Source organism: Equus asinus, chromosome 13 (assembly GCF_041296235.1).
Source record: "Equus asinus isolate D_3611 breed Donkey chromosome 13, EquAss-T2T_v2, whole genome shotgun sequence".
Taxonomy (NCBI): domain Eukaryota; kingdom Metazoa; phylum Chordata; class Mammalia; order Perissodactyla; family Equidae; genus Equus; species Equus asinus.
In genome coordinates, this window is record NC_091802.1 from 24,963,558 (window position 1) to 25,074,388 (window position 110,831).

Below are 110,831 nucleotides of genomic sequence, written 5' to 3' on the forward strand. Positions count from 1 at the left end.
TAGGGAAAAAAAGACTTCATTTAGAATATGATTTTGGGAAACTTGTTAAAATATAAACAAAAAAGGTCTTAAAGCACTTGCCAAAATAGGATGACAGATCATTATGAAACTTAATATTTATCTGTTTAACCAAAGTGACAGAAAGATTTCAAAGACAAATATAGATGGATACATAGCTGTAAAACTTTAGCTGTTTTTAATAGAAAAGATTCAGCTTTTAAAATAAAGCACAGGGAATAGTTTTGATAAAACATTAAAAAGTAAGGAAAAACTTTTAATAATCTCTTATCAGAAGCAGACCAATATTCCAAGAATACTCTGTTCTTTTAAGAGATGAAAATATTTACATCCCAGTTTTACATAAATACACTATTGATATTAAAGTTTATTTTTAAAATTCTTAAAATAAAAATTCAGTTTTTGCTAACTTGGTCACACAAGGTAATATTTTCTCTCTCTCTTTTACTTTCTTCCTCGCTTCTTATTTACTTTATTCTTTTAACAGAGAGAGAAACCAAATTTTAATCTCATACCAGCTTACTTTTGATATTAAAGCTCATTTACTTAATTAAATTCATCCACTCTTAGTCAGCCCTGACTATGCATAAAATGCCTTTCCAAAGATTTCCTTCTCATAAACCTTCTATAGCTTTATATGTCCATTTTAGTTTGTCTCTTGTTCTCTTTTTCATTCAGAAATAACCAGCTTTATTTGGGGACAAATTTTTTTTTCACTCAACAAAATGCATCTCCATTCCTCATACCTTTTCTTACCAAAAACATACATCTTATTTTCCTTGCATACAGAGATTTTTCCTGCATTATTGGTAGTAACTTTAATTATATATATTAATTGGAATTCTTAACCCTTAGGAACCTTAATTTCTAGTAAAAACTAAGAAGTAAGCAATTGTGAACTGTATGTTATATTTATATTATTTAGATTGGCAAATATATGAATACATTTTATAATTTCTAGATCATGTGTTTCTTCATAGTGGAATCTTTCAGTGTAGCATAGGACATGTTTATTAACAGATTCAAATTTATCTTTAATTTTTCTGCAATCAGGAGTGAAAAGTAAATAAATCTATGTTCAGTAATTAATGTTTTACTATTTTATCTGGAAATGATCTAGACATTCAATGAATTTCCCATCATTTAATTTAATTTTGCAAAAGTCTAAAGTTTCAAATTACCAAAAAGATTTGGGGAAGCTATTTTTAAGTACATATACTGTAAAACATAATTATTGTATCTAAAAATTCTTATTGTATTGATATCTACATAATTCATTTGTTGTTAACAATCATACTTATATTATTCATGAAAATTGCATGAGACATTAAAGCAGTTAGCCATCATCTTATCTTTTTTCTTGTTGACAAATTTTATAACAGAGATGACTTGAGCTTATTTGACTAATAACTCAGGTAGAATGAAAGTTGCATGTCTTCATTATATCCAATGCTGATAACTCTGAAGACACACCTATTTTAATTAAACCAACAAACTTAAAAAAGCTTTTATTTACCAAACATTATTTTACATTTGAAAATATTTTGAAATGTTAATGTTAATTTGAAAAATATTTGGGTTAGTTTATATTATATTTAGAAACAATTTATATAAGCACTTACTTTAAATTAATTATATAGAGCTCTTTAGAAATTAATTTTAAGGAGATCTCGTCGAGATGGTGGCATAAGTAGACTCTGAATTCATCTCCTCCCATGAACACAACCAGGTTACAACTATTTTTGGAAAAATTACCCTGGATAGAAAACTGAAAACTGGATGAAAGGAACCCCCACAACAAGGGACAGTCCTGACTAAGGTGGAAGAGGCAGAAATTCCTGCTGGAGAGAAAAAAGCCACCTTCAGGAGCAGCAGAGTTTCTCAGCCGGCCAGGCAGGAGCCACCCTAAGGTATGCAGCCCTCCCTGGAGGAGTGAGGTCCGGAGTAGGGGCTGATACTGCTATAAGCATCCATCAGACTCAGCACTACTGAGACGAGGGTCCTACTATCTGGCTTTGCTGGTTATTAATTGCAGCAGGGATACCCCCAGAAAAGCTATCAGACGAAAGCTGAAAAGACCCCAGTCTTAAAGGGTCCACGCACAAACTCACCTGTCTCAGCAACCTAAAATGACTAGAGAGAAGGCTGACAGTCCTTTGGTGAAAAGAGACTCACGTTGGGGGTCTGGGGGCATCTCAGTGAGAGGGGGGACTTCTCTGGAGACTGAGACATTGGTGGGAGCCATTGTTCTGACCTGGTCCAGGCATGCTGACACAGACCTGGGCAGACGCCATTGAGGTTCTTCCCCTGGCCTGTTAACCCAGGGGTCTGCCAAACCCACTAGAGCACAGATTTGATAAAGTTCAGCCAGGGCAGGCAGCCTGCCCTAGGGACTGGCCCCGCCCAACAGTAAGCCCTCAGGTTACTTGTCAGCCTGCATTGACTGAGTGCCTTGATCCTCTACAGGCAGAGGAGTGTGTCCACCTCTGTGGGGCAGGGCCTGTGTGAGGACCAGGTGAACTGTGGGGGGCATTGGTGTAGAGGTGGGGGCCTCTGCAGTGGGGCATTGGGGTATGCTCCATGGAGTCGAGAAGTGTGCACGGACCAAGACTGTGTTGACAGTGTTGTGGTCCTGTGGGGGGTGAGGCTTATCAGTGGCAGAAGACCTGTGCTTCACAAATAGCCATAAAAAGGAGCAGCCCCACCTTCCAAAGCCTGAAACAATTGAGTGCTCCTGTGCCTAGGCCCAGACCCACCCAGCTGCACTCCCAAGAGAACTGACAACAGCTTTGTAGGCCTGAGGCCTATAGCAACTGTAAGCCCCTGAGCCTAGCAACCAGCTACACTGGGTACCTACCCAAGTAAGAGGAAAACTGCAACAGGAGTGTGCTGTTAGACCTTGTAGTCAATGGTGCTGAGGCTCCCTAAACCAGATTTACAAACAGCTAGCCAGGGAAGGAAAGACTAGACTCCCTGTGTACCTGCATTAAGAGCAACCCTGCCACAGCAGAAGGACACAAGTAGCCTACAAAGGGGTCACTCCTGGATCATTTGGACTGGTGATGAAAGGGAAGCACACTGCTGGGCCTCAAAAGGCATCTCTTACATAAGCCCACTTCTCCAAGATCAGGAGACATAGGCGACTCACCTAATACATAGAAATAAGCACAGAGAAGGAAGCATAATGAGGAGACAAAGGAATACATTCCAAGCAAGGGAACAGGACAAAACCCCAGAAAAAGGACTAAATGAAACAGAAATAAGTGACCTACCCAACAAGAGTTCAAACAAAATCTTAAGGATGCTCACAGATATTGGGAGAATACTGGATGAACACAGTGAGCTCATCAACAAAGAACTGGAAAATATAAAAAAGAACCAATCAGAAATGAAGCATACAATACTGGAAATAAAAAATTCACTAGAGGGACTCAATAGCAGAGTAGAGGATACACAAGAATGGATCAGCGAGCTAGATGAAAGACTAGAGGAAATCACCCAAGCTGAACAGAAAAAAGAATAAAGAATTAGACAGAATGAGAACAATCTAAAGGAACTCTGGGACAATATCAAGCATGCCAACATTCAGATTATAGGTGTCCAAGAAGGAGAAGAGAGAGACAAAGGGGCAGAAAACTTATTTGAAGAAATAATAGCTGAAAATGTTCCTAACCTAAGGAAGGAAACATACATCCAAGTACAGGAAGCACAGAGAACTCCAAACAAGATAAGCCCAAAGAGGCCCACATCAAGATACATTATAATTAAAATGTCCAAAATTAAAGATAAAGAGAGAATCCTAAAAGCAGCAAGAGAAAGGCAATAAGTGACATACAAAGGAAAGCCCATAAGGCTATCAGTGGACTTCTCAGCCAAAACCCTACAGGTGAGAAGAGAATGGCATGATGTGTTTAAAGTACTAAAAAGAAAAAACCTACAGCCAAGAATACTGTATCCATCAAGGTTCCATTCAGAACGGAAGGAGAGACAAAGAGCTTCCCAGACAAGCAAAAATTAAAGGAGTTTATCACCAAGAAAGAAGTTCTACAAGAAATGCTTAAGGGACTTATTTAAGTGGGAAAGCAATGAGCACAAATAGGGATAAAAAATTATCAAAAAAAAAAAAACCCACCAGGCAATAAAATCACTGGTAAAGGTAAAAATATAGTAAAGGTAGCAGATCAATCACCTGTGAATATAATATGAAAGTCAAAAGACAAAAGTACTAAAATTACCTATTTCAATGATAAGAGGGTAATAAATAGACACACACAAAACAAGAAATTAGATATGATTTCAAAAACATAAAATGTGGGAGGAGGGGAGTGAAAAAGTAGAGCTTTTAGAAGAGGTTAAGCTAAAGAGCCTAACAACTTGATACAGACTGTTATATACATGGAATATTATATAGGATCCTCATGGTAATCACAAATCAGAAACCTATAATAAGTAAGCCAAAAGAAATAAAACATATCACTAAAGAAAGACATCAAACCACAAGGGAAGAGAGCAAGAGAAAAAGAAAGGAAGAGAGAAGAACTACTAAAACATCCAGGAAAAAAGGTAATAAATGGCAATAAATACATATTTGTCAATAGCTACTTTAAATGTCAATTGACTAAATGCTCCAATCAAAAGGCATAGGGTGGCCAATTGGATAAAAAAACAAGACCCATATATATGCTGCATAGAAGAGACACACGTCAGACCTAAAGACACTCAAAAACTGAAAGTGAAAGGATGGAAAAAGATATTCCATGCAAATGGCAAAGAAAAGAAAGTGGGGGTAGCAATACTTGTCTCAGACAAAACAGACTTTAAAACAAAAACTGTAACAAGAGACAAAGAAGGGCCCTACATAATGATAAAGGGAACAATTCCAACAAGAAGATGTAACACTTGTAAATATTTATGCACCCAATGTAGGAGCACCTAAATATATAAAGCAATTATTAGCAGACATAAAAGGGGAAATAGACAGTAACACAATAATAGTAGGGGACTTTAACACTCCACTTACACCAATGGATAGATCATCCAAACAGAAGATCAATAAGGAAACACTGGCATTAAATGACACATTTGACCAGATGGACTTAGTGGATATATATAGAACATTCCATCCAAAAACCACAGAATACACATTCTTCTCAAATGCACATGGAACATTCTCCAGGATTGGTCACATATTAGGCCACAAAACAAGTCTTAATAAATTTAAGAAGATCAAAATAATACCACGCATCTTTTCTGACCACAAAGGTATGAAACTAGAAATCAACTATAGGAAGAAAACCAGAAAAGCCAAAAAAATGTGGAGATTAAACAAAATGCTACTGAACAACGATTGGGTCAATGAAGAAATCAGAGGAGAAATCAAAAACTTCCTGGAGACAAAGGAAAATGAAAATACCACATGCCAAAATCTATGGGATACAAGAAAAGTGCTTCTAAGAGGGAAGTTTATACCAATTCAGGCCTACCTCAACAAAGAAGAAAAATCCCAAATAAACAATCTAACAGTGCATCTGAAGATACTGGAAGAAGAAGAACACACAAATCCCAAAATCAGCAGAAGGAAGGAAATAATAAAAATCAGAGCAGAAATAAATGAAATAGAGACTGAAAAAACAATAGAAAAATTTAATGAAATCAAGAGCTGATTCTTTGAAAAGATAAACAAAATTGACAAACCCTTAGCTAGACTCACCAAGAAAAAAAGAGAGAAGGCTCAAATAAATAAAATCAGAAATGAAAGAGGAGAAATAACAATGGATACCTCAGAAATACAAAAGATAATAAGACAATACTATGAAAAGCATATGCCAACAAATTGGATAATCTAGAAGAAATGGTTAAGTTCTTGGAAACATACAACCTTCCAAAACTGGACCAAGAAGAAGTAGAGAATTTGAATAGACCAATCACCAGTAAGGAGATCGAAATAGCAATCAAAAACCTCCCAAAAAATGAAAGTCCAGGACCAGATGGCTTCCCTGGTGAATTCTACCAAACATTCAAAGAAGACTTAGTACCTATCCTTCTCAAACTCTTCCAAAAAATTGAAGAGGAGGGGAGGCTTCCTAACTCATTCTATGAAGCCAACATCATCCTGATACGAAAACCAGACAAGGACAACACAAAAAAAGAAAATTACAGGCCAATATCACTGATGAACATAGATGCAAAAATCTTCAACAAAATACTAGCAAATCAAATAAAACAATGCATTAAAAAGATCATACATCATGAACAAGTGGGTTTCATTCCACAGATGCAGGGATGGTTCAACATCCACATTTCAACGTGATACACCACATTAACAAAATGAAGAATAAAAATCACATGATCATCTCAATAGACACAGAGAAAGCATTTGACAAGATACAGAGTCCATTTATGATAAAAACTCTAAATAAAATGGGTATAGAAGGAAAATACCTCAACATAATAAAGGCCATATATGGCAAACCCACAGCAAATGTCATTCTCAATGGAGAAAAACTGAAAGCTATCCCTCTAAGAACAGGAACCAAACAATGATGCCCACTGTCACCACGTCACCACTCTTGTTTAACATAGTATATTGCAAGCCCCAGCCAGAGCAATCAGGCAAGAAAAAGAAATAAAAGGGATCCATATTGGAAAAGAAGAAGTGAAACGGTCACTCCTTCCAGGCGACATGATTTTATATATAGAAAACTGTAAAGAATCCACTAAAAAACTTTTAGAAATAATAAATGAATACAGTCAAGTTGCAGGATACAAAATAAACATATAAAAATCAGTCGCATTTCTCTACACTAACGATGAAGTAGCAGAAAGAGAAATTAAGAATACAATCCCATTTACATTTGCAACAAAAAGAATAAAATACCTAGGAATAAACTTAACCAAAGAGGTGAAAGATCTGTACACCGAAAACTATAAAACATTGTTGAAAGAAATTGAAGAAGACACAAAGAAATGGAAAGATATTCCATGCTCTTGGATTGGAAGAATTAACATAGTTAAAATGTCCATACTTCCTCAAGCAATCTATAGATTCAACACAATCCCTATCAAAGTTCCAACAACATTTTTCACTGAAATAGAACAAAGAATCCTAAAATTTATATGGAAAACAAAAGACCCTGAATAGTCAAAGGATTCCTGAGAAAAAAGAACAAAGCTGGAAGTATCACACTGCCTGATTTCTAAATATACTACAAAGCCATAGTAATCAAAGCAGCATGGTACTGGCACAAAAACAGACACAGAACGATGGAACAGAATTGAGAGCCCAGGAATAAACCCACACGTTTATGGACAGCTAATATTTGACAAGGGAGCCAAGAGTATACAATGGAGAAAGGAGAGTCTGTTCAATAAATAGTGTTTGGAAAACTGGACAGCCACATGCAAAAGAATGAAAGTGGACCATTCCCTTACACCATGCACAAAAATCAACTCAAAATGGATTAGAGACTTGAATGTAAGACCGAAAGCCATGAAACTTCTAGAAGAAAACATCAATGTCTGACATCGGTCTTAGCAGCATATTTTCAAGTACTATGTCTGACCGGGCAAGGGAAACAAAAGAAAAAAATGAACAAATGGGACTACATCAAACTAAAAAGCTTCTTCACGGAAAAGGAAACCATTAGCAAAATGAAAAGACAACCTAACAATTGGGAGAAGATATTTGCAACCGTATATCAGACAAGGGTTTAATATCCAAAATATACGAAGAACTCATACATGTCAACAAAAAACCCAACAACCCAACTAAACAATGGGCAAAAGATCTGAACAGAGATTTCTCCAAAGAACATATATGGATGGGCAACAGGCATATGGAAAGATGCTCAACATCATTAGCTATCAGGGAAACGCAAATCAAAGCTACAATGAGGTTTCACCTCACTCCAGCCAGAATGGCTATAATAACAAGACAGGAAACAACAAGTGTTGGAGAGGATGTGGAGAGATGGGAACCCTCGTACACTGCTGATGGGAGTGCAAACTTGTGCAGTCACTATGGAAAACAGTAAGGAGTATCCTCAGAAAATTAAGAATAGATATACCATATGATCCAGCTATCACACTGCTGGGTATTTGTCCAAAGAACTTGAATGCACAAAGGCATAAAGATACATGCACCCCTATGTTCATTGCAGCAGTATTTACAATCACCAACACTTAAAGCAACCCAGGTGCCCATTAAGGGACAAATGGATAAAGAAGATGTGGTATTTATACACAATGGAATACTACTCAGCCATAAGAAATGATGAAATCCAGCCATTTGTGACAACACGGATGGACCTGGAGGGTATTATGCTAAGTGAAATAAGTCAGAGGGTGAAAGTCAAATACTGTATGATCTCACTCATAAGTAGAAGATGAAAACAACGACAAATAAATACACAGCAACAGAGATTGGATTTGAAGTTACCATAGGGGAAGGTGGGCTGGGGGAGGGCAAAAGGGGTAATTAGGCTCACATGTGAGGGGATGGACTATACTTAGTTTTTGGGTGGTGAACATGATGTAATCTACACAGAATTCGAAATATGTTACGATGTACATCTGAAAGCTATATAGTGTTATAATCCAATGTTACTGCAATAAAATTTTAAAAACCAACATTAAAAAAAAGAAATTAATTTTGCTAATACCATGTGGAGGTAGGAAAATACCATACCTATAACATATATACATGTATAGAGACAGCAACAAACTGAGATTTTATAGCTTTTATTTTAAAATTTCAGTTATGAATCAGGTATAATACAAAACTCACTAATTTATAAATAATTGTGTTCTATCAGCTGGAACAAGATAAGGCTACCTACTTGAAAGTGTTTTTTGTTGCTGTTTATATTTGTGGAGAACACTTTAAGATTTCTATTTGCCCCAGACAAGGAGACTGTGAATTAGATTTTAGACAAGAGAGCCTTTTTAGCGGTTTGTATTTTAAAACAAAACAAACACTTCTTTTTTTCCCCTTTAACCTCAGGCTTTACCAATTGAACTAGCCAGGCTTCATTTCAGAAGATTGTGGGCTATTATCTCCTGGGGTGTTTACAGTCCAAACAAGTGGTCAGATTTACAACTTCAAAGGACAGAGGAAAAAAATGCAAGTTTTCCCCTTGGAATTCTGGGATAATTGCTATTTAAATTTTTCCCTCAGGAATTGGGAATGGTCTAGGTAAGAGTCCCTGGAGAGGTTACAAGCCTTTTGAGATAAATAGGGGAGATTTGGGACTGGTGAAACGGAATGGGTAGAATCTGGACCACTTCTAAGAGTTGCATGTCCAGTTTTGCAAAGGTTTTCAAGATAAGGGCATTTGCTCTCAATTCCTCAGAAATTGTGTTGTAACTTAAATGACATCATAGGTTGATCCACCCATCCAATTATATTACCCCTAACTTCCTTTTTTCCTTCTAGGTCATAGTTTTATTTAATTTAGGAAAGAAGGCCTATTAAAATGTTGCTATCAGGCTGTGACTATTAGCTTCCAATTTGGCCAATTTTTGACCATAGAGCTGCAAAAAAATCCTTCTAAATATCTTACCAGCTTTTAGCTGGGACAAACAGTAAATATTTCTGGCAGTATTAAACAACTCCATGGACCCAAGAGGCCTTCTCAAAGGCTACTACTTTCCCAAGATTGAGAGTCACTCTCAAAGAGAGCCAAAAGAAAGAAGTGACAGCCTGCGTGTCCCAAGCAGGCAGAAACCTAAGCCAAGCCCTTAAGACACAAAACAAAACAAGCAAGAAGGTAATAGGTATCCCTAGGAGAGAAAGGGTCAATAACCAATGGGTCTGAATTTGGAAAGGGAGGGACAATGCAAAATTTTATTTTCCTCTCTTGACTGGACATTACCAAATGGCCATTAAGTGGAGATAAAAGGGCTGTTGTCCAGGGGACGTGAATTCCCCGGGAGGGGGTTCTAGGATGTATGCACAAAGGATATTGCACAGGAAAGCCCGAAGCTGGCACAGCCTGCCTATAGAGCCCAGCAGCGCAAGCCCTATTGCCTGTCCTCCGTGCTTCTGCTAAATTCACTTTCTGGCTTTCAGCATTTACATGAGTAACCTATATACTCTTAGAGATTAGGCTGGAGTACTTTCCATAGATCTGAAACAGGAAGCTAAAATAGGCAGATGGGGCTGGATTTTAAGAAGGGGGTTTTACATTGTTTTTTTGTTTTAAGTCTAAATTTTTGTTCTTTCATCTTGTTAGGGAGTCCCCAAGTACAGCTGTTATACTATTTTTTTCCTTTTTCTTAAATGCCAGGCAATTGTATTTCCAATGTCCTGATTTTTTACAATATCTGCAAATGTCTAAAGGCAAATAGGAAGGGGTCCAAGTGGACTTTGATTTTCGTTCTATCCTTGTTGTTCTGTCCTTCCATCTTAAGAGAATCTTAATGGTTAACCATTATACCAACATGAAAGCTGTCTAAAAATTGTTTCCAATTTAGAAGTTTTTCCAATTCAAAGGATCCATTGTCTGGCCATTGCTGAGTAAGATCTTAATAGTGACGCAGACCAATAAGCCTTTTTATGGCTTAACTATGGATGCAAGAGACATCCGTCAGGGAGAGTACAAAAGAGGCAGCCCTCCCCAGATCCAAAAAGCTCACTCTCAAAGGATAGCCTAAGGAAACAAGAGCCTTCGTTGCACAGGTGATAGGATAATGGTGTCTCTGGTCTCCCGAAGGAACATGGGACGCTTCCAGTCGCAAACCCAGTAATTGTGACACCAGATAGGCACTACTGGAATCGGATTTTTCCAGTGCTAACAAGCAACTAAGGTTGAGACAACAATAGCTCCTTATGGACTGGAACTCTTATGGCAAACTCTCCTGAGAGCTGACAGAGCTGGACAAGGAGAGTGCTGTTTGTGACTGTGTGAACTGAAACTCTAGTCTGTTGAACTGGCTGCCAGGTGCGCTCCAGTAAATGTACCTTCTGGCTGGCGGAGACCAGAGAAAATATTTTCACTGATCACAAAGCTAAGCTCTCAGGACATAGAACTAGTTGGAAGGAAAAACTTCATCCAGTTTTTACATAGAGGACCAACAGCAAAGTTTATCTAAATAAATGGTAGTCTCGTGATAACTGTAAAACTCATCAGTTTGTGAGGCTAGCTTGAATGGCAGGCTTATAAAGGGCCTGTACCTGCTGTCCTGCCCTTGAATTCTTCTTCATGATGACAAATGACACAATAGACAGAGACAATGGAAAGCAATGACCATCTCTGGGAGGAAAGAATCAACAAAAATCAAGAGCGGTCATGCATCACTTAACAACAGGGATATGTTCTGAGAAACGCATCATTAGGTGATTTTGTCATTGTGCAAACAACATAGAGTGCACTTACACAAACCTTGACAGTCTAGCCTACTATACACCTAGGCTATATGGTACTAATTTTATAGGACCACTGTCGTATATGTGGTCCATTGTTGACCAAAATGCCACTATGCAGTATATGACTGTACTTGTTCACCAAAAACCGGAGTCACTAAAGTCCCAAGGAACCAGTTCCACAAATATTTTCTCCTGCTAATCTAAATTTGGAGAGAGAAAAAAAGAAATTGTGGGGGCTGGCCCAGTGGTGTAGTGTTAAGTTCACGCACTCTGCTTTGGTGGCCTGGGGTTCATGGGTCTGGATCCCAGGCATGGATCTATGCACCACTCATCGAGCCATGCTGTGGTGGCAACCTGCATACAAAAAAGTAGGGGAAGATTGGCACAGATGTTAGCTTAGTGACAATCTTCTTTAAGCAAAAAGAGGAAGATTGGCAACAGGTGATGGCTGAGGGCCAATCTTCCTCACACACCCACACACAAAAGAAATTCTCACCACTTTTGTTTCCATTGGACTCCACACACAGAGATTTGAGAGACTGACATGGTAAGAAAGCTTGCCTTTTCCTGGCTTCTGTGTCAGATGTCCTGAGATCTCTTAGCTGTAGTAGTCACAGAGAAAAGTAACATGTAACATGTAAAAGTAACATGGTTTGTTTATACAGGTTTTTCAGCCTGAATTCTCTAGCTTTGGTGCTAAGGATGCAGGGGAGTATCTTTCACATAGGAGATTTATTTTCTGCTTTTAGGGGGAACAGAGAGCAGAGGATCAAAAATGCCATTTTTTGCATTGGTTGCTTCTCAAGTAACATTAATTCAAAATAATCAATATGGCATTGTGGGATATTTTGGGGTGGCCTGCCCTGGGCCCCAACAATTTCCTGGAGCTTTGAAAATGCTGCCTTCTCTTCCCTTTACTCAATTCCCTAAACAAAAGTTTACTGGAAACATCTTTGGTAAGTTTCATAAGACTGCCTAATTCATGTGATGCTTATAAATTTTAAAGTCACAGACTTTGAGGTGCAAAAATGTAACTTTGTTTTTCCTATAATTGAACCCAACTCTCCAGTGCCCGTTTCTCTTGGTGGTAGAAAATTTAATTTGGCCACACGGTAAATATAATTGCTTCCTGATGGTTTTCTCCCACTGAGAATCTTCCATTTCCCATCCTTCTTCCTTTTCTCTCCTTCTCTCATGCTTCCCAGGGGCCATCTGCCTTCTGGAGGGCTGGTGTGTGATTAGGCAGTCAGAGGGCACAGGAATCTTGCTCCCTGAACTCTGCTGGCATCTGCTGAGGTTCAGCTCAGCCCTTTTGGTCACTGGGCATCACACCTCTGCTGTGTCATTTGTCTTCCCATGGCCTCCTGGGGAAAGTCCATGACTCTGTCGCTTTTGTCCCAAGCTGAGCTCCTGTGAGCCCACCAGGCCTGGGCCTTCTTGGAAAGGCTGGCAGTCTCTGTGGCCATGACTCCCTCCTGCTCCCCTACGCCTATAATCCACTTTCCTCTTGGGCAGGGTTGGGGCTCTATTGGGATCATTCTCAGATGTCTAGCTTTTTGGCTCATGTCTTTCACCTTACCCTCTCACTAGTGTCCTATCTTATTTTCTCTCCCAATATGTGGGAAACCAGCTCTTAAAATCACCATGAATTTTAAGAATACATATATCATTTATTGTATCAACCTTATCCCCAGTTTCCTTTGGGATTTGGCCTTACAAACACCTTCCCCCACTCAGCTCATTTGCATTTCTTTCAAGAAGCCCGGATCTTGAAATGGAAAGCCCTGCTTTCAGAGCTATTATGCCAGTTAGAGTTCTGAGAAAAACTCACTGAGGAACTCAACTGACTTGTTTGTCTAAGCTGTGTCCGCCATCCCCCAAGGACAGGGAGTCTAGGTTATAATTGATTATTGCAACACAGAGAAATGCGAGTGAGTACAAGGAAGTGGGGGAGTGAGGAAAGACATCTGGTAAATTCTTTAAAATATTGTCTGTTACACACTTCTAGCAATGCAGAAAGGCAAACAGGCCCACCTGTGTTAAGGAGACTCCTTCAGCCAGATCTTTGCCATCTGACAAATTTCCTTGTCTCTGACCTGTCTAGGTCTCATGCTCTATAGCTAAACGTCTTAGGCTTCATCCTCAGCTTTCCATGAAACTGGACAAAGGTGCAACACGAGCAAGGTCTGGGACAGGTGGACTGAGTGTGCAGGGAGGTGTTTGAAGGATTTGGCAGGGGTAGGAAATGACTCTGGAATATGCAATTCCAGGAAAAATGGAATTCCAGCAAATTTAGAGGTCTAAATCCAGAAGCTACAGCACCCTCAAGAGTGCATGCTGACCTGCAGACAAAAAGAATAACACTTTGATGGCTACAGATATGAAGAATGGGTTGTGCAGATTGAAGACATGTAGGGTTCCCCATGCCTAGATCACATTTTGCTTATCCATTCATTGATCAATGAACACTAGGGGTGCTTCCATATTTTAGTTATTGTGAATATGCTGCTATGAACATGACTGTACAAGTATCTCTTTGAGACCCTCCTTTCAATTCTTTTGGGTATATACCCAGAAGTGGAATTGCTGGGTCATACGGTAATTTTATTTTTAATTTTTTTAAATTGAATTCATAATGGTTTACATCATTGTGAAATTTCAGTTGTACATTATTTCTTGTCTGTCACCACATAGGTGCTCCCCTTCAACCCCTGTGCCCCCTTACCCCCTTTCTCCTGGTAACGACTGAACTGTTTTCTTTGTCCATGAGTTTGTTTATATTCCACATATGAGTGAAATCATCTGGTGTTTGTCTTTCTCAGTCTGGCTTATGTCGCTAAGCATAATTCCCTCCAGGTCCATCCATGTGGTTGTGGATGGGATGATTTTGTCTTTTTTTATGGCTCAGTAGTATTCCATTGTATATATATACCACATCTTCTTTATCCAATCATCGGTCGATGGGCACCTGGATTGTTTCCATGTCTTGGCTATTGTGAATAGTGCTACAGTGAACAGAGGGGTACATCTGTTACTTTGGATGGTGATTTCAAGTTGTTTGGTTAGATACCCAGTAGTGGGATAGCTGGGTCATATGGTATTTCTGTTTTTAGTTTTTTGAGGAATCTCCATACTGTTTTCCATAGTGGCTGCACCAGTGTGCATTCCCACCAGCAGTGTATGAGAGTTCCCTTTTCTCCACATCTTCTCCAACATTTGCTATTTTTAGTCTTAGTGGTTATAGCCATTTTAACAGGTGTCAGGTGGTATCTTAGTGTAGTTTTGATTTGCAGTTCCCTGATGATTAGTGACATTGAACATCTTTTCATGTGTTTATTGGCCATCTGTATATCTTCTTTGGAAAAATGTCTGTTCATATCCTCTGCCCATTTTTTGATCAGGCTGTTTCTTTTTTTGTTGTTCAGTTGTGTGAATTTCTTATATATTAGGGAGATTAACCCCTTGTCAGATATATGATTTGCAAATATTTTCTCCCAATTGGTGGGTTGTCTTTTGCTTTTGATCCTGGTTTCTTTTGCCTTGCAGAAACTCTTTGGTCTGATGAAGCCCACTTGTTTATTTTTTCTTTTGTTTCCCTTGTCTGAGAAGACATGGTATTTGAAAAGATCCTTGTAAGTTTGATGTCAAAGAGTGTACTATCTATATTATCTTCCAGGAGTTTTATGGTTTCAGGACTTATCTTCAAGTCTTTGATCCATTTTGAGTTTATTTTTGTGTATGGCGTGAGATAATGGTCTACTTTAATTCTTTTGCATGTGGCTGTTCAGTTTTCCCAACACCATTTATTGAAGAGATTATCTTTTCTCCATTGTATGTTCTTGCACCTTCGTCAAAGATTAGCTGTCCATATATGTGTGGTTTTATTTCTGGTCTCTCAGTTCTGTTCAGTTGATCTGTGTGCCTGTTTTTATACCAGTACCATGCTGTTTTGATTACTATGGCTTTGTGGTACATTTTGATGTCAGGGATTGTGATGCCTCCAACTTTGTTCTTTTTTCTCAGGATTGCTTTAAGAATTCTGGGTCTTCAGTTGCACCATATGAATTTTAGGACTCTTTGTTCTATTTCCATGAAGAATGTCATTGGGATTCTGATTGGGATTTCATTGAATCTGTAGATTGCTTTGGGTAGTATGAACATTTTAACTATGTTTATTCTTCCAATCCATGTGCATGGAATCTCTTTCCATCTCTTTATGTCATCATCTATTTCTTTCAATAATGTCTTACAGTTTTCATTGTGTAAGTCATTCACCTCCTTGGTTAAATTTATTCTTAGGTACTTTATTCTTTGTGTTATGATTGTAAATGGAATTGTATTCTTGAGTTCTCTTTCTGTAAGTTCGTTATTAGAGTATAGAAAAGCAACTGATTTTTGTAAGTTGATTTTGTACCCTGCAAATTTACTGTAGTTGTTAATTATTTCTAATAGTTTTCTGATGGATTCTTTGGGGTTTTATATATATAAGATCATGTCATCTGCAAACAGCAAGAGTTTCACTTCTTCACTCCCTATTTGGGTTCCTTTTATTCCTTTCTCTTGCCGAAATGCTCTGGCCAAAACCTCCAGTACTATGTTGAGTAAGGGTGGTGAGAGTGGGAACCCTTGTCTTGTTCCTGTTCTCAGGGGGATGGCATTCAGTTTTTGCCCTTTGAGTATGATGTTGGCTGTGGGTTTGTCATATATGGTCTTTATTATGTTGAGGTAATTTCCTTCTATCCCTGTTTTGTTAAGTGTTTTTCTCATAAACGGCTGTTGGATTCTGTCAAATGCTTTCTCTGCATCTATTGAGATGATCGTGTGGTTTTTATTACTCATTTTATTAATGTGGTGTATCACATGGATTGATTTGCAGATGTCAAACCATCCCTGTGTCCCTGGTATAAATCCCACTTGATCATGATGTATGATCTTTTTGATGTATTGCTGCATTCGGGTTGCCAATATTTTGTTGAGGATTTTTGCATCTATGTTCATCAGCAATATTGGTCTGTAGTTTTCCTTTTTTGTGTTGTCCTTGTCAGGCTTTGGTATCAGAGTGATATTGACCTCGTAGAATGTGTTAGGAAGTGTTCCATCTTCCCTAATTTTTTGGAATAGCTTGAGAAGGACAGGTATTAAATCCTCTCTAAAAGTTTGGTAGAATTCTCCAGGGAAGCTGTCTGGTCCCGGGCTTTTATTCTTTGGGATGCTTTTGATTACTGTTTCAATCTCTTTACTTGTGATTGGTCTATTCAGATTCTCTATTTCTTCTTGATTCAGCTTTGGGAGGTTGTACGAGTCTAAGAATTATCCATTTCCCCTAGATTGTCCATTTTGTTGGCATATAGCTTTTCATAGTATTCTCTTAAATTCCATTGTATTTCTGTGGTATCCATTGTTATTTCTCCTCTTTCATTTCCAGTTTTATTTATCCAAGCTTTCTCTCTTTCTTCTTTGTAACTCTGGCTAGGAATTTGTCAATTTTGTTTATCTTCTCAAAGAGGCAGCTCTTTGTTTCATTGATCCTTTCTACTGCCTTTTTTGTTTCAATAGCATTTATTTCTGCTCGATTTTATTATTTCTCTCCTCCTACTGACTTTGGCCTTTGTTTGTTCTTCTTTTTCCAGCTCACTTAGGTATAGTGTGAGATTGCTTATTTGGGATTTTTCTTGTTTGTTAAGGTGAGCCTGTATTGTGATGAATTTCTGTCTTAATACAGCTTTTGCTGCATCTCATATGAGTTGGTATGATATGTTTTCATTTTCATTTGTCTCCAGATATTTTTTGATTTCTCCTTTAATTTCTTCAGTGATCTGTTGGTTGTTCAATAGCATGTTGTTTAGTCTCCACATCTTTGTCCCCTTCTCAGCTTTTTTCTTGTAATTAATTTCCAGCTTCATAGCATTGTGATCGGAAAAGATGCTTGTTATTTGAATCTTCTTAAATTTATGGAGGCTTGCCTTGTTTCCCAACATATGGTCTATCCTTGAGAATGTTCCATGCGCACTTGAGAAGAATGTGGATTCTGCTGTTCTTGGATAGAGTGTTCTATATACGTGTATTAAGTCCAACTGGTCTAGCTTTTCATTTAATTCCACTGTTTCCTTGTTGACTTTCTGTCTGGATGATCTACCCATTGATGTGAGTGGAGTGTTGAGGTCCCCTACTATTATTATGTTATTATTAATATCTTCTTTTGGGTTTGTTAATAGTTGCTTTATGTACCTTGGTGCTCCTGTGTTGGGTGCATAGACATTTATAAGTGTTATTTCTTCTTGATGGAATGTCCCTTTGATCATTATATCCTGCCCCTTTTAGTCTCTCTTTACTTGTCTTATCTTGAAGTCTACTTTGTCTGATATAAGTATTGTGACACCTGCTTTCTTTTGTCTGCCATTAGCTTGGAGTATCATCTTCCATCCCTTCACTCTGAGCCTGTGCTTGTCGTTGGAGCTGAGATGTGTTTCCTGGAGGCAGCATATTGCTGGGTCTTGTTCTTTAATCCATCTTGCCACTCTGTGTCCTCTTATTGGAGTATTCAATCCATTTACATTTAGGATAATTATCAGTATATGAGGGCTTAATGCTGCCATTTTCTCACTTGTTTTCCAGTTCTCCAGCATTTCCTGTGTTTCTTGTCCTGTGTTTTGGTCTACCAATTGAGTTATGTAGTTTTTTATGTTATGTTTCTTATTTTCTCTTTATTTATTTTTTGTGTCTCTGTTCTGCTTTTTTGTTTAGTGGTTACCATGAGGTTTGTATTCAAAATATCGTAGATAAGATAGTCCATTTTCTTATGTCCTCTTATTTCCTTAGACTAAACTGATTCAGTCCCTTTCTTATTCTTGTCCTAAGTTGCTTTTCTCACATCTTATTTCATCTTGTGTTGTGACTTTGTGTTTAAAATGACAAGATTATCTTTGTTTTTGATGTTTTCCTTCCCTTTATCTTTAATGCTATTCTTGAGTATTGGCTAACCTGTTCTGATGTATAGCTACAATTTTCTCATTTTGTCTACATATTTACCTCCTTACTCTGTGCTTTGTAAGCTCTTTCTCCCTTTTTTTCCAAGGACGAAGGCCTTCTTGAAGATTTCTTGTAGGGGAGGTCTTGTGGCTATGAACTCCCTTAGCTTTTGTTTATCTGGGAAAGTTTTTATTTCTCCATTGTATCTGAAGGATATTTTCACTGGATAGAGTATTCTTGGCTGAAAGTTTTTGTCCTTCAAAGATTTGAATATGTCATTCTAGTCTCTCCTAGCCTGTAGGGTTTCTGCAGAGAATTCCACTGAAAGCCTGATGGAGTTCCTTTGTAGATTATTTTCTTCTGCCTTGCTGCCCTTAGTATTTTTTCTTTGTTGTTCACTTTTGCCAGTTTCACTACTATAATCCTTGCAGTAGGCCTTTTTACACTGACATATTTAGGAGATCTGATAGTCTCTTCCATGTGGATTTCCATCTCCTTCCCTAGGTTTGGGAAATTCTCTGCTATTATTTCTTCGAACAAGCTTTCTGCTCCATTCTCCTTCTGCTCTCCCTCTGGAATACCTTTAATCTTTTATTGCATTTCCTAATTGAGTTGGCTATTTCTTGGAGACTTTCTTATTTCTTTTTAGTCTTAGTTCTCTCTCCTCCTCTATCTGGAGCATTTCAACATGTCTATCCTCGATTATGCTGATTTGCTCCTCTATGAGGTTTGTTCAAGTTTCAGGAAATCCATATTTTGTTTTATTTATTCCATTGTGTCTTTCATGTCCAATGTTTCTGATTGATTGTTCTTTATAGTTTCAATCTCTTTTGTGAAGTAGCGCCTGAACTTGTTGAATTGTTTCTCTACATTCTCTTTTAACTCATTGAGTTTTCTGATGATAGCTATTTTGAATTCTCTGTCATTTAGATTACATACTTCTGTGTCCTCAGGACTGATTTCTGGGTACTTGTCATTTTCACTCTGGTCTTGAGATTTAATATAATTTTTGATACTGCTAAAGGGTGTGGCTCTGTTTTTGTGCATTGTGGTATTACTTGGTCACAGTAACCACCTATTGCCACTGGGTGAGGTTTAAGAGCCGTGTATTCCAATCCTCTGTGTTCTGCCAAGATCCCAGGCACTGGAGCTGGCACTGGGCTGGTGGAGGGGAGAGGAGCTTTCTTCTGTGTGCTCTTGGGGTTTTCTCACTCTGCCCTTGGTATCTGCTCTCCTGGGGTGTTGATTTGAGGAGGTCACCCCTGCATTAGCTTTCAACTTGGTAGAGGCTTTCCCCTAGGCTGTGAGGGCTCTTGGGGATCTTTGATGTTCCCATGCACAAATGTCCTCTCCCCCATTTCTTCCCTCTCAGAGGCTTCCCACTGTCCTGTATCCCAGTCTTTTGGGGAGGGAGAGAAGTTTTCTCTTACCCTGTTCCGCCTCCTTCGAGGGGGACTCCAGCCTCTCTACCCTCCACTGTATGGGTGCATGGGTCTCTCAGATGTGTTTTGTGTTGTGTTTGGATGTCCTCCATTGGAGTATGAATGTCTTTTTCATTGTATTTTGTAGGAGAGAGATTATTGGGAAAGCTCACTCCAACATGATGCTGATGTCACCTATGTTTAATTTTTTGAGGAATCTTCATAGTGTTTCCTCCTTTACGTAATTTCTGCTAGTTAAATTTCTTTACATAATTGTGGTGAGAATTCTTTGCCTCACACTCCCAATTGGGATACATCCCAAGGGGAATATGGGAATATTTCATTAAAAATTTAACTTAGGGAAGCAAGATTACAAATATATTGGGTCAATTGGTGAGAAATCAGTGTCTCCTTCACTATAGGGGAAATTGTAAATGGTATAGTCTTTTTAGAGGACAATTTGGCAATATCTTACAACTCTGTAATAGATGCATCTTTTGTATTTCCATGTTTAGGCATCTATTCTGGGGAGATACTGACATACATAAACTAAGAAACATCTACAAAGTATATGATGCATATACACAGCAAATTGTTTATGATAACCAAAAAAGCCCAAAACTGCCTAAATATTAACAATTGAGGCTTTGTTAAATAAATTATGGACCATTCATATGATGGAATTTTAAGTAGAAGTTATCTTAAAAAAGGAAAAAATATACTAACCTGGAAAGCTCTCCAAGACATATGTTAAGTGAATAAAGCAAAAAAATATGTATCATATAAGTTCATTTCTGCAAAAAAGTATATATTTGTATATACACATGTGTGTATGTAAAAGTGTAGGATGAGGCCTTAGAAAAACATACAGCAAACTGATAATATTGAGTGCCTTCTGTATTGTTTGAATTATTTACTACAACAGTTCATTCATGTGTTTGTTTCATAAAAATGAACTTTTAAAGATTATGTTAGCAAAGTGATAATAGTCACATCTAGGTCACTTTTAGAGAGGGATTTGGGAGACCTCCCCTTGCCAACAATGCTCCAGGACCCAGGTTCTCCAGCAAGTTCTTTGTGGCTGTCCAGCCCTGGCCCCACTCACTCATCAAGCCCATGCTGCTCAGCAGCCTGGAACCAGCTAGCCACCTTGGGTTGGATTTGAGCTTGCTCTTTGCTGTGCTGTGTGCTGCCTGGGGCCATTGATTTCTGCCCTGCACTGAGTTGCCCTGTCCTCTTGAGGTACCCTGGGCTCTGCTTCAGACTGAGGAGTCATTCCTGCATGCTTGTACCCTTTGTGCCCTCAAAGATTTTGAGATGCTGAGTGTGAACAAATTACCTGGGGTGGTCAGCCTGAGCCCTCCTCTCTTGGCTTGCTTAGTATTTCCCTGCCCTTAGGGTAGCTTGTCCAGGCCTCCCCATGGGTGCTCATAAGGAGCTTGTCCCAGCTCTGACGACCAAGGACAAAGCAGGCTTTCTCTCCACTCTCATGGTCATTGGGGTTTTACCTCTATACCTCTTTCTCTGAGAGTCTGTAACTGGGGCAGAAAAGAGGGCAGACTTCCTAGGGCCCTATGGAACATTTAGCAGTCTTCTCCTGTAGTCTGCTCACTCTAGCTCACTCACACAGCCTTCTCAGTATGGAGCAGGGTAGGTGAGAGACCACCAACTATCCAGATGGACCCTGTCTCTCAACCCCCAAAGGCCCCAGCCAGCTTGTGATCTTTGAGCATCCGTCTTCTTGGATGAGTGACTTACTACCTACCCATCACCACCCTTGTGGTTAAGGGGAGGCCCACACTCCACTCCTGCTTAGGGATCTCAGCCCTGGGGACAGCTCTAAAGCACATATTTCACCATCTCTTCCAGAAGCACTTTCAGTCCTTGTGTAACCTCCAGGAGGCAGGAGGCCCCAGATGGGCCCTGACAGACAACGTCTGGTTTCACAGTTTTACCTCTCTCCCTGAAATTCTAATTTCACAGAGAAAATTCTCTTGTTTGGCTACAGTTTCTAAAGGCACCAGGGAATCTGGTCCCAAGTTGTGATGCAGCAATAAACAAAGAGCTGACGAGTGTTCTTGAACTCTCTTGTTTGGCATTTGCATCTGCAAGAAACCATCCCCTAATTAGAGAGAAACTAATTGTCAAATAGAAAAGAATCAGATCTTCTGGGGGCACTCCCCAGAGAGGTTATATTTTTACACTCTTCCGTCTCTATTACCTCTCACCCCACCCTCCTCTCTGGTGACACTGAGTGTATAAATTGGGCTAGGCTCTGTGTGTGCATCTCATCAAAGGCCAACATGAAGACATGCGCAGTCTTGGTTCTGGTGGCCTTCATCACCCTGGGGATGGAGCTGGCCTGCACTTGGAGACAACCTTTCATACGTGAGGGTGCTGAGGGGATCCTCCCTGGGAATAAAGAAGGTGCAGAGTCCAGCTTTGGACCTGGGGATGGTTTGGCACACAAACAGGCAGTGTGCCCACTGCAGAATGGAGATTTGGAATTGATTAGACCCATTTCCTTTGACCTCCAGGAGAGAACACCCTGCATTTCTCATTCTCCTTTCAGATTGGGTTGGGTCTGATTAGAAGTTGGGGGTAAAGAGTGAGGTTATCTATAGTTAGGAGGCATACCTCGGATGTGGGACTCCAATGGGGAGTAGCTCCAGGATGAACATAGGGTATGTGTGAGGTGGGGAGATGGCTGTCTGTGATCAGAGATTTCCTAATATCTTCTTATAAGGTGCAAAGAAGAGGGTTATGACAGTGTAGGTTCTTTCCTGCTGAGACTGTGCAGCCTTTGGAGCAGGAAAACATTCTCCTAAGGGCCAGACTGAAAATGAGGGCTTAAGAGTGAGAGTGTAGCCACCAAGGCTTAAGGGAGGAGTCCAGGAGCATGAAGGAAGAAGTGGGAGAGATGGGAATCCTGCCAGTTATTGGTTCTTACGCCTGTCTTGATAACCATTGCAGACCCCACAAAAACCATTGTATATTTAGGGCGAGAAAGATCTGGAGTCTGCCCAAAAATGCCGAAAGTATTAGCCTCTGGTATGTGTCTTCAATGCTGCTTCAAATATGAATCATGTCCGGAGGGAATGAAATGCTGCCCCAATGCGTGTGGTCGTGTCGGCAAATATCCTGTCCTCAAAGTGCGTATAAGTCAGTTAAGGCTGTCCAAGGGGGTGGACAACTCCCCAGTGGACTTTTCTGGGGCAGAAGAATGCTCACTGTCTATTGGATAATCCAAGAGAAAGGGGCTGGAAGCAAATGGCAGAAGGTCACCTGGTAGCATTACCTGAAGCCCCCTCCTAGAAGTGAAACCCTATCCTATGACAGCCCTGAGGGCTCAACTGAGACAAGTCACCATGACCCTAGATTCACAGGTCGTTATTGACCAAGGGTTTCTTACCCTCTTTCCTCTCCCCCACCAAAGGGGCTTAGCTCTTCCTGGAAAATGGATGATCCTGGGAGGAGAGAAAGGAAAGGGAACTGCAGTTTGTTGAGTATTTCCTGTCAGCCAGGCATTGTGTTGGAGTTGAGATAAACATAAACAGGTCAAGGAGACAGACCTATAGATATAATTACAACCCAGTGTGCTAGTGCTTTGTACAGATCTCTACTAAATTCTGTGGGAGCAGAGGGAGGAGTAATGGCTTTGCCTGGGGGGGCACATGTTGGGAAGGCTCTCGGAGAGTGCAGAACACTTAAGGGAGAGCTTAAAGGATGCTTAAATTTGCTGGAGGAAGGAAAGGCAGTACAGATGATGAGAGAAGTGTGGGCCCTCCAAAATGATTGTGGTAGAAATTGCAGCATCTCAGGGGGATGGTAGAGGGTCATCCAAGCCAAAGTTCAAAGAGGAATGAGCTGCCTGTCGAAGAGTTTAATAAACTGCTGGAGGTTTCTCAGAGGAGGAAATGTCGTGATCAAATCTGTATTTTAGGAGGGTGGCCCTGGTGGCCATGTGAAAGATGAGCTGGATGTTTAATTAAGCGTGCCTGGAGACTAGCCTCAGAAGATTTCTCATCAATCCATCAGTCTGGTGCTTGGCATAACAACAAGACTCTTCCACCATCCATTCCTGGCTACTCTTCATCTCTGGAATTGCAGCCCTGGCTAAAATGGTGACCTGACTGCTTTCTAAAGAGTTCGTGGCATTATTTGGGCTGCGTCATTCTTCCTATTTAGGCATTCTAGTGGACCCCTGTGGATTAGCAGGACCACATGTGCACACCACAGTGAGCCCATGACTACAAAGCACTCAGGACACAAACAGGTCAAAGGCAAGGTCCTCCCACCTAGTTCCTTTCTTCTGCTCATGTCAATATATCCAGAGAGGGCAAAGGGCATGAAAATATTTTCTCAAGCATCCTATGAACATAATTTTGGTCAGGCAAAAAAATTAATGACCGTATAGCACATAACAGGCTTGTTAGAGCAGCCTTATTAGGGGAAGACTCAGAAGGAGGAGGAGCAGGAGAAGGCATGGGGATACCCCACTGTAAGGCAACACACCCACATCTAGTAGGACTGGATGCCTAACTCCAGGAGAATGAGTGACTCTGACTCTTGGGATGTGGGGCTTTAAGTGGCAGGAGTTGGGAAGCACCAGTTCCTGCACTGGAGTGATTAGGAGTTAGGATACAGGTAGGAGAGGGGCTCCAGGGGCAGAGCCTTTGATCTAAACTTTACCTGAGTCAGAGGATAAACCTAGGTCTCTCAAAGAAGCCCTGACATAAATGATGGTCTGGACTGACCACTACAAGCTCCACTTCCCTGAGCTTTCTGCTCCCTTCTTTCTACTTAGATATTCCCACTTTAGCCTGCCAAGCTTCTCCCAGATCTGCTTGTGCCTGTTCCTAACACTGCTCTTGTTTCTCAAATAGCACATTTTAGAACCCCAATGTCTCATGGCCTTACCAGCCTGTGCATTGGAAAGAGAGCATATTATCATTGATATCTTCTTTTACTGGCTGTTCATACCCTATTCCAAACCCTTCCATGGTCCTGTGTTGCTTGGTCATTTATGGGAGTTCATGAGCATGCCCCTAAAATGTTCTCCAACAATTTCACCAATTATCTGCCATTCTGAATGCCAAGGTATGACCTTCCCCTGCAAAGATACTTGAGAATGGCATCCTACAACTTCCACTCGTCCTCCAGATAGTCCTAAAGTTTCCAGAAAGTTGTTTGTGTTCTTTTGTGAACTTCTCATTTTTCTCATCTTCATTCAAATCCCCTTTATATTTAGGGGGAAACTCTATTTCTCCCTCTGGAAATTGATAAGGGCAAGACATTCTCTCCCTACTTCCTGGAAGGTAGAGCTTAGAATCATGATGCTTCTTTCCGATGATGTGGATATACGGGGACTGACAACAAGACTTAGGGATAGTTGGGAATAATTCACAGCAGCAGAAGTGGGACCAGAGGTGCCAGAGACAGCATCTTAATTGGACAGTTGCTGTGACCTGAACTTGGCTATGTCCTCTGCTGCCTGCCTTCTTCTGGCTCTTAACACTTTCCTGAGCCTGGTTCACCAGTCTTTCCTATTGTTTTTGTGAGCTGGGTAATAATGTTTTTCCAAAATTCCTGCTCTCTCAAGTTGGTCAGGATTGGTTTCCTTTGTTTGCATCAGAGTGTTAACTTGTATGGGAATTGGTGTCAGGAGTGGACACAGGCCAAATATGCTGAGGGAAACGGCAGGAGTCTGGGGCTCATGAGCTGGTCTAGTTAGAAGCTAAAGACAACTAAAATCTTATTAGTATCCCAGCATGAAACCTGATATGCAATGGTGAAACAATTAATAACCTCTTTGGTTAAATTTATTCCTAGGTACTTTATTCTTTTGGAACCTATTGTAAATGAAACTCTTAATTTGTTTTACTGATTGCTCATTGCTGGTGTATAGAAACACAGCTGATTTTTCTGCATTGATCTTGAGCCCTGCAACTTCACTGAATTCATTTATTAGCTCTTGTAGATATTTTGTGGATTCCTTGGAATTTTCTCTATATAGGAGAATGTTGTTTGCAAATAGACATAGTTTTCCTTCTTTCTTTCCAATTTGTATGCCTTTTCTTTTTCTTGCCTAATTGCTCTGGCTAGAATCTCCAGTACAATGTTTAATAGCAGAGGCAAAAGCAGGAATCCTTGTTTTTTTCCTGATCTTAGGGGGAAAGCTTTCAGTCTTTCACCATTGAGTATGATGTAGCTGTGGGTTTTTCATAAATGCCGTTTATCATGTCAAAGAATTTCTCTTCTGTTTCTGATTTCCTGAGTATTTTTATCATGTAAGGGTGTTGGATTTTGTCAAATTCTTTCTCTGCATCAATTTAGATGATCATGTGTCTTTTCTTCCTTTGTTCTGTTAATGTGGTGTATTACATTGATTGATTTTCTTATGTTGAATACCTTGCCTTCTTGGGATAAATCCTACTAGGTCATGATGTATAATTATTTTAATATGCTGTTGGATTCAGTCTGCTAGTATTTGATTGAGAATTTTTACATCTATATTTACATGGGGTATTAGTCTATAATTTTCTTTTCTTGTAAGGTCTTTATCTGGCTTTGATATTAGGATAATGTTGACCTCAAAGAATGAATTAGGAAGTGCCCTCTCTTCTACTTTCTGGAAGAGTTTGAGAATTATTAATGATTTTTAATTTTTTCTTTGCATTATAGTTAGATAACATAATCTGTATGATGCTGAACCTTTGGGAATAGGTTTTGAATTTCTTTGTGGCCTCCTACATGTTTCCTTTTTGTGAATGTTCTATGTACACTAAAAAAAAGTATGTTCTCTGTTGTTGGGTGTAAAGTTCTCTATAGTTTACTACTTTGAGTCTGTTAATCTTTATAATTTATATTGTCTTTATTTTTCATTATTTTTGTCTATATTATCCAACAATTTCTGAGAGGGATATGATAAAATTTTCAACTAAAACTGTTTATTCATGTATTTCTTATAATTCTATCAGTTATTGCTTTGTATATATTTCCAGTAATGTTTTTAGGAGCATATATGCCTATGATCATAATTATCTTCTTAATTTATTACTCGTTTTAATACTAAATATCTTCCTTTTTCCTTTATATATTTACATTAAAATCTATTTACCAAATATCAAAATTGATAATTCAGCATTCTTTTTGTTATATATTCTTTGTTATATATGTTATATACACTTTATTTTAAAATTTACTATTTACAAATTTTTTCTTCTGTTTCTTAAAGCAATATGTTGCTTGATTTATTGTTCTAATTTTTAACTAATCTGAGAGGTCTTTTGATCAATAAGTTTAACCAATTTGTATTTATGACCCTCACTGTTAAATTAAGATTTATTTCTGTCACCATATTTCATGTTTCTTACTTACCATATTTTCTTATTGCTTTTTTTGTATTTCTTTACCATTTCCATTAGCTAGCTTAAATATTCATCTGCTGATTTGAAAGTCATTCTTTTATTTTTATTCTCCTGGAATTTACCCCTGTGGATTTTTAAAGCTTATTAATATTTTCACCTTCTCAGAACAAGGCAATTACCTTAGTGTGCACATATTTTCTTTGGTTTTGCATCCCCAACCTCATCAATAGCCAAGTAGATATCATATCAGCATTTTGTTCTGGATTTTATGCTTGTACTTAAAAAATTTGTCATTTATTTTGACAATAGCCAAATTTAGTAGGTTATATATTTGCCCTTACTCCCCACATATTTGTATCATCCTTTTGATTTTTCCCCCTTTTCTTACTGGACTATTTCCTCCAAGAGTGTTTTCAAAAAACGTCTTTTTGGCCTTGGGTGCCAGAGGATATCTTTATTTTGTCCTCATATTTAAATAATAGTTTACTTAGATACAATATTCTAGGTTTAAACATTTTATTTAACACTTTGAGAATATTTCTTCATCTTGCTCGTTAGAATTGCCGCTGAGAATTCTGAAATCAGTCTGATTCCTTTATAGGCTCTCTGTTTTTCTCTCTGAAAACTTATAAAATTGGCTCTTCTTTAAATTGTTGTTATGGGTCTCTGTATGTGTTCATGTGTGGTATTTACTTATTTATTCATTATATTGACACTTTATAAGTCTTCAAACTAGGATCTTTTTTCTTTAATGCCAGGAAACTCTTGGCCATCATTCCTTTGAAGCATTCCTTTCCTGATGATTAGTTTTTCTGTTATTCAGAGCTCCTGTTGGATAGATAGTGAATGACTCATCCCCTTCCATCTTCTGTATTGCTTAAGTTCTATTTTTTAATCTCCTTTTCTCTATCCCTTCTTTATGACTTTAGAGGCAATTCCTTGCCCTGATAGTTAAGGTTACCAACTTTCTTTCATCTAAATCCACTGTGCTTTCCAATTCATTTATTAAATTTCTTTATTTCAATTATTACATTTTTAATTCCATCATTTCAAGTATCTATTCCCTGTTCCGTGATACTAATATCTTCACTTTGAGGATATCTATGGCATCACTCTAAATTCTTATTCTATCTAGTCTGTTAACTCTGTTTCATCTAGAATGTACCGTTAAGTTTGTGTCTTTCTTTTCTATCAGTTGAAATCCTCAGACTCTTGTTATTCTTCCCTGGGAGCTCATATTTTCCTGGAGATATCAGCTTCTGTGGCCATTTATGTGTAAGGACGGGGAAGGGCTAAACTCAGTCCCACAGTGACAGGGGAAATCGCTCCAACTGTTCCCAGAAACAGTTTGACCCAGGTACAGGGAGAACCGTGGGAATGTAGCACCTTTTGGCTTTTGGAGAAGTTCACAGATCTGGGAGTTGACCAGGCAAGAGGTTTTTTTATGCAAATAATTGAAACTGACCCTACTTATTGGAAGATTATGAGTAGCCTAGAAAATTGATAGGAAGACTTGAGGACCAGGTTTGGAAAATGGGTCGAAACCAAGGGAGTCTGGCAATAGAGAACACAGCTATGTCCATATGGCAAGAAGAGCTGATGCGTGCCAAGCCTACCCTACACATTCACCATCATTATTGGACTCCTGACTCCACTAGCACTGCTGAGAATAATCTCTCACTACACTCGCATATTTGTACATTCTCCTGGAGTCAAAACTCTATCTAATATAATGCAAGTACCCATTGTATAAATGAAAATCCACTCACTTTGTCCTCAAAGGGAGACAGCCCAATATCTACTCCTTGCATCCGTTTCCAAGTTCAAGATCTCTTGATAGTGTCCATTTCATCTCAGTCTTTTGTGATCCTGAAACTCTGTATCTTATGAAATATATTACAAAGTCAACCATCACTAACTTACCTAGTTATGATAGTGAGTAGACAGGAGAAGAAAGAAAAGAGGAGATTAGTTTAAATATATGAATATATGCCCCAAAGCAAAAAACGAAATATAGGTAGATTGAGAGTCTTCATTTCTGCAACTGGTTGTGAGGCTGTAGCTTATATTAACAAATTCCTGCCTCTATGTATCCATTCCATATTCCCTCTGCCTTTAGCCAGCATCTCAACTTATTGGTGCTACTCACCTGATGGAGTGATCTCAACCTCTATTCCAGAGGGGATCTGAGCCTTTGATGATCCTGCCCATATGGAGTCATAGAGTCTCATTAACTTTCACCACTGGACATGGGAGAAAAGGGGAGACCCAGGGAATCATCTGAGTTCCATCCATACTCTTTGCCTACATTGCACAGCAGCAGTGCTATTTCTTTTATTGTCAGAAATAGTTGCTAAGTCAATAGAAAAGCCACCTTTTCTAGACAGCTAGCAATTTTCTATCAGCTCTTTTTCAGTTCCTTTCTATCTCTTACTCGGGGGAGTCAGAAAATTAAGACGTCCTCTCATCTCTCTGTGCCCATGGAGAATCAGAGAGCTGCCTCTGGCCTGCTCCTGTTTTGGCATACTGTACCTCCAGTTTAGTATAGAGATGCCTCAATATGGTTGCACGGTGGAACTTTTCTACAAGACTTGCTATCATCCTGGGCCTCACCTAGACACAAAGCCCAGAATCTGTCTACTCCAAGGCCCCCAAACTTGAAGCCAGTGTCTATTATTCCCCACTCCAGGACTCTGCCCAGTGGGTCAGGGGTCAGGACACAGCACTCCTGCAACCACATCTCACTCTCTGGCTCCTGATTTCATCTTCTTCCAAAATATGTCCTAAATCATGATTTTTAGGAGCCAAAATTTTGCCAGTCTTATTCTTGGGTCCCAATCTAACCACTTGCCCTCCCCTGGGGAGAATATATTACAGCCCCGTTTCTTATAGCCTGAATGGAGCACTGCCACAAAAGAAAAAGAATGTTCAAATTATTAAACCTCCACCACCGCCCCCACAGGAAGTATTTGCATCCTTCAAAGCATGTTATCTCCATTTGATGGCTCTGACCTCCTCCTTCATGGCAAGAGGGGATTAAATCTTCGTCTTGAATCTGTGTCTCTAGAATAATTCCTCCCTGTACATTGCTGTCTGAGTGACTTGTCTGTCTCCCAGGCTGTCCATCCAAGGAAAAGCTGGGTAAAATTCTGTCCTCGTCCACCAGGGGCCACTATTCAACCTCATAGGCTCTATATCAGAGGCAGCCTGATAATCTGGAGAGAAGATTCTCCACCAACCTGGAATAGGTGGCAGATGCATTTTGCACAATGGGATTGAGGCAGGTGGGGTTAGGACATAGCCCAAAGTGTTGGGCGGGAGGGGGGAGGGGGGGTCACTCTCCTGTGACCTGACACAGGTTCTATGCTCTGTCCCACAGTCCAAGAGAGAATATAAATGTTAGTCCACCTCAGCCCTGCTGCATTGTCATCCAAGGAGACCTCACTCAGCAGCATGACATTGGGACATACCCTCCTCCTTGCAGCCCTTTCCACCCTCAGCTCAGAGCTGCAGGCTGCTGGGCTACCCTCTCAACTCTTGAGATGATTGGCAGGTCCAGGCAGCCACAGCTTATTAGTGGCAGAAGGAGGAGCTGGAAAGAGGAAAGTCAGGGGCCCAGTGTGTATAGGCATGTGTGGGTGGCGGTTGGAGGGAGAAGGTGACAGGAGGAGAAGAAAAGAAAAAAAAGTAAAGAATGGCACACGGCCTTTGCAAATCTGGCTTTGTTAAGCCCTAGTAGAAGCAGACATGCAGAGATAGAAGTCCTCAAGAGGACTCAAGCTCTCTTGGTGAGATGGAAGGCCTCAAGAGAGTCTTTTTCTTCACCACATTAGTGAAGGAGGGATCCCCCACTCTAAATGGTATGAGGTGGCTGAACACTGACACCTGACACTGGACAGATGAGATTGACAGCAGTTTATTAGTCATGTGTACTCAAGCCAGGGGGAGGAGGATACTGCATGCCATGCAGTGAGCTGCAAGGATGGCACTTGAAAGCAGAGGGAACCAGCGGAAGCTGTGGGAGGCAGGCTTTGTAGTAACAAGAGGGTGAGGTGCCCATTAGTTCCCATAGGAGGATGTGATTGGCTTGTTTGAATAATTTTGCAGGCTGGCGAGGAAGTGAGACTCATTAGGTTGAGGACTGAGTAGGGGGCAGCAGATCTGGCTAGTAGGGGGGCTAGCCGGGTGAGGAGCCTTTCCCACTGGGTGAAGGGCAAATCTGGAGACAGCAGAACTCATAGTTAGAACCATGGGGCCTGTGAGGCTCAAAGTTGTCAAGGCATCTCTAGAAATTTTAGGCCTTATAATACAAATGGACCAATCCCTTTTGTCTGGCTTCTTTCTTCTGGGATCTATCTGGACCCTGTTGAAGGGATCTCTTGGTTCATAGAAAAACTAGAGAAACCAGCAAATGCGCATGCCTAATAATTTCCTACAGTGTACACTGAAGGATGATTTCCTTCTAAACAATAAGCCATTCAACCAACACTGGTGTAGAGGGACACTCATGAGAGTAGGGAGAGTTCACATGAGGCAGCTCTGGTAGTTTAGGTAGTAGAGGAGGATGTCACAATGTAGGTGGGACTTGAACAGTATCCAATTTCACCCCATAACAACCTTTTGAAATAGGTGCCTGCCCAGAACTGCCAAAAGGAACCTATGCTGCATGCTGCAGCAGTGGCTGTGGCCATGTGTGCAAAGTTATTCTTGAAGTGAGCAAAAGCCAGTCCCAGAGATGTTCACAGGGGAAATGAGTCTTCTTGGGGATGCTCACAGGAGAAGCAGAATTGTCCTGCCTAATCCAGGGTTGCTGGCAGCCTTTTCTGAACTCTACTTTTGTCATGGCTTCCCTTTAGAGAACCATGATACACACATATGCAGTTGGGTTAAGAAGAGACGGCTTGATCATGGACATAGAAAGTGAAGTTTTCTCAGGGCTTAGCCCAGATGTCTGTACAGTTTCCCAACTTTCATGGACTTTTGAGCTTATTTCAGCCTGACAATAGTGCAATGGTTTGGGAGAGGGAGAGAAAGAAAAGGGATCATCATTCACTCATAAAACATGCTCAATGTTACATGTCTGAATGTAAAGACAAATATGGCAGTATCACTCTCTTCAAATGCTTTTGGTCTAGTCAGGGAGACAGAACCATACAACAAATTAAAAAGTGATGTGACAGAGGAACAAAGTTCTGAGGAAGCAGCCCAAAATCAGCAGCTGTATCGGGAGCAGCTGACAGAGTCTTCAGAAAGCAGATAATAATCTGAGCTAGATCTTGATCTTGACAAAGAGCAGGAGGGAACAGAAAGAAGAGGAGGACAAGCCAAGCAGAGGGAGCAGTGGGACACACCCTGGTCATGCCAAATTGATGGGGGTTTAGAGCCCCACACGACTGATCCACCTGCCGGACAAGACTGAACCATCTGCTGGACATGCCGAAACCACCTTCTGGATGCACCGGAACCATCTGTGGCACACGCCGGAACCACCTGCTGCACATGTGTGACCCACCTGCCTGACATGCTGGAACCAACTGGCGGACACGTCGGAACCATAATCTGGACACATCTGGACAGCTCAGGAAGTGAGCAGAGACTCCCTCTGGGATGGTGGCAGGGAGAAATCTATAAAAGGAGATCAGGACAGATTCTGAAGTACCTTCAACAGCGCACACAGAGTTTGAATGGGGCAGGGCACCATGCTGGTGTTTAAGCAGGGGAAGGGTCATGATAAATTCTGTATTTTACATCAGCAGCAATGATGACTATCATGTAGATGGAGGCAGACATCTTGGTTAGAGTTGCCAGACCACCAGCTCAGAAGATTCCTCAATATCTCCCAAGTCACAGGAGGAGCACAGGCTCTTCCACAAGCTTCCTAGTTTTCTTCATCCTTGGACCTGCAGCCCTGGAAGAAATGCCCTGTTTTAATTACTCAACTTCTGAAGTTTCCAGGGTTAAAGTTTTATGTGGGAAATCTTTATCTTAAAAGCCCTTATCCAGAGTGAGGATACTACTGCTCTAGCATTGTCCAATCTGAATCTTTCACTATTTAAGGTTTCTAAGGGGCCCTTTCTGGACTAGTGACTTTATAAATAGCATAAAGGTACTAAGGTGCATGCTCATGGAGCCCTGAAAATAATTCTGGAGATTCTAAGAGGACAAAGTGAGGTTCCTCCTTCAAGTTCCTTCCTCCATCCTTAATGACATCCGGATATTACTACAGACTCTCTAAGGGCGAGTGGGGTTAGCAAGTGTTTGCTCTGGGGACTGGTAGAACTCTTGGCTCAGTCTCCATGGGAAAGGAGGAAGATGTATGGTAGACTTGGCAGCACAACAGGCTGGGCTCAGGGGTTGGCTGTAGAGACTGAATGAAGTCAAGCCCCCCTGAATCAAACCCGGGCCTTCCAAAGAAGCCCTGGAAGAAACCAGAGTCTGAGTTGACCACAAAGTGGCTCTAGAACCTGGATATGATCCGGTGTTCACTCCTGACCAGCCCTGCTGGGACCTGGGGTCTCCCCTTGGGGCCCTCCTTTCTGACTCTGGCCTTGCCCCACAGACTGGATTTTCACATCCTGCCCAGGCTCCTGGGGTACCTGAACAGCTCCTGGTTTGGGCTTTGCTGTACCTGTCTGAGCAGCCTGCAGAGACTCAACACTGGAAGGAGCTCCAAGAGACGAAAATGGACTTCCTCTTGATCGGGACATTTCCTGGGACAGTGGCTGAGGCCACTGGGAAAGTTTCAAGAGCAGGAGAGGGGAACAACCAAAATGAAGTTTGCAGCTTTTTCTCTGAAAACACATTTTCAAATGTCTTTATTTTTAAGTTCTCAAAATGTTGAGGGGCAATGATGACTTTGATCTTTATTTGTTTTCAGATAGTCTAGATCAGGGATCAGCAAGTACAGCCCACAGGCCAAATCCAGCCCCCACCTGGGTCTGTACAGCCCAGGAGCTAAGACTGGTCTTGACATTTTACATAAATAATGTTCAGCGAGGTGCAAAATTATATGGAATTCAAATTTTAGTGTCCATAAAGTTTTATTTGAACACAGCCACACTCATTGGCTTACACATCGTCCATGGCTGCTCTTGCCCTCCAGTGTCAGAGTAGAGTGGTAGTGACAGAGACAATGACCTGCAAAGCCTAAATTATTGACTATCTGCCCTTTACAGAAAACGTTTACTGATCCCTAGTCTAGTTCCAAAAAATAAAGATATGATTTCAGAAAGTTATGGTTTATGATGTAACTCAAATGAATACACAGGTTTTCTATCTCCAGTAGTACATTCCAGTCCTTCCTTTCCCCTCACAAAAAGATTTAAAATAATAATAATATAAAAAGCTAATCATTTTCTTCTTTTTTTTTTTTAACACTGAGTAATATTCCAGTGTGTGTGTATCACCTTTTCCTTATCCATTCATCTGTAGACAGACACTTAGGTTGTTTCCATATCTTGGCTATTGTGAATAAAGCTGCAAAGAACGTGAGAGTGTTGATATCTCTTTGAGATACTGATTCCATTTCCTTTGGATATATACTCAGATGTGAGATTGCTGGGTCATATGGTAGTTCTATTTTTAATTTTCTAAGTAACTTCCATACTGTTTTCCATAAAGGCCATACCAATTTACATCCCCACCAAGAGTGCACAAGGGTTCCCTTTTCTCCACATCCTCACCAACATTTGTTATCTTTTGTCTTTTTGATAAAAGCCATTCCAGTGGATGTGAGGTGATATTTCACTGTGATTTTGATTTGCATTTCCCTGATGGCTGGTGATATTGGGCATCTTTTCATGTATCTATTGGCCAGTTGTATGTCTTCTTTTGAGAAATGTCTATTCAGGTCAGATGATTTTATAGTTTAGTTTATGTAGACTTTACACATTTCCAAATTTTTCAAATTTTGTACAACAATTATTTGTAAAATAAAAAATTATTTAAAAGGTTACATTCACCTCAGCCTCATATTGGCTTCTTTTATTCCGGTTGACACCAACAAAAGAAACGATCTACTATACAACAGAAGTCTCTTCCATGAATGTGAAACAAATTCAAACAGACAAGCTGAGGCAGAGGGCTCTTGACATAATTGCATCTCTGTAGGTTGAATGCTAATGCTGATAGCACTAATGGAATGAAACCAGATGGCATGAATAATACAGTATTTCACCAATCAATGTTATGATTTTATAAGCTGATGGAAAAGAAATACTCAGAGTAAAAACCGAGGAAGAAATATCAAATGCAAGTAAAATATGGTAATCTATCTAATATCTTTACTGGATCAGGGTATGGGAGAATATTGTTACAACTCTCCCAAAAGAATGCAAAATCGATTATAAATGTTGCTTTCTCACTCCCACATTGTGTTCTACTAATGATGGATCAGAGGAAAGACATTATTCAGCTGCCAGTGATTGAAGGTAAATTACTGATAAATAGACCTGTGTTTCATGTAACTATGTTTGCCTACAAACATGGACTCATTGTGATGCTATGAAATGCAAAATTTTAATTGCCCATCTCTGCAGTTAGGATAAAATTATATGCCATATGTTAAAACAAGGAACAGAAATGAAAGTTATACAATCAGAAGATCAGAAAACAGCCCAAATGTGTATCTTGAATTTAACTAAATATGTATCAGTCCAAATATACATTCCAAATGATCTTGACAATAATCCAAGTATTGAGTTAATCTATTTTCAGGATATTATCAGAGTACACACACATATTGATAGATAGACAGACTATCCCTGGAAAGGACAATAGTGGTTCCTTCCAGAGAGGGAAGAAAGTGGGAGGGATTGGAAGTCAGGGATGGGGAGGAAAATTACTTTTCATTGTAAACTTTTATTTGTGTTTAAATTCATCCATTTACATTTTTTCTTAAATCACAAATATAACAGAGGTCCAACTCCACTTATATCAGACCAGAGATTATCAAGAGAGAAAGTAGACTCTGACCCTCCTTTTTCTTCCTGAAAGTGGGAGACAAAATTCCCACGTGAAAGGTGCCCTCCCCGTACCAGGAGGAAGGAAGACATTCTTGTCTTAGGGGTGGAAATTCTGGGAAATCTGTGCAAACCTTGTTAACTAGCCCTTATCTTCCTAATCACTGCTCCACAATCTACTACCCCTAGGCCAAACACCTTTGTCTTGTCAATTCCTCACAAATTTATTGCTTCTTTGTCTAAAAGGTATAAAAGCTTCTTCGGGTCTTCATTCTCCTGTGAAGGCTCCCATGTGCATGTAAAAATATAGTAAAACTTGCACGCTTTTCTCCTGTGTATCTGTTTTATGTCTGTTTCATTTTTAAGCCAAGCCCAAGACCCTAAGAGGGTAAAGAAGAATTTTTCCTCCCCTACATGCCTCATGTACAGCCTCCCATCTTCCCAGCCACAGTCATGGTTGAAGTGACCTAAGCTTCACGGACAAAGTCAGCCTCCCAAGATAGGGTTATTCCCACCACCAGCTATGCAAAAGGAAACAGAAGCCCATAGCTAAGAGCTGGCTGAGCAAGACTGTAAAGAACGTAATTGTGAAACGTGGGTTTTTTAATTCATTTTATGTATTGTTTTAAAAACAGGCAAAAGGGAAGGAAAACCACCATATCTAGATTGGTTCCTCTTAAGCCACATATGGCATAGTAAGAGACTGATTCACTAAAAAGGACTGCTGACTGGTGGTCTCTCAGCTGGTTTGGCCAGGTGAAGGACTTCAGACAGTTGGGTGGAGTTCAGGAATCTGGGAGGTAGTGGAAGAGAATGCCCAGCTCCTCCTTACCCTGGCCCCTGCCATCTGACAGGTACACCTGAGCCCTGCTGGGTTGGGCAATAGAGGAAAAGTCAGGGCAGGTGGTGTGGAGGAAAGAGCATGAGCTGAGTCGTCGGGAGAATTGGGTTAATCTCCTACCCACCCACACAACTAAGTTGCTCAGTAAGCATGAACAAGCTAAACTGTGTCCTATTCCTCATCTGTGAATTGGAGATGCTCAGTATGACAACATTGTTGGGTTGGCACAATGAGGTGATGCCCAGGAAGTGCTGGGCATGGAGAAGGCGCTCACTAAATGCGAGCTCTGTCTCCCTCTCCACTTTCTTTCATTGGCTCACGTGGCAGCCTTTCATCTTTAGTGGACTCGTCTGCTGAATGGGGAAGGCTGTTGCTGTTGCTCAGAGAGCTTGTCTGGGAAAGCAGCACACACAGGTGTGTGTTATTCTTGGCCGGCTGCCTAAGGGCTTCAGCTTCTAGATACACACTCTGGCACAGCTCAGTACAGGTGAGGGAGGTCAGGTTCCCTCAGCCCTGCTTCACCTTCACAGAACTGAGGCTCCAACAACAACATGGATCCGGTGTCTCCTCATGGCCCTCTTCTCAAAGCTTGGGACCGGAGACTCTGTGAGGCCCGAGAGGTCACAGGTGACACTCATCAATCTCAGGAGGATGGAAGTGAGAAAAGAGAACCAGAGGCTCAGTGTTTCATGTGTGTTTTCCTTGCAGCCTCGTGGCCCCACTGACTCAGGCATCATCTTTAGGGACTGGAGACAAATCCAAGTGACAGTCCCCAAGCCAGATGGAGCCCCCCCCCGCCCCCGGCAGCCACAACCTTGTTCCTGGGCTGAATTCTTCTACTCCAGTCTCTCCTGTCCCTCAGGGGGAGGCTGGCCCAGGCTGCCCCTCACTCTCACCCAGCACCGGGCAGAGCAGCCTGACTGCCTGGTCCGACAAGCCCCAGCCGTGCTCTCCTTGAGTGAGTTCACGTGAATTGGGTGGTGAGAACCTGCCAGGAAGTGTGGGGTGTCCATGACAGGCAGAGGTGGAAGAGATGGGGAAGCTGGCATCCTACCTGTCTCCTCTAGCCAATCCCTCACAGGACTTCTGAGCCCTGTGAATTGAGAGGCAATCTCCCCATTGCTGTGCAGAACATGGTGTGACGGATGGTGTGAGGACTCATGGGAACATGACACCATCTTGGCACTTGGAGGGACTTTAGCTTTGGGATGACCTGGAGAGAGTGGCCTGCTGCAGAGGGCAGCATGACCCTGAGGACACTGATGATGGGGGCAGTGATGGGTCTCCAGGCTCAAGTGGCTTTACAGAGAGCAGACCACACCACAGAGGCCATATGAGAAGGACATGAGTGGACTTGTTTGTGAGCACGTGTGGGCACCTCGAGGACTCCCAGAAATATGTGGGCAAGACTAGGGAGATGGGGTGGGAGTAAATGGGTGTGGGATAGGAGCAGTGAGGCAGCCAGGTGTGGGTATAGATCAAATATGACCTCTTCCTCTTCAGGACAGGTAAATCTTGGAACCTTGGGGTTCAAGATACGTGACACATTAGGAGTAGGAGAGGGAAGGAGAGACCTTTTGGAAAAAGTGCTGCTGGTCTCTATGGGGACTGGAGGCAGTATGGAGGGAAGCCAGCTGTGTCCCTGGAATCCTTTTTTAGATCGCCACAAGTCGAGGTAGAATTTAGCGGAAGACTGCTGCAACCCTCCGAGGCAGTCCTCCATCGCTCCGGCTCCTGACAGCTAAGCTTTGGGTCACCTCACCTGCAACAATTCTGCTCCGTTGAGATGCTTGCTTAAGGCCAGGAGAACTCGGACTGGATGTTGGAGTTAGCCTCCTAAGAATGTGGTCCTCGGATGAAGCTCATCAGCTGGTGGTTGGAGCAGGCTCACCTGGGACTCGTGTCTGGTTTGTTAAGCAGTGCAAACTCAAGTGTGTTCCATCTCTCTTCTCCTCCCTGGGTTTGGCCGTCTAAGCTTGGAGCTTGATGCCCTCAGACCGTGGGATAGGTCTCCTTCCCTTTCTGTCTACAATGTAGAGCGCAGCTGCACAACCTCAGTCTGGGGGGGGGGGAATGAAGGCATATTAGCATTTCCCCCCACAGTTTCAGGGTTGCTGCATTGCATAACTCCCGGGACGACGACTCAGGCTGCAGTCCAGGAGAATAGCACCCCCTGGTGCTGTGCAGTCTGCAGGCTCTGCAGCACTGTGCACAACTGCTCTTTGCCTGCTGACGGTTGCTCTGCAGATGACTCCTCCTCCTCTGCCTCCCGACTTCCCAGGAATTTCCAGGAATGTCCTTCCTTGAACAAAATAAACCCCTCACTTTCTTCCATTCTGACTTCTCAGTCCTGGTCTGATCCTTGCAAGGCCAGTTGAGTATGGAAAGTCACCAGCCACTCCTGGCCCCAGGGCACTGTCTCCTGATTGCAGTATCTTCTTCAAAATTCATGATACCAGTCCAAGCATGAGAAAAGTATCAGACGAATACAAATCGAGAGGCATTCTACAAAATATCAGACCAGAGGAGACTAAGTCGATGTCACATTCCAGAGGAGAGTGAGGAGATATAACAGATGCAGTGTGGTCTCCAGGATTGGATACTGCAACATAAAAAGGAAATCAGTGGAAAAGCTAGTGAAGGTCAAATAAATTCTGTTCTTTTGGTTAATAGTAATGTGCCAATATTGATTTCTTAGTTTTGACCACAATACCATGGTTACATACAATGTTAAAAATAGGAGACCAGGTTAGTGGTATACGGGAACTCACTGTATTCTCCTTGTGATAAATTTCATAGCTTCAATGAAATACCCAAATTCCTTGAAAGACACAAGCTATTTGTGCCACTTATTGATTTATTGCCTCTTAGCTCTAAATTCACCCTTTAAGACTGTCCTGTGAAAATAGATCTGGGCCCCTTACATATATTTTTTCTTGCCAGACGGCACAGGAGTTCTGTCAGGGGAGGGCCCTGGAGAGGCGTTTCAGGAGGAGGTTTGCCTCCTGCAGCACCTGCAGCTTGGGCAGTGCTCAGCTCTGCAGTGCTGGCAGCCTCTCTGGCACTCAGCTCCTGCCCTGCGTGGTGGCCAGCAGCACTCAGTGGCCAGCAGTTCCTCCAGCATTGGCGCCCGCCCCATGGTTTGGGAGCAGAGTGCCCCCAACCCCTGAAGTGCAGGCGGTTCCTCCAGGGCTCGGCTCCTGCAGTGCTCAGCACCCAGGAGCACCCAGCAGCCAGGGTCTTCCCTGACACTCCTCTTGGGCAGCTTTGTAGCAAAGTGCCCCTGCTGAGACACTTCCTGGTGAACAGTTTTCCCTGGCACCCTAGAGGGTGCATTTCTGGTAGGTTCTGCTGGACCAGCACCAAAGTGACTGCCATTCCATGAACCTGACCGTGCTTCTCCAACAGGGTCTGGATATCAGTCCTGGGGGCAAGGGGTGGGGTAAGGGGCTCGTCCTTGGGTGCTCTATCTCAGTTCCTGTGTTAGTGGTTATTCCTTATATCTGCCACACTGATACTCTCTAGAGTTCTCCTTACTTACTAGTCAATATCTTGTTACTCTAAACCACTATTGTAGTTAATAATTTTTTATATTAAACTTACCCTGTTCAGATTCCTGTGTGGTGTCTTTCTCCTGGTTGGACCTAGATTGATACCCTACCACAGCCAACTCAAGAAGACCTGGATAAGCTGAATCACTCTACGTATTTACAGAAATTGAATTAGTAGTTTAAATGCTTTCTCTGTAAAGTAGGAGTCAAGGTCACCAGCTGAGTGTGAGAGACTGAAAGAGACGGAGTTTTGAGGAGAATTGGAAGGTTTGCAATAGTCCTCATGAAGAGTGGGAGCTTGTGTTGATGATGCAGTAAATTGCACGGCTGTGTGGAGGTCCTAAGTGACGCTGTTCATCATGAACTTATGATGGAATTCGTCCCTTTTGGTGGGACTCAGGTGCAGGGAAGGAGAAGGTGGATAGTTAGGTGCCTCCAAAAGTGAGGTTTTGCCAGGAGGTGCTATAAAAAGAGATCAGAGATAGGGTACTTTAGGGTATTGACAAGATGGCAAGAAAGACGAGGAGGGAAGTGAAAAAGTAAGAGAAACTGAAAGGGGAGAGGAGTGTGTCCTGATTGACAACCACATGGCTAATTGGAATGAACATCTGGGTTTTATCTCATCTTTCTAAAGTCTCGTCGCTCCAGATACAGTCAAGGTTGTGGCAAGTTGACCTCAGTGGTGGTATCTTCTGTACAAGGCTGCTCTGACAGGATGGAAACCTAGAGCTTATTTACACACAGAGTTGGATCAGCCATTTTTTGGACTAATTACACAGGAAGGATTAAAATTTTATTTATCTGCTCTTGTTAAGGTAGGAAGAGGGAGTAAACGCCTCTCCATGGCGCTCAGCCTGAAGAAAGAGTGCCTGGCATCCAGGGACAGGTCTGCTCATCTCCCTCCCAGCACCAAGAGGTCACCCATTGGTGGGTTCTCAAGTCCTGTGGGGGAAAAAAATAACTTCAAATAGTTTAGAGGGCATTCGGTGGGGCAAACTGGCTGGAGGGTGCCAGAACCCTGCAGCACAACATGTTCCATCAGCCCTCCTAACTGCGTTTCCTCACTCCAGACTTGCAGCTCTCCAGTCTATTCTCCACGTTTCAGGGGTTTTCTTCCTTCTTCTCTTAATTTTTCATTGTACAAGTAATATATGAATGTCTTCTTACCTCAGTCTTATTTCAGATAAGACTAAAGACCTCTTGACGACTTACACCTCCCAAGTCACTCTATTATTTGTAAGAGTAGTGCTGTTATTATTTGAGAGGTTATTGTTCCAGAATTTTCTGCATTTTCATGTATATATGCATACATATACCTGTATATAAATTCATGAATATTTAGCACTGCCTTAGGGAAGAGGGAGAACAGGTGCGTCCTGTAACAGCATCATGCAATGCCATATACTATTTAGACCTAGGTCCCGATGCAGAGACAAAGTATTATAGAAAACAAAGTCAGGAAATCTGAAGCCCAAAATATCTGAATTTGATTTTTCAGGGAGGGGAAAATGTCCCCCTACCCCTCTTGCTTCTGTTGACTGGTCTAATAATCAAATTGGCGTAAGAGAGATTAACAGGAGAAAAAAATTTAATTTCATGTGTAAGAGGCCCCATGGTATGGGACCTAAGAAGTGGACAAAGCAGTCTGTTTATATACCTTTTTTAGACAAAGAAACAATCACTTGTGAAGGTTTTACAAAACAAAGGAGTTTGGGCTCGGGGTAGCAAATCAATGAAGAAGTAGCCAAGTCTGTTTGCACAGCTTTCTTGGCCTTGAGTTCCCTATCTCATGGGATAAGGATGCCTTCGATCCTCCTGGCGTAGGGAGGATGCCCTCACAGGGGAGGTTTATTCCCTGCCTTCAGGGGAACAAAGAGGGTCAGAGGGTTCTTGCACTGGCTGTTTCTCAAGTAATTCTAATTAGGAATAGGCAATATGCCACCTTAGTGTACTTTGGGGTCTGCCCAGAGCCCCATCCAATCCCATTTCGTAGCTCTGTGACCTTGAACAAGCTATGTAACCTGTCGCACCTCCGTTGCGATGTCTAGTAAATAAAGCACCTAGCACATAGATGTTCTTGAGTTACCTCTCCTCCTCTCTGTCTGTATCATCTTCTTCATTCTCTCTCTCTCTTTCTCTGTCTTTCAATCTGTTAGATTTCTTTATTACACTGAGGAGATGTTCCCCTTGTCTCAAAGAACTTGTTTAGAAAAAAGGCATTGCCCAGCACCACATATGGCTTGTGTTATATTAGCCAAGTCAGTTGCTTGGCAGAGCAATTCAAGGTTCCTACATGCTGATGCTGGCCTTGAACTCTGGCCCAGTTCACTGTCCAGGAGGGTAGGAATCTCAGCTCCTTTGGCTTTGCTGCATTATCAACAAATGAAGTCTTCAAAAAGCAACATGAAGTTGGGTGGCCTCTTCCTCCTTGCCGTCCTCCTCCCCCTCAGCACAGAGCTCCAGGCAGTCAGTGACTCCAGACAAAGACCAGCCCCCATCTGTCTCAGAATGAGCGAGTCAGAAAGCTGGAAATCTAGGACTGGGCACGTGCAGTACAAAAGAGGGGATGGAGGGGAAGATGGGTAAACATGGATATCAGTGCCCGTAAGGAGACACTGTCACGACCCATCACCATGTGAGCATCATTCTCTCTCTGCCTCCATCCTCTCTCTCTCTTCACCAAGGCTGGCTTCTCCATCTGCACTCTCCAGCCCTCAGCTCTTGCTCTGACTCTGTTCCATCAGCTCCTGGGTCCACCCCAGAATCTCCAATCCTTTTCTCTCCATTTGCTTCTACCCTCAAACTGATAAATCTCCCTATTCTTGAGAAAACATTTTTCTGAACACTGTTTCCATCTTCTTTGTCTCTTTCTTCCTAACCACCAATCACTCCCAGACCCTTACAGTATAGTGTCAGCCATCACTACCACCACTCCCACCATTACAATCATCACCAATACCCCCACAAACTCCCACTCTCCAATGGCACCAGTAACTCCCTGGTTGACAGTCTAATCATGTTCCTCAATTGTCAACCTCTTTGACATCTGCAGTATCTGACATTGTTCAGGATCCTTTCACTCCTGAAACTCTCTTGTCCTGTGTCTTCTCTAACTCTCTCTGCTCTCTCTTTTCTCTGTCTTTTGCATTCTCCTCTTTTTCCCTCTTCTCCCTAAATCTTATGGGCTCATAAGTAAAGATGATTGCTCTGGCTGCCTTGCCATGTAATCAATGACCAGATTTTGTCAACTCTTCTTACAAAATTTCTCTTACATCCTTTCCATACCCACTGCCACCACCCTGATTACACAGCAGACCATTGCAATACGCTTTTAACTCTCTCCCCTCTAAAATATGTGTTGTGTATTAAATTCCACCCAGTTCCAGGTAAGAATGTGAGATTGTTCTCCCTAAAGTGTATGTCCAATCAGGCTCCTGATTTCCTCAAAATTCAAATGTGCTCTCTCATCAGACTGCACCCCCACCTCTGCCTATGGAAATCTCATTAATCCTGGAAGCCTCATTTTAATGGCTATTTCCACCATAAGTATACTTGACACACTCAGTTGTTCTAGATGAGAGCAGGGTTTATCATACTTTAATATGACAAGGATCGCCCAAGGATTCTATTAAAATGCAGATTTTGATTTAGTAGGTCTAGGGTGCAGCTGAGATCCTACAGTTTTAAAAAGCTCCCAGGTGATGCCCATGTGCCTGGACCATAGACTACAGTTTGTGTAGGAAGAGCTCTGCCTGCACATTAGAATCACCTGGGAAGCTTTTTAAACTTACCAGTGCCTGGGCTCTGTGCCAGACCAATTAAATAAGCCTCTCTGGATGTCTCTAGCTCTGTGTGTGTATGCGTGTGTGTGCGTGTGTGTGTGTGTGTGTATGTGTTCATTGGAGAAAATTCACCATTTTAACCATTTAAGTGTACAATTCAGTTGTTTTTAGGATGTTCATAATGCTGTACAACCATCACCACTATCTAATTGCAGGATATTTTTGTCACCCTGAAAAGAAACTCCATATCCACTAAGCAGTCACTCCCTGTTCCCTCCTTCCCCTACCTCCACGCAATCTTTAATCTGCTTTCTGTCCCTAAGCATTTTCCTATTCTGGATATTTCATACAAATGGAGTCTTACAGTATGTGGTCTTTTGTGTCTGGCTTCTTTCAATACTTTCAAGGTTCATCTAAGTTGTAGTGTCTATGAGAACTTCATTGCTTTTTATGGCTGAATAATATTCCACTGTATAGCTATATCACATATTATTTGTACCTTTGTCAGTTGATAGGCATTTGGGTTGTCTCCACTTTGTGGCTCTTATGGAATAATGCTGCTATGAACATTTGTGTGCAAATTTTTGTGTGAATATATTTTCCCTTCTCCTGAGCATATGTCTAGGAGTGGAATTGCTGGGTCACATGGCAACTCTATGTTTAATTTTTTGAGAAACTGCCAAACTGTTTTGCATAGAGGCTACACCATTTTACATTCCCACCAACAATGTATGAGGGTTCCAATGTCTCCACATCCTTGCCAACACTTGTTGGTACCTGGCATTTTGACTATAGCCATCCTAGTGGGTGTGAAGAGATATCTCATTGTGGTCTTGATTTGCATTACTCTAACGACTAATGATGTTGAGCATTTTTCCGTCTTCTTATTGGGCATTTGTATATCTTCTTTAGAGAAATATCTATTCAAGTCCTTTTCAAAACTGGAGTGTTTGCCTTTTTGTTGCTGAGTTGTAGGGATTCTTTATATGTTCTGAATACTAGACCCTTACCAAATATATGATTTGCAAAGATTTTCACCCATTCTGTGGATTGTCTTCTCACTTTCTTGATAGAGTCCTTTGATGCACAAAGGTCTTTAATTTGATGAAGTCCAATTTATCTACTCTTTCTTTTATTGCTTGTGCATTTGGTGTCATAATTTAAAAACCATTGCCTCATCCAAGGTCAACAAAGATTTATAGCTATGTTTCATTCTAAGGATTTTATAGTTTTAGTTCTTAATTTAGGTCTTTCTCCCTTTTGAGTGAATTTTTGTGTATGCATATGGTTTGAGGTAGCAGCCATTTTTGCAGGCGCAGTGGTGGTAAGCATTTGAAATGGTCATGCTGGACTGCAGCAGATGCCTAGGAGGTCAGGGATAGGAGTGATTCCTGAAATGGTGATGAGTTTCTGCCCTGAAGGTGAACCATTAAACTCCCTGAAAAACAACCCAGCCATTGTCCCTCCCAAAAGATACTTAGGATCCTCAGCCATATAAGGCCCCAGCAGAGCCAATCCAAGAGCATACTTGAATCCACGTGGGCATATGTGCATGTCAGGGCATCAAAGAGAAGGTCTCTAATCAATATGGAGGTCAGGGCCAGGTCCACCTGGGTTCCAACACCAGCACCACCACGACAAGCCCTGCCTGTGGGCGAGTCAGTTACATTCTCTGAGCTCCTGGTTCCTCATTTCTGAAATGGAAATTACATACCTCTCAACAACTCTGTTTTTGTGCTACTGGCACACACCGGAGCTGCTGGGTGAGTATGGAAATCCCTCTTCGCCTTCTGTTTTCCTGCTGATCAACAGCTTTGGCCAAAAAGCTAAAGCTTATTTCTCTGAATTTTTTTAAATTTAATTTTTCTGTTTTTTGTTTAGTGACGTTACACATCTCTTGAAAAAGTTAAAATGTCATAGATTTAAACAAAAAGGGCTAAATCTGCCTACAGTTCCTTCCCCTTGAAATAATCATCATTAACAGTTGAGTAAACATTATCTCAATTTTGTCTATGAATATGCTAATAGGTGCTTATTTTTCTATGATGTCTTGTTTCATATGCCGTTCCTCTATGTAATATATACCACGTAGAAGTGGGCCCATTGCCCAATCACCACCACTTCCCAATACCCACACCTGGGGCTTCTTTGTATTCATGGGTCTTTTCTAACATTAGGAATCTGTGTGGACCACTGCCGAGGAGACCTGGACTGTGGGGCTGGACAGCGGTGTCTCAGGAGGGGATGTCATCGAACCTGTGCTCCAGCCCTGGGACCAGGTAAAAGCCCCCCGGCCTGCCCATGGCTCCAAACCCCACACAACCCAGCGAGACTGTGGCTTAGCTCTGCCCAGACTGCCTCCCTCAGGGGCTTAATCCTGTGGTCTCTGCTTCCAGGCTTGTCCTTCCTGAGGGAACAGCATGCCACAGAGCCGTGAGTCCCGACTTTTTGAGCACAGAACTGTCCTGTCTTATTTTGTTATGCAAGGAATGCCTGCTCATTAGAGAAAAGTCAGAAATACTAATAAAAAAGACCAATTATCCAGGATCCCACCACCTAGACCACTGTTTTAAATAAAAGTTTCCATAATCCATCCATACCTTCAGATATATAATTTTTCAGAGTTAACAGGGAATAAATGATTATTTTGTGGTTAGCACATGCCTGGCACTGTGCTGAGGGCTGGAGGTAATTAAGGAGAGGTCTACATCCTTAAAGATCTCACAGTAATAGTTATCAGCGCCATTCCAGTCGACTCCGATTCCTAGTGACCCTGTGTACAGCAGAGTGGCACCCGGCCCAGTGTTTTCGCACCATCCTCTCACCTTCCAGCGCTGACTGAAACAGTGTTCCACTGCTATTCCTGGCCAACTTTTTGGAAGTGGGTGGCCATGTCCTTCTTCCTGGTCTGTCTAGTCTGGAAGCTCTGCTGAAACCTGTCCACCATGGGTGACCCTGTGGGTAGTTGAAATGCCATTGGCATGGCTTTCAGCATCACAGCAACACACACCAGCACAGTATGACAACCGACAGAAGGGTGGTGTGGTTCCCTGCCCACGAAACAAAGCTGGGCCACAGCAGTGAAATCCTCGAATCTTTACCACTAGACCACCACACGGTAATACTGGTAAACAGATAAACCAACAATGATGTAGGAAAACAGCATATGTATGTGATTTTACAAACATGGTGTCATGACATCATCCCTAATCAATAAATAGAACTCTACCACATGTTTTAAATGGCTCATTGCTTCTTCAGTAGAGGGATATGCCTTATTTTCCACACCTTCTTCTCCTCTTACAGATTGAGAGAACCTGTCATATTGGGACACTTTTTAATAACTAGTACAAGATAAATGTTCTTGAACTAAATCATATTTCTTTAGGATAAATTCCTAAAAATGGAATGGCCAAATATGCATTTGAAAGCTTCTGATGTGTATTGCTAAACTGCTTAACGAAGATGTCTTTCAACCCGAAAACAAGGCATAGCCTCACCCCACATAACTGTAATTTAGTAGACAAACATCTACTAACATTTTATGAAAACATATGTGTTAATGATGTGTTTGTACTTATATTTGTAAAGCACAGAGAAAATTCCAGAAGGAGCCACAGGAAATAGAAGCTACCTCCTGGGAAGTGGACTTGATGGTGGAGGGAAAGGGAGAGTTACTTTTTACTTTATATAGTTGAGTACCGTTTATCTCTTAAAGATAAAAATGTATTACATTTTTAATCATGAAAACTATGTAGATATCCTACCTGCATATTTTGAATTGAACAAAAGACTAAAACAAATAATCCCCCTCACAACCTTCCCCTGCTATCCTGCCAGCCTTAACAGTTTTCAGCTGAACTTTTCTAGTGGCAGATGTCTGTGTGGATCGATGCTGAACACACCGGGACTGTGGTGTAGGACGTCTGTGTGTTGGCAATGGATGCGGCCATGTCTGCCGGCCAGCCCAAGACCAAGGTAAAAGCTTCAAGTTCCGCCTTCTGCATCCCTGACCCACTGAATGCTTAGCCCTGCCGGGACATGGCCACCAGGCCCCCTGCACAGAAAGAGAGAGAAGGTGGCTACAGCTGGGGCCAGTGGTAGCCTCTGTGAGAATTAGAAAAGATGCTCCTTCCTCCCTGTCTAGAAGACCGTGAAGATAGATTAATAATATCTTGTTTTAAAGGAATTTGTAACTTGAAAAAGCTGGAAATACTCTTAAAACCAGAATTAAATATCATTAAAGTACCAAATTATTCCTCTGCAAGGGCTGGAAAGAATGTGGTTATGGACAAGTTAGCCACAGGTCCATTCATTCATTCCATCAATATTTACGCTTGTCCAGACTGATTTTTACCAGCAGTGGCTGGCAGCTGCTGTTTCACCACCATTCATTTCCTTACTTTCCTTACTTTCTTGACTGAAAGGCTAGGACTCATCGAAACCACTACAAATTTGGTGGGTGCATCAAAGTGGACTGGGAACTAGGGGAGTGTAGAGGAATTATGACTGCGTGTATCAGCCAAAGAACAGCTTGCTAACACACCTCTACGTTATCTGAGGCTCAAGGGCCAACCTCAGACATTTTGGGAGGTGTGGTGTGAAGGGTGGAGGAGTATGTAAGGGAATCTCACAGATGAAGGAGTTCTCTCCCCGGCATAGAGTAGAGAACTATCATCCACCAGATCTGCTTCACTTGCCTCACAAGTGTAAGAGCCAGCCTGCATTTGCCATGCCCCTAACTTGATAGGGTAGGCTGTTTTGGGAGTAATGCATAAGAGGTGTTCTCCAACGTCAACGTGCATAAGAATCACCTGGGGGTCTTATGAAACTCCAGATGGCTAGAACACAGCCCCAGAGGTCCTGTGTCAGTAGGTCTGGGGTGGGGCTCAGGAAGCTGAGTTTATAACAAGCTCCCGGGGCATGCTGAAGCTGCTGGTTCATAAAACCCACTTCAAGTACCACTAGGTGCAGGACTGGGGTTCTCTTTCAGGCAGGGAGCAGGGGCAGGCTGCGGGACTCAGTTTTAATTGGCACCTGAATGCACATACATTGGTGGGAGGTTGGCTGTTTGTGATCTGAGATTTAATTGTCTAGTCCCAGAAGAAACAAAAATAAGTGTGTTAGCAGCAATAAGATTTCCTCTTCTCTAAGGATGCTGCAGCTGCTGGCCATCAGTTCATTATCCCATTAACAAAACAGTACTGTGTGCCTTCAAGGTTGAGAGGGGAGAAGATTGGGGTGTCAAGAAGGGAAGAGGCTAAAGGTCCACCAGGGACCAAGGCACTTCAGCCCTCTCTCTCTGTCTCAACACCAGGTCCCACTCCCTCTGCAGAGGCGGTCTGGGTTCGGGAAGGGCTGTTCGGTTTTTCAGATGGATCAAGACCCGGAACTTGTCCAAAGCTGCCTCCAGGAACTGTTGGATATTGTGCTGACCTATGCAGAGATTGGTCTTGTCCCAGGGGACAAAAATGCTGCAGCAACAGTTGTGGCTGCACCTGCCAAACTGCTGTTTAAGACGTGAGTATAAGATAGAGAGCTGCTCATGGGAAACACAGGTCCCTGCCGGCCTTTACAGCACAGAGGGGACCCGAACCACCCCTGTGTCTGCTGAAGTCTGGGTGGCAGATGGAGAAACCTGGTTGGTAGCAAAGAGCAGGTATTTCTGGAATGTGTCATGATTACCGTTGTGCTGTAGGAGGAAGACTTTCTTAACCATTAGGATGATCAATGAAGCTTAGCCTCCTTCAGTGACCACTCCCAGATGTCATCTTTATTCCAATACCTTGGAGGATAAGGAGCTTTCCTCCATCTTCTCCTGCCTGCTCTCTATTCCTGGAGCCCCGGTACCACAGGATTAGGATCTAAAACAACTTTGGCTTAAGTGTCAATTCTGGCAATTATTTGAGGAATCATGGGGTAACTCCTCCCAAAATTCTTGTTCTTCTGAATAAAATTATTTCTATGGCATTATCCAAACTGAGTCATTATTTCTGTGCAATATTCTAGGTCACTTACATTTAAACCTGCACCTCCAACAAACATTTAACCACAAGCTGTGGAACCTGTCCCTTTTGTGTTACCCATCAGCCCTCACATCATCTCTGTCCCTCTTATCCTTACTCCTTATATCAGATATTTATAGTCACAGTAACAATGTACAACAGGCTACCCCAAAACTCATGGGCTAAAAATAACAATGATGCTCCTGGATGTATTAGCCACATGGGGATCAAAGTTTCTAGGCTGGGTTCAATCTAGCAACTCTGCTGATCTTGGCTGGACTCACTCATGCCTCTGGAGTTGGCTAATTCAACTGGGATTGGCTGGGGCAGCTTGACTGCACCCAAGCTATTTCATCCTTCTGCTAAGCCAGAGACCAGCCTACGCACTCAATACTGCCTGCAAATCTCACCACATTTCCTTAGGAAATTCACTTCTGTCCTCCAAGATGACTATGTCATACTTCTCTTTCTTCAAATCTCCATCTCATTTACCTCTCTCTCAAACCTACACCATGCACGTCTCACTGGCTATCTCACCACAACCTTCATTGAGAAAATAGTTGCAAGTCTGCAAAAATTCCCTCTTCTTCTGTCCCCATCCCTTTCTACCCATTGACTTTGTTGTCTCCTCCGTAATAATGGACAAAACCATCCCTCCTCCTAAGTCCAACCCGTCCGCTTATATTTGGATGCTTCTTATCTAATCAAGGGCTTCACTACTCTAATTATTACCCCCAGTATCATAGATGTCTCCATTGCTCCCAGATCACTCCAATTGTCATACAACTATGCCTTGCCTCCATTCTTCCATCTAGCTACCATCCACCCCGCAGCTGAAATCTCAGTCACCACGATGTGTCTGTACTTGTTTCTCCACTTCCTTAACACTCTTCATTCCTATTCTCTCCTCAGGGGGCATGCCTCCCTGTTCACACTGATTGTTTCCAACCCCCTCCCTTCACTCCAGCCAAGCTTCCTCCGGTCTACTACACGCTGAAACTTGGCTAATGCCACTCATGTAGTGTGAATGTCAACCTCACACTGGAGCCCTCCGAGCAGGGCACAAGGAATGGAGTGCTAGCACACTCCAACACAAATGGTCTCAGGAGCTAGTAGAGTGGCTGAGGGCCCTGTTGGGTCTCTCCTCTGGAGGACCATGCCCAAGGTAGTGATAACTAAATTGTGGTTCTATTCATAGTACCTGTGCTTCACAGATGTTGTAAAGAATAGACTCTTACCTTTGGGAGTTTCAAACCTAACTGAGGATAAGGAACACATCTGCAGGATGAGGAAAATATTTTATTTGATACGTTATTAGGTGAACAATAATTTCCCTACATTATTTACTTATTGTTAGAACAGCCCCAGGAGTTGAGCATTCTGAGCCTCTAATTCTTGATGAAGAAACCTAGGGAGATTAATTGTCAAGGTCACATTGTCATGGTGTAGTAGAACCTGAATTTAAATCCAGATATTCGTGGCTCCAAAATCTCCTTTTTCCTATGCTCTATTACCTCCAACAATAAAAATGCAGGATGTATGTCTATCTGGGAGTTTAATTCCAATCAACCACTTTGAAAGCGGTTGTACTCACCACTCTCCCACCGTGGGAACCACGTGCAGTGTTGGGGGCTTAGGACCTGACACTAAAGGGTTTCCTAACACTTGGTTAGTGACTTGTTACAGGATCTTGGGTAAAGTTTTGGGGACCAAGAGCTTGAAGGACCTGGATCAATGATACAGTCTCTGTGCCAGGCTGATTGAACAGTCCCTAAAATAGAGGTAATGGGTCTTGGCTCCTCCTGAAACTTTCAGACATAAAGAGGAGACTTCTAAGGGTTGTGAGAATAGTACCACCTCCCCTGGCAGTGGGTTGCAATGTCCCTGGAGTCTAAAGGCTACGTGATGCTACCTGGGGAGGCAGCTGGGTTCTGACTGGTGTGTTTGGATCCACGCAATGAAAAGTCACTGGTAGCCCATGAATCTTATTTCAAGCTGGTCCAACTCCAAGTCATTTGTCCACCCTCCCCTTTTTCTCATCTTCATTGAGATTCACTTTCTCCGTCTCATGCTGAAATCCCAGGGCTCTCAAACGTTCCCTCTCCTGGGCCAATCAAATGAACAGTGCTGTAACCCCAAAGTCCTGAGCCTCACCAGCCTGTAAGGAAGGAATAAAATTACATCTGAATCACTGCATGGGCTCGCATGCCTTAAATCAATAAGAACGTGGTATTCCATAACAGTTGCACTACCACCACTATTGAGGAAAAGTTAATAGTCACTTCAAGAAATTAGAATTCCCCAAAATTACCCACTCCTGTTAGGAGAGCAGTGTGTGTATATGTGTGTGTGTGGCAGGGTGAGGGGGTGATGGATAGGTGCAAAATACCAAAAGGGTTTGTCAAAAGCGATGGGATGAATTAGAGTTCACATTGTATGTATTAGCTGCTGCAACAAATAAACCTTCCAAATCTTACTGGCTTAATCAATTGAGGTTTATTCCTCCCTGGTATGAAATCCAAAATGGGTCTTCTTGAATAGCTTCCAGCCTTCCTTCAGGTGGAATGTGGGGACCAGGCTCCTTCTGTCTTGTGGTATTCACCACCAACAATACTTGGCTTCCAGGACCATTGGCCTATGTATGTGATCACCCTAGCGACAGGAAGAAGGGAATGGAGGAGTGTGCTGGGGTCGGGGAGAGGAGTTAGGGGCCTCACCCCAGAAGTGGTGCACAGCACTTCTGCTCACATTCCCCTGCCTAGAACTCAGTCACATGGCCATAGGTACCTACAAGGAAAGCTGGGACCTGTAATCTGCTGTGCTCTCAGGAAGAAGCAATGAGTTTGGTCAGTCAGTCTGCCGCTCATATAGAGGCTGGCCTTCCCGATTGTGGACAATGTTGAATAGACCTGTCCTTAGTGGTCCAACATTTCACAGAGTCACCCTTGTAAAATGAATGTTCTTCCAAACAGCTTTGCAAAAGAAACAATACAACTTATAGTTAAAATGTGAATCAACATTTATGAGACCATATAATAAAGGAAGGCTTTATTCCCCACAAGGTGGAAGGAGGAAAGAAAGTTGTGAGACTCAGATATGGGGTTTTCCCCACATGGGAACATGGCAGGAGGCCTATTTACCCAAGGTTTATTTGCATTTCAGGTAGAGTGACCAAACAAGGAATTCTAGATAGTTCTGTGGAGACTGCGGGGGAGGGTGGAGAGAGGATGCCTGTCTCTGTTCCGACCAAGCCCTGAGATCTTTAATATTAATGTTTGCATCTGAAATCTGGAGAATGAGATTGTGGAAGGAAAAGGCATAAACAGTGTCATGTGGAGGAGACAGCATGGATTTGGAGTCAGGAAGACTTGGGTAATGAAGAAGCTGTATAACCTGGGGAGTTATGATCTCCTCCTGTGTGGAGTGGAGATGACCCCTGAGAGGACTTTGGTCTTTAAAGGGGTGCAGATATTATATACATATATAAAAGATTTGTGTATGTGTGCATTCTGAAATCTGGCACACAAAGTGCCCAATAAATGACAGGTCCCTGTCTCCTCACCCCATTTCCCCTGTCATTGAAAGTGCCCTCCAGTTTTCAGTAGTCTTGAGTATTAGGTGAAGCAACTATTTCTCTTCGCTCAGAGACTTGTTTGAAAATACATCATTACTCAGTGGTAAACACAGGCCTATGTCATCCAGAAAGGTCAGCTGCCTGTCAGGGCTTAAAATTCCAAATCCCCATGTCTTGACCCAGGTCCCACATGCTGCCCAGCTCAGTGGGAGGAAGATAGAATCGCAGCCCATCTCTTGCATCTGTGTTGTCACCAAAGGAGACTCCACTCAGCAACATGACATGGGGGCTTCCTCCTCCTTGCAGTCCTCCCCACTCAGCACAGAGCTCAGGGGCCGCCCTCAAAACTCACAAGGTGATTGGTGAGTCCAGGCAGCAAATGGCGTGTTAATGTCAGGAGAAGGAACTAGATAGAAGGAAGTCAGGGCCCAGTGTGTACAAAGATGGGAAGAAGAGCAAGGAAGTGGGGAGGGCAGGGGCACAAGACATTCCACATGAAGAAGGGCAGGGGGACATCTCCAGTGCACCTCCGCATCTGCTCCCAGGCTCTCCTCTTCTTTTCCAAAGCTTGCCCCTCAGCTGCACTCCCCACCCTGCCCTGGACCTCCTCTGCTCCTGCACTCGCTGTATTCACTGCTATATTCACTGCGGTGCCTTCTAGACCCATAAGAAAAGCTCAATAATACAGAATTCATTTCCTTTAAAGGAGAAGCATCCTCTCTTGTGTCCATGTGAAGGGAAAGCTCTCACTTCAGTGCAGTTTTAAACCAACAACTCTTCTCAGAGGTGAGGAAACTCGAATCCTGTGCAGAGAGAGGACACAACTTATCCAAGGTCACACAGTGGTGACTCTGAGGCTTAAACCTGCTGCATTAGTTATAAGCAAGAAGTCCTTTGTAAAATATTACTGTCAATAATCCTGAGAACAGCAACGTTTATTGGGTGCTTGCTCTCTCCCAGGCATTGTGCTGAGTTCTGAATATAATTATCTCATTGAATTCTCACCCCAACACTGGGGGGCAGGTACTATTCTTATCTTTATCTTACAGGGGAGGACACAGAGCCTCACAAGGTTCAGTGACTTGTCCAGGGTCCCACAGCTACTATCTTGGAGTCGGGATCTGACCCAGGGGTCGGTCTCCTGAGCTCAGACTCTTCCTGCTACATCTCTAGGTCTGGTTCAGCACAGAGAGGTCTAGGTGGGAGGACACACGCTTAACATTTTCATGGTCCCAGATCTTACCCTGCGGTCCCTGCCAGTCACCTCAACCTCGGACTCATGCTCTAGACTCAGAGCACAGGGAGCAGCAGAGCTGGTATTTGGAGCAGCTGATTATTCACTAGTCATTACTGAGAATGAGCCCTCACCTTGCAAAGGCTCTCAGGGGGAGCAGGAATGTTACAGACCAATGTCACCTCAATAAAAAAGAAAGAAAGAATTAAAGAAATTAATTACAATATAGTGTGCTAAGTGCTATGACCAGACAAGTACAAAAAGAAAGTTAACTCTCCTAGGATCGGGGGTTGAGGGAACTTTTGGAGGTGACATTGGCGCTGAGCCTTGTTACATAGGGCAGAGAAAGAAAGGGAAAAGGGATTCCAAGTTCAAGGAGCAGCCTGAACTGCGGCTGAGAAGCATGAAAGCCTTGACGAGGGGCAGCAATAGAGCAGCCCGGAGTGCCTGGGTGGTTGGGGATCTGGGGTGAGGAGCAAGGGAGGAGCAGGGAGTGGCTGGGCCCCATTGCCAGGCTCTGAGGGCCCCGCTCCCCCCTGAGTAACCCAATGGACAACGATGCAGGTGCTGAAGCCTCCAGCAGAACAGGGACCCAAAATAAGATGAGAAAAGAGGACATCAACAAAGAACAAACTGAATTTCAACATGCCTTTGAGTTGATGCAATTTCAAAAAACATTTAGCATTTTTATCATTATTTGAATACCTGGACATACATAGGAGAATATCACTATAGTACTCTTTCCAGTGTTTAGGATCTCTAAAAGTTTCTTTCTGGCTCTGATCCTACTGCAGAAATTAGATACCTAAGAATCTCAGCTTGGGAATAGGCAGGATTGAGTTAAGGCATTTTGCAAAACTGCTTTATGAATAACCTATAATGGTACCCCTTAACCCACCTAGGGGTATTGCCAATGTATGATGTCAGTTGTTTGCCAAAAGGATCTGTAAATGGTAGCATTTCAGGGAGCGTGACAAATGAAGCATAACAAGGAGAATCTTTTCCCCAGAATTAGGAACCAGAGCCCCTGCTGAAACATCAAGTCCCTCACTTTCCAAAGAGAAGCCAACCATCTCCAGAGTACCTTAGAAAGAGGCTGAAAATTGGTCCTGCCATTCCCAACCAGCCCAGTCATACTTACGTCACACGAAGTAAGACATATTATGGGACACAGTGTACATGGCCAAAAGTTAAACGTGCCTCCCCGTATTCCTGCTGCCACTGGGGAGTGAAGAGGGCATATTCCTCCAAAAAACCAAGGGAAGTGTGTGCTTCAGAAAATCACTCATCTAGATGGGGAGTGCCTACAAGAAGGGGGAAATGAAATCTCACTCCCCAGCTGGTTGGCTACTGCAGCCCCGCCCCACTCCCACCCCAGTGCTGCATGAAGACAGACATCCTGGAAGAGCTTAACATGTATATTGGGAGTTTGGGTTCTCACAAATGAAGGCGGACACAATGAAGTGCAACTCCATCCCCAGAAACTTACATGTGTCTTATCGGCAAAGACCACCGGACCTGCCTGGGTGCCCAGCAATAGAGAGGATCAGACCAAGCCAGAAATAGACCGAGGTCACTTCCTCACCACCTGCATCTAGGAGCACCACTGCTGGCTGTCCTGCTGCCTGTCCTGCCATCAGTTCCAGAGGCGCTGGGGCTCAGAGCAGGCAGGGGGGTTGTGAAAGAGTGGACTGCTCCCTTGCTAGCCGGCACTCAGTTCCTAGATTGTAATGTCTGTAAGGACATATTCCTCATGCCTAGCATGTGCCTGGCCCTGAGAAGACTTTTGTCACCTGTGTTGAAAAATAAATCAGTGAATAAAAGTATATCATAAAATTTAGTGCTCACCCCCACCCCTTTCTCAGTCACCCAAGGCTTTCCTGGTTTAGGAGTCTTATTTGTTGCTCAGAGGAGGATGCTCCCTTAGCTCAGAGACTTGCTTAGGTAACAACATGGCATTACCCAGGGTACACACGGGGTTGGGTGTGTGATCTCCAGAAATGTCAGTTTCTGGGCAGGGCTGAGACTCCCACAGTCCCTAGTCCCTCCCAGCCCTGACCTTGTAACGCAGCACAGTGTGTGGAAGGGCATAAATTTCCACTGTTTTCAGCCCTGCTGCATTTTCACTGAAGACTTCCAACAAGAACATGAAGTTGGGAGGCCTCCTCCTCCTTGTGAGCCTCATCACCCTCAGCTTAGGGGTACAGGAGCTTCAGGCTCAAGTGGAACTGAAGCACCCTTTGGGTAAGTCCAGGCAGAAGGCAACCCCCTTCTTCTTTGAATGAGGGAGTCAGAAAGTAGGACAATCAGGGACCAGTGTGTGCAGGGGCAGTAAAGGAAGAAAGGAGGGAAGGAAAAATATTGGTATCAATGAGCCATTGCAGGGACCCACCTTGACTGCAGAATCTCTCTTCCTCTGCCTCCACTTTCTCCCCTCCTTTCCCTGGGTCACCCCTCCATCTGAACTCTTCACTCCTCCCTTTGTCACCTCATCAGCCACCCTTCATCTCCCCTGCGTCTCCCTCTCCACCAGCTTCTTTGTCTCTGGCTACAAATAGATTGACTCACTTAGAGAAAACATTTTCTATATCGTGTTAAACATGAATCATCTCAATCTCTTCTTTTCCTTTTACCACCAACATTCTCAAAGGACTAAACAGACTTCTCTGCCCTTACTTCCCCGTAACTCATCCCTTAACCCCTTGAAGACTGACCGTAGTCATTCCTGCCCCCTGCACTCTCCTGAAACTTCTCTCCCAGGTCCTGTGGACAAATCTCTTGAATCTCCTCAGGAGCCAAAGTCTTTATCCTCTGTAGCATCCAACACTGTTTCCCACTTCATCAATCCTCTAACTTTCTTCTCTCCTGGATTCTCTGCACTGGACCTTTTTCTTCTCCTTAAAGATTATTACATTCAACTCTTACTCCTCTCCCTTCTTCGCTCTCCTTCCCCTACATTAAACTGGTTGCCAAATGCTATGCATTCTTTGTAATTGCCTCTTGCATGTGTTCCTTCCTCTCCACCCCCATGGCCACACTGTATTTCCAGCCCTCATTTCCCCATCTTGGGCCACTGCAATCGCTTCCCAGATGCTCTCCCTGCCCCTCTCTTCCTTCTGAAGTTTGCCTGCTTGTTGAATCCTGGTCCATTCTCTGCTCTCCTACCAGAATAATCTTCATAAGTAAACTGCAACCATATCCCTCTCTTGTCCTCCCAAATGAAATCCACACTCCTCGTGTCCTCAAGATCCATATGCTGTAACTTTGTCTCCAGCCTACTTTCTTGCTCAACTTCCAACTCTTCCCTAACACTTCTCCAGCCTTCCATGTGCCATTTCCCCTGGATTCCTTGTATTTCAGGGTGTGGAGTGACGAGATGAGGCACCTCAGGTGCAAAATTGAAGCAGGTTTTCATTCTCAGGGTTGTGCAAGTGCCTCATTAATTTTTTTTTAAAGATTTTTATTTTTTTCCTTTTTCTCCCCAGAGCCCCCCGATACATAGTTGTATATTCTTCGTTGTGGGTCCTTCTAGTTGTGGCATGTGGGATGCTGCCTCAGCGTGGTTTGATGAGCAGTGCCATGTCCGCGCCCAGGATTCGAACCAACGGAACTCTGGGCCGCCTGCAGCGGAGCACGCGAACTTAACCACTTGGCCACGGGGCCAGACCCCTCATTAATTTTTGTACCGTACATGCCTCATGTGCCTCACCTTGTTGCGTTTTCTCCTGTGAACTTTTGGTAGGACTTCTTTTCTCTCCTCACAACACTCTAACACTCCCCTCAATTCTGCCTTAAAAAATCCCTGTACTTCAAAACTCACCTTTTCTCATTAATCCCATTGGAAGTAATGTCTTCTCTTCTCTCCTCTGAGCCCATTTAGTCCTTTGGATGTACCTCTCTCAGGACACTTATCACAAGCTGCTTTGTTTCTAGTACTTTAAACCTAAGTCTTATCTCCATTGTTAGACTCTAAGCTTCTTGAAGGTAATGACCCTCTCATACATCTTTGTATTTCCTGAACAACTTACCTCAGCATTTTATACATAGTAAGAAATCACTGAATATAATGAGTGACCAAACAGCTGTGAGTGGGGACAAGAAGTTTTCAACCCTCTCACCATGAACTAACAACAGGTAATAGAAATTTGGAGGGATAATGTTGATTTTCCCTTGGGTCTGCAAGTGTGCTGTAGACATCCCATCAGGCCCCCTTCTTACACCCTCAGACCTTGCTAATCAATTATAGGTGATCAACCCATCAGGCCCTCTTCTTACACCATAGACCTTGCTAATCAACCCTTTGTCTTGGCGACTGGACAAGGCTTCCCAGCCTGCTCAACACAGCATCAGACAGCCAGCTCTACTGATTGGAGTTGATGCTGGAGAAGGAATGTCATTTCCCCTGCTGGATCCAAGGGCTCCATTTTACACATGAGGAAACATCGGCCCAGAGACATCCAGAGACAGAATCGGGTAGAGAACCTCCTGATAACAGCTGAGTAGCCAGCCAAGCACAGCACACATTTGTCCAGAGCTCTTCCTATATTTTGCTATAAGCCCCTGTGGGTTCTTAACCAGCTTCTTGGTCCTAGTTCATTGATCCTCAAAGACTAACTTTGAGACTCTGGGAACCTGAGAAGCCTCCATTCAGGTCAGAAGGGACTCCTTGAAATTTGGAGATGTGCTCTCCATGGCATGATCGATTTCATCATGTAAGACTGCAGAGGGAGCCTGGGCTTAGGGGCCAGGCAGGTTCTGCATCAAGACAAGCTGATGCAGAGAGCTCTTGACATAATGGCATCTCTTGAGACTGAATACTAATGTTGATAGCATTAATTAAATTGAACCAGATGGCATAAATAATACATTATTTGCACCAATCAACATTATGATGTTCCAAGCTGATGGAAAATAAATACTGAGAGTAACAACAAAGGAAGAAATTCCAAATGCAGATACAATACAATATTCCATCTAACATGTCTCCTGGATCAGGGTATGGGAGAATATTGTTGCAATTCTGCCAAAGGAATGCAAAATCGGTAACAAATGTTGCTTTCTCACTGCCAAATTGTGTTCTACCAATGGTGTGTCAGACAAAAGACATTATACAGAGGACTGTGATTGAAGGTAAATTACTGATGAATAGACCAGTGTTTCATGTAATTATGTGTGCCTAGCAACAAGGATGCATTGTGATGCTAGGAAGTGCAAGTTTTTAATTGCCTATCTCTGCAATTAGTTTAAAATTATATAGTATATGTTAAAACAAGGAACAGAAATAAAACAGATGTAGAAGAGCCATAAAACAAGAAGATCAGAAAACAGCCCAAATGTTTACCTTGAATTTAACCAAATATGTATCAGGCCAAATATACAGTCCCAATGATCTTTACATTAATCCAAATATTAAGTTAAAATAATTTTAAATTATTATCAGAACACACACACATAGATGATAGATAGAAAGATAGGTAGACAGATAGACAGGTAAGGATGGAGACTATCTTTAGAAGGAAACCCAAAAAATTATAATAGGGCTTTCCTGTGGAGCGGGAACAGGGTGGGAGGGATGGAGGTCAGGAATGGGGAGAAAAATTATAAGATGGGGGTTCTTTTTCATACAGGCAGCAGGGGCAGGCTGTGGGACTCAGTGTTAATTGGCATCTGAAGGCACATAGAATTGGTGGGAGGCTGGCAATCTTTGTGTTCTGAGATTTAATTATCTATGCCCAGAAGAAATGAAAAGAAAGGAGTGAGCAACAACGTAGTATCCTCTTCTCCCAGGATGCTGCAGCTGCTGGCCATCAGTTCATTTTCCCATGGACAAAACAGTACTGTGTGCCTTCAAGGAAGAGAGGAGAAAAGATTGGGGGTGTCAAGAAGGGGAGAGGCTAAAGGCCCACTGGGGACTGAGGCACTTCAGCCCTCTCTCTCTCTCAAAAGCAGGTCCCACTCCCTTCTACAGAGGCAGTCTGGGTTCTGGGAAGACTGTTTTGTTTTCTAGGTGGATCAAGACCCGGAAGATGTCCAACCGTGCCTCCAGGAACTGTTGGACATTGTGCTGAATTGTGCACAGGAGATGCATCTTGTCCCAAGGGACAAAAATGCTGCAGCAACGGTTGTGGCCATGTCTGCCGAACTGCTGTTTAAGCCGTAAGTATAAGATAGAGAGCTGCTCACGGGAAACATGGGTCCCTATGGCCTTCACAGTGCAGAAGGGACCCCAACCACCCCCTCCTCACTGAAGCCTGGGTGGCAGATGGAGAAAGCTGGTTGGTAGCAGAGAGCAGGTATTTCTTGAAAGTGTCATGATTATCTTTGTGTTATAGGAGGAAGACTTCTTTATCCATTTGGATGATCCATGAACCTTAGCCTCCTTCAGTGACCACTCCCAAATGTCATCTTTATTCCAACACCCTGGAGGAGAACAGCTTTCCTACTATATCTTTTCCTGCCTGCTCTCTAGTCCTGGAACCCCTGTACCACGACAGGAGGATATAAAATAACTTTGGCTTAAATGCTCAGTTCTGGCAATTGTGTGAGGAATCATGGAGTGACTGCTTCCAAGATTAACCTTCTTCTGAATAAAATTATTTCTGTGGCATTAACCAACCTGGAGCATTATTTCTATGTAAGACTCTAGCTCACTTACATTCGTTCCTCTGCCTCCAACAGGTATTTAACCCAAACCCGCGGAACCTATTTCTTTTCCATTATCCATCATGCCCCATATCCTCTCTGTCCCCCTTATCCTTACTCTTTATATGAGATATTTATAGTCACAATAACAATGTATAGCAAGCTACCCCAAAATTCATTGGCTTAAGATAGCAATCATTCTCCCAGACCTGTGAGTTGGCAAAGGGGTCAACGGTTCTACGTTGGGCTCAACTGGGCAACTCTGATGATCTTGGCTGGACTCACTCATGCATCTAAAGTTGACTGATTCAACTGGGATTGGCTGGGGCAACATGGCTCCACTCCACCTATTTCATCCTTCTCCTAAGCCAAAGACCAGCCCAGGCACTCAATACTGCCTCGAAATCTCACCACATTTCCCTAGAAAATTCACTTCTGACCCTCTAAGATGACTATTTCATACTTCCTCTCTTCCCTCAAGTCTCCATCTCATCTACCTCTTACTCTAACCTCCACCATGCGGGTCTCACTGGCTACCTCACCACATCCTTCCTCGGGAAAGTAGTTGTAAGTCTGCAAAAACTCCCTCCTCTTCTACCCCGTCTATTTGTACCCACTGACTCTGCTTTATCCTCTATAATAATGCAAAAAACGATCCCCCCTCCTATTTAAGTCCAACCCCTCCACATGATTTTGGGTGATTCTTATCTAATCAAGGGCTTCACTTCTCTAATTATTACCTCCGGTATCATAGGTGTCTGCCTGCTCCTGGATCACTCCACCCTTGTCATACAACTATGTATTGACTCCATGCTTCAATCCAGCTACCAGCCACTCCACAGCTGAAATTCCAGACACACTGTGTGTCTGTACTTGCTTCTCTGCTTCCTCACCCCTGCCCACACCCATTCTCTCCTCAGGGAGCAGTCTCCCTCTTCCCTGTGATTGGCTCCAACCTCCATTTCCCCTCACTCCAGCCAAGCTTCCTGTGGTCTACCACACACTAGAACTTGGCTAATGCCGCTCATGTAGCCTGAGTGTCACCTCATCCTGGAACCTTCTGTGCAGGGAACAAAGAATAGAATACTAGCACACCTCAACATGAACGATCTCAGGTGCTAGCAGAGTGGCTGAGGGCCCTTTTGGGCATCTGGTCTGGAGGATGATACCCAAGGTAGTGACAAATAGATCGTAATTCTATTCAGAGTACCAGAACTCTGTGGAGGTTGTAAGGAATAGTCTGTTACCTTCGGGAGTTTAAACCTAACTGAGGATAAGGAACACATCTGGAGGAGAAGGAAAATACTTTATTTGGTATATTATCAGATATTAAATATTTTCCCTGTATTATATCATTATCCTTACAACAGCCCCGGGAGTTGAGTTTTCTGGGCCTCTAATTCTTCATGAAGAAACCTAGAGAGATTAACTATCAAGGTCACATCGCCAGGATGTAGTAGCACCTGCATTTAAACCCAGATCTTCATGGCTCCAAAACCCCCTCTTTTCCCTATACTACCTCCAACAATAAAATGCAGGATGTATGTTTATCTGGGAATTTAATTCCAATTAACTACTTTGAAAGCGGTTGTACTTACCACTCTCCCACTGTGGGAGTCACGTGTAGCATTGGGGCCTTAGGAATTGACACTAAAGGGTTTCCTAACACTTGGTTAGTGATTTGTTAGAGTATCTTGGTTATCGTTTGGGGGACCAAGTATTTGAAAGACCTGGATCAATGATACAGTCTCTGTGCCAAGCTGACTGAACAGTCCCTAAAATAGAGGCTAGGGGTCTTGGGTCCTCCTGAAACTTTCAGACATAAAGAGGGACCTCTAAGTGTGCGTTATGAGAATAGCACTGTCTCACCTGACAGTGGCTTGCAATGTCCCTGAGTCTAAAGGCTCCATGACACAGCTGCATTCTGAGTGGCATATTTGGATCCATGCATTGAAAAGTCATTGGTGGTCCATGAATCTGTACTTAGGTCAAGCTGATCCAACTCCATGACATTTGTCCACCCTCCCCTTTTTCAGTCTCATGCTAAAATCCCAGGGCTCTCCAATGTTCCCTCTCCTGTGCCAGTCAAATGCACATTGGTGTAACCCCAAAGTCCTTGAGACTCACCAGCCTATAAGGAAAGAATAAAATTACATCTGAATTACAGCACGGGCTGGCACACCTTAAATCGATAAGAATGTGGTATTTCATAATGGCTGCAGTACCACCATTATTAAGAAAAAATTAATAGTGACTTCAAGAAATTAGAATTCCCGAATGTAGCCATTCTCCTTAGGAGTGCACTGGGGGGAAGGGGTGGCGTCCAGGGACTGGATAGGAGGAAGAGACCAAACGGGATTGTCAAAAGTGATGGGACGAATTAGAGTTCACATTGTATGTATCAGCTGCTGCAACAAATAAACCCTCCAAATCTTACTGGCTTAATCAATTGAGGTTTATTTCTCCCTGGTATGAAATCCAAAATGGGTCTTCTTGAATAGCTTCCAGCCTTCCTTCAGGTGGAATGTGGGGACCAGGCTCCTTCCATCTTCCAGCTTCCAGGACCATCTGCCTATGTGCGTGCTTCAGCCTAGCGACAGGAAGAAGAGAATGGAGGAAGGTGCAGGGGTGGGGGAGGAGAGTTAGGATCTTCGCCCCAGAAGTGGTGCACAGCGCTTCTGCTCACATTCCATTGCCTAGAACCCAGTCTCACGGCCATAGGTACCTGCAAGGAAAGCTGGGACCTGTAATCTGCTGTGCTCTCAGGAAGAAGAAACGAGTTTGGTCAGTCAGTCTGCCCCTCATACAGAATTCGCCTTCCTGATTGTGGCCAAAGTTGAATAGACCTGTCCTTAGTGACCAACATTCCAGAGTCACCCTTATAAAATGAATGTTCTTTCAAACAGCTTTGCAAAAAGACCACAATAAAACCTATAGTTAAGAGGTGAATCCACGTTTCTGAGAACGTTTAATAAAGGAAGGCGGGAGGATTCAGCACAAGGCAGAAGGAGGAAAGAAAACTGTGATACTCACATGTGGGGTTTTCCCCACTTCGGAACATGGCAGGAGTCTTATTTACCCAAGAGAATCTCTCCTTGCTTGCATTTCAGGTAGTGTGACCAAACAAGGAGTTCTAGATATTTCTATGGAGATTGTGGGATAAGGGGCAGGAGAGAGGATGCCTGTCTCTGTTCCGACCAAGCCCTGAGATCTGTAATATTAATGTTTGGATCTGAAATCTGGAGAATGAGATTGTGGAAGGAAAAGGCATAAACAGTGTCACGTGGAGGAGACAGCGTGGATTTGGAGTCAGGAAGACTTGGGTAGTGAAGAAGCTGTGTAACCTAGGGAGTTACTATCTCCTCCTGTGTGTAATGGGGATGACCCCTGAGAGGATTTTTGATTTCTATAAGGGGTGGACATATATAACGTATTTGAAATATATTATTTAAAAGTAAATATATAAAAGATTTGTGTGTGCATGTGCTGTAAAATCAGGCACACAAAGTGCCCAATAAATACCAGGTCCCCATCTCCTCATCCCATTTTCCGATGTCATTCAAAGTGACCTCCAGTCTTCAGTAGTCTTGAGTATTAGGTGAAGAAGCTATTTCTCTTGGCTCAGAGACTTGATTGAAAATACATCATTACTCAGTGGTAAACACAGGCCCATGTCATCCAGAAAGGTCCGCTGCCTGTCAGGGTTTAAGCTGCCAAATCCCTGTGTCTTGACCCAGGTCCCACATGCTGCCCAGCTCAGCGGGAGGAAGATAGAATCGCAGCCCATCTCTTTCATCTGTGTTGTCACCAATGGAGACCCCACTCAGCAACGTGACGTGGGGGCTTCCTCCTCCTTGCAGCCCTCCTCACTCAGCACAGAGCTCAGGGGTTGCCCTCAAAACTCACAAGGTGATTGGCGAGGCCAGGCAACAAATGGCCTGTTAGTGTCAGGAGAAGGAACTAGATAGAAGGAAGTCAGGGCCCAGAGTGTACAAAGATGGGAAGAAGGGGAAGGGAGTGGGGAGGGCAGGAGCACAAGACATTCCACATGAAGAAGTGCAGGGGGACACCTCCAGTGCCACTTTCGCATCTGCTCCCAGGCTCTCCTCTTCTTTTCCAGAGCTCATCTCTCCATCTGCACTCCCCACCCTGCCCTGGGCCTCCTCTGCTCCTGCACTCGCTGTATTCACCAAGGTGACTTCTGGGCACAGAAGAAATGTCAATAATTCAGAGTTCATTTCCTTTCAAGGAGAAGCATCCTCTCTCATGTCCATGTGGAGGGAAAGCTCTCACATCAGTCAGATTTTTCTTTCTTTCTTTCTTTCTTTCTTTTTTTTGCTGAGGAAGATTTGCCCTGAGCTAACATATGTTGCCAATCTTCTGTTTCTCTTGAGGAAGATTTGCCCTGTCCTTTAAGACTCATCTTTTCTGATTAATCCTATTTGAAGTAATGTCTTCTCTCCTCTGAGCCCCTTTAGTCCTTTGGATGTTCCTCTCTCAGGACACTTTTCACAAACTGCTATTTCTAGTACTTTAAACGTAAGTCTTATCTCTGTTGTTAGACTCTAAGCTTCTTGAAGGTAATGATCCTCTCTTACATCTTTGCATCTCTAAATAACTTTCCTCTGTGCTTTATACATAGTAAGAAATCTACAGATATATTGAGTGACCAAACTGCTGTCAGCAGGGACAAGAATTCTTCAACCCCCTCACCATAAACTAACAACAGCTAATAGAAATATGGAGGAGTAAGACTGATTTTTCTCTAAGGTCAGCAAGCACATTTTGGACATCCCACCTTTCCCCCTTCTTACCCCCTCAGACATTGCTAATCAATCCTAGCACTCTTTCTCTTGGAGCCTGGACAAGGCTCCCCAGCCTTCTCAACACAGCATCTGACAGTCATCTCTATGGATTGGAGTTGACACTGGAGAATGAACTTCATTTCCCCTGCTGGATCCAAGGGCTCCATTTTATATATGGGAAACAAAGGCCCAGAGAGGTCCAGAGACAGAATCACATAGAGAACCCCCTGATAACAGCTGAGTAGCCAACCAAGCACAGCACACATTCATCCAGAGCTCTGCATACGTTTTGCCAGAAGTCCCAGGAGTCAAGCAGGGACTTCACCAGCTTCTTGGACCTACTTCATTGATTCTCAAAGACTAACTTAGAGGCTCTGGCAACCTGGGGAGCCTGCACTCAGGTCAGGAGTGACTCCTTGTTATTAGGAGATGTGCTCTCCATGTCAGGGTCAGTTTCAGCATGTGGGACTGCACAGGGAGCTGGGACTAGGGGCCAGCTTGGTCTGGGTTGAATCCCCCTTCTGTACTTACTAGTGGGCGAGTCACCTCTGTGAGCCCCAGCCGCCACACCTGTAAAATGGGGCTAGCGAGACTCACTGCGCAGGGTGACTGCCAGGCACCCTCGACAGTATTTGGTAAATGTGAGTCTCCCTTCCCCACTCCTTTCCCTGCAGAGGGGGAAGTGAGGACATTTAAGGGGGTTTCTTTCACTTCCCCTCCACAACCACAATCACCCTCATCGTTAAAGTAGGCCTTGCTTTATTGGGATTGTGTGACTGCGCTGTTTTTAACTGAAATATATAAGATGTTAATGAGTATTATTCTGTGAGTTATCATTTATAAACTACATTATGTATTCAACCAAGAGAAAAAACGTGGGACTGGCTCCTTACTCAAAGGCTGTCCTCTCCAGCACCTGTGCCGGAAGCTTGGCGGTTTTCAGCTGGTCTGTTCTAACGCAGGTGCCTGTGTTGAGCTCTGCAGCGGTGACTGGGACTGTGGCCCAGAGGAGCGCTGTGTCAGCAACGGCTGTGGCCACATCTGTGCTTCAGTCTAAGGACAGGTGAAAGCATCAGGCCCTCCCTGCTTCCTCAAACATTGTCCAAGCCAGGCAGGCTGTGCACTGGCCTGGACGGGACTTTCCAGAAATGGGTGGGACAGAAGCCTGTTTCTCTGTGGCCTTTCCCTCTTTGCCCACCCTTCCCAAGAAAAAGAAGCATCTGTCACAGGATGGTGGTTTCCAAACCTTTAAAATAATTTCCTTACCCAATATATCCTGGAGAGAAATCAGACTATTTATACGACTGAAAAGAAGATAAAAATCACCCATAATGCCCCATTCCAAAATGATGTCTGCTTAACACTTTGGTTAATATTTTAAAAATACAAATAGATAATTTTTTATATTAATATATAATATCTATATAAAAGTGAGAGTACCTGTTTTGATTTCTTGATTAGCTTGCTTAGAAATAGCTAGTGAAAAACTTTTAATATCAGTTCAGATGCTTCTATGCCATCATCTTTAATATCCTTATAGGAATCCATCATATATGCTCACATACTTAACAACATCCACTAACACACATTTAACATATTTATTATTCTTTATATCACTAATACGGCTGTAATAAATAGTAAATTGTTGTACATGCCCTTATGAATTTCCTTGGGATAAATTCCAAGAAGTATAAGTGATGACCAAGAGTATGCTCATTTTAAGCATTTGATGCACGTCACCATATTGACCTATGAGAACCCCTTTCCTGTAAAAATATTTTGGGGTCCTCACATAATAGTTTCTTTATTTAAGTAGCCATTAAATGGAAAAAAAAGCATAATTAAAAGCTACCTTGATTAAGTTTTGATTATAAATCAGGTTGTATTTAACACAATGGAATCAACATAACTTTGAAAATAACCCATTTGTGTTCAGAATGTACTATTTGTCCAACCCACCCACAATCCTTGGGATGCCTTTGGCCTTTCTGGCTCTTTGCAGGTCCTTATTGATTCCCAGAATAGGGAACCATTGCCTCTCGACTGTATTCTGTAGGTCTAGCTCCCCAAAACAGCAGGTCTCACACACAACTTTTTTGTCCGTTTCTCAGATGAAGACTTATCTTAAAGGTCATCCTTCTCTAATAATTGTTCATCCCTTCCTGGAGTTTCTATCTTCAAAGACGTGATTGTTTGGAGCTCCTGCTCAGGAAGACAGATGAAAATGGTGTCCTGTGGGTGGAGATTACAAGGGTTGTGGTGGGGAAGGAAAAAGAGTTGTTTCTTTTAATAGATCAGCATCAAAATATCCATACCGCTTGAGTTATTTGGTTAGGAGTGAAGAGGGGCAGGAGGACGAGATGGTGGGGAACAGACGACATTTGTTGAGCACTTGCTATGCAGCAATATAATATAAAACTGTGTTAGAGTCTCCACAGATATCATCTAGATTCTCCTTATGACAACCTAGTGACTACGCTCATTATCACCACCCTTCTACATGGACACTGAGGTCTGGAGAGATGGAGTAATTTGCTCAGTGTCATATAGCAGATAAGTGTCAGGGCCTTAACTATAATCTCATGTCAAACTCTAAGGCTTATGCATGATAGCGTAGTGGTTGGGAGCTCCAACTCTGAATTTCAAACCCAGGCCCACCACACAACTGTGTGACCTTCAGCAAGTGTCCTAATCTTTCTACGCTTCAGCTTCCTCATCTGTGTAATAGTATATACTTCACAGAGCTGCAAGGATAAAAGAGGGTAGTTCACGTGAAGTGTTCAGCATAGTGCTTGATACATAGAAAACATTCAATAATTGTTAACTGCAATGATTATTATTATTACCAAATAGATGGGCTAACGGCCCTTAGTCCCAATTTTCTAAGACTCTGGAACACAACCCAAGGCCAATCCTCCTTCCTAGCTCTCTCCTAGTTCATCTGGATACTGCAAGTCAGCACCTCTCTTCTGGTTTTCCTCATGACAAAATGTGGGAGGAAAAATAGACTTACCGTCTCTTGACTATGTTCTTCACAATCGCAGACTTAAGATTGAACCAGCCCAGGTTGTAGTCTAATTTTGACCAATTTACTGCCTGTGTGGCCCTTGACAAACTATTTAAACTCTTTAAACTTTCTCTCTTTAAACCACTTAAACTTTCCTTAGCAGTAAAAAGGGGGAAATAATAATAATATCTACCTCATTTGGATGCTAAGATTTATAGAACTTTACAGCTTAAAAAGCATTTTCCCAAACATCCCATTTGATTTTCACATCAACCAATAAGTGGCAAATAGGAGGCTCTGAGTAAATAATAGTGAAGTCATTTATTCTGTCAACAAGTATTGTGGGTGCCTACCACGTCCCAGGCGCTGTGCTAGCACTGGGGATACAACAGAGAACCAGACAGACGGGATCTGTGCCTTCATGAGGCTCACATTCTAGAGAAAGAAACAAATAATAAACAAGTAAACAAATAAAGATGATAACTATGGATTATGGTAAATGTTCTGAAGGAAATAAAGGATTTGAGTAAGAAGCGGAGGGGGAGATGAAGTCAGGCCTGCTTTACTTAGGATGATCCAGATTCCAAGGAGATGATGAAAATGAAGTCTTGACAGGGTTCCAAAACTTGAAAGAAGAGAAATTCCAGAGCAAGGCTCCAGATCACGTTATGCAGAATTTAGAGAAGGAAATGGCTGTGAACTTACTTAGCGTCCCTTAAAGTCCCCCAGTCACACTAAGACTAAAAATATTGAGAGGGAGGATGAGGGAGGAGATTTTCTTGCGAGAGCTTTTGCCAAACTGTGTTTGCACAGTTTGAGGGTTACCATCTAAACACAAGCCAATGAAGGGGGCCCTTCAAAGGCCTCCCTGGGAGTTTGACATATGTTTCCTTCAGTTGGCAATCACCATAGAGTAGGAACGTTCATTTCCTTGGAGAAGCCACACTGCCATCCACCAGGGTATATTCCATCAGAACTCACCAGACTGTATCACTATATTTTACAATATCTGGGTCATTCAGTCTTGAATAACACCACGTGTGAGTCACCTATAATGCAACCTAAGACAAGACACATCAGACCCAGATTACTAGTCTGTTTCACACTTCCACCCCTGCGGTGATGACCAGGCCTCACATCCTTCTAGCCCAGTGTGTTCAACATCTCTTAGGCACTGCTTCAAATATTCTTGGCCTTACTCTCTTATTCTAGTCATTGCTACAGCAACCAGTTTGTCGCAGGCATCTACCAGCTTAGCACAAGGTAACTTGTCAGAGCCTTGCCTTGGACTTGTACCCTAGTACTCTACACCTCTCATTTTTGCCCCAGGGCTTCTTTGACTGTGCAACAAGAGACTCCTGCAGGAACCAGGCACACTGCTGATGCATGCTTAACTCAGAAGTGCTGAAGTATTAGTGCTTGGTGGGGTGACACTTGACAATAGAGGTCAAAGGTTGACAGATATATACTTCCCCCTTCCATTCCATTCAGGAAGGGGATTCTGAGAGCATTCCATAAGGCTTCTCAAAAAGTCCTGAGGGTTGAGCAATCACTCACCCCTTGCAACGGACACTCCATAGCACATATTTGTATTGATTTTCCTTCCTTCCCTGCTCGTTTCTGAATATATCACTCACATATCAACCTTGTCTGAGGCTCTGCTTTAGGAGAACTCAGACTAAAACATCAGTGACTAGGTCTCAGCTCTTGATCTTCTCTAAGCAAGTGCTTGAATATTACAAATACACACACACATGTAACGTATACACACATAGCAAGAATAAGCAACAACAAAGTACAATGAAGTATAAATTCAAACAAAAAATAAACATTTCTCCCCAAAGAAGCCTAAAGTGTTCAGAGAACCGGCTCTGCTGAAGCATAGCCCCAATTTTCATTGCTGAGCAGAAGTGTCTTGTTCTTAGGCTAAAACATGTTCATTCAGGTGACTGCAAGGTTTTACCTAAGAGCTATGAGTGAGAATTTGCTTCATATTTGCAAAACTCAAAGTTCCGTTCAATGGTTTAGTTTGACTCCCAAATTACTTTTCTCGTGTGGTGAGGAGCCTCAAGATTCTACATGCTGGTGCGGGGCTTAAGCTTTGGCTCAGTTCACTGTCTAGGAGGGTAGAAATGTCAGCTACTTTGGCTTTGCTGCACAATCAATGAATGAAGTCTTCAACAAGCAACAGGGAGTTGGGTGGCCTCTTCCTCCTTGCTGTCCTCCTCACCCTCAACACAGAACTCCAGGTGGTCAGTGAGTCCAAGCAAAGACCAGCCCCAGAACAAGAGAGCCAGAAAGTGAGACATTTAGGACTGGATATGTGTAGTATAAAAGAGGGGATGGAGGGGAAGATGGGTAAACATGGAGATCGGTCCACATAAGGAGACACTGTCAGCACCCATCACCACGCCAGCATCTCTCTGTGTCTGCCTCCATCCCCTCTCTCTTTTCACCAATACCAACCTCTCCATCTGCACTCTCCAGCCCTCAGCTCTTGCTCTGAAGCTGCTCCATCAGCTCCTGGCTCTCTGCTCAGACTCTCCAACCCTTTTCTCCCCATTAGTTTCTACCTACAAACAGATAAATCTCCACATTCTTGAGAAAACATTTTTCTGAACCCTGCTTCTGTCTTCTCTGTCTCTTTCTTCCCAGCCACCAATCACTCCTCAGCCTTTACATATAGCTTCAGCCACCACCACCACCACCACTACCACCATTACCCCCAACTCCCACTCTCCAATGGCACCAGTAACTTCATGGTTAACAATCTAATCATGTTCTTCAATTTTCAACTGCCTTGGCATTGTTCAGGATCCTTTCACTCCCGAAACCCTCTTCTCCTGTGGCTTCTCTAACTCTGTCTCTGCTCTTCCTTCTCTGTGTCTTTTTCTTTCTCTTCTTCCTCCCTCTTCTCCCTAAGCTTTATGGGCTCATAGCTAAGGACGATTGCTTTGGCTGCCTTGCCATGTAATCAACTACCAGACTTTGTCAACCCTTCTTTCAAAATTTCTCTTACATCCTTTCCTAACCCACTGCCACCACCCTGATTACATGCCAGAATATTGCAATACTCTTTTAACTCTCTCTCCTCTAAAATCTCTGTTGTGTATTAAATCCAGCCAGTTCTATGCATGAAAGTGCAGCTCCAATCAGGCTACTGATTTCCTCAAAATGCAGATGTGTTCTCTCATCTGACAACCTCCTCACCTCTGCCTATGGAAAGGTCATTAATCCTTGAAAACCTCATTTTAATGGCTGTTTCCACCATAATATAGGGGACATACTCATTTCTTCTAGATGACAGCAGTATTTCTCACACTTTAATAATAAAAGAATCACCAGAGCATCCTGTTAAAATGCAGGTTCTAATTCAGTTAATTTGGGGAGCGGCTTGAGAGTCTGCATTTTTAATAAGCTTTCAGGTGTTGCTCATTTTGTGTGGGAAGGTTTCCGCCTGCACATTAAAATCTCCTGAGAAGCTTTTTAAACTTACCACTGCCGGGACCCTATGCCAGACTAAGTAAATCAGGTTCTCTGGAGCTCTCTAGCTGTGTGCATGTATGTGTGTTCACTGAGATAAAATTCACCCTTTTAGCGATTTTAAAGTGTATGATTCACTGGTGTTTAGTATATTCACAGCGCTGTGCATCCATCACCACTATCTCTTGCAGAGCGTTTCCATCACTCCACAAAACCCCACACCCGTTAAGTAGTCCTCCCCTTGCCCTCCTTCCCTCACCCTCTGTCAAACTTTAATCTGCCTTCTATCTCTAAGCAGTTTCCTGTTCTGTATATTTCATATCAATGGAATCATACAAGATGTGGCCTTTTGTGTCTGCTTCTTTCAATATTTTCAGGGTTCATCCAAGTTGTAGTTTCTATGAGAACTTCATTCCTTTTTACGGCCGAATAATATTCCACTGTATAGCTACACCACATGTTATCTATGCATTCATCAGTCAATGGGCATTTGAATGTTTCCATTTTGTGGCTATTATAAAATATTCCTGCTATGAAAATTTACGTAAACATTTTTGTCTGAACATGTTTTTAATTCTCTTGGGTATATATCTAGGATGTTTAATTTTTTGAGGAACTGCCAAACTGTTTTCCACTAAAGCTAAAGCATTTTATATCCCCATCAGCAATGCATGAGGGTTCCAATTTCTCCACATCCTTGCCAACACTTGTTGGTGCCTGGGGTTTTGATGACAGCCAACCTGGTAGGTGTGAAGTGGTATCTCATTGTGGTTTTGATATGCATCCCTCTGATGACTAATGATGTTGAGCATTTATTCATATGGTTATTGGCCATTTGTATATCTCCTTTGGAGAAATATCTATTCAATTCCTTCTTTTCAAAATTGGAGTGTTTGCCTCTTTGTTGTTGAGTGGTATGAATTCTTTATGTATTCTGTATGCTAGACCCTTATCCGAAAAATAATTTGCAAATATTTTCTCCCACTCTGTGGATTGTCTTTTCACTTTCTTGATTGTGTCCTTTGATGCACAAAAGTCTTTAATTTGGGGAAGTTCAATTTATCTACTTCTTTTATTGCTTGTGTTTTTGGTGTCATATTTTAAAAACCATTGCTGAATCCAAGGTCACAAAGATTTACACCTATGTTTTATGCTAACAGTTTTATAGTTTTAGTCCTTCCATTCAGGTCTTTGATCCCTTTTGAGCAAATTTTTGTGTATATGAATGTATATATATATATGTATGTGTATATATATATATATATATATATATATGGCTTGAGGCAGTAGTCAAGATTCATTCTTTTGTATGTGGATATCTATTTTTCCCAGCACCACTCATTGAACAGACTATTCTTTTCCCATTGAATGGTCTTGGTACTCTTGTTGGTGTGTGTGTGTGTGTGTAGGGGGGTGTGTGTATGTGGTAAAATCCCATGTAATTCTCTAGCTCGGTAATGGTTAACCCACTCTTATCCATTCCTCTTTGCAGTATCTCTGACTACAGGCATAACGCTCTGAATTGGAGTTACACGAGAGCAAGTTTTGATTTCCCACCCTAGATTTTACTGCATTGCCGACACAGAACCTGACTTACAACTCTGTATTTCTGGAAACAGCTAGTCCTATCCCTTACATATAGTGGATATTTGGTTTTTAGAATGAGTGAATAATTTAGGGACAAGGGAATGAATGAATGAGTAAATGAAGAATGAATGAATGAATGGTTGGATACTGGGAGACAGTTATGGTCCCCGACCTTCCTCCCCAAATTGCCAACAGCTTGTGGAATCTTAAAACGTCAGAGCCACACAGGCTCTTGGAGTTTCTCTAGTCCAGCACTGCATCAGCATCACCTGGGGCACTCATTAAAATACACATTGCTGGGCCCAACTCTGGACAATCCTAGTCACTGGGTCTGGACCAGGTTCTTTTCTCTGTAGTTTTGGTTTTTTAAACCTCCCAGGTGTTTCTGAAAATCAGCCACATTTAGGAGTTACTGATCTAGCCCAGCCTCTCTCCACTTCCCCAAGACACACACAAGACACCCCACTCTAGAGATGACAAAAGTGAGACTGAGAGAGTGTGATAGTGATAGTGTTGGAAGCAGATCAACCATGGGACAGGACCCACAGTGAGAATTCCCTTCTTGGTGTGGTGATTGTCGGTGTGGGTGTTGCTGTTTTACCAAAGGCTTTAACACTGCTTCCAGGGCCTGTCTCTATCTGTAAACTCTCTATCGGTTAGTGTCAAGAAGCCACGTTGGAACCTTTTTAGGGGTTGGAATCCAGGAAATTTTCTACGTCCGTCAGAAATGATTTCTTGAACTTCGGGGACTCAAGTCTTCATTCAAGGTTAATTTCACTGAATTCTATAGTAAAAGGGACATGTACTTTAGAGACAGATGGCCCTGGATTCAAATCCCAACTCCGCCATTGACCAGGTAACCTCTCAATGTCCTCACCTGTAAAATGCAAATGATAAAACCCACTGATTAATGCCCACTGGGCTTACCATTAGCCCACTTTCTTTGAAGATTTCTGTCCTACAAATACTCCAGCCCTAAGGAAATACTCCAAATATTCCTATAAATACTTCAGATCTTATTTGTTGAGAGGGTCAGTTGAGATTATATATGAGATCACGTTTAAACAGTGAAGTGCTAGATCAAAATGTAAATGCCTGCTATTACGCCATGCTCATTTGTGAGAGAAGAATTTGTTTAAGGGTTTCAGCCGATTCTTTTCTAATAACGAAGTTGTTTGCCTGGGGTAGTGCCAAGGAGACCAGGCCTGTGGAACAGGAGGACGGTGCGGCAGCCATGGTTGTGACTGTGTCTGCTCACCAGCCGCCACAAAAGAGATAAGTGTGAGAACCCTCCCTGATTTCCTCAGCCAGCGGGAATATGTGCTTGGTCCTGCCCAGCCTTTCTGAAAATGCATTAAATAGTAATAAACTCTTAAGTATGGTTTTGAAAATTTTCATCACAAAATGTAAACAAAATGGCGTTCTTTGGACTCCTCTGTCACTATTCCTATTGCATTCAGTCATTCTCAACTTTCACCAGTATGGGAACTTCCATTTAAGAATAACTTTTGATGTTTTTATTGCCCCAAAATACACATTTATGGTTGAAGTACAAGACCCTACAGCCAAAGCTATGTAAACGAATAAATAAATGGCACCCACAATATCATCACCCAGAGAAACATCATTGTTAATCTTTCAGCATATATCTTGCCACACTTTTGTGTCTGTGTGTGCAAACATGTTACTAATTTCACATTTTTACTCGTTAAAATATTTTGAACATCCCTCAACATATTTTATTTTTTCACTGTTTATTATGGGAAATTTTAAGCACACACAAAGCAGACAGGATGCTGTAACGATAGACCATGTGCCCGTCACCCAACTTCAACCGTTATCAACCTGTGATCTTTCTTCTTCCTTCTCTAAACCCATACACTTCCCCTCATCCTGTGTTACTTTGAAGCAAATTCCAGACATTATTTCATTATCCTATATGAACCTCTAAAAGACAAGAACTCCTTTTAATTGTATGGTTTAGCCTATCTTTTTGTTATTTTATTACTGTTGTAGCTTTATTCCCTCTTTATTAGATATATGGTCTTTCACTGTGTGATCTATTTTACTTGTGTGATCTCTCTGCCTTTCTCTCTCTCTTACTATATGTTCTGTGCTGAGAAAGGTTTATATTTTTGTTTTGGTAGTTACCTCACATTAAGACCTTTAGGCACTACCCTTGATCCCTTCTTTTTTGGACTATTATCTATAGGTGTCCTATGATGAGTAATAGTAATAATAAAATTAGCTAATTTCCTCTTTTCTTTCCTCCCTACTCTCCTACTACAGAAGCTGATTTGAAGTAATAACATTTAATTCCTACTTAGTCATTCTAAGGTGCTCATCAAGCTTATTCTACTTTTCATACATTCCTTCCATCCCCCTCCCCAACTTTTGATAGGTATATTGTGTTCACATTGTCAGAGCATATTGCTATTTCATAGACTCTCCATAGACCATTATTTAGTCTTAATTCTACTGTAAATATAAATGTAATGGCTGTACTAGTCCCCATTTCAATATCTGCAAGTTACTTTGGTTGGCTGAAGAGCAATCTCTAGTAGATTCCTCTGGCAGTCCTCACGGGAGCAATATCCCCTGTCTTCTCCATCAGTCACCCCGTTGCTTCCTGCAGGTTCCTGCAAGGATGCAGATACTTCGCTGGTCTGGAGGATGTTAGTGGTCTGTCCCCTTCCATCCACTCATATTTTGGTGTTTGGGAGGATACGTGTTCCCCAGTTTTGTTTTCTATGTGTTTAGAATGTTGCTATTTTAATTGTTCTGTGTGTTTTAATGGGGAGATGCTAGAAGATTCAAAAATTACGTCAACCTACACTATTAAAACCACCTTCCCAGAATGTGACATTATTTTTAACAATTTTCAACTTTCTCCTTGGTGATGTGTCTGTTCGATCCTTTGCCCACTTTTCTATTGGTATCTGTATTTTTCCTATTGATTTGTAATGGATTCTGGATACAAGTCCTTTTTGTATACATGCATTTCTCCCAATGTGGCTTTCCTTTTCACTCTCTTAATGGTGCCATTCAATGAAGAAACATTCATAATTTTAATGAGATCCCATTGATCCATCTATGTTTATGGTCAGTAATGTTTAAGAAATATTTGCCTATCCCAAGATCATGAATTAATTTACTATAGTATCTTCTAGAGACTATTTTTCACTTAGGTCCATGATCCATTTGGACAGATTTGTTTGTGTGGTGTGAGGTAGGAGTTAAGGCTCCTTTTTTTCCATGTGGATAATCCAGTTAATGCAGCTACATGTACTGATAAGTCCATTCTTTTCCCCCTTTGTATTGCGGCGACTCCTTTGTCATAAATCAGGAGACTGTAAGGATTTTTCTTGAAAATTGATAAACTGAATCTAAAACTTACATGAAAGTTCCAAAAGTCAAGAATAATCAAGAAAATCTTAAAAAGTTGCAGGACTTAAGCTACCATTTATCGAGATATTATAATGTGGCAGTAAATGAGATAGTGTGGTATTGGTGCAAAAGAGACAAGGAGACCAATGGGACAGATATATACACACACAGTGCATGCCTTTTTTTTAATCCAAAGATACATTGCCAATTAGCTTTTCTAAGGATGTATTGTTTGTATCAAAAAGTTTGATAAATTTCAAAATGTTGGATATATTTTAATTTTTCACTATTTGAAAATAATAATTTCATATGAATTTATGCTTTTAAATCACATGCAATTTGAAAACAAATTAATTATGATTATTCACTTGCTTTTAGGCAAGGTTTCAACAATCCTTTGCAATAAATTGGCATCCCCAGGGTGAAAAAACACATTTTTGGCAACCTCTCTGTGCGAGGTCTTCTCAAATGCGTCATTTTGTTTATCTCGAGACCCTTAGGTATGAGAGATGTGGGTATTCAGCTCACCTCCATTTTACAGATGAGGAAACTGAGGAATAAACCAAATGGTTTTTTCTTTTGCTCACCTTGCCATGAATCCTCTCTACCTTTTTCCCTAAGTCACTTGGATCACATCACAAACAGTGACACCAGGAGGCAATCATACCTAACAATGTCCCCAGTTTGCACTAAAGATCAGTGTCCTTCTTCCCCTCCAGGGAGAGCATAGCCCAAGCGCCTGGCTCAGAAGCAAAGCCTGGGACACGTCAGGCCCCACTGCGCCATCTGCCGGCTGTCACTGCTTGCTGCATGACCTCCCCAATCATGGGGGAGTACTGGCCAGAGCTGAGGAGGTGGGAATATCTGTAAATCTCCCACTTTTGCATTTCATTTTCATAACACCTTTGGGAAGTAAACAGTATCATCCTGATTTCAAGTGCTTGGAAACTGAGGCTGAGAGAGATTATGTGCTTATCTCATACCAGGTAGGTAATAAACGGCAAAGCTGATCTCTTCACATCCAAAGCCAGAGCACTTTCCAGAACACCACGCAGCCTCCTGAAGGAAGTCATAATGAGAGGACACTATCCACGTGGTTCTGCATTTTCCTCTAAACCATTCAAACTATATCTTAAAAAAAACAACACCAAGCGTCTTTCACACAAGTGTGGCAGCTGCCGGCCATACTCTGAATCATTGTAAGAGCTAAGCTCTGCTCTCAGGACCGCTCCTCCTGCTCAGACCCATCAGGTCCTGTTCTCTGCAAAGCCCAACCAGGGCAAGCAATCTCTGTCCCAGTGGGGTGTCCCCGTCTGGGCAGGCTGCCTGGGCTCCCTCCACAACTCCCCTCCCTTCCTCATTTAAAGTATTCTATTTTGGATCAAATATTACCTCTTTTACAATTTAACATTAGTTGGGAACATCTTTCCACGTCAACACAAATATATCGCATTCTTTTTGAGTTATATGATTACTAATGAATGAATTCACTGTAATTCATTTTACCAGTACTCTCATGGTGGCCATTTTATTTGCTCAACATTTCTTACTATTGTGCAGGTTGCTGTTATGAATGTGATTTTATATTTTTGTGGACCTGTGGAAATATTTCCTGTAGAATAAATTCCTAGGAGTGAAATAAGATCAAAGGTTCTGAATATTTGTTTTCATAAATTTCCTCTCTCCCAGCTCCCTCTCTCTCTCTTCTTCCCCGACCTCTCCTTCCCTCTTTCCCCTACTATGGGATGAGAACACATATCATCTCCTGCATCTTCTCTAGGCTCAGTTCTCTAAGCCTTGTTCTGATATGTAAAGGGGTGTTTCTGAAATTTAGAAAACCTTTTCTCTCTCTGCAAAGCCGGCTGTCTAATTCAACAAAGTTTCATTTGAAACTCACTGCTGAGCCCCAGCCCCTTTATTCCAGCTGGTGTGCCCTCCCCGCCAAGCAGGGGCTGCCGCTGACTCAGTGAGCGGGGGAGCCACTGGGCAGCCAGACCCTGGGAAGAATCAGGAAGGAAAGGTACATTGGATCGACTTCTCACAATAACATCACCTCCACTATGTCATGCACATTGTGAAAGCGTTTTATAAACTGTGAAGTTCTATCTAGATGGTGAACTTATTTTTGCAATAGTAGGTCTTTTATAAATTATGGAATTTGTTAAAGTGGTGAAATGCAGGCACTGCCTCTTAAGAAGGGCTCCATTCATTCTTGGCCTCAGCCCCTTCCTGGCACCTGCTCCTGAGATGACAGTTTTTGATGCATCTTCCCCGGCAGGAGTCTGTGAGCAACAGTGCAGGAGACACAGGGCCTGCGGGATGGGGAGATGGTGCGTTGGGAAGGGCTGTAGCCAGGTCTGCTCCCTAGTCCCTCTCCAGGTGAGAAAATACCAGGAGCCCCGCTTGATTTCCCCAACCAGGTGTGCCAAGGGTTAGCCCAGCCTGGCCTTTCCAAAACTGTGCTGCTGATTAGCAAAGGGACAGAGACCCAGCAGTGTTCCTGGGGCCTCTGCCCCTACTCCTGCCCTCAGAGGGAAAACAGCTCGCAGGGCCGTGGGCCCAGTATCTCATTAATAAAGACCCCTTACAAAGACCTTTCATCATTTCCCTTTTTTTCACGTGTAATGCTTCTTCCATAAAAATCAGAAACTACTCATAAGTGCCTCTCTCTATATATACAAATACGTATATAAAATCATCAACATTTGGTTGCCCAGAAAAACGTTACCATCTCCACAGCATTATATTTATTATTTATATTTATATAAATGTTAATAATATTTATTATCGTTATATTTTTAACCAATAAGTCATTCAGTAAATTCTTTCATGTAACTTAAATTTTGTTGTGAGCCACTTTCACTGTCAATGCTAATTTAATATAATTAATTTAATGTTAATTATTCTATTTAACTATTAAATTTAATGAATATTTCTTCAATTAGTTTAGTTAGCTGTAGCCCACCATCTAGAATACAGCACACCCCTCAGTAAATCGCCTTCCAGTGGACATTTCAGGTGGGGTTTTTGTTTGGTTTGTTCTCCTGTTTGTTGCCACTGTTCTAAGCAAAGACTCAGTGCTGACCCTTCTTGCTCGGTGTGGCATACCTCCTTATTAGGGCCCCGTGAGGAAACTGAGGCTACTTGGGTTTAAGTGACAATGAATTGCTCGTGGTTACAAAACTGGAGAGTGGCTAAGTCAGAATTTATCCTGGGCCCGCACTTGGCAGAGTGGGAGGTGCAGGGCGCCAGAGCCTTCGAGCCCCACCTCCCCAGCTCACCAACCTGGGGTTTAGGCCAAGTTACTTAACCTCAGTTTCCTCACCTGCAAAGTGGGGTAATACCCACCTCAGAGGATCGTGGTGAGGACTAGATGGGCTGATGCAATAATTTGTTTGGCCCTGAATTTTTAAAAAAATTAACAGTCGGGAAAAGAATGGAGAAACGGGAAACACTGTAAGTGGTGGCAATATCACATGGATTAAGACTTTATTTCAAAATGTTGCTCTGACACTTGGGAAACATATTTAATCTTTTTAACCTTCAGTTTCCTCATCAGTGAAATCCCAAAAATGCTCTCTCTGTTACTGTGTTGTGTGAGGATTAAATGAAAGGTATGAATGTATACAGTGTAAACATCTGGTGAAACCTAAGTGCCCAGAAAACCAGTGACTCTCATTGCCTGGGCCACTCTGTGGCTGAACTCACGGGAGCTGGGGTGAGCAAGAAGAGTCTGAGGGTCCACTCCGCCTCTGACCTCTGTTTCCCCTAAACAAGGCTAATCTGTCTCCCAGAAGAAGAAAATGAAACAAAAATTGGAAAGGAGCAGATCAGACTCTCAACTCTGACACTTTGTTTGTTTCATGCGGATGAGCCTCTACTCTCAAATGACTTTGTGTAAGAAACTTCACATTTCAAACAAGGAAACCACCCAGGAGAAGAAGTAGACGATTTGGGAAGCCTGTGTTTGTGCACCGGCTCAGCTGGCAGGGCTGCAGCAGAGATTATTTCTTCCTCTCTTCCCTTCACTGCAGAGCTCTGGAAATCATACAGGGGACGAGCTCACTCACTGAACAGTCTTGCCAGATCAGAGAGTAAGTGCATGCAAGAAATGAGCCGGGAGTAGGAAACCTGGGGCCTGAGCTCTCCTCCCATCAGGCCTGGGGGCCTCAGACACAGAGCAGGGCAAATAGCAGGAGATCAATAAGTATTTTTCCAAAAATTGAATACAATTTCACATTCACTAATCTTAATACTTGGCCACTGTCACACACCCAGGAAGCGTGTGTGACCAGGGAACCAGGCAAAGAAAGGGTTACTGAGGATCTGATGAACAACTAACAAGGTCGGTCAAATGTTTTTCAGACAAGAAGAAACAATGTTCTGTTTTACAGAAATTGATGTCCCCATTTAGCAGATGTTGCTGTCTTGAAGAGAAGCTCACTGGTTTGCAGCAAGACCCCTGCAAAATGTTCCAGCACCAAGCGTCCTAAGGTTACCTTAAATTCATTAGCATCGTAAATTCTCCTCCTCTAGGAGGGTCCAAGCAGCCATTTTCAGATCATGCAACATGTGTAATAGCAAGTTTACCTACTACACGTGGCCGCGAAATGAACACAGTTGTTACAAAAAAACCTGTTATCCTCTGCTCTCCTGTGTATACAGGCTCTACAGGCACTGAGCTCTGGGAGACACTGCATTGGGAGTTATCCTGGTGTTCACCATTGCTTGTGTCAGCAATAAACCTTTTCTTCATCTCCTTCTTCCTGGGTTGTGCTTTTCAGCTCTGCGTGCACCAAGAGACAAACCCATTGAGTTCGGTATATGGCCATGTGGAGGGATTCAAATGGAGCTTTATCCAGCTCCAAACAGCATCCTTTCTGCTGTTAGTGCATTTATGGAGCTTCCACTCTGGCAACTAAAGGATCCCACTATGGGTCCAATTCAGACCTATCCCCAACCCCAAGCTCCAGAGTCCCTCCCACTTTCCCCCTCCACTCATTCTTCTCTCTAACCGTCAATCGCCAAAACTCCCATTCATCACTTTCTCCACCATGTGTTCATTTAATACTTACTGAGCACACTAATTATTATTCTAATAATAATGTTACATTATTTATTATTATAATACTTATCATGTGTAATTATGTGATAATAACATTTATTATATAACTATTATCATATAATAATTATTATAATTATTGAGATAGGCAGGATTGAGTTAAGTCAGTCTGCAAAATTGCTTTATGAGTAACCTATAACTGTACCCCTTAACCTACCTAGGGGTATTAGCTATGCATTAGGTCGCTCATTTGCCCAAAGACCCCTAATTGGTAGCATTTCAGGGACCATGGCAAATGAAGCATAACAGGAGAGTCTCTTCCTGTAGCCCCATAATCAGGAACCAGAGCTCCTGGTGAAACATCAGGTCTCCCACTTTGTACAGAGAAGTCAGCGCCAGCCACAATGTCCCAGCAGTTAAAGTGCAGCACACTCAGCTTCGGCAGCCTAGGTTCAGTTCCTGGGGGCAGACCTACACCACTCGTCTGTCAGTACCCATGCTGTGGTGGCGAACACATAGAAAAACTAGAAGGACCTACTAGAAAATACAACTATGCACTGGGGCTTTGGGGAGGAAAAAAAAAGAGAGAGGAAGATTGGCAACAGATGTTAGCTCCAGGCAAATCTGTCCCAGCAAAAAAAAAAAAAAAGAGTAAAAAGAAGTCATCCATCCTCCCCAGGTCCTCATGAAGAGGCTGCAAACTGGTCTTGCCATTCCCAGTCAGCCCTGTCATCCTGATCTCACATGAAGTAAGACATCTTATGGGACACAGTGTACATGGCCAAAAGTTATAAATGTCTCCCTGATCCCAGCTTCCATTGGGGAGAGAAGAGGGCACATTCTTCAAAGAAACCAAAGAGAGCGTTGTGTTTCACAAAATCACTCATCTAGATGGGGAGTGCCTACAAGAAGGGGTAATTGAAATCACCCTCCAGCTGGTTGGTTACTGCAGCCCTGCCCCACTCCTACCCCAGTGCTGCAAGAAGAGAGAGATCCTGGAAGAGCTTAATGTGTATTGGATGCTTGGGATCTCAGAAATGAGGGTGGACAAGATGAAATGCCACTCCACCCCTAGAAATGTACATGTATCCTATGGGCAAAGACCACTGCACCTGCCTAGGTGCCCAGTGTAGAGAGAATCAGACTAAGCCAGAAGGAGACCAAGGTCACCTCCTCACCACCAGCAGGTGACCTGGGAGCAACCATGCTGGCTCTCCTCCTGCCTCTCCCTACCCCCAGTACCAAAGGCACTGGGGCCCAGAGCAGGGAGGGGGAAAGTGAAAGAATGGACTGCTCCCTCGCCAGCCAGCACCCAGTGCCTAGATTTTAATGTCAATAAGGATGTATTCCTCATGCCTAACACATGCCTGGCCCAGAGAAGACATTTGTTACTTGTATTGAAAACCGAATGAGTGAATGAAAGTACAGAATAAAAGTGAGTGCCCCCCCTTTCTCAGTCACTCAAGGCTTTCTTGGTTTAGGAGTCATTTGTCTGTCAGAGGAGGATGTTCTCTTGCCTGAGAGACTTGCTTAGGTAACAACGTGGCATTACCCAGGGTACACACATTTTTTGTTCTCCAGATGTCAGTTTCTGGGCAGGGCTGAGGCTCCCAGAGTCCCCAGTCCCTCCCACGCCTGACTTTGTATTGCAGCTCAGTGGTCAGAAGCGCATAAAAATCCGCTGCTCTTCTCAGCCCTGCTGCACCTTTACCAAAGACTTCCAACAGCAACATGAAGTTGGGAGGCCTCCTCCTCCTTGTGAGCCTCATCACCCTCAGCTTGGAGGTACAGGAGCTTCAGGCTGCAGTGAAACTGCCACTACGTTTCGGTGAGTCCAGCAGAAGGCAGCCCCTTTCTTCTTTGAATGAGAGAGTCAGAAAGTGGGATTATCAGGGAGCAGGGTGTGCAGGGCCAGGAGGGGACGAAAGGAGGGAAGGAAAGATATTCTAGTCAAGGAGCCATTGCAGGGACCCACCTTGACTGCAGAATCTCTCTTCTTCTGCCTCCACTTTCTCCCCTCCTTTCCCTGGGTCACTCCTCCATGTGGTCTCTCCACTCTTCACTTTGCCCCCTCATCAGCATCCCTCCACCTCTCCTCTGTCTCCCTCTCCACCAGCTTCTTTGTCTCTGGCTACAAACAGATTGGAGGGCCTAGAGAAAATATTTTCTGAATCAAGCGAAACAGAAATTATCTCAATCCCTTCATTTCCTTTTACCACCAGCATTCTCAAAGGACTAAACAGACTTCTCTGCCCATGCTTCTCCGTAACTTATCCCTTAACCCCTTGAAGACTGACTATACTGCCCCCTGCACTCTCCTGAAACTTCTCTCTCAGGTCCTGTTGACAAATCTCTTGACTCTCCTCAGGAGCCAAAGTCTTTATTCTCTGCAGTATCAGACACTGTTTCCCATTTCATCAATCCTCTAACTTTCTTCTCTCCTGGACTCTCTGCACTGGACCTTTTTCTTCTCCTTGAAGATTATTACATTCAACTCTTACTCCTCTCCCTTCTTCGCTCTCCTTCCCCTACATTAGACTGGTTGCCAAATTCCATCCATTCTTTGTAATTGCCTCTTGCATGTGTTCCTTCCTCTCCACCCCCATGGCCACACTGTATTTCCAGCCCTCATTTCCCCATCTTGTGCCAGTGCAATCGCTTCCCCAAAGCTCTCCCTGCCCCTCCCTTCCTTCTGAAGTTTGCCTGCTTGTTGAATCCTGGTCCATTCTCTGCTCTCCTACCAGGATAATCTTCATAAGTAAATGCCATCAGATCCCTCCCTTGTCCTCCCAAGTGAAATCCACACTCCTCAGGTCCTCAGTATCCACCAGCTGTAAATTTACCTTCTGCCTACTTTTCCTGCTCAACTTCTAACTCTTCTCTAATGCTTCTCTAGCTTTCCATTGACCATTCCTCCTGGATTCCTTGTACTTCAGGGTGTGATGAGATGAGGTGCCTCGGGTGAAAAATTGAAGGAGGTGCTCACTCTCAGTGCTGTGCAAGCACCTCCTTAAATTTCGTGCCCCACGCGCCTCATGTGCGTCTCCCTGGTCTCGCCCTGTCCGCCCCTTCTGAACTTATTCTGGGAATTCTTTTCTGTCCTCACAACACTCTACCACCCCCCCTTAATTCTGCCTTTAAAAAATCCCTGTACTTCAAGACTCACATTTTCTGATTAATCCAATCAGAAGTAACATCTCTCCTCTGAGCCCTAGTCCTTTGGATGTACCTCTCTCAGGACGCTTCTCACAAACTGTTTTGTTTCTAGTACTTTAAACATAAGTCTTTTCTCCATTGTTAGACTCTAAGCTGCTTGAAGGTAATGACCCTGTCTTGCATCCTTGTATTTCCTGAATAAGTTTCGTCTGTGCGTTATACATAGTAAGGAATCTACAGATATAATAAGTGACCAACGTGCTGTGAGTGGGGACAAGGAGGGATCATACTGATTTTGTCCAAGGTCAGCAAGCACATTTTAGACATCCCACCAGGCCCCCCCTCACACCCTCAGACATTGCTAATCAATCCTAGCACTCTTTCTCTTGGAGCCTGGACAAGGCCACCCAGCCTTCTCAACACAGCATCAGACAGCCATCTCTATGGATTGGAGTTGACACTGGAGAATGAACTTCATTTCCCCTGCTGGATCCAAGGGCTCCATTTTACATGTGAGGAAACAGAGACCCAGAGAGGTCCAGAGACAGAATCAGAGAAACTCCTGAGAACAGCTAAGGAGCAGACCAAGCACAGCACACATTCGTCCAGAGCTCTGCATACATTTTTCCTGAGACCCCGCTGGGTCGTAACGAGCTTCTTGGACCTACTTCATTGATCCTCAAAGACTAATTTTGAGGCTCTGGGAACCTGGGGAGCTTCCACTCAGGTCAGCAGTGACTCCCTGAAATTTGGAGATGTGCTCTTCATGACAGGGCCTGTTTCACACCATCTGACACTGCAGAGGGAGCCTGGGTCTGGGGGCCAGGCAGGTTCCTCTAAACAAGACACGCTGATGTAGAGAGCTCTTGGCATAATCATATCTCTTTAGACTGATTACTAATGGTGATAGCACTAATGGAATGAAAACAGATGGCATGAAATACATTATTTGAACCAATCAATGTTATGATGTTACAAGCTGATGAAAAACAAATACTCAGAGGGAAAACAGAGAAAGAAATTCCAAATGCATGTACAATACAGCAATCCATCTAATATCTCTACTGGGTCAGGGTATGGGAGAATATTGTTGCAACTCTGCCAAAGAATACAAAATCAACAACAACTGTTGCTTTCTCACTGCCAAATTGTGTTCTACCAATGGTGTGTCAGAGCAAAGACATTATACGGATGACTGTGATTCAAGGTAAATTACTGATGAATAGACCTGCGTTTCATGTTACTAGGTGTGCCCTTCAGGAAGGACTCATTGTGATGCTAGGAAGTGCAAAATTTTAATTGCCAATTTCTGCATCTAGTATAAAACTATGTGCCATATGTTAAAACAGGGAACAGAAATAAAACAATTACAAAATCAGAAGAGAAGAAAACAAACCAAACATGTATCTTGAATTTAACTAAATATGTAACAGCCCAAATATACATTCCAAATATTGACATTGGTCCAAGCATTAGGTTAAGATATTTTCAGAATGTTAGCAGAATACACACATAGATAGAAAGAGAGAGAGAGAGAGACTATCTCTAGAAGGAAACCCAAGAAATTTAAGGGTGGTTCCTTCTGGAGAGGGAACAGAGTAGAAGGGATTGGAAGGCAGGGATGGGGAGTAAAATTACTTTTCATGGTAAATCATTTATGTTTAAATTTGTGCATTTACCTTTTTTCTTAATCACAAATACAACTTACAGAGGGCCAATTCCACTTACATCAGGAAAGAGATTATCAAGAGAGAAGGTAGACTCTGACGCTCCTTTTTCTTCCTGAAATTTGGAGAGAAATCTCCTATGAAAGTTGCCCTCCCTGTACCAGGAGGAAGGAAGACGTTCTTGTTATTAGAGATGGAATTCCTGGAAATCCGTATAAAGAAAGCTTCTTAACTAGCCCTTATCTTCCTGGTCACTGCTGCACAATTTATTACCCCTAGCCCAAAGCTCTCTGCCAATTCTTCACAAATTTGTTTCCTAGTCTAAAAGCTATAAAAGCTTCTGCTCTAGTCACTTCTTTGGGTCTTCATTCTCCTGTGAAGGCTGTGATGTGCATGTAAAAATTTAGTAAAACTTGCATGCTTTTCTGCTGTTGGTGTGTTTTATGTCAGTTTCCTTCTTAAGTCAAGCTCAAGACCCCAGGAAGGTAGAGAATTTTTCCTCTTTTACATGCCTCATGTACAGCCTCCCATCTCCCCAGCCATGGCCAGGGCTGAAGTGACATAAGCTCCATGGACACACACTCCACAAAGTCAGCCTCCGAAGATATGATTATTCCCACCACCGGGAAACACAAGTCCATAGCTAAGAGCTGGCTGAGCAAGACTGTGAAGACCATAAAGTAATTGTGAAATGTGGATTTTTAATTTCACTTTATGTGTATCTTATAAAAGGTGACAAAAGGGAAGGAAAACTATCATATCTAGGTTGGTTTCCCTTGCCCCCATATAACGTATAGCAAGAGACTGATTCACCAAAAAGGACTGCTGATTGGTGGTCTCTCAGCTGGTTTGGCCAAGTGAAGAACTTCAGACAGGTGGGTGGAGTTCAGGAATCTGGGAGGCAGTGGAAGAGAATGCCCAGCTCCTCCTTACCCTGGCCCCTGTCACATGACAGGTACACCTGAGCCCTGGTGGGTTGGGCAGTAGAGGAAAAGTCAGGGCAGGTGGTGTGGAGGAAAGAGCATGAACAGAGGAGTCAGAAAGAATTGGGTTTATCTCATACCCACCTCCACAACTAAGTTGCTCCGTACATGTGAATAAATTAAGCAGTGTCCAATTCATCATCAGTGAATTGGAGATGCTCAGTATGACAACATTGTTGGGTTGGCACAATGAGGTGATGCCCAGGAAGTGCTGGGCATGGAGAAGGCGCTCACTAAATGTGAGTTCTGTCTCCCCACTCTACTTTCTTTCATTGGCTCACGTTGGCAGCCTTTCATCTGCTGAATGGGGAAGGCTGCTGCTACAGATGTGTGTTATTCTTGGCCGGCTGCCTAATGGCTTCAGCTTCCAGATACACACTCTGGCCCAGCTTGGTAGGGATAAGGGAGGTCAGGGTCCCTCAGCTCTGCTTCACCTTCACAGAACCAAGGCTCCAACAACAACATGGATCCGGTGTCTCCTCATGGCCCTCTTCTCAAAGCTTGGGACCAGAGACTCTGTGAGGCCCGAGAGGTCACAGGTGACACTCATCAATCTCAGGAGGATGGAAGGGAGAAGAGAGAACCAGAAGCTCAGTGTTTCATGTGTGTTTTCCTTGTAGCCTCATGGCCTCACTGACTCAGGCATCATCTTCAGGGACTGGGGACAAATGCAGGTGACAGTCCCCAAGCCAGATGGAGCCCCCCCCCACCCCCAGCAGCCACAACCTTGTTCCGGGGCTGAATTCTTCCACTCCAGTCTCTCCTGTCCCTCAGGGGGAGGCTGGCCCAGGCTGCCCCTCACTCTTACCCAGCACCGGGCAGAGCAGCCTGACTGCCTGGTCCAACAAGCCCCAGTCGTGCTCTCCTTGAGTGAGTTCACATGAATTTAGTGGTGGGAACCTGCCAGGAAGTGTCGGGTATCCACGACAGGCAGAGGTGGCAGAGATAGGGGAACTGGCTTCCTACCTGTCTTCTCTAGCCAATCCCTCACAGGACTTCTGAGCCCTGTGAAGTGAGAGGCAGTCTCCCCATTGCTGTGCAGAACAAGGTGTGACTGACTGTGTCAGGACTCATGGGAACGTGGCCCCATCTTGGGACAAGGACGAACTCTTAGCTTTGGGATCACCTGGAGAGAGTGCCCTGCTGCACAGGAAGCATGCCCCTGAGGACACTGATAACGGGGGCAGTGATGGGCCTCCAGGCTCAAGTGGCTTTGCTGAGAGCAGACCACTCTCCAGAGGCCATATGATAAAGACATGAGTGGGTTTTGCTGTGAACACCTGTGGACAATTAGGGACTCCCAGAAATATGTGGGCAAGACTAGGGAGATAGGGTGGGAGTAAATGGGTGTGAGATAAGGGCAGAAAGGCAGCCAGGTGTGGGTGTAAACAGAATATGACCTCTTCCTCTCTCCAGGATGGGTAAATCTTGGAACCTTTGGGTTGAAGATGTATGACACATTAGGAGTAGGAGAGGGAAGGAGAGACCTTTGGGAAAAAGTATTGGTCACTATGGGGACTGGAGGGAGTATGGAGGGAACCCAAGCGTGTCCCGGGAATCCTTTTTTAAATTACTACAAGTTGAGGTAGAAGTTAATGGAAGACCAATGCAACTCCCCGAGGCAGTCCTCCAATGCTCTGGCTCCTGACAGCTAAGCTTTGCTTCACCTCACCTGGCAACAATTCTGCCCCATTGAGATGCTCGCTTGAGGCCAGGAGAACTCAGACTGGATGTAGGAAGAAGCCGTCTAACAATTTTCAGTATAAAGATGGCATCTTCCCCCATCTCTTTCTTCAGAGTTGTATACTAGAATACAGAGCCTATATTTTTCATTTGTATAGAGAATGCTTATTTTCAATAATGTTTATTTTGTCTTCCTTTAACCCTTTATAAGAGAAAGTCATCACTTTCTATTTTCATCAGGATGATGTTAATAGAGCCCTGTTTCTCCAGGATTTGATGACCATAGAAAATTTCAACCATTTTCTAAAGGTTGTAGATAGAACATTAAGAGGGGATCAGGATGGTAGTAAAGTGTGATGGGAATTTTTCAGAGATCCCGGACTCAGAGAAAAGTGGCCACAGGACACCCCTCTAGATATAACAGCTGGATGTGTCTTTGGGTTTTTTTACTGGGCAGCTTTGAGTGTTGGTGGCTTTACACTGCAAGTAGATCATATTAGGAGAGCACCTTGATATCTAGAAAGATGTGTATGTGCACGCATACGTAAATGTGAACGTGCTGGCAGCACAAGGGCGGAAGGTAGGAGAGCCCTCTTGAGTTGGTTATAGGACTCACAATAATGCTCCTTATTCTGGGAAAAACACCAGTGGCCGTATTTTCCCAAAGTGACACTGCCTCCTTGACATTAGCTGAATGATCCAATGTAGACCTTTGAGTCAATCTGACTTTTTTTTTTTTCCTCCTGGGGATTTGAAATGTGGAATGCAGAGGCACAGAGACTAGAAGTCATTGAGGTTGAGTCACATTAGTGACAGCACCCTCAAGAGGAATTTCATAGAGTTAAAAGAAGTGTTACTTATTCCCTGTGTGGACAGTGCTGTTCATACAGACTTATCAGGCTTAAGAGAACTGATTTGTGTAGGGGAATCCTGCAGAATTGGGCAATATCTTACAGCAGAGAGTGAAAGATTTTCAATTGTGAGTTTCAGTTCCTTATCCATGTATATTTTCTCTTTCCAAGCCTCTGGGTAGGTTGAGTGGCATTTTGTTGTAACTGGAGGAGTCGGTGACAGAATGGGGATCTCCTCCCCTGATAAGGTATGGGTTCCTTTGAGCCTTGACTCTAGAACAATCATTGAGTAATATAGGGACAGAAAGATCCAGACCTTCCCAGAAAGGCCAAACAGAAAATCTGGTGCTTGCTCTGTAATAAGCACTGAGAATAATGAACATCCCATGGGTCAGAAATGCTGCAGCAATAGTTTGGGCTGTACTGCAGCGTCGCTGTGCATGAAGTGAGTATAAAGAACCTGGTGACCTGCTTGTGAATGAAGGACAGGCCCCCTCATCTTCTCAGGGAACAGGAACACCCACCTGCCCTCTGCACACGGAAGTCTGCATAAGTCCGAGGAAAGGGTGGTTGGTTGCAAATGGCAGGAGAATTGAAATTATCCCACCCAACACAGGATATGTGAAAGAATAAAGAATCCTCATCCAAGCCAAGGAAGCAGCTCCTTCCAGTTGCTCAGCTGGGACAGGCAACGATCCTCCCAGATTCCTAGGATCAAGTTCTCCCAGGGCTTTTCACACTCCCAAACTCTGATCCAAAATCCTCAAGACGGGTACTTCTGCATGACTGAGGTAAAGGATGGGGAGTAAAAAATATAGAAAGGAAGTAAGAATGTATTGATTCCTGGTCAATGCCGAGGCACTGTCCTTGGTGCTGGGATAAAAACACATGTCCGATAAGCTCCGCAGGACACACTCATATATATAACTATATCACCTGCCTGATGCCACAGCAGAGATTTGTGCAGAATTCTGCAGGAGCATGAAGGGAATTATTAGCTCTTGTCCAGGCTGTTGGGAAAATGTTTAGGTGGGAGGAACTGTATGAGCTGGAACCTGAGGGGTGAGGCAGAGATCAGCAGGTGGAGGCGGAGCCAGGTGAACCGTCTAGGCAGCAGGACCAGCGTGTGCACAGCCTTGGGGGTGGGAAGGGCTGGGAGCTGGAGCTCAGGGGAGGCAGGGTGCTGGGGCCGTGGGACTGGAGGAGGCTTTAAAGGGAGCTCCATGGCCAATTCTGGAGCGCCTTCATTGTCATGTCTAGCAAGGTGGATAGAAATCCCCCTGGGGACAGTCAAACCGGGGAAGTTCCATGACGAAATTTGTACTTCGAGCAGCACCTCTGGTGGCAGTGAGTGATAGATGAGATCCCTCCTACCTTGCCCAGTGGCTAATCCCAGGAAAGTCCTCTGAACTCTGTGAACCCAGGATGAGGGGAAGCTCACCCACGGTCCTTTCCTTGCTGTTTTCTACTCCTGGAAGCACAGCCATGGACAGGAATTGATGATGAATGTTCGATTTGTGAGGATTTCAGGTAGCACTGCAGGCTGGTTCACTGTATAGAAACCTTATTCTCGATAATTCTGGTTTAACCCTATCCATTCTGGGTCACTGTAACCAACTAAGGTGTGTGCAGGAGTTCCTACAAGCAGCATCATCTTAACGAGGATAACTAACTGAGTACCATGTGGGCAGGGCTCTTACTCCAGGTGATGAAGAGGCTAAGAGGGCAAAGAACACATCCTGCCCTCCAGACCTTTCCTACTGACATCCTCCAGGCCCGGCCAGCTCCACTCACTCATTGGGTCAAGTTCCTCAGCCGAGGGCAAGCACTACCCTTCTCTCTGCCCAGCCATTGGCATCACAGTTCCCCCTAGGCTGTGGGACTACAGGCTGTGTTCTTGCCTTACGTAACTCATCAGGTCAGATTAAATCAGTAAACTTTGAGTAACGCAGATATAATAATGTCGCTTTCCTTCATCCAAACAATTGAAAACCTGAAAAGCAAAACACTGAAGTCCCCTGGAAAATAAAGAATTCTGCCTCCAGACTACCCTCGGACTTGAACTGCAACGTGGACTCTTCCTTATGCCAGGATCTTTCCTCTTGAGCTCAAGAAGATGAAAACCTCTCACACCCCAACACAGATTACTTTAGGATCTACAGATGAGCAGACCATATAATTACTTAGAGTTCTGTAGGACCAATGCTCTGGAGGAGAAGGAAGTCAATAGGCTATAGCCGAAATATACTTAGCATATATACTTGGCTATAGCAGATGTAGCAGAAAATAAGGGAGAGTACAATTTCATTTGTGTGAAAGGAAGCAATATTTGCCTAGCCAGGCTCTCATAAGGTGTAAATTTGCGTGGTCACAGCCATTAAGTGTGTTAGCTGAGATCTGAGATCAGACTTCTCTAGTCCTCAGCCCTGTCTCCAGGGTCCCACTGCGGGACATGGAATTGACACTGAGTCAACACTTGGAATGCAGCGCTGTTCACTACTCTTCCACCAAGGAAGCCCCAAGAATGCCAGAGGCTTAGGGACTGACACCTAACTTGTAGGTGAGGATTCCTCCCCTGTTCTTGGCTTGGACATTTTACAAGGTGGTGTCACAAAAGCAATGGAGGCCAGGGAGTGAATGACCTCCATCAGCTCACTGTCTGTCGTTTATGCATGTCTTTCTGAAAACTTGAGAGGTAGACAGGGAGCTTTAAGCATCTTCTATAAGAATGTGGTCCTGGGATGGAGGTCATCAGCTAATGATTGGGGCAGGCTCACCTGGGACTCATGTCTGGTTTGCTAAGCAGTGCAAACTCAAGTGTGTTCCATCTCTCTTCTCCCTGGGTTTGGCCGTCTAAGCTTGGAGCTTGATGCCCTGAGACCGTGGGATAGGTCTCCTTCCCTTTCTGTCTACAATGTAGAGCGCGGCTGCACAACCTCAGTCTGGTGGGGGAATGAAGGCATTTTAGCACTTCTGCCCACATTTTCAGGGTTGCTGCATTGCATAACTCCAGGGGCGACTCCTCATACTGGACTCCAGGGGAATAGCACCCCCCGGTGCTGTGCAGTCTGCAGGCTCTGCAGCACTGTGCATAACTCTGCTCTTTGCCCGTGATGGTTGCTCTGCAGATGAATCCTCCTCCTCTGCCTCTGGACTTCCCAGGAATTTCCAGGGATGCAGGGATGTCCCTCCTTGAACATGAATAAACCCCTCACCTTCTTCCATTCTGACTTCTCTGTCCTGGTCTGACCCTTGCAAGGCCACCTCTCTCTTTTCACCAAGGCCAGCCTCTCCATCTGCACTCGCCAGCCCTCAGCTCTTGCTCTGACCCTGCTCCATCAGCTCCTGGATCTCTCCTTAGAATCTCTAACCCTTTCCTCTCCACTTACTTCTACCTACAAACAGATAAATCTCCCTATTGTTGAGAAATGGAAAGTGTTTTTGCACCATCTTCTCACCTTCCACCTTGGTGTTACTGTAAAAACCATTGCCTCATCCAAAGTCACAAAGATTTATGCGTATGTTTCATTCTAAGGGTTTTATAGTTTTAGCTCTTAATTTAGGCCTTTCTCCCTTTTGAGTGAGTTTTTGTGTATGCAGGTGCAGTGGTGGTAAGCATTGAAATGGTCACCCTGGACTGCAACAAATGCCTGGTCTCAGGGATGGGTGTGATTCCTGAAATGTTGATGAATTTCTGCCCTGAAGGTCAACCATTAACCTTCCCCCAACATAGCCCAGCCATTGTCCCTCTGAAAAGATACTTAGGATCCTCAGCCATATAAGGCCCCAGCAGCGCCAATCCAAGAGCATACTTGAATCCACATGGGCATATGTGCATGTCGGGGCATCAAAGAGAAGGTCTCTAGTCAATATGGACGTCAGGGCCAGGTCTACCTGGGTTCCAACGCCAGCATCACCGCTACAAGCCCTGCTTGTGGGCAAGTCAGTTAAATTCTCTGAGCTCCCTGCCCCTCATTTCTGAAATGGGAATTACATACCTCTCAACAACTCTGTTTTTCTGCCACTGGCACTGTCTACATTTCCTTCCCCTTGAAATAATCATCAACAATTGAGTAAACATTATCTCAATTTCGTCTATGAATATGCTAATAGGTGCTTATTTTTCTGTGATGTCCTGTTTCATATGACATTCCTCTATGTAATATACACCATGTAGAAGTGGGCCCATTGCCCAATCACCACCACTTCCCAATACCCACACCTGGGGCTTCTTTGTATTCATTTGTCTTTTCTAACGTTAGGTTACTGTGTGGACCGCTGCCAATGAGACCTGGACTGTGGGCCTGGACAGCAGTGTATCAGGGTGGGATGTCATCGAATCTGCGTTCCAGCCCTGGGACTAGGTAAAAGCCCCCCGGCCTGCCCAGGGCTCCAAACCCCACACAACCCAGCGAGACTGTGGCTTAGCTCTGCCCAGACTGCCTCCCTCAGGGGCTTAATCCTGTGGTCTCTGCTTCCAGGCTTGTCCTTCCTGAGGGAACAGCATGTCACAGACCGTGTGTCCCAACTTTTTGAGCACAAAACAGTCCTGTCTTATTTTGTTATGCAAGGAATGCCTGCTCATTAGAGAAACGTCAGAAATACTAATAAAAAAGACCAATTATCCAGGATGTCACCACCTAGATAACAATTTAAAATAAAAGCTTCATAATCCACCCATACCCCCAGATATAGCCTTTTCAGAGTTAAGAATGGATAAGTGATTATTTTGTGGTTAGCACATGACTGGCACTGTGCTGAGGGCTGGAGGTAATTAAGGAGAGGTCTACGTCCTTAAAGATCTCACAGTAATAGTAATCAGTGCATTTCCAGTTGATTCCAACCCCTCACGAACCTATGCACAACAGAGCAGGACCCTGCCCGGTGTTTTCGCACCATCCTCTCACCTTCCAGCGCTGACTGAAACAGTGCTCCACTGCTATTCCTGGCCGACTTTTTGGAAGTGGGTGGCCATGTCCTTCTTCCTGGTCTGTCTAGTCTGGAAGCTCTGCTGAAACCTGTCCACCATGGGTGACGCTGTGGGTAGTTGAAATGCCATTGGCATGGCTTTCAGCATCACAGCAACACACACCAGCACAGTATGACAACCGACAGAAGGGTGGTGTGGTTCCCTGCCCACGAAACAAACCTGGGCCACAGCAGTGAAATCCTCAAATCTTTACCACTAGACCACCACACGGTAATACTGGTAAACAGATAAACCAACAATGATGTAGGAAAACAGCGTATGTATGTGATTTTACAAACATGGTGTCATGACATCATCTCTAATCAATAAATAGAACTCTACCACACGTTTTAAATGGCTCACTGCTTTCCAGTAGAGGGATATGCCTTATTTTCCACACATTCTTCTCCTCTTACAGATTGAGATAACCTGTCATGTTGGGACACTTTTTAATAACTAGTACAAGATAAATGTCCTTGTGCTAAATCATATTTCTTTAGGATAAATTCCTAAAAATGGAATGGCCAAATATGCATTTGAAAGCTTCTGATGTGTATTGCTAAACTGCTTAACGAAGATGTCTTTCAACCCGAAAACAAGGCATAGCCTCACCTCACATAACTGTAATTTAGTAGACAAACATCTACTAACATTTTATGAAAACGTATGTGTGTTAATGATGTGCTTGTACTTATATTTGTAAAGCACAGAGAAAATTCCAGAAGGAGCCACAGGAAATAGAAGCTACCTCCCGGGAAGTGGACTTGATGGGTTGAGGAAAAGGGAGAGTTACTTTTTACTTTATATAGTTGAGTACTGTTTATCTCTTAAAAATAAAAATGTAGTACATTTTTAATCATGAAAACTATGTAGATATCCTAGCTACATATTTTGAATTGGACAAAAGGCTAAAACAAATAAGCCCCCTCACAACCTTCCCCTGCTATCCTGCCAGGATTAACAGTTTTCAGCTGAACTTTTCTAGTGGTAGGTGTCTGTGTGGATCAATGCCAAACACACCAGGACTCTGGTGTAGGACGTCTGTGTGTTGGCAATGGATGCGGCCGTGTCTGCCGGCCAGCCCAAGACCAAGGTAAAAGCAGCAAGCCCTGCCCTCTGCATCTCTGACCCACTGAATGCTTAGCCCTGCCGGGACATGGCCACCAGGCCCCCTGCACAGAAAGAGAGAGAAGGTGGCTACAGCTGGGGCCAGTGGTAGCCTCTGTGAGAATTAGAAAAGATGCTCCTTCCTCCCTGTCTAGAAGGTCGTGAAGACAGATTAATAACACTTGTTTTGGAAGAATTTGTAAACTTGAAAAGCTGGAAATACTATTAAAACACCAAATTATTCCTCTGCAAGGGCTGGAAAGAACGTGTTTATGGACAAGTTACCCTGTTTCTTGTACCCAAACACACGTTCACACTGCTGTGACACGATAGTCTGTTCATTCATTCCACCAATATTTACGCCTGCCCAGGCTGCTGCTTGCAGCAGTGGCTGACAGCTGCTGTTTCACCACAGAACCTTCATTTCCTTACTTTCCTGACTGAAAGGTAGCGATTGATTGAAACCACCACAAGTTTGGTGGGTGCATGAAAGTGGACTGGGAAGGAGGGGGATGTAGAGGAGTTAGGACTGTGTGTATCAGCCAAAGAACAGCTTGCTAACACACCTATACATTACCTAAGGCTCCAGGGCCACCATCAGACATTTTGGGAGGTGAGGTATGGGAGGTGGAGGAGTGCGTAAGGGAATCCCACAGAGGGAGGAGGTCTCTTCCCTCATAGAGTAGAAAATCATCACCCATCAGATCTACTTCACTTGCCTCACAAGTGTAAGAGCCAGCCTGCATTTGCCGTGCCCCAACTTGATAGGGTAGTCCTTTTTGGTGGTGCTGTATAACAGGGGTTCTCCAACGTCAACATGCATAAGAATCACCTGGGAGTCTTATGAAACTCAGATGGCTAGAACACAGCCCCAGAGGTCCTGTGTCAGTAAGCCTGTGGTGGGGCTCAGGGATCTGAGTTTCTAGCAAGCTCCCAGGGGATTCTGAAGCTGCAGATTCATAAAACCCACTTTCAGTAGCACTAGGTGCAGGACTGGGGTTCTCTTTCAGGCAGGGAGCAGGGACAGGATGTGGGAGTCAGTTTTAATTGGCACCTGAAGGCAGATACATTGGTGAGAGGTTGGCTGTTTGTGATCTGAGATTTAATTGTCTAGTCCCAGAAGAAACAAAAGAAGTGTGTTAGCAGCAATGCGATCTCCTCTTCTCCCAGGATGCTGCAGCTGCTGGCCATCAGTTCATTTTCCCATGAACAAAACAGTACTGTGTGCCTTCAAAGTTGAGAGGGGAGAAGGATGGGGGGTGTCAAGGAGGGAAGAGGTTAAAGGTCCACCAGGGAGCAAGGCACTTCTGCCCTCTCTCTCTCAACACCAGGTCCCACTCCCTCTACAGAGGCAGTCTGGGTTCTGAAAACACTGTTTTGTTTTTCAGTTGGAATAAGACCCGGAAGTTGTCCAAGGCTGCCTCCAGGAACTTTTGGGCTTTGTGTTGAACTGTGTTCAGGAGACTTGTCTTGTCCCAGGGGACAAAAATGTTGCAGCAATGGTTGTGGCCACTCCTGCCAAACCACTGTTCAAGACGTGAGTATAAGATAGAGAGCTGTGTATGGGAAACATGGGGCCCTATGGCCTTTACAGCACAGGAGGGACCCAAACCACCTCTCTTCTCACTGAAGCCTGGGTGGCAGGTGAAGAAAGCTGGTTGGGAGCAAAGAGCAGGCATTTCTGGAAAGTGTCATGATTATGTTTCTTTTTTAGGAGGACTTCCCTATCCCTTCCGGTGATCAATGAAGCTTAGCCTCCTTCAGTGACCATTCACAAATGTCATCTTTCTTCCAATACCTGGTAATGGGTTTTCCCACTATGTTTTCCTGGCCACTCTCCCTTCCTGGAACCCCAGTACCACAGGATGAGGATCTCAATCAACTTTGGCTTGAGTGCTCAGTTCTGGCAATTGTTGGAGGTATCATGGGGTACCTGCTTCCAAAATTATTCTTCTTCTGAATAAAATTATTTCTGTGGCATTATCCAGCCAGAGTCATGATTTCTATGTAAGATTCTAGCTCACTTACAGTATCTCCATCTCCAACAAGTATTTAAACCCAACCTGTGGAACATGTCTCATTTCCATTATCCCTCACCCCTCATATCCTCTCTGTCCCCCTCATCCTAACTCCTTATATCAGATATTTATAGTCACAAAAACAATGTATTACAAGCTACTGCAAAACTCTTGGCCTAAAATAACAATCATTCTCCCAGATCTGTGTGTTGGCTAGGGGGTCGGTGTATCTAGGCTGGGCTCAACTGGGCAACTCTGCTGATCTTGGCTGGACTCACTCATGCATCTGAGGTTGATTGATTCAACTGGGGTTGGCTGGGGCGACTTGGCTGTTTCATCCTTCTCCAAGCCAAAGACCAATCCAGGCACTCCATCTGCTTAGAAATCTCACCACATAACCCTATAAAATTCACTTCCGATTCTCCAAGATGACTCTTCCATACTTCTCTTTCCTCAAATCTCCATCCCATCTACGTGTCACTCCAGCCTCCACCATGCAGGTCTCACTGACTATCTCGCTACATCCTTCATTGAGAAAATACTTGCAAGTCTGAAAAAGTTCCCTCCTGTTTTATCTCTATTTGTACCAAGTGACCCTAGTTCATCCTCTGTAATAATGGGAAAAATGATCCCTCTTCCTACTTCAGTCCAACCCCGCCAATTATATTTTGAATGTTTCTTATCTAATCAAGGACTTCACTCCTCTAATTATACCCTCCAGGGTCATAGTTGTCTCCCTTGTTCCTGGATCACTCCATAATTGTCATCCAACTATGCCTGGACTCCATTCTTCAATCCAGGTACCATCCACTCCACAGCTGAAATCCCAGTCACCACTAGGTGTCAGGACTTGCTTCTCTGCTTCCTCACCTCTGCCCACCCCAACTCTCTCCTCAGGGAGCAGCCTCCCTCTTCCCTGTGATTGGCTCCAACCACTACCTCCCCTCACTCCAGCACTCCAGTCAAGCCTCCTCTGGCCTTCCACACCCTGGAACTTGGCTAATGCCACTCATGTAGCCTGAATGTCACCTCATAGTGGAGCCCTCCACGCAGGGCATAAGGAATGGGGTGCTAGCACACCTCAACACAAATGATCTCAGGATCTAGTAGAGTACCTGAGGGCCCTGTTGGGCCTCTGGTCTGGAGGACGGTGCCCAAGGTAGGGACAAATACATTGCAGCTCTATTCACCGTACCAGCGCTCCATAGAGGGTGTAAAGAATAGCCTGTTACCTTTGGGAGTTTAAAACCTAACTGAGAATAAGGAACATATCTGAAGGAGAAAGAAAATATTTATCTGATAGATCATTAGGTGTTAGACACTTTCCCTACATTACTTCCTTATTCTTACAACAGCCCAGGAGTTGAGCATTCTGAGCCTCTAATTCTTGATGAAGAAACCTAGGGAGATTAACTGTCAAGGTCACATTGCCAGGATGTAGTAGAACCTGATTTTACATCCAGATATTTGTGGCTCCAAAACCCACTGCTTTTCCTACACTCTGCTACCTCCAGCCATGAAAATGCAGGACGTATATTTATCTGTGAATTTAATTCCAGTCCACCACTTTGAGAGCAGTTGTACTCACAACTCTCCCACAGTGTGAAGCACATGTAGCGTTGGGGCCTTGAGAACTGACACTAAAGGGTTTCCTAACACTTGTTTAGTGACTAGTTACAGGACCTTGGTTAATGTTTGCGGGACCAAGAGCTTGAAAGACTTGGATCAATGATACAGTCTCCGTGCCAAGCTGATTGAACGGTCCTTGAAATAGAGGCTATGGGTCTTGGCTACTCCTGTAACTTTGAGAGGTAAAGAGGGGACCTCTAAGGGGGCATTGTGAGAATAGCACCATCTCCCATGACAGTGGGTTGCAATGTCCCCAGAGTCTAGAGGCTACGTGATGCTGCTTGGGGAGGCAGCTGCATTCTGACTGGTGTATTTGGATCCATGCAATGAAAAGTCACTGGCAGCCCCAAAATCTGTGCTTATTTCAAGCTAGTCCAAACCAAGATATTTGTCCATCCTCCACTTTTTCTTCCTCTTCATTGAGCTTCACTTTCTCAGTTTCATGCTGAAATCCCAGGGCTCTCAAACATTCCCTCTCCTATGCCAATCAAATGCACAGTGCTGTAACCCCAAAGTCCTCGAGCCTCATCAGCCTGTAAAGAAGGAACAAAGTTACATCTGAATCACTGCATGGGCTGGCACTCCTTAAAGAATAAGAATGTAGAATTCCATAACAGCTGCACCACCATCATTATTCAGGAAAAATTAATGCTAACTTCAAGAAATTAGAATTCCCAAAAAGGACCCACTCCCTTTAGGAGGGCAGTGTCGGGGTATGTGTGTGTGTCTGTGTGTGTGTGTTTGTGTGTGTGTGTGTGTGTGCGGCAAGGTATGGGCATGATGGATAGGAGGAAGAGATAAAAAGAGTTTGTCAAAAGTGATGGGACTAATTAGAGTTCACACTGTATGAAGTAGTTGATGCAACAAATCACCCCCCCCACCACCACCACCAAATCTTACTGACTTAATCTTTGAGGTTTATTCCTCTCCAGTATGAAATCCGAAATGGGTCTTCTTGAACACCAAGCAGCTTTCCTGCAGTGGAAATTTGGGGTCTGCGCTCCAATCTTGTATTCACCAACTTCAGCACTTGGCTTCCAGGACCATCTGCCTATGTATGTGATCAGCCTGGCAATAGGAAGAAGGGAATGGAGGAATGTGCAGGGGTGGGGGAGGGCAGTTACAGTCTTCGACCCAGAAGTGGTGCACAGTGCTTCTGCTCAATTCCATTGCCTAGAACTCAGTCTCACGGCCATAGCTACCTGCAAGGAAAGCTGGGACCTGTAACCTGCTGTGTTCTCAGGAAGAAGAAAAGAGTTTGGTCAGTCAGTCTGACACCCATATGGAGGCTGGCCTTCCCGATTGTGGCCAAGGTTGAATAGACCTGTCCTTACTGACCAAGATTACACAGAGTCATCCTTGTAAAATGATTGTTCTCCCAAACAGCTTTGCAAAAGGAACAATGAAAACTTATACCAAAAGCTGGATCAATGTTTCTGAGAACCTGTAATAAAGAAGGCTTGAGGATTCAGCACAAGGCGGAAGGAGGAAGGAAAGATGTGATACTCAGATATGGGGTTTACCCCACATCAGAACTTGGCAGGAGGCTTATTCACCCAAGGGAATCTCTCTTTGTTTGAATTTCAGGTAGTGTGACCAAACGAGGAATTCTAGATCATTCTATGAAGATTAGGGGGAGAAAAAGAGAGGATGCTAGTCCCTGTCCTAGACCAAGCCCTGAGCCCTGTACTATTAATGTTTGGATGTGAAATCTGGAGAAAGAGAGTGTGGAAGGAAAAGATGTAAACAGTGTCATGTGCAGGCATGGGATTTGTGGTCAAAAAGACTTGGGTAATTAAGAAGCTGTGTAACCTGGGGAGTTACTATCTCCTCCTGTGTGAAGAGGAGATAATGCCTGAGAAGACCTTAATCTTTAAAAGGGGTGTAGATAATACATATTTTTATATAAAAGATTTGTGTGTGTGTGTGTGTGTGTGTGTGTGCCGTAAAATCTGGCACACAAAGTGCACAATAAATGCCAGGTCTCTGTCTCCTCACCCCATTTCCCCTGTCATTCACAGTGTCCTCCAGTCTTCAGTAGCCTTAAGTATTAGGAGGAAGAACCTATTTCTCTTAGCTCAGAGACTTGATTGAAAATACATCATTACTCAATGGTAAACACTGGTCCATGTCATCCAGAAAGGTCAGCTGCCTGTCAGGACTCAAGTTGCCAAATATATATGACTTCACCCCAGTTCCACATGCTGCCCAGCTCACTGCAGGGAAGATAGAATCGCAGCCCATCTCTTTCATCTGTGTTGTCACCAATGGAGACCCCACTCAGCAACATGACATGGGGGCTTCCTCCTCCTTACAGACCTCTCCACTCAGCACAGAGTTCAGGGGTTGCCCTCAAAACTCACAAGGTGATTGGTGAGTCCAGGCAGCAAATGGCCTGTTAGTGTCAGGAGAAGGAACTAGATAGAAGGAAGTCAGGGCCCAGTGTGTACAAATATGGGAAGAAGCGGAAGGGAGTGGGAAGGGCAGGGGACATAAGACATTCCACATGAAGAAGTGCAGGGGGACATCTCCAGTGCCACCTCTGCATCTGCTCCCAGGCTCTTCTCTTCTTTTCCAAAGCTTGTCCTTCCAGCTGCACTCCCCACCCTGCCCTGGGCCTGCTCTACTCCTGCACTCGCTGTATTCACTATGGTGCCTTCTGAACATGTAAGCAGAGCTGAATAATACAGAGTTCATTTCCTTTCAAGGAAAAACATCCTCTCTCATGTCCATGTAAAGGGAAACCTACACATCAGTGCAGTTTTACTCTAATAACTCTTCTTAGAGATGAGGAAACTTGAGTCCTGTTCATAGAGAGGGCATGACTTACCCAAGGTCACACAGTGGTTACTCTGAGGCTTAAACTTGGTGCATTTAATTGTAAGTAAGACTTCTTTTTTTAAATAATGCTGTCATTAATCCTGAAAACAGCAACATTTTTTGGGTGCTTGCTCCCTCCCAGGCATTGTGCTGAGTTCTGAATATAATTATCTCATTGAATTCTCACCCCAACACTGGGGAGCAGGTACTATTCTTATCTTTATCTTACAGGGGAGGACACAGAGCCTCACAAGGTTCAGTGACTTGTCCAGTGTCACACTGCTACTAAGCTGGAGTCGGGGTCTGATCCGCTGGTTGGGCTCCTGAGTTCAGACTCTTGCTACATTCTCTAGGTCTAGTTCAGCACAGAGAGGTCTAGGTGGGAGGGCACACGCTTATCGTTTTCATGGTGTCCAGATCTTACCCTGTGGTCCCTTCTTGTCACTTCAACTTTGGACTCACGCTCTAGTCTCAGAGCACAGGGAGCAGCAGAGCTGGTATTTGGGGCAGCTGGTTATTCACTAGTCATTCTGAGAATGAGCCCCTCACCTCGTAAAGGCTTTCAGTGGGAGTGGGAATGTTATAAACCAGTGTCACCTCAAGAAGGAAGGAAGGAAGGAAGAATGCAAGGAAAGAAGGAAGGAAGGAAGAAGGGGCTCTGAAGACCCCGCTCAGCCCTGAGTAACGCAAAGGACTAACTAAGCACGTTCTTAGGACTCCAGCAGAACAGGGCACCCAAAATAAGATGAGAAAAGAGGACAGCAAAAAAGAAACAAACTGAATTTCAACATCCCTGTGAGTTTTGTGCAATTTCAAAAAATAGTTAGCATTTTTTTGAAAGTTTGTAATTATATATTAAGAATATTACTACAATACTCTTTTTAGCGTTTCGGATCTCTAAAAATTTCTTTCTGGCTCTGACCCTGTTACAGAAATGAGACACCAACCATCTCAGCTTTGGGATAGGCAGGCTGGAGTTAAGGCAGTCTTTAAAAGTGCTTTATGAATAATGTGTAACTGTACCCTTAAGCCCACCCGGGGGAATTAGCAATTTATGAAGTCAGTTGTTTGCCCAAGGGACCTCTAACTGGTAGCATTTCAGGGACTGTGACAAATGAAGCATAACAGGGAGAGTCTCTTCCTGTAGCTCCAGAATCAGGAACCAAGGCCCTTGGTAATGCATCAAGTCCTCCACTTTCAAAGAAAAGTCAACCATCTCCCCAGGGCCTTATTAAGAGGCTGCAAACAGGTCCTGCCATTCCCAACCAATCCTGCCATCTTTCTCTCACATGAAGTAAGACATCTTATGGGACATACTACTCATGGTAAAAAGTTATACATGCCTACCCCTATTCCTGCTGCCACTTGGGAGGGAAAAGGGCATATTCTTAAAAAAAAAAACAAGGGGAGCGTGTGATTCAGAAAATCACTAATCTAGATGAGAAGTGCTAAATGAAGAGGGGAAATGAAATCTCACTCCCCAGCTGGCTGGCTACTGCAGCCCCGCCCCACTCCCACCCCAGTGCTACACGAAGACAGACATCCTGGAAGAGCTTAACATGTATCTGGAGTTTGGGTTCTCAGAAATGAAAGCGGACACAATTAAGTGCAACTCCATCCCCAGAAACTTACGTGTGTCTTATAGGCAAAGACCACCACACCTGCTAAGTCCCAGGCATAGAAAGAATCAGACCAGCCAGAAGGAGCCCAAGGCCGCCTCTGCATCACCAGAAGGTGACTTGGGAGCACCCCTGCTGGCTCTCCTACTGCCTCTTCCTGCCCCCAGTACCAGAGGCGCTGGGGCCCACGGCAGGGAGGGAGGAGGTGAAAGAGGGCTCTGCATCGTCCTCAGCCAGCACCCAGTTCCTAGATTGTGATGTCAATAAGGACGTATTCCTGATGCCTACCACATTGTTGACCTAGAGAAAACATTTGTTACTTGTGTTGAAAAATGAATGAATGAATGAAAGTACATAATTAGAGGTAGAGCCCACACACACCTCCTTTCTCAGTCATTCAAGGCTTTCCTAGTTTAGGAGGCTTATTTGTCTGTCAGAGGAGCTGGGCGTCCTTTGGCTCAGACACTTGCTTAGGAAACAACACGGCAGTACCCAGGGTTCACACAGTGTGAAGTGTGAGTTCTCCTCATGTCAGTTTCTGGTCAGGGCTTAGACTCCTAGAGTCCCTAGTCCCTCCCAGCCCTGGCCTTGCATTGCAGCTCAGTGGGTGGAAGAGCATAAATTTCCACTGCTCTCAGCCCTGCTGTATTTTTACTGAAGACTTATGACAGCAACATTAAGTTGAGAAATTCCTCCTCCTTGTGACCCTCATCACCGTCAGCTTAGAGGTACAGGAGCTTCAGGCTGCACTGAGACCCTTTCAACATTTGGGTGAGTCCAGCAGAAGGCAGCTCCTTTCCTCTTTGAATGAGGGAGCCAGAAAGTAGGACATCACGGACCAGTGCGTGCAGGGGCAGGAGGGGAAGAAAGGAGCGAAGGAAAGATATTCTAGTTAAGGAGCCATTGCAGGGACCCATCTTGATGGCAGAATCTCTCTTCTTCTGCCTCCGCTTTCTCTCTTCCTTTCCCTGGGTCACCTCTCCATCTGGACTCTCCACTCTTCCCTTTGCCCCCTCATCATCGACTCTTTATCTCCCCTGCATCTCCCTCTCCACCAGCTTCTTTGTCTCTTGCTAAAAGTACATTGGATCACCTAGAGAAAACATTGCCTTAATCATGTGAAACACAAATCATTTGAATCTCTTTTATTCCTTTTACCACCAACATTCTCAAAGGAGTAATCTGAGTTCTCTGCTCTTACTTCCCCATAACTCACTCCTTAACCCCGTGAAGACTGATTAGAGTCATTCCTGCCCCCAGCCCTCTCCTGAAACTTCACTCCCACGTTCTGTTGACAAATCTCTTGACTCTCTTCAGGAGTCAAAGGCTTTATCCTCTGCAGCATCTGACATTGTTTCCCACTTCATCAATCTTCAAACTTTCCTATCCTAGATTCTCTTCACTGTATCTTTCTCTTCTCCCTAAAGATTATTGCATTCAACTGCTACTTCTCTCCCTACTTTACTCTTTCCTCTACACTAAACTGGTTGCTAAATTCTGTCCATTCCAGAAATTGTCTCTTGCATGTGTTCCTTCCTCTCCACCCTCGTGGCCAGACTGTATTTCCAGCCCTGACTTCCCCATCTTGGACAGCACAATGGCTTCCCAGCAGCTCTCCCTGCCCCTCTCTTCCTTCTGAAGTTTGTGAGCTTGTTGAATCCTGGTCCATTCTCTGCTCTCCCACCAGAATAATCTTCACAAGTAAACTGCAACCATATCCCTCTCTTGTTCTCCCAAAGGAAATCCACACTCCTCAGGTCCTCAAGATCTGCCCAATGTAGCTTTACCTCCTGCCTACATTTTCTGCTCAGCTTCCAACTCTTCCCTAACACTTATCCAGCCTTCCATTTTCCATTCCTCCTAGATTCCTTGTATTTCAGGGTGTGGAGTGACAAGGTGAGGCACCTCGGGTGCAAAATTGAAGGAGTTCACTCTCAGTGCTGTGCAAGCACCTCCTTAAACTTTGTGCCCTATGTGCTTCATGCGCCTCTCCCTGGCCCTGCCCTGTTGCATTTTCCCCTTGTGAACTTTTGCTAGGAGTTCTTTTCTGTCTCACAACACTCTACCATCCCCGGTCAATTCTGCCTTATAGAAATCCTTGTACTTCAAGACCCAGCTTTTCTAATTAATCCCATTGGAAGTAACATCTTCTCTCCTCTGTGCCCCTCAGTCCTTTGGATGTACCTTTCTTGGGACACTTATCACAAATTGGTTTGTTTCTAGTACTTTAAACTAAGTCTTATCTCCATTGTTAGGCTCTAAGCTTCTTGAAGGTAACGACCCTCTCTTACATCTTTGTATTTCCTGAATAACATACCTCTATACTTTATATATAGTAAGGAATCAACAGATGTAATACGTGACTAAATTGCTATGAGTGGGGACAAGAAGTCTTCAACCCTCTCACCATAAACTAATGACAGCTAACAGAAACATGGCGGATTGTGCTAACCTTCTCCCAGGTCAGCAGGTACATTGTAGACATCCCACCCGGCTGGAGACACTGGAGAACAAACTTCATTTCCCGTGCTGGATCCAAGGCCTCCACTTTACATATGAGGAAACAAAGCCTCAGAGAGGTCCCTGGACAGAATCAGAGAAACTCCTGGTAACAGCTGAGCAGCCAACCAAAGCGCATCACACATTTCTCCAGAGTCTTCCTGTGTTTTGCTAGAAGCCCCTGTGGGGTCTTGATCAGTTTCTTGGATCTACTTCATTGATCCTCAAAGACTAACTTTGATGCTTTGGGAACCTGGGGAGCCTCCAGTCAGGTCAGGAGTGACTCCTTGAAATTTGGAGATGTGCTCTTCATTTCAGGGTCAGTTTCACCATGTGGGACTGCAGAGGGAGCCTGGGCCTAGGGGCCAGGCAGCTTCCTCAAAAAGAGCAAGCCGATCCCGAGAGCTCTTGACGTAATGGTATCTCTTTAGACTGATCACCAATGTTAGTCACACTAATGAAATTAAACCAGATGGCATGAATAATACATTACTTGCACCAATCAATATTATGATGTTACAAGCTAGTGGAAAATAAATATTCAGAGTGAAAATGGAGGAAGAAATTCCAAAGGCAAGTACAATACAGCAATCCATCTAATATCTTCTCGCATCTGGATGTGGGAGAATATTGTTGCATCTCTGCCAAAGGAATGCAAACTCAGTAGCAACTGTTGCTTTCTACTGCCCAATTGTCTTCTACCAATGGTGTGTCAGAGGAAAGACAGTATACGGATGACTGCGATTGAAGGTAAATTACTGGTGAATAGACCCGTGTTTCATGTTATTACGTGTGTCTATCAACAAGGACACATTGTGATGCTAGGAAGGGCAAATTTTTAATTGCCTATCTCCACAATTAATATAAAATTATATGGTATGTGTTAAAACAAGGAACAGATATAAAAGAGTTATAAAATGAAGAGATCAGAAAACAACCCAAATATGTATCCTGAATTCAACCAAATATGTATCAGGCCAAAACATAGTCAAATGATCTTGACATTAATCCAAATATTAAGTTAAAAGAATCAGATTATTATCAGAACACACACACATAGGTGATAGATAGATAGAAGGATAGATAGATAAATATAGAGACTATCTTTAGAAGGAAACCCAAGAAATTATAATAGGGGCTCCTTGTGGAGAGGGAACAGGGTGGGAGGGAACTGAAGCCAGGAATGGGGAGAACAACTACAGGACTGGGGTTCTCTTTCAGACGGGGAGCATGGGCAGGCTGTGGGACTCACTGTTAACTGGCATCTGAAGGCACATGGAACTGGTGGGAGTCTAGTTCTGTTGTAATCTGAGATTTAATTATTTAGTCCCAGAAGAAACAAAAAGAAGGGAGTTAGCAGCAATGCAATCTCCTCTCCTCCCAGGATGCTGCAGCTGCAGGCCATCAGTTCGTTATCCCATGGACAAAACAGTACTGTGTGCCCTCAAGGTTGAGAGGGGAGAAGATGGGGGGTGTCAAGAAGGGAATAGGCTAAAGGTCCACAAGGGACAGAGGCAATTCAGCCCTCTCTCTCTCTCAACACCAGGTCCCACTCCCTTCTACAAAGGTGGTCTGGGTTCTGAAAAGAATATTTTGTTTTTCAGATGGAGCAAGACCTAGAAGTTGTCCAAGGCTGCCTCCAGGAACTGTTGGACTTTGTGCTGAACTGTGTTCAGGAAATGGATCTTCTCCCAGGGGACAAAAATGCTGCAGCCATGGTTGAGACCACTCCTGCCAAACCACTGTTGAAGACGTGAGTATAAGATAGAGAGCTGTGTATGGGAAACATGGGTCCCTGGCGGCCTTTACAGCACAGAAGGGACCCCAACCACCCCTGTGTTAACTGAAGTCTGGGTGGCAGGTGGAGAAAGCTGATTGGTAGCAAAGAGCAGGCATTTCTGGAAAGTGACATAATTCCCTTTGTGTTGTAGGAGGAAGACTTCCTTATTCCTTTGGATGATCAATGAGTCTTAAATTGATTCAGTGACTATTCCCAAAAGTCATGTTTATTCTAATACCAAGGAGGAGAACACTCTTTCCTACTACCCTTCTTGGCTCCTCTCTGTTCCTGGAGCCCCAGTACCACGGAATGAGGATCTAAATTAACTTTGGCTTCAGTGTTCAGTTCTGGCAATTGCTTGGAGTATCATGGGGTGACTGCTTCCAAGATTATCCTTTTTCTTTTTTTTTTTTTAAAGATTGGCACCTGAGCTAACAACTGTTGCCAATCTTCCTTTTTTCCCCCTGCTTTTCTTCTCCTCAAATCCCCCCAGTATATAGTTGTATATTTTTTAGTTACGGGTCCTTCTAGCTGTGGCATGTGGGACGCCGCCTCAGCATGGCCTGACAAGGGGAGCCACGTCTGCGCCCAGGATCCAAACCGGTGAAATCCTGTTACGCTGAAGGGGAGTGCGCAAAGCTAACCACTTGGCCACCGGGCGGCCCCTTCTGAATAAAATTATTTCTGTGGCATTATCCAAACTGAGTCATTATTTCTATGTAAGATTCTAGCTCACCTACATTAGTACCTCCACCTCCAACAAGTATGTAACTCCAACCCATTGAACCTGTCTCTTTTCCATTATCCATCACCCCTCATATCAACTCTGTCCCCTTATGCTTATCCTTACCCTATTTATATCAGATATTTATAGTCACAGTAAGAATGTATATATAACAAGCTTCCCCAAGACTCATTGACTTAAAATAACAATCATTCTCCTGGATTTGTGAGTTGGCTCGGGGGTCAACGGTTCTACGTTGGACT

At 43.4% G+C, this 110,831-nt stretch overlaps 3 long non-coding RNA genes across 3 annotated transcripts; all 3 read left to right on the top strand.

The window, feature by feature from the left end:
* The first annotated feature begins 57,106 nt into the window (after positions 1–57,106).
* Positions 57,107–61,701, top strand: LOC106844672 (uncharacterized). Its single transcript, XR_006512702.2, has 3 exons — positions 57,107–57,334; positions 61,098–61,246; positions 61,423–61,701. It is a non-coding gene; the product is annotated as an uncharacterized lncRNA (long non-coding RNA).
* A 22,859-nt stretch (positions 61,702–84,560) lies between these two features.
* On the top strand, positions 84,561–99,462 carry LOC123276179 (uncharacterized). The gene is made up of 4 exons (XR_011493711.1): positions 84,561–84,891; positions 95,666–95,767; positions 98,868–99,016; positions 99,194–99,462. It is a non-coding gene; the product is annotated as an uncharacterized lncRNA (long non-coding RNA).
* A 6,740-nt stretch (positions 99,463–106,202) lies between these two features.
* LOC139040029 (uncharacterized) lies at positions 106,203–110,538 on the top strand. The gene is made up of 3 exons (XR_011493712.1): positions 106,203–106,336; positions 109,669–109,817; positions 109,996–110,538. It is a non-coding gene; the product is annotated as an uncharacterized lncRNA (long non-coding RNA).
* Positions 110,539–110,831: the final 293 nt, after the last annotated feature.